Source organism: Eschrichtius robustus, chromosome 1 (assembly GCF_028021215.1).
Source record: "Eschrichtius robustus isolate mEscRob2 chromosome 1, mEscRob2.pri, whole genome shotgun sequence".
In the NCBI taxonomy this organism is placed as follows: Eukaryota; Metazoa; Chordata; class Mammalia; order Artiodactyla; family Eschrichtiidae; genus Eschrichtius; species Eschrichtius robustus.
Window position 1 is genome coordinate 45,356,152 of NC_090824.1, and position 101,283 is coordinate 45,457,434.

The 101,283-nt window shown below is 40.8% G+C and overlaps 2 protein-coding genes across 2 annotated transcripts; both read left to right on the top strand.

The window, feature by feature from the left end:
- The first annotated feature begins 26,117 nt into the window (after positions 1-26,117).
- Positions 26,118-57,348, top strand: TBPL2 (TATA-box binding protein like 2). Its single transcript, XM_068526731.1, has 7 exons — positions 26,118-26,189; positions 28,750-29,198; positions 29,987-30,074; positions 32,074-32,165; positions 35,512-35,679; positions 47,539-47,633; positions 57,272-57,348. Exons 1-7 carry the CDS (start codon positions 26,136-26,138, stop codon positions 57,346-57,348), a joined length of 1,023 nt encoding a protein of 340 aa, XP_068382832.1. The 5' UTR covers positions 26,118-26,135.
- Positions 57,349-59,778: 2,430 nt separating this feature from the next.
- On the top strand, positions 59,779-96,678 carry ATG14 (autophagy related 14). Its single transcript, XM_068545124.1, has 10 exons — positions 59,779-59,999; positions 72,372-72,434; positions 73,967-74,009; positions 76,252-76,333; positions 80,940-81,177; positions 84,006-84,235; positions 85,475-85,592; positions 86,921-87,011; positions 87,091-87,176; positions 93,734-96,678. Exons 1-10 carry the CDS (start codon positions 59,779-59,781, stop codon positions 94,038-94,040), a joined length of 1,479 nt encoding a protein of 492 aa, XP_068401225.1. The 3' UTR covers positions 94,041-96,678.
- Positions 96,679-101,283: the final 4,605 nt, after the last annotated feature.

A 101,283-nucleotide genomic window follows, 5' to 3' on the forward strand; every position in this document is an offset into this window, starting at 1 on the left:
CAAGGAAGAGTAGCCCCCACTCGCCGCAACTAGAGAAAGCCCGCGTGTAGCAACGAAGACCCAACGCAGCCAAAAATAAATTAATTAAAAAAATTTAAAAAAGAGGAATTATCCAAGGAAACAGAGGAAGGGTTCAAAAAACAATAGGGCAAGGCATCAGAGCTCAGGAGAAATGGTGGGATAGAAATAGAAAAATCATTACCAAAAAACACTACATGATAAATAAAAGTGGAAAAAACACAATCAAAAACATAACAAAGGACATAAATGACAGGCTTTTTTAAAGTCCCAGAAAGAGATGGAAAAGGGCAGTGATATACAAACATTAGAGAAGATGAGAGAGAGATATAGCAGTCAAAGGAGCTCTAACAGACACATAATTGATATTCCCAAAGAATAGAACCAAACAAATAAATTTAAAATTTTTTCCAAAAAATGATAGAAGAAAACCATTCCAAATAAAGATTCGGGTCTTCAGGACAAAAAGCCATAAGATGACCAGGAAAAACTGAGGTTTTACCCCAAATCAAGATATATTCTAATGAAGGGAAAAGGACCAATCCAGACAGAGAAAAGCAAAAAAGAAAAAGTAACACATAAGAGAGAAAAATCCAGTGGCAAAAATCATCTGTTCCAGAAGACAGCAGAACCAGGCCTGGAGAGTTCTATAAGAAAGTGTGACCTAAAAATTTACATTAAAAGAAGAATTTATTTTCACAAATTTGCTCTTCATAAATAAAAGCAGAAGACAAATACTCTCCAGCACGAGAGAGCTCAAACAAAACAACAACTATGAGCTCTTCTTGAAAAAGAAGAAAAAACAAAACTCTTTGATAATAAAATGCAGTCATGCAAGAGAGAGTAGAACCAAAAAATGGATTTTAGAAAAGAAAGAGCCCTGGTAAAATGACTGGTGGTGACTATAGACTATGGTGACAGACTACCTGGGCTTGAATCACATCTCTCTGCGACCTTGGACAAGTCTTTTAAGCTCTCTGTACCTAAGTCTCCTCATTGCAAAATGCGGACAACAGTTGAACTGAAGTCTTAAGATTTTCTAAGATTTCATTTGGCTCATGTGTAAAATGCACTTAGAACAGTGTCTGGTACAGAAAAAGCTGTGAGCTATATAGATGAAGCTATATTTCATTTTAGTGATAAGGCTAAACAAGCTAGTGAGGGTTTGTTGCTACAAATCAGAATATTGGGTACCTCACAGAATTGCCAAGAAGGCTACATAGCAACCTCGAAGTCTTCATAGCCAAGAACTTCCAAAATAATGCTTCAAGACTGGTCTAGGGAACACCCTGGTGGTCCAGTGGTTAGGACTCCATGCTTCCGCTGCAGGGAGCACAGGTTCGACCTCTGATCTGGAAACGAAGATCCTGCAAGCCACATGGCGTGGCCAAAAAAAAAAAAAAAGACTGGTCTAGTGAGGACAAGCCTGTTGCTACTAGCAAGCAAGCACTGGAAGCTGCAGCTTATGACCCTAACACCCCTGGCACAAGACGCTGGAGTCTATCACTAGCAGTGCTGTCCCTGGTGCTCCTGAAACTTGCTCTCGCTGCAATGGCCACCAGAGAGTGAACCTGATGCGTGAGCCTTGATCACATGCCGCATCCAAGGTGCCAGGGAAACTGGGAAGTCAGTATTGGCACTTTCAGCTTTGTAGGGGCGGGTGGGCTCTGTCTCCTACCAAGATTCATGTGAAAGAGAATTTCCCAAGCACAATACAGGATTCAGATGCTGGGCAACCTAAAAGAATGACCTATCTCCTCTACAGTAAAATAAGTCGACATAGGGCATGAGCCCTATACACAGAATGCCTAGGTGCAAACACTCTGCAACTGTGGCCAAGTTAATTAAGCTGTAGGAGCCTCTGTTTCACCTGTAAGTGGAGAAATTAATAGTACCATTCTCATAGTGCTGTCCTGATTAAATGACTTAACTCATTAAATAAGTTAATTCAAGTACTCAGTAAATGTTAGATGTATTAAAGTAATTCTTTTTTGTCTTCTCCTCCTCCTTGCCCTCTTCTCCCTCTGCCTCTTCCTCCTCCTTCTCCTTCTTCCTCTTCACTCCTTCATAGACCAATATCAACAAATACCTTTCTTCACATATTTATAATCCCCAAAGAGCTCTCACCTAACAAAATTAAACTATCCTTATGCAAACAAAAATATACTCATCCCTTCTGTAAAGTCTCAAAGTCTAAGCAGTTACTACATCCAGCTTTAAGTCCAGGATATCTGGGAGATGTCCATTTGTCTTTTGTTCTATCACAGCCTTTACTGATAGTCTGTGGTACGTAGAATAAAATTTAAAGTTAACTACCACCAATATGCTCTCTATATAAAACTGCAGGGGGGAAAGGGAGAAGAAAGAAGAGGGGAAGTTAAAGTACATAAGCATATAGACAGCACAGCAGAGAAGAAAACGCGAGTTGCTGAAATTGTTCTTACTTCTGCAATGTTGTATAAATACTATAGTTAGTATTTATGACTTATTTTTCCACCACCTATTCCATGTTCCCTTGGTTTTCCACCTGCATCTCAGCTGGTTGGGATTTTTTATCTGATGAAGTAAACCAGACCTTAATTTCTGTGGGAGCTAAGCCTTTTGCAGTCCAGTTGCTATCGAGTTACTATAGATTTCCACTTACTTCTACCATTGGCAGTGGAGGAAGCGGTCAGTGGTTCCCTTGAATCCCATCCATATTTCTTTTTCCCCTCACTGTGCACCATGTTGCCAGGTGGGTTCTCGGAAAGCAGATACTGAGATGGAGTTTGGGGTGCAAGTTGTTTGTTCGGGATCAACACCGATGATGTTAAGGGAACAGAAGCAGAATTGAGCAGAGGAATCAAACTGCAGGGCAAGCTTGGCAAAGCCTCATCCAGCCTGGTGGGGAGTTCTGGAGGAAGCATGGCCAGTCACTCAGTCACTGGCTACCCCAGGAAGGGTGTGGCACATGCAAGGTGGCTCTTGGCAGCTAAGGATCTGGTATCTGGAAGCTGGCTGCTGCCTGTATTGCCTGTAGCTGGACCACAAGTCCTTCCTTCAAAGGGATCTAGCCAGCTCATCTCTGTGTTTTCCACAGGCAGCAATTTCATTTCCCCTTAGGAGCCAGGCTCAATCACCCCATCAACATTGTAAACCTCTCTTTTATGTCTGTTCAGCCAATGTCACATGGAAACCTCACCTTCCGATCCATTAGAACCATAATTGCATCTGCTAGTGGAGGCATTCCTCCCCTGGGCACGACAAAGCACAGAACTTTGAAGATGGGCAATGAAAATTTCGCAACTGGGTTACTGAGTGGAATGATCAGAGGTGCCTCCTCCTCCCACTTTGTCATATGGAGTATATCACTGAAAATATTGTAGTTTTAGGAAAACAGAGACTGACATGTTTATGTGCCCCTAGGAAAAAAAAATCTGTATGTAAGTCAAATTGTGGCAATTTGAATTGAATTTTAAATGCATTTGGGGAGCTCATAATGTAAAGGAAGTTGTTCAGCAAAAAGAAAATTATTTTTATTAATCAAATAGTCATTTTTCATCCTCTAACTTCCTTTTCCCACCTGCTCTCCTTCTCCAGCAAAATTAATATATTTTATCAATTAACATGTTTGATATTGAGGTTTAAAAGTAATACACACCTGCACTGTTAACTACAGTTTAATATCCCATCATGTTTCCTGGCAATACTGGTTTCTTATTCCTGATAAGATACCTAGGGATTATGAAATTGCCCTAGCAGGAGGTAATAGAAAAGTGAATGTAAAACCTTTCTATTAGTGAATGAAAAAGTTAAATAAATGCCCCTATGAAAGGGCCCTAAGCACTTAGTCTCATTAAGAAAAATGCACAGGGACTTCCCGGGTGGCGCAGTGGTTAAGAATCCGCCTGCCAATGCAGGGGACATGGGTTTGAGCCCTGGTCCGGGAAGATCCCACATGCCGCAGAGCAACTAAGCCCGTGTACCACAACTACTGAGCCTGCACTCTAGAGCCCGTGAGCTACAACTACTGAGCCTACATGCCACAACTACTGAAGCCCACGCGCCTAGAGCCTGCGCACCACAACGAAGAGGAGACCCCGTTCGCTGCAACTAGAGAAAGCCTGCGCACAGCAACGAAGACCCAACGCAGCCAAAAATAAATAAATAAATAAATTTATTTTTAAAAAAAAAGAAAGGAAAATGCACAATAGCCTAAAGAGTTAAGTGGAGATTTGTGCACAACTACAGCTCAATACCATGGAAGGTAGGACGTTTCAAGGCTTTTAAGAGTCAAATGAGTAAATGTTTTAAAATCATTATGATTTGATTTTAATTTCAGTATACTGTAGTTCTTAACAGACCCTTCAAATTTCTCTTAATTTTACCAAGACTTTGTAAGTTTTGCTTTTGCAGTATTCTGCAGTATTGTTCATTAATTCACACTTTCTGTGTATCAGACCAAGGGGTTATAAAATACTGTCGTCCCCCAAGGAGATGGGTATACAGAAGAATAAATTAAAAATTATGGTGGTGCTCTAATAGACGTATGAACAAGATTGCCTAAAAGAGAGCCGCCAAGGACAGTCAGGAAAAGTGGCACCTGGACGTGTCAGTCAAGCCAAGATGTAAGGCTATGTAGGAAGGAGCCGAGAACATGTTTCTTTTGCTCCTTCTTGATCTTTCAGTTGTAAGAATGCTCCTTCAGTTTGCCTGTGGGAAGATAAGGAGTTAACCTTCTTTCACCCCTACCACATGTACTGCCCCTCCCCTTCTGCCACTCCCCTGAGAAACTCATATCAGAATTCTGGTTAGAGTAACTTCAATATTTACATTAAAGTTACAATGCAAATGCTATCCATAGTTGGGCCATTTGGCATATCAGGATAACTTTTTCTTTCTTTCCTTATTAATTATCTTTTTTATTTGCTTGGTTTTCAGCCACAAACATTCTGTTTAGGTCTCTAAATCTCCACTCCAAATTTTTGATCTATCAAGTTTTGCATTGGTTGCATCTTCTTCATCTGTCCTAGAGTCTTAAGAACTGCTCCAAATCCATAACGGTTGCCCTGCATGCTGGTGCTATCAGCCTGCATTGTAGCAAGCCATAGACTGGGACTTCCTTCACTCTCATGCTGAGAAAGGATTGCCCTTTCTCCCTCCTGTTTCCTTCTCTCTTAATTTACTCCCTTATGTTGGGAGGCATACCTCCTGATACCTTGAGAAAGGGTGTATGAGAAGTAAAATGTTAGGAGATGGGATTGGGGAGGGAAAGATAGATTACAAAGGAACATGAAGACACTTTGGGGTGAGGTGGTTGTATCCATTATCTCGATTGTAGTATGATTCATAGTATACGTATGACAAAACTCATCAAATTGTGTGTAGTATGTTGTATGTCAATTATATCTCAAGTAAGCTACAAGAAAGTAAGAAGAGGAAAAAAAGATATGCATATAAATTTCAAAAGTTTATGGGACTTCCCTGGTGGTGCAGTGGTTAAGAATCTGCCTGCCAATGCAGGGGACACAGGTTCGATCCCTGGTCCGGGAAGATCCCACATGCCACGGAGCAACTAAGCCTGTGTGCCACAACTACTGAGCCTGCGCTCTAGAGCCCGCGAGTCACAAGTGCTGAAGCCCACGTGCCTAGAGCCGGTGCTCTGCAACAAGAGAAGCCACCGCAATGAGAAGCCCACACACCGCAACGAAGAGTAGCCCCCGCTCGCCACAACTAGAGAAAGCTTGAGCGCAGCAACAAAGACCCAACGCAGCCAAAAATTAAAAATAAATAAAATAAATAAATTAAAAAAACAGTTTTATCAACTTATACTGTTAGTAGGTCTGTGGGGAAACACGTACACTAACACAGTGCTATTGGGAATGCAAATGGTACAACCTCTATAGAGAGGATTTGACAATATCTAGCCAAGTTACAAATGTTCTTAACCTTTGGCCCAGTAATTTCACTTCTAAGAATCAAACAAACATTGGCAGAAATACAAAATGATGTCTGTATGTTACTCTTCGTCGAAGCACTGTGTGTAACAGCAAAAGACTGGAATCGGTCTAAACGTCTATCTGCAGAATGCTGATAAATGACAGCACAGCTACATAGTGAAGCACTACTCAGTTGAAAAAAAAAATGAAGAAGGTCTCAATACACTTCTATGGAGTAATCTTCAGGGTGTATTGTTAAGTGAAGATACCAAGTTAGTAAACATTGAGGATATTGCTACTTTTTGTTCCTGGAAATGCTCTGTATCTTGATCTGGGTGGTAGCTACATGGGGTGTATAAATATGTAAAACTTCACTGAGCTGTACATTTAAGGTTAGTGTACATAACCATATGTATGTTAAATCTCAATTTAAAATTTAAAACATTAGATGGTAGCATATTGAGTAAAGAGTGGGAGAAGAGGAAATGGAAATGTGAGACTTTGGGCCACAAAGAGGAAGCACTAGCTAGAACAGAATGTAATGTCAAGGGAAAATTTTTCTCTCCCTCTATTTTTTATTCCTTTCTTCCTTTCTTCTTTCCTTCCTTTTTGTAATGGGGAAGACTAAACACATGCAAAAGCTGATGGCTAATAAGAAAGACCAGTTGAAAAGTAAGATTGACTCTATATAACAACAACAAAAAAAAGTACAATCAATAGTGTAAGATCCTTGGAAAGTGGGGCGGATATGGAAATAAAAGAACAAGTAGAGGGACTGTCCTTGGATGGAGGAGGAACACTTCTACTGTCCCAACAGGAGAAAAGGAAGCTGGAATGGGGGCAGCTATAGGAAGTGTGTAGGATTGGGAACACCAGGCACAATTATACTGTGTAAAGGAGCTAGGTGGGTAGGGTACACAGTGGGGGAGAGGAGAGAGGTAGAATCCAGAAAGTAGAAAGGATCTAAAGTAGTGTCACAGGGATTGGGAGAGTAGGATGTAAGTTGAACAGGAAACATACTAGGACTGTCAGATATTAAGGGCCTGTTTGAAGTTAATGATCATACGGCTTTCTCCAGCAGGGCTCAGTGGAAGCAGAAAGTTGGCTCCATCCATTGGTACAAATAAGGGATAAGGAGGCTTAGATAACTGGCCAAGCATGTTACTAAAATGATGAATCATTCAGTCTAAAGTGGATAAATGGGGAAGTAATAAAGAAAGCAGAGAGCTGATTAATTAGAAGCAAACAGAAGGCTCGAAGGATTGGCTTTCCAATGAGATTAAAAAGTGGTTGTGAGATAGCCTCAACCACCAGAGGGCAGACAGCAGAAGCAAGAAAAACTACAATCCTGCAGCCTGTGGACCAAAAACCACAGTTACAGAAAGATAGAGAAGATGAAAAGGCAGAGGGCTATGTACCAGATGAAGGAACAAGAAAAAACCCCAGAAAAACAAATAAATGAAGTGGAGATAGGCAACCTTCCAGAAAAAGAATTCAGAATAATGATAGTGAAGATGATCCAGGACCTCGGAATAAGAATGGAGGCAAAGATTGAGAAGATGCAAGAAATGATTAACAAAGACCTAGAAGAATTAAAAAACAAACAAACAGAGATGACCAATACAATAACTGAAATGAAAACTACACTAGAAGGAATCAATAGCAGAATAACTGAGGCAGAAGAACGGATAAGTGACCTGGAAGACAGAATGGTGGAATTCACTGCTGCGGAACAGACTAAAGAAAAAAGAATGAAACTCTGCAAGCCAGAAGGGAGTGGCATGATATACTTAAAGCGATGAAAGGGAAGAACCTACAACCAAGATTACTCTACCCGGCAAGGATCTCATTTAGATTTGATGGAGAAATCAAAAGCTTTACAGACAAGCAAAAGCTAAGAGAATTCAGCACCACCAAACCAGCTCTACAACAAATGCTAAAGGAACTTCTCTAAGTGGGAAACACAAGAGAAGAAAAGGACCTACAAAAACAAACCCAAAACAATTAAGAAAATGGTCATAGGAACATACATATCGATAATTACCTTAAACGTGAATGGATTAAATGCCCCAACCAAAAGACATAGACTGGCTGAATGGATACAAAAACAAGACCCATATATATGCTGTCTACAAGAGACCCACGTTAGACCTAGGGACACATACAGACTGAAAGTGAGGGGATGGAAAAAGATATTCCATGCAAATGGAAATCAAAAGAAACCTGGAGTAGCTATACTCATATCAGATAAAATAGACTTTAAAATAAAGAATGTTACAAGAGACAAGGAAGGACACTACATAATGATCCAGGGATCAATCCAAGAAGAAGATATAACAATTATAAATATATATGCACCCAACATAGGAGCACCTCAATACATAAGGCAACTGCTAACAGCTATAAAAGAGGAAATTGACAGTAACACAATAATAGTGGGGGACTTTAACACCTCACTTACACCAATGGATAGATCATCCAAAATGAAAATAAATAAGGAAACAGAAGCTTTAAATGACACAATAGACCAGATAGATTTAATTGATATTTATAGGACATTCCATCCAAAAACAGCAGATTACACGTTCTTCTCAAGTGCGCACGGAACATTCTCCAGGATAGATCACATCTTGGGTCACAAATCAAGCCTCAGTAAATTTAAGAAAATTGAAATCATATCAAGCATCTTTTCTGACCACAACGCTATGAGATTAGAAATGAATTACAGGGAAAAAAACGTAAAAAAGACAAACACATGGAGGCTAAACAATACGTTACTAAATAACCAAGAGATCACTGAAGAAATCAAAGAGGAAATCAAAAAATACCTAGAGACAAATGACAATGAAAACACGACGACCCAAAACCTATGGGATGCAGCGAAAGCAGTTCTAAGAGGGAAGTTTATAGCTATACAAGCCTACCTCAAGAAACAAGAAAAATCTCAAGTAAACAATCTAACCTTACACCTAAAGAAACTAGAGAAAGAAGAACAAACAAAACCCAAAGTTAGCAGAAGGAAAGAAATCATAAAGATCAGAGCAGAAATAAATGAAATAGAAACAAAGAAAACAATAGCAAAGATCAATAAAACTAAAAGTTGGTTCTTTGAGAAGATAAACAAAATTGATAAGCCATTAGCCAGACTCATCAAGAAAAAGAGGGAGAGGACTCAAATCAATAAAATCAGAAATGAAAAAGGAGAAGTTACAACAGACACCGCAGAAATACAAAGCATCCTAAGAGACTACTACAAGCAACTTTATGCCAATAAAATGGACAACCTGGAAGAAATGGACAAATTCTTAGAAAGGTATAAGCTTCCAAGACTGAACCAGGAAGAAACAGAAAATATGAACAGACCAATCACAAGTAATGAAATTGAAACTGTGATTAAAAATCTTCCAACAAACAAAAGTCCAGGACCAGATGGCTTCACAGGTGAATTGTATCAAACATTTAGAGAAGAGCTAACACCCATCCTTCTCAAACTCTTCCAAAAGATTGCAGAGGAAGGAACACTCCCAAACTCGTTCTATGAGGCCACCATCACCCTGATACCAAAACCAGACAAAGACACTACAAAAAAAGAAAATTACAGACCAATATCACTGATGAATATAGATGCAAAAATCCTCAACAAAATACTAGCAAACAGAATCCAACAACACATTAAAAGGATCATACACCACGATCAAGTGGGATTTATCCCAGGGATGCAAGGATTCTTCAATATACGCAAATCAATCAATGTGATACACCATATTAACAATTTGAAGAATAAAAACCATATGATCATCTCAATAGATGCAGAAAAAGCTTTTGACAAAATTCAACACCCATTTCTGATAAAAACTCTCCAGAAAGTGGGCATAGAGGGAACCTACCTCAACATAATAAAGGCCATATATGACAAACCCACAGCAAACATCATTCTCAATGGTGAAAAACTGAAAGCATTTCCTCTAAGATCAGGAACGAGACAAGGATGTCCACTCTCACCACTATTATTCAACATAGTTCTGGAAGTCCTAGCCACGGCAATCAGAGAAGAAAAAGAAATAAAAGGAATACAAATTGGAAAAGAAGAAGTAAAACTGTCACTGTTTGCGGATGACATGATACTATACATAGAGAATCCTAAAACTGCCACCAGAAAACTGCTAGAGCTAATTAATGAATATGGTAAAGTTGCAGGGTACAAAAAATAAACAAGTGGGACCTAATGAAACTTCAAAGCTTTTGCACAGCAAAGGAAACCATAAACAAGACGAAAAGACAACCCTCAGAATGGGAGAAAATATTTGCAAATGAATCAACGGACAAAGGATTAATCTCCAAAATATATAAACAGCTCATTCAGCTCAATATTAAAGAAACAAACACCCCAATCCAAAAATAGGCAGAAGACCTAAATAGACATTTCTCCAAAGAAGACATACAGACGGCCACGAAGCACATGAAAAGATGCTCAACATCACTAATTATTAGAGAAATGCAAATCAAAACTACAATGAGGTATCACCTCACTCCTGTTAGAATGGGCATCATCAGAAAATCTACAAACAACAAATGCTGGAGAGGGTGTGGAGAAAAGGGAACCCTCTTGCTCTGTTGGTGGGAATGTAAATTGATACAGCCACTATGGAGAACAATATGGAGGTTCCTTAAAAAACTAAAAATAGAATTACCATATGACCCAGCAATCCCACTACTGGGCATATACCCAGAGAAAACCGTAATTCAAAAAGACACATGCACTCGAATGTTCATTGTGGCACTATTTACAATAGCCAGGTCATGGAAGCAACCTAAATGCCCATCAACAGACGAATGGATAAAGAAGTTGTGGTACATATATACAATGGAATATCACTCAGCCATAAAAAGGAACGAAATTGAGTCATTTGTTGAGACGTGGATGGATCTAGAGACTGTCATACAGAGTGAAGTAAGTCAGAAAGAGAAAAACAAATATTGTATATTAATGCATGTATGTGGAACCTAGAAAAATGGTAGAGATGAGCCAGTTTGCAGGGCAGAAGTTGAGACACAGATGTAGAGAATGGACATATGGACACCAAGGGGGGAAAACTGCGGTGGGGTGGGGATGGTGGTGTGCTGAATTGGGCGATTGGGATTGATATGTATACACTGATGTGTATAAAATTGATGCCTAATAAGAACCTGCAGTATAAAACAACAAACAAAACAACTAAAAAAAAAAAAAAAAGTGGTTGTAAGGGGACTGGTTGAAAGCTGTGAGTCAGCATTTCCCAAAGCGTGTTCTGAAGAATATGACCAGATAAATGGCTCATGAACTAATAATGCATCATTAAGATTCTGAGACATCTTGCATAACAGAAACCTGTTTATAACCATGCACTCCCTGAACCCTTGAATTACTAAACCTCTTTTTTTTTTTTAATTAATTAATTAATTTATTTATTTATTTTTGGCTGTGTTGGGTCTTCGTTTCTGTGCGAGAGCTTTCTCTAGTTGCTGCGAGCAGGGGCCACTCTTCATCGCGGTGCGCGGGCCTCTCACTGTCGCTGCCTCTCTTGTTGCGGAGCACAAGCTCCAGACATGCAGGCTCAGTAGTTGTGGCTCACGGACCTAGCTGCTCCGCAGCATGTGGGATCTTCTCGGACCAGGGCTCGAACCCGTGTCACCTGCATTGGCAGGCAGATTCTCAACCACTGGCCACCAGGGAAGCCCTAAACCTCTTTTAATGTAACATCTATTAACATTTTCTAAACCAGTGTTCTTCCAAACATCCGTTAGCAACTCTACTTTGTATGTCACATGCTGAAACTCTTACATTAATGGGATAAAGTGAATAATTATCACAGCGTATGATCATTGTTTTCATATCTGTTTTAATGTATTTCAATATGAAAATATTAGTTACCTATTAAAAGTAGGTATAAGAGTACAACAGGGACTTCCCTGGTGGTCCAGTGGGTAGACTCCGCACTCGCAACGCAGGAGGCCTGGGTTTGATCCCGGGTCAGGGAACTAGATCCTGCATGCCGCAGCTAAGAGTTCGCCTGCCGCAACTAAGACCTGGCGCAGCCAAAATAAATAAATAAATAAATATTTTTTTAAAAAAGCAAAACAAAACAACCATTAAAAAAGAAAAAGAGTACAACATATTTTCAGAAGTTTAAAGGGGGTATGGCTCATGAGGTTAATACTGTTAGGTTTACCTTATTCTGCTATGAAGGTGAATAAAAGGCAGCACTATTGTGCTGGATAATGAATCCAAATTTAACCACTAAGATTATTATCTTAGTCTGCATTAATATTATACCTCATTTTCACCATTAAGCAGCCTTCTGTGAAAACTAATTATATCCCAGCTGAAGAAAAGACATTGAATAATAAAGGTCCTGATGTAAATCACATCAAATGTATTTCTATTCTTTAAACCTCAAAATAAGATTTCTACTATATATAGTAAGAAGAATAAGGAATAGTCATTAAAATTTGATAAATAGAAATGTCTCTATTTTCTTTCACTACATTTATTTAAGAACAGTAAAATTAAGTATCTGATGTAAACTGAATTAATGTGTTTGCTGCCCAGCCCTAAGGGAGGATTATACTTGCCCACCTCCCTGACATTAGGCTTGGCTGTTGAAATGTGAGTAGAAGTGATATGAGTTACTTACAAGCAGAAGCTTTAAGAGTCAGTGCATGGTTCACCATGATCTGTTTCCTTCTGCCACAAGACCAGCAATATCCCAGATAGAGGCTGCTCTGTTGGCCTGAATCTCTGGATAAAGGTGACACAGAGCAGGGGTTTCCCTGGTGGCATAGTGGTTAAGAATCCGCCTGCCAATGCAGGGGACACGGGTTCAAGCCCTGGTCTGGGAAGATCCCACATGCCGCGGAGCCACTAAGCCCGTGTGCCACAACTACTGAGCCTGTGCTCTAGAGCCCGCGAGCCACAACTACTGAAGCCCGCAGGCCTAGAGCCCATGCTCCGCAACAAGAGAAGCCACTGCAGTGAGAAGCCTGCGCTCCCCAAAGAAGAGTATCCCCCGCTCACCGCAACTAGAGAAAGCCCACGCGCAACAAAGACCCAACGCAGCCAAAAATAAAATAAATAAAATAAATTTATAAAAAATAGGTGACACAGAGCAAACCTTCGGCTAATCCTGAAAGGACGAGTGGCATGAGCAAGAAATACCAAGATTTAGGGGTCATTTGTTACCACAGCATAACACAGTTTATACTGACCAATACAGAAATCACATTCTCCACATCCTACTCATTTCCGGAAAACGGCAACTGTTAATGAACAGAAATAGAAGTAATCACCAGAAGCATAAAACTCCCTCCACGGAATGTCTAGAACAGTGGTGGCAAATTGGTTTCATCTCTCCCATCCACTCTAATGGACTTAATAACGCCAGCCTGAATCAGCTCTGTAGAGAAGGATCCTGAAGCCATGTCCTTGCTCAGCAGAAAAGAGTGCCATATTTATCAGTATGTCTTCCAGTAGAAGGAGGGGTAACGAGCTGCCCGTCCCTGGCCTAAGATGCACAACCTATGCTCACTATCATTTTCGGTATTCTTCTCATTTTGTGTAGGAGGCATTATTTTTTTAAATGCACCCAGAAATAAACAAAAGCTAGTTCACTAAAATATTTAGAACAATAAATAATTTCATTTTATTTACTGATGGAGGGAGAAAAAAAGGTTTCTATCAGAGCTGATCACAGAATTTCTCCTCAGGCAGAAAACTGTCTTTGCTAGAAACATCTTAAATGGACTTTCTGGTTATTAGTATGGCCCTCTAGGCCACATCTGTATGGTTTGAAGAGAGAGGAAAATAGTTAAACTGTTTTACATCAGAAACACACAGTAATTTTTGGAGTTGTTGTTAAATGAACCACAATGAAGCAAAGAGAAGTCCAAGAAGAGTGTCAGAAGGGGTCCAGCAACATGGCAGGAGGCCAAGGGGAAGAGATGATCACAGGAAGTTCCCCAGAGGATGGAATGGCTGAGGGACTTTTAAAAACTGAGATGGTTAAGTATTCAGTTGCAAGTGTTTTGCCTTTCTATTCTGTAATGTAACACTCCTAACCCTAATACACACACACACACATACTCTGTTATGGGTTGAATTATATCCCCCCAAAATTCATATGTTGAAATCCTAACACCCGCCCCCAACCCTGTACCTCAGAATGTGACCTTGTTTGGAAATAGGATTGTTGCAGATATAATTAAGATGAGGTGGTACTGGAGAAGGGTGGGCCCCTAATCCAGTAAGACTAGTGTACTTACAAAAAGAGAAAATTTGGACACAGACAGGGAGAACACCATGTGAAGACTGGAGTTATACAGCTACAACCCAAGAAACTACCAGAAACTAGGAGAGAGGCCTGGAACGCTCCTTCCCTAGCGCTTTCTGAGCTGACACACTGTCCCGCTGGCACCTTGATCTCAGAATTCTAGCTTCTAGAACTGTGGGACAATAAATTTCTGTTGTTTAAACCAATCAGTTTGTGTTACTTTGTTACAACAGTCCTAGGAAACACACACACACACACACACACACACACACACACACACACACACACACACAAGCACTCCATTGCCCAGATCTTCAGTAAAGTCTGCAGCACCCACAGCAATGAACAGTGGCAGTCTGGGTACTGAGGGTTTGCAAGGAGTCCAGTAAGTAGACAGTATATGCAAAAGAAACAGGGCATAACAGGAGGCAGAATGCAGAGTGGAGACCAAGAAAGCAGTGGAAACAGAGAGAAGTGGCGGAGGGAACACAGCCTCCTTCTGTTTGTGTTGCCAGAAAGAATTCTCAGAGCTACTGGGAAAGTATCTGGGCTACTTACTGAATAAGCGATGAAGATCTGAGACAATTTTTACTAAATCATAAAGGACCAGATGAGCACAGCAAGCTGGGGAAGTTAGAAACAGCTAGTAGCTGACATCTGGCTCACCTGACTAATGATGTCAAGTGGATGTCTCTGGTTCACTGTCAGTGAGCAACTGAAGGAAACTGGCTCACTTTACCATCCCTGAAAAAAAGCAGCCCTTGCAACAATCCAGGTTGCTCTGACCTTGGCCTAATGCTCATGATTCCCTGTGCAGCGATAATGAGTTTGCTGCTTTGTGGCTTTTAGAGGTAAGGGAAGAGATGAGCTTGGTCTAATGCCTGCTGACTCGTAAGACATAGGGGCCCTGGCCTGCCTCTGATGTGATATGTACACTTGAACCAGGAATGATTTCCCATTTCCTCTCCAGCAAAGAGAGGTTGCTAAGGACGGCCAGCTAAGCATCCAGAAATGAGACCTAAGAACCCTGTCTCTGCCACCAGGGAGGGCGACAGAAAGAAGGAAGGATCAGGTGCGTTTCCTCCTAACCCTCCCCTTTTAGCTCCTCTACAAGCAAGCTGCTGCAAGAGCGTTAGAGCTGCTGTTGATTCCTATCGGGTAGGAACTATGCCAAGCATAGCCAGGCTTAATGAAAGGCTACTTATCCTATGTTAGGCATTAACTGGGTACAAAACTGAACCAACAGCCTTCTGCTGCTTAAGCAGTGTGCAATCCAGAGGGAGTGTAAACAATAAAATATAGGACTAGGTTAAATGAAATACAGGCCAAATGGAGCTAAAGTGACATGGTATAGGCGTTCAGAAGAAAAACTGTCTTAGCTGTGTCTCGGGAGATCAAGAAGGGCTCCACAGAGAAGGCGGCATCTGAAGACTAGGAAAAATTTCCAGGGACAGAGAATCTGGAAATGGTATTCCCGGCTGAGAGAACTGTAGAAGCAATGATAACTTACTGCTTTTTCAGAGGCTGAAGTATAGTTTGGAAACTGAAGATGGAGAGGTTTGATTTTTTGTTTTTGTTCTTTTTGTTTTTCCTTAAAATAAAAATTCCATGCTCAGGACTTCCCTGGTGGCGTGGTGGTTAAGAATCTGCCTGCCAATGCAGGGGACATGGGTTCAAGCCCTGGTCCGGGAGGATCCCACATGCCGCGGGGCAACTGGGCCCGTGAGCCACAACTACTGAGGTTGCGCTCTAGAGCCCGCGAGCCACAACTACTGAGCCCATGAGCCACAACTACTGAAGCCTGTGTGCCTACAGCCTGTTCTCTGCAACAAGAGAAGCCACCGCAATGAGAAGCCCATGCACCACAATGAAGAGTAGCCCCCGCTCACCGCAACTAGAGAAAGCCTGTGCACAGCAGTGAAGACCCAACACAGCCAAAAATAAATAAATAAATAAATTTATTTAAAAAAAAATTCCATGCTCAGGAATTTGCACTTTATTCTCTGCACAGTGGAGAAAGCAATGCAGATTTTGCAAGGTAGTCTGTGTTCTAGAAATGTATGTGCAACTTATGGACTCAATCAACAATTAATGCCCTGGTTGTACACCCTGCATTCTGCCAGGCACCATGGCGCCAAACAGAAGACCACGCTCCTTACTCTAAGAGGCTACAATCAATTAAAGAGCTAATGCACGGACCCAGAGTCAGAGGAAGAGCTGGGGAGGAGGATCATAGAAGCAAACTGGCTGCAGGAATCCAGAAAGGGAAAGAAAATCATGAGGTACTTCATGGAGGAAGTGAACTGGGACTGAGACAAGAACAAAGTGTAGGATTGGAATTGCAGAAAGAAGGGAGAAGCACGTTCTGGGATTGAACAGGAGGAAGGTGGGACGAAACAGCTCACACAAAGGCTGTTAGAGTAGTGGACTTGCGGGTACTGGCCTGGGTTTAGAAACCATGAACAGAGGCTCTAGCGTCACGGGTTTTGCAAGCAGCACCGCCACGACACCATCAAGGCCATTTCCTTTCCCCAGACCTATGCGGAGATGCAGGTTACATAAGAGGAACCATTGCATTCACTCTTTCCAATACAACCAAACCCAGAGATGCAACCAGAAGACTGCAAACAGCATCCTGATGCTGAAACACACTATTGTTCTTTTGGGAAACAGCACAAGTTCATCAGCCTAGAAAGTCCTCAAACATTCTTGAAGCTGATGTCCAGGAAGTGCTAGGTCAGTGCCTAGGCTCTAGAAGAAACCATGGGAGAAATGATCATAGAAAATCATGACACACAGTGAAAACCCAGCACATACCCAGCAAATCCTGCACATGTGCCCAACACTGAATTCTACCGCTTTAGTGGCATTGACTAAAAAGAATCTCTTATGTAGGAGGTAGTGTGGTCTCTGGGAAAGTCCCAAGGTTAAATCCTGGTAGCACCACTCGCTGTACGACCTAATTGCTTTAAGCTTCAATTTCCTCATCTGTAAAATGAAGATAATAGCACCTGCCTCATAGTTCTGACTCAAAGATGATATGCAAAGTACCTTACATGATAATTGGCATTGAGTCAGCCCTGGGTAAACTCTGGTTCCTCTTCTTTCCCTCCCATTGGTCTCATAGTATAAAGCCAGATCAAGAGGGTCAGTGTGATCTGGGGAAACTAACCAAAGGAATTTGATGCTAATGAGGCTTGAAGACTCCGACCACATTAAAGGTCTGCAGGGTATGGTCAATGTCCACCTTCTGAAATGGCTCTGAGATTTGCATCTGTTCCAGATGTCACGGCTTCATCAACGCCGCCTCTCCATCACACTTAGCATCAAATGTCAAGACAGGATCTATTATAAAATGCTGGAGTGAGGCCAGCACAGCAGTCTTGAAACCCTGCCCCCTGCTCCCAGCTCAGGCAGGATGGGAGCCGAGAAGAGGTGACTTGAGGGTACTGAAACAGCTTCTGAAGCTTCCAAAGGTTCAGCTCATGTAGTAGGAGCAGGGGCAGAGCAAGCCAAGGAAACAGTCCTAAGATTCAGAAAAAGAAAAGTCCCCAACATAGAACACAACTTGACTGCCAGGAAGCCAGAGCAAGTTAATAATCCGACTTGACAGGCGGCCGAAAGACTTGGGGTAGCTCATTTAACATGTGTGTGTGATGCAACCCAGAATACAAAAGCACATAAACAATATCAGGTAAAATATGAATCAAGCTACTTAGCAAGTCAGACTGAGATCAATCGATTGCCAAGTCTCTCAGATTCCTACAAGATACCTTCCTCTGTCCCTTCTCTTCCGTCCCAGTGCCCTTGCCCTATTTCAGGCCCCTACTACCTCTTGCCAGCTCAGGGACACCTTAATATTCTAAATATACAACTCTCATCAAGTTCCTCATTGCTCAGCATATAAAATCTAGATTTCCTAACATGACATTCAGAGCCCTCCATCATATGATATGACCCCCATTTTCAACAGCCTTTTCCCTTTCAGGGTCCTGGTGCTTTAGCCAAACCGGAATAGACACATGCTCAAATCTCTGTATTTTTCCTTTTTAGTGTCTTAGCTTGAGCTGTTGTTTCCCAGCGATTCTCACATACCCTCTGTATTCGTTTCCCAGGGCTGCCACAACAAATTATCACAAACTGGGTGGCTTAAAACAAGAGAAATTTATTCTCTCACAGTCCTGGAAGCCGTGAGTCCAAAATCAAGGTACTGGCAGGGTTGGTTCTTTCAGGAGGCTCTCAGGAACAATCTGTTCCATGCCTCTCTCCTAGTGTCTTGTGGCTGCCAGCATCCCTGATTTAGGGCTGCCAATCTCTGCCTTCATCTTCCCATGGCCTTCTTCTCTCTGTGCATCTGTGTCTCCAATCTCCCTCTGCCTTTCTCTTATAAGGGCACTTGTCATAGGATTTAGGGCCCACCCTAAATCCAGGATGATCTCAACTCGAGCACCTTAACTTGATTACACCTACAGTAACTCTTTTTCCAAATAAGGTCACATTCACAGGTTTTGGGAGGAGTTGTCTTTTGGAGGGGCCACAATTCAACCCCCTATGCCCTTCAATATTTTGCTCTGTCACTGCTTCCTCTGTGAAGAATGCCCTGGTGCCAATCCACAGGAAGTAATCTTTCCCTCCTATAAACTGCCAGGACACAATTAAATTCCACTTGGTGTTAACTGCATGTTGATATGCAGGACTTATCTTTGTGTGAGTTGCCTAACTTCCACAGACCTCAGTTTCCTCAACTTTGAAACTGAGATAATTACACCTACTTATAGCATTGTTTTAATAAAAATACTTTTTTTTTTTTTTTTTTGGCCAGGCGGCATGCCGGATCTTAGTTCCCCGACCAGGGATTGAACCCGTGCCCTCTGCAGTGGAAGCATGGAGTCTTAACCACTGGACCGCCCTGGAAGTCCAGATAAAAAGACATTTTAAGGGACTTAAAGCAGTTCCTGGACATAGTAAGCTATCAGTAAGTGTTATTATTATCTTTATTGTGGTGGTGGCTACCATCTTCCCTACTATATTGTAAGTTCCTTAAAGACAGTCATCTCTGTATCCTCGTTGGCAGCTAAAAAGTGTCTTGCACAGAGTAATGGATGAGCAACCATATTGGGGGCAGATGACAGATAAGTTGTCTTGAAATAAAATAGTCAAACAGAGACATATTTGGAACTGTTATGAAGGGGGTGAGTGCTCTATCCACCTCTCCATCAGCAGTGAAGTGCTCAGGTCTTCCTCAAAGGTGGGGAGTCTCGGGCTTCCCTGGTGGGGCAGTGTTTGAGAATCTGCCTGCTAATGCAGGGGACACGGGTTCGAGCCCTGGTCTGGGAAGAACCCACATGCCGCGGAGCAACTAGGCCCGTGAGCCACAACTACTGAGCCTGCGTGTCTGGAGCCTATGCTCCGCAACAAGAGAGGCCGCGATAGTGAGAGGCCCGTGCACCGCGATGAAGAGTGGCCCCCACTTGCCGCAACTAGAGAAAGCCCTTGCACAGAAACGAAGACCCAACACAGCCAAAAATAAATAAATAACTTAATTAATAAAAAAATAAAAATAAAAATAAATAAAGGTGGGGAGTCTCTCCTGAGCCACTCCTAGGACACTTCTCCCAACAGTTGCTCCCTTTGACTTACAAGAAGCACGACGTGCAGATCTGGCACTCAGTGGCCCTTCTGAGTAAGCACAGCATATCCAAAGGAGAATTCATTTTCATAAAGAACATCACCTGCGGATTTGTCATCATGGTAATTGTATTTTATCATTCTCATTGCACCTCTTAGCACTGATGTGACTCTGAAATAGAAGGGAAAAAAGGGGTGGGTGAGGGGGCTGACTCCTGGTTTAAGGGAAAAGTGACTCAGTAGCCCTTGGCAGCCTTCTCTCCGGAACTGGGTAGGTGTGCTCACTCACGTCGGCCCGGGCCTCCTCCCAAAGGTTGCTCCCCTCAAGAGCCTCTCGGGAGTGTGGAAGCCTTCGCTGCACTGCCAGTTCTTCTCTCTATACACCATACTCTCCCCCACATGATCCCATGGGCTATTTCTAAAGGGCCAAGGCTCCTGACAAATGGTCCTGTCTTTTGTTTTAGAATACTCTGAAGTTTTCTAAAAGATGTTCACCATTAGAAGTGAGGGCTGGTAGTCACTCCCATCTGGCTGCAGATAATATTCCTAGTAACCCCTCCACCACTGACTGGGCACTCGGTATGTGCCAGGCACTGTGCTCTACCGATTTTCTCCAGTAACCCTTACCACAGCTCTAGGAGAGACCTAGGATTAGCTCCATTTCACAGGGGAGAAACTTAAGGCTCATAGACAGTAAATAACTTGCCTAGAGTCACAATCCTTGTGCATGATGAAGCAAAGATTCCAACTGGATCTAACTCCCAAGTTCAGGCTCTTAACCACTGAACACCGCTACCTCCTAATATGCATCTGCATATTTCTCTCTCCACAACTGCAAAAAGGAAGTCCACTTGATATGGAAGTAAGGAATGAAAATAACAATCTTCTCTCGCATTTCCCGGGTTAGAAATCTGAGGCAGACCCTTCACGGATGGGTAAACAGCTGCAATCTCAGAAGTTTACCTGATTTTGCATGAGAAATGTAAACATGTTTCAAGTTTCCAGAGGATGTGTATCAGAATTAAATTTTTAAATGTTATTCTTGGGGAGGAAAGATGGTACTGGAGAGTCATTCCCAACTTGACTCTAATTATACAGCATGCAAGCGCAGGCACGTGCAAAGATTCATATTTTAGTGAGGTGTGTACATAGCGTTGTTCAGTGAGAAGACAGAAGCTGAAATCCTTATGTGTAGTTTCCCAATCAAATATTGTAAAACCTAATGTGCTGTGCATGGCAGGCGCAGGTAGCTGTCATCTGGAATCAGACTTCCCTGGATGTGTTCAGTTTGGGAAATGGTAAAGCAATTCTCTTCTGCCCCAAATCAGTGCTGATTGATTTGGTTCTGTTTCCATGTAGCAACTGCCAAAGCTGTGCTCATAGATAACATTTCCTATTTATATGCTTTAAAAAATCATGTATTCCTTACTGTAGAAACTCTCTGATGGTACCTACACAAAGAAAATAATGGGGATTAATCAAAGAGAAAAGAACTTGTGAAATTTTAACTTTTCTCTTTAATTTTACATGAAATTGAGCCATTTTCCTGGGAAAATTAAAACACTGCAAATCTTCTTTACATGCAGAGCACAGTACCACCCGAGAAGGAAAGCAGTGGCATTATCGGGGAGGCACTGTGGTGCCATTAGCATTCAAGATTTTCAACGTTCTGAGATTGGTGAGCCAAGGCTATGGTGACTAAGAGGGTTATTTGTGACTGTGCTTCAGAGCCTCCTCGATTAAGTCCTAACACAGGTTCCTTCCCAGATGCTGACGTTTATGCTCCGTATCCACTGAAAAGGCGAAGGATGAGTTATTGCGGGATATTTTTATTTCAGATAATTACTGAAAGGACAAGAATTCATCAAATTTTGATCTAGACAAGACCTTCAAGCAATGCTCAAATCAACCTACCTATTCTTGTATATAAAACGCCTGTCAGGAGAACTGACAGCTCAATGTAGAGATTCATCACCATGAATGTCCAGAGCTCCTAAAAGAAAGAGAAGGCTGCATCTAGCAAAATTGCCACCGGATTAAAAAATGTTCTCTCCTAACATGGCCTCAAGAAACCTAATCACATTAACGCAAACTCTTGCTTTTCGGCTTATTCCTAGGCAGCAAAATTGCCCCTCACATATAGCGCCTATCAAGGTAGTACGAACGTAGATTACTCTACAAGCACTTTCAGCTGGATTAGCCATTGACAAAATTGAATCTCCTTGTATAAATATGTACAGATATATTTGCATTGATTGGTACAGTGACTAATCCTAATTTTTTTTTTTGGCCGCACCCCGGGGCTTGTGGGATCTTAGCTCCCTGACCAGGGATTGAACCTGTGAAAGCTCAGAGTCCTAACCACTGGACCACCAGGGAATTCCCTAATCCCAATTATTTTTGGAAGTACCCCCTGGTCTTCTGACACAAAGAAATATTCACTTTTTATTTTAACATCTAGGGGATGCATGGACTGCTTTGTACTCACTCCAGAAGCTTGTTTGCTCCCCAAATGAGAAGAAATTCCCTTCATGGGGAGGAAAGAGCACCCCCTAGTGAAACAATGTTTCCTAACAGTCCTTCAACAGTGAAGTTCCACCTCCATTTTATAGCAGCGTGATCACATTTTAGAGGCTAAGGCCCAGTGCCTAGGGCCTACAAGCTTTTCAAAGGCCAATTAAAAAAATTGTTTGAGAGCTGAGAAAAATCTGTTGGCTCCAAAGTTTTTAAAATTCAAAACTGAAACTAGTATATTTGATTAAATGTCTACAAAATGTGACATATCAACTAGTCACGGCAATTCAACTATTAAATAGTTACATACAAATTACATTTAATGTGAGATGTGAGTTCTTTTTAATATTTTCTATGATGAGGGACAGGGCCTCTTAAAATAAGAGTTAAAAGCCTTTTTTTCATAGAGTTGACCTCTCTTAAAGAGTCTTCATGATCATTGACATGGTCCATCTAAGTCTTGGCATTACTCTCTTAAAGACATTAAAAACAATACTTTATTTGTGCAAAGTCCTTGATAAAAATTTACACATACTCCCATTCAATTCATTTAATCTTTACAATAGTAAATTAAGAAATAATGAATTAAAATGTTTGGATACAGTAGGGTTTTTGTGTGTGTGTGTTGTTTTTTTTTTTTTTTCCCAAAGTACAAAATATTACATATTCTGAAGCACAAATAAACAAACAAAAAACCATCAGAATCAAAACAGATTAACAACTGCAGTTCAAATGAAAACAAACTACTAATTTGAAATGGCATATGTAGACTTTGAGGGGAGACAATACATAGCATGTGGCTCCAGAGTTAGATATTCTGAACAGAAGCGGAGTGACCTGGGACAAGTTACTTAACCTCTCTGTACCTCAGTATCCTAAACTGTAAAATGGGGATAAAAGAGTACTGACCTCAGAGGGTTATTGTGATGTTTAAGTGAGTTCACAGATTTGAAGTACTTTTAATAGCGTTTGGCCCATAGTAAGAGTTCAATGAATGCCAGCAATTAATTATTATTCAACCAAACCATACCAATCTTTGATTCTCAGAAACAGAACAATTTAAGATTCTGAATAAATTAACTCTTACCAAAGCTGAAAACATCCACAAAAGTCACTCATCTTTTATTTTGAAACTTTTTATTTGAAAATAACTTCAAAATTAGAATTGATCACATTTTATTCATTTGCCTTATCATTTGCCCTTCAGATCACTGCAAATCTGTGTCCCTAATTCTTATTCATAACTTATGACGTATGCATTTCCTATTTCTGAGTAACAAATTACCACAAGTTTGGTGTCTTAAAACCACACCTATTTATAAGATCACAGTTGTATAGGTCGTAAGTCTGAGCACCGCATGACTGGGTTCTCTGCTCAGAGCTTACAAGGCTGAAATGAAGGTAGTGGCCAGGGTGAGCTCCTTTTAAGGCCTCCTTTCTTTGTTCTTGGCCAAATTCAGATCCTTGCAGCTATAGGACTGAAGTCTCACTTTCCTTGCTGGTGTCAACTATGGGCCACTCTAAGCTCTTCCAAGTCACCCACCTTCCTTGCAACATAACCCCATCCATCTCCAAAGCAGCAATGGAGAATCTCCCTCATGGTAATTCTTTCTCTAGCTCTGAATCTTTCTCCCCAGGAAGAGCCCAGTTCCTTTTAAGGGCTTGCCTGATTAGGTGATTAGGTCAGGCTCACTCAGGTTAATGTCTCTCTTCTTAAAGTTGACTGATTAGGGTCCTTAATTAGACCTGCAAAATCCCTTCACAGCAGCACCTAGATTAGTGTTTGCATAACTGGAGAAGGTGGAGATTTTGGGGACCATCTCAGAATTCCACCTACCACATATGACGAGATACTTTATAAGCATATATTTTAGCCTCCTAGGGCTTCCATAGCAACATACTACAGACTGAATGGCTTAAAAAACAGAAATTTATTTTCTCACAGTTCTGGAGGCTGGAAATCCCAGATCAAGGTGTCAGAAGGTCTGTTTTCTCCTGAGGCCCTTCTCCTTGGCTTAAAGATGGCCACTTTCTCACTGTGTCCTCACATGGCCTTTTTCTCTGTGCACAGGTATCCCTGGTGTTTCTCTCTTCTTATAAGGACACCAGTTACATGGATTAGGGTTCCAGCATATGAATTTTGGGGGAGGGGCAGACACAATTTGGTCCATATTTGTCTAATAACAAAACTAAGCTAATATTTGAGCTACTAGGCAGGTATTATGCTAAACATTTTTGATAGGCTATCTCACTTAACATAAATCATTAGATTAATTATATATTAGTATAACCATTATATAAAGTTCCAGCTTTGGGCTTCCCTGGTGGCGCAGTGGTTAAGAATCCACCTGCCAATGCAGGGGACACGGGTTCAAGCCCTGGTCCGGGACGATCCCACATGCCGCGGAGCAACTAAGCCCGTGCACCACAACTACTGAGCCTGTGCTCTAGGGCCCGGGAGCCACAACTACTGAGCTCACATGCCACAACTGCGGAAGCCCACGTGCCTAGAGCCCGTGCTCCACAACAAGAGAAGCCACCACAATGAGAAGCCCGTGCACGCAACAAAGGGTAGTCCCGGCTCGCCGCAACTAGAAAAAAGCCCGCATACAGCAACGAAGACCCAACGCAGCCAAAAATAAAATAAATAAATTTATAAAAAAAAAAATTCCAACTTTATCAAAATATTTCCTATATTCTCGATTAGAAATTCTATACAATTTTTATTGACCTGATTCTTAGAGTTCTCTGTCTCTACTATGCTCCATTCTGAGGGCGGTTTTTCATTCACTGATCAAATTTTATTGATCATCTATGAGCTTGGTACAGAGGCACAAAGGTTAGTAATCAAAATCCCTGCTCCAGAGAGTATAGGCTAGAAGGGAAGACGTATTTTATGTGTGCGTCTCCACGTACATTTTGAAATATCTTACATAAAAGGTATCAATTATATTTATAGAACCATTCGGCACATGTAAGTTCTTATGAAAGCTGAGGCACTAAAAATTAAAATAATTTCAAAAAAGGGGGAAATCCTCTGATTATTTGGTTTTACATTACCTTCTTCAGCTGCATCAACCCTAACTGTGCAGCAACACATTCTTTTATGTGTGGCTTTAGACTGAATTCTCTGAGACTGGAAAAAAGCCAGCTGGGATTTGAAAGTGAGAAGTAATAAAAGTGCAACACCTGACTGGGTAAAGCGCCTCAAATTCCACTCGCTCTGCTCAAGAAAAGAAAAAAATTATCTTTAAAAAATTTATTTTCTCACTGTCCAACTCGTTCACCTTTCATGCTATGAATACCGATACCTTTTCCCCTGCAGGAGGCAAAGGCAGCACTCGCAGGTGGAAGGAAATCTCCAGATTCGCAGGCCGAGTTGCTTCTCAGCTGTGGGCGGGTGTGGTGACAGCACCCCAGCGAGGAGAGTCTTCCCCTCCCAGCCCCAGCTCTCCTTACCTTGCTCGCGACCCGTGGGCCCCTTGCTGAGCTCCGCACCCCGCTCCCTGGCTCAGGATCTATCCCCTCGTGCCGTCGACAGGAGCGTGGACTGCGCGGGCCCGGCGCAAGGGCCCCCGGCTTCCCCTGGTCCCGGGCTCCCCGCCCCCGGCCCGGGCCCCGCCTCGCCACGTGCGGCCGCGGGCTGATAAATGGCTTCCGCGCCCCGCGCGCCTCGTCGGACTCAGCGGCAGCTAGATTCGCGCTGGCTCTTTCCTTCGATTCCCAACCCCCTACAGTGAGCCCTCCGTCCATGGAGGGGGAAGAGACGTACCTGGAGCTCTACCTGGCCCGGTGCGCCGCCCAGGTGAGCCTGGAAGCCGCCGCCACGGTCCCAGAGTCAGGGTCCGCATCCCGGCCCATTGCTGAGCGCTGGGACCTGCGCACTAAGGATTCTGCCTTCATTTTATCTCTCGTAAAACTCCTAGCGACCCTAGGAGGTGGGCTTGATTATCCCCGTCTTTCAGTTGAAACAAATAGAAGGTTCGAGAGTTGAAATAACTTACCCAAAGTTGCCAACAGAACTCGAACCTGGTCTAGTATGAATAGAAATTGGAGGCACCTGTGGCTTCTTTCAGTTTGTGATTCTTACGTTTTTGGGGTTTTGTTTTTTAATTTAAGAACTGTAGAAACGAGAGGAAGGAGTCTTCAAAAAGAAAAGCAAGGGAAAAACTTTCGGCTGGGGGGGGCGGTGTCGGATTCTTTTTTTTTTTGGCTGCATTGGGTCTTCGTTGCCGTGCGCAGGCTTTCTCTAGCTGCAGTGAGCGGGGGGCTGCTCTTCGTTGTGGTGCGCGGGCTTCTCATTATGGTTGATTCTTTTGTTGCGGAGCACCGGCTCTAGGTGCGGGCTTCAGTAGTTGCAGCACGCGGGCTCAGTAGTTGCGGCACACGGGCTTAGTTGCTCTGCGACATGTGGGATCTTCCTGGACCAGGGCTCAAACCCGGTCCCCTGCATTGGCGATTCTTAACCACTGTGCCGCCAGGGAAGTCCCCGGATTTTTAAATAGACAATGATTAGCAATGAGGTAGAAATAGTGAAGTCCCACAGCGTTTAACATTGCAAAAGGAGAGCCCACGCTGGAAAGGTTCTGAGAAAGATGAGTTAATGACTCTGCAAAGACAGTTTAACAAAAAGTTTCTTTAGGTGTAAGGCCAAGGATGCAGGGAATACTCTGTAAGCATATTCTCTCGAAAGGAGGCTGTCAGGGTTCCACTGCCGTAAAACATCCCCCTTTGATAACTTGTTGCCATTGCCTTAAATTCCTTGTTGAAGTTTAGTTCTTTGGGTGGAGGCTTTGTCCCCTGCTAAAATGCCATAATGGGAAAAAGGAGGGGAGACACTGATAGTTGCAGATATTAGTGCTTTAGTGTAAATTGGCTGATGGAATCTTTTCTGGCTGGAACAGAAGAGGCCAAAAAAACAATGGAGAGGAATCTGGGCCATTGTCCCCACCTCAGTGTCCCTCAGGGCCCATCTGTGGGATGGGGGTGGAGGGAGTTAGAGACTAATAACATAATTCAAAATGAAATAAGGTCAAATCTTATTTCCAGAGAATAAGTGCATTCTTCTTAAGTGTTTTCTTCTAACATTTAGTCACCCCTGCCATCTGCTGGACTTGTGGTAACAGCACAATTCAACAGGATCTAGCCAGACATTAGCTGAATAGCTTTGTCATGGAGAAGATGCAGCACAAGGCACTGGTGACTGTTCATTTGTAAGAAGTATGATCTTCTAAGGGGTGAGGTTATCCTGCCAGCAGTGGTCAAAATCTAGAATCCAGGCCTGCAACTTGGGTGAAGTGGATGGTAATATATGTACCAAGGATTTTTTTCCATAACAAAGGCCATGAATTTTACATTAGCTGCTTCCCTCAGTTGCACACCTCTTTCCCTCGGTTGATGATAATGGAAGTTGAGCAGCCTTCCCTGGACTGGAAATATAATACATTGATTTAAACTAGTCTTGCCATTTAAATTTCAATAACTTTTTCCCTATTGTACATTCATGTAAATGGAATGATTTCTTTTCCTTCCTTTGACTAGAAGGAATGAAGATGGCTCCTTGTGGAGGCTTGATCAGCACTCAAAGCTATCTCCTCAGCTTCCTTTACTTACTGCTCTTCTCTTTAAAATACGAATTTAAAAGTCCAAAAAAAAAATCTTTAAATCAACTTAAGGAGTACAGAAAATCTGGGGCTTCCCTGGTGGCGCAGTGGTTGAGAATCTGCCTGCCAATGCTGGGGACACGGGTTCGAGCCCTGGTCTGGGAAGATCCCACATGCCGCGGAGCAACTGGGCCCGTGAGCCACAACTACTGAGCCTGCGCGTCTGGAGCCTGTGCTCCGCAACAAGAGAGGCCGCGATAGTGAGAGGCCCGCGCACCGCGATGAAGAGTGGCCCCCGCTTGCCGCAACTGGAGAAAGCCCTCGCACAGAAACAAAGACCCAACACAGCCAAAAAATAAAAAATAATAATAATAAATAAATAAAATTTAAAAAAAAAAAAAAAAGAAAGAAAATCTGTACTCTTCAAAGTACACACAGTTTAGAGCATGGTTGCCAAATTGCCTCAGTTACAAAATTGGATTTAGAGTGGCAACTTACTACAGGTCTAACCAAAGTAGGGAAAACATTTTATGAAAAATGCTTTTTCTGCATTTTAAGATATACTTCCCTGTTTTCATTAAGTGTGTTGTAACCCTACAGTAGAATTTTAATGATATTTTGTGGAAAGAGCAGGGCATGAATATAAGCTACCCGAACTGCCTCATTCTGAACACACTGCCTGCCAGCCAAGGTGGCATCCCTTTGTTGTGACATGATGTTCTGTTTGTTGTGTTTTGTTTGTCTGTTTTGGGAATGGCCTAGGATGACCTTGCTCCACCCAGATCACCCCTGCTCAGCCCAATTGTGCCTTATGATGTGTACACATCCAATCCAGAGACTACGTTTAATTCACAGCTTGAAGAAGTCACAGTAACATCTGGCAACTTCTCATCTGTGGATCTTAGCTTCCTACCAGATGAGCTTACCCAAGAAAATAAAGACCAGACTGTCATTAGAAGCAAGCATGAAACTGAAGAAAATTGTAAAACTAAAAGTTGGCAAAGTAGGTTGCCATTACCCAGCCAACAGGACGTTGGCCTGGCCTTAAACAGCAGCGGTGGGTCAAATTCCTATTCACATCTCCACCCTGGTGATGCTGACTCAGCCCAGCCCTCTCCTGAGAAACCACACTCCTTGCCTCTGGCATCCATAACTCCCATGACACCAGTGAGCCCTGTTTCAGAATGTTCTGGAATTGTGCCTCAACTACAGTAAGTTGTTGTTGTTGTTGTTTTAAATGGGTGATGCTTCTGAGTACACATTTCATCAATATATTCCTGAATGGGATGATAATAGTGTAGGGAAGAGAATTTCAGATGTCATTATCCTTGATTTTGTTAGTTCGTAATGGACTTTAGACAGTTTGGTTATCTGTAAAATGAAGCACTAACTCTTGATCTCCTAAGTGGGAGTTCAAGGTGAGTATACACATTCTTGAAGGATTGTATTGTTTATAGTAAAGCACTTTAGTTGAAAATTGTGGCTGGAGTTGGAATAACACCAAGGATATAAAGATGTAAAATTGAATTTGACTTGCAGGTTGATTTGATATTGTGATTTCTATTTTGAGACATTTTGAAAAAGATCTAAAACTTAATTTTAGTCAGCTAGGCAGGAAATTTTAGAAAAAGCTATTTTTTGGCTTGTTTGGCCTTGTGGCATGTGGGATCGTAGTTCCCCGACCAGGGATCAAACCTGCGCCCCCTGCAGTGGAAGTGAGGAGTCTTAAGCACTAAATGTGTTATTATACATTTCACATTTAGAATAATTCTCCCCCTAGGAAGTCACCTAAACCTATGAAATGAGGAAGTTAATACGTTTTAATTATTTTTTACTTTTTATATCTGGTATAACTTAGGTTGACTTATTTCTTTTTTTTAATTATTATTTTTATTTTTTATACAGCAGGTTCTTACTAGTTATCCATTATATACATATTAGTGTATATATGTCAATCCCAATCTCCCAATTCATCACATAGGTTGACTTATTTCTTTAGGAATATAGTTTCCACTGTAAACCTGGCCTGTAAATTGGATCTGAAGAAAATAGCTTTGCATGCAAAAAATGCAGAATATAACCCAAAGGTAAGATTTCCCAGTAATTTTTTCCACAGTTAGGTTTGATTTAGATTTTCTTTCCTTCATAGGATCATGATATTGACTCATTCCTTTGTTTTTATTTTTAAAAAAGAAAAAATTTGTTAGTGAAAAGCTTTTGGCAACACAAGTTTAATCGGCTCGTTCTCTGTTTTGAACTTATAAAAAATAATCTCATTTTCTGTGCTGAATACAGTAATTATTGAGCAGTTCCTAAAAGTTCTTTCCCTTGTCATTCAGAAAAACCTTTCAGTATGACTATTTTCAACCTGACTATGGAAATGCTAACTTTCTTACAATGTCATCATATTCCTGGAAATAATTTTTTCTAATTTTTGTCCTATCTCCTGACACCTGTGTATTTTTCCATTTACAGTTTCTCTTACCTGAGAAAGCTCAATTGTTTAAAGTGTAAAGTTCAAGTGTAAGATTCAGGGATTTTTTGTTTTCCCTCAAAGTTTAATAAAATCTATTCTTTTTTGTGTCCTCCCAAGGCCAGGCATCCCATTTTCAATGGTCTATTTACCTAGGAAGTGGATTTGTTAATTCAGTCAACATTTAACAGTTTGGTGGGCTCTGTACTTAGTACAAAGATGAGTGAGGCCTGGTCCCTACTAGGAAAAAGTTCACTATCTTGGGTGGTGGAGGATTTATGGAGTTAGATGAGAAAGGCCATATTAGTCGGAACCCAGAGGACCTTGCCAACATCAACTATTTATGAATTAAGTATTTGTTTTTCCTGTTGTGTAGTGTTGTCGCTGACCTCTGAAGTGTTACCTGAATGTTACCAAATGCAACTAAGCTTTCCTATTTATATTTCACATAGCCAGCTATGATGAGGACAGAAACCCAGTGATGAGCTAGGATTTTTATGGCTGTAGCTATGATGGACCACACTATTGATCAATCAACATTTTAAGCATATTTTATTCTCCACCATCCTGAGCTCTCTCAGTTTGGTATACAGGATCTGTCCAAACTTGGACTTGACAGCCAGAAAAATTCTGACTTGGCACTTAAGCTGCCTTAAGAATTTAACAAAATGAATGCCAGGTGAGAGCACTACCTTTTTAGGAAACACCTAGAAAACATTAATAGTCCTTGCTCGGCTCTGTGTAGTGCTGACTCAGGGTTCTTTTACTGTTAACACTTCATATCTGAAATTGCCAGTCTGACCTTGGAGTGATCTGTTGTCCTGTGGGGCGGCTCTAACCCATGGAACTTTAGTCTTGCATGGTACCCACCCCAGTTTCCTTCCCAGCTTAATGGGGGAAGTCGATGTGGCAGGCCAGTCGTTCTCAGCCCTCCCCTGCGTCAGCAACGCTTGGAGGACTTACCAGTGCTGCCGGCCTGGGGACCACATTGAGGACTATGGCGGGCAAGAGCTTGACAAATCAACTTTTTGTCATTCATCTTCAGAATGCCTATCAATATATATATATTCTGTTCTATATTTTGGCTGCTTTTTAGTACGTTCTAGAGTCTTGGCAAGGCTGTAACATACTTCATACTTTTTTTTTTTCTCAAAGAGTCTTTGAAAGAAAAGTATATCAAAGCAAAAAGCATGGAGTCTGATAGTCGTGGTTTTAAATCTCAACTTCACTGTTTCCTGTATAATGTTGGAAGTTAAATAACCACTTCGTTTCCCTGTGCACTAAATGGGAATTATAATGGATTCAACTCAGTCCTGTCATGAGGTTAAATGAGATAAAACCTATAAAGCTCTTAGCATAGGGTCTGAAACATAACAGGTACTTAAATTTTAGCTTTACTATTATTATTCTTACCTGTTTTTTCTAAGTATGTACATTTTAGAATCATGATCATTTTGTTAACCTTAACGTGAGAGAATAGACCCAGACATTTTTTAGTTTTCCCATTAAATTTCAATTTATTCAACACTGTTTTCATGTCCAGCTCAGCTGGTCAGCTGGAATAGTGTTAACCCCTAGCAGAGGCTAATTGTCCTTTTGGCTTCTGTGTGTAGAGGTTTGCCGCCGTCATAATGAGGATCCGAGAGCCCAGGACCACAGCCCTCATATTTAGCTCTGGGAAAATGGTCTGCACAGGAGCCAAAAGGTAAGAGAAGCTGTCCTCCCGCACTACCAGACAGATAATTCACTATGTAAAACAAGGAAGGGTGGCATTAAGGTTCTAAAACACATCGTAGAAGCAAAATACTTTGCTGAGGAGTTAAATTCATGAAATGCCAAATTTAGGGTTAAAAACATTCAGCCTCATAATACGGATTTATATCCCACTTTACAGTCCCCCATAGTGAAGGGGGCTTCACTAGGCTATTACAACTTGTTTCTAAGGTATATTTAAAAAAAAAAAGCCTATAGTAGTGGTAAAGCCTGTTATAAACCTGGGAAAGTAGTTCTTGTGTATTTTCCTCATTGCAGGCAGAAGAATGGATAGAACATTTTAAAGGAGGGAAATTAGACATTTCTTGACCACTAGCTTGAGCATTCACTCAGGAGGCATCTCTTAAAGGCTCGTCTTTCCTGGATCTCATGCAGAGGTAGCCCTGTGCTGATGTAGATCCTTTCACCATAGAACTAGTGGGAGAGCTGCTCTTCCCTCTAAGTGTTGGAGGACGAGTAGGAAATTATCCTCCTGAAAGATAGTACCAATTTCTCCATGCTCGAGAGATGCACCTCGTGTTCATTTTCTCTGGTAAACAGTGGGTGTTAATATTGTATTTTATATTTGCCAGATTGATTGGCAAAAAGTTGTTTTAATCACATTTCTTTTGATTTAGTAGTGAGACTAACTTTTCGTAAGCATATAAACTACCTACTGTATCTTTTGCCCAATAGTCTATGGAGATATTTGTCTTTTGGTATTTAAGTATTTTCACCATTTTATACCATAAATACTTCTCCCATATTAATGTTAGTGGCATTTTATGGGTTTTTTTCAATGCAATTTAATTCTGTGTGTGTATGGTTAGTCTATCCAGCTTTCTTCTTTATGGTTTCAGTGCTTGGCTTCATGCTTAGGAAGGCGTTCTCCACACACAACATGATATAAGTATTGACCTCCATATATTTTTCTGGTTTTTTTCAGGTCCTGCTTTGTATTGAAGAAAGGAGGTTAATGTTTTGACTCATCTAGAACTTTCTCTGGATGATGGAAATGTTCTGTATCTGTGCTGTCCAATGTGGTAGCCTTTAGTCATATGTGGCTTTTGAGCACTTGAAATAAGCTAATACCACAGAGGAACTGAACTTTTAATTTAATTTTAATTAATTTAAATTTAAATAGCCACATGTAGCTAGTGGCCACCATATTGGGCAGAGCAGGTCTAGAATTTTACTTCAATATAAGATGATTTTTTTCAAATGCCCAGTCAGTGTCCCAGTACATTTATAGAAGAATCTATTTTACTGTATTTCTCCTCCACCTGTTTTCACATGTTAAGTTCTTTACCTGTGTCTGAGTAAGTTTCTGGGCTTTCTCTTCTGTTGATCTGTGTATCCTTTGACCTAGAAATCTCCATTTTTAAGTCATTTTTGGTCAACTCTGCAAGATAACTACAAGGATGTTCATTTCAGCATTGTTTAAAACACGGGCAGAGGGAACAAATTTCTAGCAATACGGTTTTGAATAAATCATAAAATAAAATTATTTAGCCATGTATAGTATATTGAGTTGGAAGGATGTTAAGTTGGGGGAGGGGAGAACACACAGATTCATGAGTGTTTTTTTCCTATCTGAATTTATTTGGTTCCCAAAATCTGATAGTGAAAGCTTGAATGGTGAGTTCAGATTATAAGAGATATTTGTTATCCAAATCTATCTGGTTGTTGAGTTTTGGATAGAGAGTTGTGAAAGTTTGGTTAGTATAAGAGATATCAGAATTATCTCCAAAAATTTATCCAAACGTATTCTCTTTAGTTGTAATAATCAGAGTTTGCATAGTGCAGGATACCTGCCTTTGCACAGAAAAATGCAGAGGGGCCAAATTCATCAGTGGTAATTACCACTGGTGGTGAAATTTCAAGGTTCTTAACCTATTTTCTAGTGTTTGTACAAGAAAATGTACGTAGACTTTAACTGTTAGTTGTTTAAATGGGAATTTCTGTGTGATACGAGAAACGATAAGGCTATGCAAATTCTTGAAATTTGACCTTATAAATATTAGCACTATGGGAGATGTAATGGGTCATTTAAAGCAAAATGTGGTTTTTCAAAATGGAAACCACTTATTTCACTGCTATCTTGGGGACACGGCCTTGCTAGGGACTTTTCAGGAGTTGGTAATGGATGAGGGGAATCAACATGAAACGAGGTGATGTGAAAATGGCACAGTGTTGTGACAGATCTAGATTGGAAAGAGACTCTACCGCTCGCTCCCTTTTGTCCAGGCAAATAAGTTCAATCTGGCTTTTCTTTAATGTACTTCTGATTTTCAGCTTAAAGATGGGGATAACCCATAAGAGAGGGTGGAATTCGTAGGATTCACCCACCAGGTGTTGCCCCTGTTTGGCAGCCCCTGCTACTCGATGTTTTTATTTTGGTAGTGACCATTGAAAAGTATCTAATGAAAAATAAAGCCCCAAATCTCAGAATTTCACATTCTCTGCCATGGATTTAAGGGTGGAGCAGGACAAACATTTAGAAGAACATAGCCACACAGTTGGATGAATCTATTTCTTTCTCATATTGAGTATGAGTTGAATGACAATTGCGTGAGAAAGCCTGAGCAACATTGGGCAGATTTTGAGGTATTTTCATGGTTTTTTTAAAGTATATAATTTGTCCCATTAAGTTCCAAGTCCTGGCATCCTATCTGTGCCACTCAGTTGGCACGTAACTTACTTCCTCGTGTTGATTTTTTTTTTTCTATGTATGTATGTGTCCTTATTTTTGTTACTGCTGTTCCCATCTAAATGGCACACACCTTTAGACCAGATGCATGATTCTAAAACCTTAGTGAGCATTACAATCACTGGTGGGCTTGTTAAGACATAGATTGCTGGGCCCCAACCCCAGAATGTCTGCATGTCTGAGGTGGGACCTGGGACTTTGCATTTCTAGCAACTTCTCAGGTGGTAATACTGCTGCTGGCCTGAGGACACTTTTTGAGAACCAGTGGAATAGTTAATTTCACCTAATAGCACTTAAAACAAGTAAAAGAAAAAACTACCTTACATGTGAAAGATGGCAAATGAAGACAAAAATCTGTTTATGATTCAGTTCAACAACTGTACATTGTACCATTCCCTTTTCTAGGTGCTAGGGACAAAAGTAGGGGAGGTAGGTCCTTCTCCTCAAAGTCTATAGCTTCCTAGTATACACTGAAAGATAAACATGGTACGTATGCTAAAAATACAATCAGGGAAGTGGGTGAATACAGCCCAGCTAGTTAGCAGTCGTAGTGATTAAGACATCTTTAATTACATTTGCCGTTCCCCAGCGAAGAGCAGTCTCGACTTGCAGCAAGAAAGTATGCTCGTGTGGTGCAGAAGCTGGGCTTTCCCGCCAGATTCCTCGATTTTAAAATTCAGAACATGGTTGGAAGCTGTGATGTGAGATTTCCTATTAGGCTGGAAGGTTTGGTGCTAACCCATCAGCAGTTCAGTAGGTATGATTGTTGCATAACTTAACTTTGAGTTTCCCAAGTTATTAAACTTCTATTATGGGCTGCTTATAGAATGTATTTTTCAGAGAAAACATAATTTTTTAAAAAAACTATAATAAGTGAAAAGGTTAAGATGCTATACCTAAGTCCTCACTGGTTACCATGTGTGTCCAATCTTCTGAAATAGTGGTTCTCAAAACTAAATTGCAAAGTAATCACCTGGACAGCTTATCAACACACATTCCTGCCTGGGCTGTGGTATGCAGAGATTCTGCTTGAATTTGCAGCTCTAACAAGCTCACAGGTGATGCCAGTGCTGCTGTCCAGAGGCCCACATCTTGAGACCCCCTGATGTATAGATTTCTAAACAAATCTGGCTGGGGGGTGGTGGCAGTGGCTGGAAGAGAAAGGGGTATGACATGGATTAGGTAAGTAGGAAGGGCTGACAGCTGGTGAGGGGAGAAACGGCTGGAGAGGAGATGAAAAAAAGAATGGCCCTAGCACGTTCTAGGAAGACAATCCTATCTAGTTTTCGTCCTGTTGAGTTTGTTCAAGGGTTTTCTTTTTCGGTGTGTAGCTGTAGCCCCCACTATAGTTTCTTCTTTCACGGATTCATATTCCTTTGGGAGTATCTCTAGCCTGCCTGGCTTCTTCAAATGTAACTTTCCATTCCAACAGCAAATGCTCCTCCTCCTCCTCCCTCAGCTGCTTCAGTGCTTCTCCCAGCCTGCCCAGGCCCTCAGAGAGCCGTGATGGAGGGTGACTGACAAACACCAAATGCCACCACCCCTTGGGATATACACTTGGGCCAGGGCACTCGAACTGCCTTAGAATCACAGATGCTCTTAAATGTTCATGATCTAGCTTGAACTGAAGTCCTTTCATTCTACTTTTCCTTCCCTTTGCCTTTGAGCAATCATTCTGTTTAATAGAGTAGAGAGGGATCATTTAGCTCTGCTCTCTCTAACATTTGTGAGCTGATGTTTGTTAGCTCTCCTTTGAGACATGACCTAGACAGAAGTTAAAAATTGCCTTTTTCTTCCCCTAACTTTCCAAAAAAATTTGTTCATTCTGAGATTTAGCTTTTATGATACTTTTCAGGCAATATTTATTTTCCCCTTGATTATATTTTCTTTATTCCTCTGCATCAGTTTTTTTCAGCATAGGCCTATTAAGTGCCTATGAGGTACCCATTGAGTTCATTGGTAAGTCCCCCATGCAAGACATATTGCCTCTTTATCTGTCCTTTTCTTTCTTCAATCTTGGAATAACTCATAGATTCATAGTAAAACCTTCATTTTTAAGAGTCTCTCAACACATGCTCCATCTTATCTTTCAGATCTTCAACCTTGCACCTCCTGTCTATCTTTCTTTGAACCAACTTTTTCCGAACATGGGAAAGATGTCTGCCTCAATTCTAAGGTACATGTCTATATTAGACTTAGCATTCCCCTTTCTGGACATTTAGGGCTCTAAAATGATGTGTGGAATTCCTCTCAGATTTCATTTCTTTTTCACCAAGATTGTCTTCTTTGTAGGTCAGATTTAAATCTGGAGTGGGAGTGCCCCTTGTGACTACTTCTACCTCTGAAAGATGAAATTGTCAGTAGGGCAAGATGAGAATTCATCAGATGCACTGCTTTTAGTCACTTGGGGTGGGTTCATCACTGTTTTTTCTTCCTCGTAAGCCAGTTTTATGATCTCATCCATCTTTTAAAAAAATTTGGTCAGGAAGCTTGCTTTGTACTCTTACAGATACCTCTTTCTAGTCTCATTCTTGCCTCCCCCAAATGCTCTCCATCCTTAGGTTATGAATTACAACTCCAATGTGTGTATTTGTGACATTGGGACATTAAAACATCTCTTTCTCAGCAGGTTTGTGTCTTTAAAATGAGGACTTTCTTTAATTGCCTGTAGCCCTGTGGGGAACCATGGCAACGTATCACTTACAATTATCAGGTCAAGTTTGCCTTATGTTAAAACCTCAAGTTCATTTAATTCCCCTGATTCTATAAATATCTATATCAGCATCCGATAATACGAATGTCTCCCTTGTTTCTGGGCACCTTCTCCATCAATCTTTCTATGCCATAATTATTTTGTTTTCCTTGAGCATTTTTCTCCCTTCCATTCAATTTTTAAATGAAAGCTATCTTAAATATTTCTTAAATGAGTAAAATCTGTGTAGCAGATGCTATGGTGACAGTGACAGTCAGTACAGCCATGGTCACTTGCCCTTACGGAACCACAGTCTAAAAGGGAAAACAGAAACCAAAGACAATAATGAAATGTAACTATGAAGGTGAACACCCCTTGGCGTGTTTTGCACCATCAATCAGGATAATTAATGTAATGGGGGGGTGTTAAGGTCAAGGAAGACTTCTTAAGGGAAATGACATTTAAACTGAGACTTGAACAGTTGGGTTGGCCCAAGAGATTGGCAGCTGTTTGTTGTTCTTGATCTTCATGAAATGTTCTGCGTCTCTAACCAAAACCTCTTTTTTTTTTCTGCCTCAACCTTCTTTTGAAATGAGATAGAGAGTAAATAAAATGAAGTAAATCTCTGATTGAGAGTTCATCATGCTGGTACCTTAAAACCATGGTTCTGAAAGCCAAAAGCAGTTCACCATGATTTACATACCAAAGACTTTTTCTTAATGTATGTATGTATTTATTTTTTATTGAGGTATAGTTGATTTACAATATTACATGTTTCAGGTGTACAACATAGTGATTCAAAATTTTCATAGATTATACATTTAATGTTCCTATAAAATTTTGGCTATATTCCCTGTACTGTGTAATATATCCCTGTAGCTTATTTCTTTTATACATAGTAGTTTGTACCTCTTAATCCCCTGCCTCTGTCTTGCCCCTCACCCCTTCTCTCTCCCCACTGGTAACCAATAGTTTGTTCTTTGTATCTGTGATTCTGTTTCTTTTTTGTTATATTCACTAGTTTGTTGTATTTTTTAGATTCCACATATGTGTTATCGTACAGTATATGTCTTTCTCTGACTTATTTCACTTAGCATAATACCCTCCAAGTGCATCCATGTTGTTGCAAATGGCAAAATTTCATTCTTTTTTATGGCTGAGTAGTATTCTGCTGTGTACATATATCACATCTTCTTTATCCATTCATCTGTTGAGGGACACTTAGGTTGCTTTCATATCTTGGCTATTGTAAATAATGCTGCTGTGAACTTTGGGGTGCATATATCTTTTTGAATTAATGTCTTCATCTTCTTTGGATGTATATCCAGGAGTGGAATTGCCGAATTATATGGTAGTTCTATTTTTCGTTTTTTTGAGGAACTTTCATATTGTTTTCCACAGTGGCTGCACCAATTTCCATTCCCACCAACAGTGTACAAGGGTCCCCTTTTCACCACAACCTCACCAACATTTGTTATTTATAGACTTCTGGATGATAGCCATTTTGGTAAGTGTGAGGTGATAATCTCATTGTAGTTTCGATTTGCATTTCTCTGACGATTAGTGATGTTGAACATCTTTTCATGTGCTGGTTGGCCATCTGCATGTCTTCTTTGGAAAAATTTCTATTCAGGTCTTCTGTCCATTTTTTAACTGGGTTGTTTGTTTTTTGATATTGAGTTGTATGAGCTGTTTATATATTTTGGACATTAACGCCTTATCAGTCATATCATTTGCAAATATTTTCTCCCATTCAGTAGGTTGTCTTTTTGTTTTGTCAATGGTTACCTTTGCTGTGCAAAAACTTTTAAGTTTAATTAGGTCCCATTTATTTCTGCTTTTGTTTCCTTCGTCTTAGGAGACAGATCCAAAATAAATATTGTTATAATTTATCTCAGAGTGTTCCACTTATGTTTTCTTCTGGAGTTTTACAGTTTCCAGTCTTACATTTAGATCTTTAATCCACTTTGAGTTTATTTTTGTATATAGTGTTAGAGAACGTTCTAATTTCATTCCTTACATGTAGCTTTCTGTTTTCCCGGCACAACTTGTTGAAGAGACAGTCTTTTCCCCATTGTATATTCTTGCCTCCTTTGTTGTAGATTAACTGACCATAAGTGCATGGGTTTATTTCTGGGCTTTCTATCCTGTTCCATTAATCTATATTTCTGTTTTTGTGCCAGTACCATACTGGTTTTTTAAAAAATTTATTTATTTATTATTTTTTTGGCTGTGTTGGGTCTTCGTTTCTGTGCGAGGGCTTTCTCCAGTTGCGGCAAGCAGGGGCCACTCTTCATCACGGTGCGCTGGCCTCTCACTATCGTGGCCTCTCTTGTTGCGGAGCACAGGCTCCAGACGCGCAGGCTCAGTAGTTGTAGCTCACGCGCCTAGTTGCTCCGTGGCATGTGGGATCTTCCCAGACCAGGGCTCGAACCCATGTCCCCTGCATTGGCAGGCAGATTCTCAACCACTGTGCCACCAGGGAAGCCCTACCATACTGTTTTGAGGACTGTAGCTTTGCAGTATAGTCTGAAGACAGTGTGATAACTCCAGCTCTGTTCTTCTTTCTCAAGGTTGCTTTGGCTATTCGGGGTCTTGTGTGTTTCCATATAAATTTTAGAATTATTTGTTCTAGTTCTGTGAAATAATGCCATTGGTATTTTGATAGAGATTGCATTGAATCTGTAGATTTCTTTCAGTGGTATGGTCATTTTAACAATACTAATTCTTCCAATCCAAGAACACAAGATATCATTCCATCCGTTTGTGTCATCTTCAATTTCTTTCATCAGTGTCTTATAGTTTTCCAACTACAGGCCTTTTACCTCCTTTATTAGATTTATTCTTAGGTATTTTATATTCTTTTTTTTTTTTTTTCCCACACCACATGGCATGTGGGATCTTAGTTCCCCAACCAGGGATTGAACCCACGCCCCCTGCATTGGAAGCATGGAGCCTTAACCACTGGACAGCCAGGGAAGTCCCAATATTTTATTCTTTTTGATGCAATGGTAAATGGGATCGTTTTCTTAATTTCTCTTTCTAATAGTTCATTGTTAGTGTATAGAAATGCAACAAATTTCTGTATGTTAATTTTGCATCCTGAAACTTTACTGAATTCATTGATGAGCTCCAATAGTTTTTGGTGGTGGCTTGAGGATTTTTCTATGTATAGTATCATGTCATCTGCAAACAGTGACAGTTTTACTTCTTCCTTTCCAATTTGGATTCCTTTTATTTATTTTTCTTATCTGATTACTGTGGCTAGAACTTCTAATACTATGTTGAATAAAAGTGGCGAGAAGGAGCATCCTTGTCTTGTCTTGTTCCTGATCTTAGAGGAAATGCTTTCAGCTTTTCATCGTTGAATGTGATGTTAGATGTGAGCTTATCATACATTGTTAACATATTATGTTAAGGCATGTTCCCTCTCTACCCACTTTGTGGAGAGTTTCTGTCATTAATGGATATTGAATTTTGTCAAAAGCTTTTTCTGCATAATTGAGATAATCATATGATTTTTATTCTTTAATTCTTTCATTTTTATTCTTTCATTCTTTAATGTGGTTATCATGATTGATTAGCAGACAATGAACCATCCTTGCATTCTGGGATAAATCCCACTTGATCATGGTGTATTATCCTGTTAATGTATGTTGAGTTTGGTTTGCTAATGTTTTGTTGAAGATTTTTGCATCCATATTCGTCAGTGATATTTTTCTGTAGTGTGTGTGTGTGTGTGTGTGTGTGTGTGTGTATGATATCTTTGTCTGGTTTTAGCATCAGGGTGTTGCTGGTCTTGTAGAATGAGTTTGAAAGTGTTCCTTCCTCTACAGTTTTTTGTAATAGTTTGAAAAGGATAGGTGTTAACTCCTCTCTAAATGTTTGGTAGTATTCACCTGTGAAGCCATCTTGTCCTGGACTTTTGTTTTTTGGGAGTTTTTTTAATGACTGATTCAATTTCATTACTGGTAATGCATCTGTTCATATTTTCTAGATTCAGTCTTGAGACTGTACATTTCTAGGAATTTGTCCATTTGTCCATTTCTTCTACGTTGTCCATTTTATTTGCATATAGTTGTTCATAGTAATCTCTTATGATCCTTTGTATTTCTATGGTGTCAGTTGTAACTTCTTTTTCATTTCTGATTTTATTGATATGGGCATCCTCTCTTTTTTTCTTGATGAGTCTGACTAAAGGTTTATCAATTTTGTTTAGCCTTTCAAAGAACCAGCTCTTAGTTTCATTGATCTTTTCTACTGTTTCATTACTCTCTATTTCATTTATTTCTGCTCTGATCTTTATGATTTCCTTTCTTCTACTAACTTTGGGTTTTTTGTTTGTTTGTTGGGGATTTTTTTGTTTTTGGGGTTTTTTTTTTTTTGTATTTTTTGTTTTGGGGTATTTTTGTTTTTTGTTTTGTTTTTTGGCTGTGCTGCATGGCTTGTGGGATCTCAGTTCTCTGACCAGGGATTGAACCTGGGCCCTTGGCAGTGAAAGCATGGATTCCTAACCACTGGACCACCAGGAAATTTTCTAACTTTGCGTTTTGTTTGTTCTTTTTCTAGTTCCTTTAGGTGTGAGGTTAGGTTGTTTTGAGATTTTTCTTGTTTCCTGAGGTAGGCTTGTATTGCTATAAACTTCCCTCTTAGAACTGCTTTTGCTGCATCCCATAGATTTTGGATCATTGTGTTTTTATTTATCTTTAGGTATTTTTTAAAAAATTTCTTCTTTGATCCATTTGATTCAGTGATCCATTGGTTGATTAGAAGCATGTTGTTTAGCCTCCACATGTTTGTGTTTTTGGCAGTTTTTTCCTTGTAATTTCTGGTCTGATAGCATTGTGGTCAGAAAAGATGTTTGATATGATTTCAGTTTTTAAAAATTTACCAAGGTTTGTTTTGTGGCCTAGCATGTAATCTATCCTAGAGAATGTTCCATGTCCACTTGAAAATAATGTGTATCCTGCTTTTGTTTTTTTGTTTTTTAAATTTTATTTATTTATTTATTTATTTTCAGCTGTGTTGGGTCTTCGTTGCTGCACGCGGGCTTTCTCTAGTTGGCGGCGAGTGGGGGCTACTCTTCGTTGCGGTGCGCAGGCTTCTCATTGCAGTGGCTTCTCTCATTGCGGAGCATGGGCTCTAGGCACGTGGGCTTCAGTAGTTGCGGCACGCGGGCTCAGTAGTTGTGGCTCACAGGCTGTAGAGCACAGGCTCAGTAGTTGTGGCACACGAGCTTAGTTGCTTCGTGGCATGTGGGATCTTCCCGGACCAGTGATCGAACCCGTGTCCCCTGCATTGGCAGGCAGATTCTCAACCACTGTGCCACCGGGGAAGCCCTATCCTGCTTTTGGATGGAATGTTCTATATATATCTATTAAGTCCATTTGATCTAATGGGTCATTTAAGGCCAGTGTTTCCTTATTGATTTTCTGTCTTGATGATCTGCCTATTGATGTAAGTGGGGTGTTGAAGTCCCCTACTGTTATTGTGTTACTGTTGATTTCTCTCTTTTTGTCTGTTAGTATTTGCTTTATGTATTTAGGTGATCCTATGTTGGGTGCATATACATTTACAGTTGTTATATCTTTTTCTTGGATTGAACCCTTGATCATTATGTAATGCCCTTCTTTGTCTCTTGTAACAGTCTTTGTGTTAAAGTCTATTTTGTATGATATAACAATTGCTACTCTAGCTTTCTTCTGACTTCCATTTGTATAGAATATCTTTTTCCATCCCTCACTTTCAGTCTGTATGTGTCTCTAGATCTGAAGTGAGTCTTTTGTAGGCAGCATATATACAAGTCTTGTTTTTGTATCCATTTAGCAACTCGTGTCTTTTTTAAAAAATAAATTTATTTATTTATTATTTTATTTTTAGCTGTGTTGGGTCTTCGTTGCTGCCCACGGGCTTTCTCTAGTTGTGGCGAGTGGGGGCACCCTTTGTTGTGGTGTGCAGGCTTCTAATTGCGGTGGCTTCTCTTGTTGCAGAGCACGGGCTCTAGGCGCGTGGGCTTCAGTAGTTGTGGCACGTGGGCTCAGTAGTTGTGGCTCATGGGCTGTAGAGCACAGGCTCAGTAGTTGTGGTACACAGGCTTAGTTGCTCCGTGGCATGTGGGATCTTACCAGACCAGGGCTTGAACCTGTGTCCCCTGCATTGGCAGGTGGATTCTTAACTACTGCACCACCAGGGAAGTCCAGCAACTCTGTGTCTTTTGATTGGAGCATTTAGTCCATTTACATTTAAAGTATTATTATTATTTTTTTAACATCTTTATTGGAGTATAATTGCTCTACAAATGGTGTGTTAGTTTCTGCTTTAAAACAAAGTGAATCAGCCATACATATACATATATCCCCATAGCTCCTCCCTCTTGCATCTCCCTTCCACCCTCCCTATCCCACCCCTCTAGGTGGTCACAAAGCACCAAGCTGATCTCCCTGTGCTATGCCGCTGCTTCCCACTAGCTATCGGTTTTACATTTGGTAGTGTATATATGTCCATGCCACTCTCTCACTTTGTCCCAGCTTACCCTTCCCCCTCCCCATGTCCTCAAGTCCATTCTCTACGTCTGCATCTTTATTCCTGTCCCGTCCCTAGGTTCTTCAGAACCCTTTTTTTTTTTTTTAGATTCCATATATATTTGTTAGCATACGGTATTTGTTTTTCTCTTTCTGACTTACTTCACTCTGTAAGACAGACTCTAGATCCATCCACCTCACTACAAATAACTCAATCTCGTTTCTTTTTATGGCTGAGTAATATTCCATTATATATATGTGCCACATTTTCTTTATCTATTCATCTGTTTCTGGACACTTAGGTTGCTTCCATGTCCAGGCTGTTGTAAATAGAGCTGCAATAAACATTGTGGTGCATGACTCTTTTTGAATTATGGTTTTCTCAGGGTATATGCCCAGTAGTGGGATTGCTGGGTCGTATGGTAGTTCTATTTGTAGTTTTTTAAGGAACCTCCATACTGTTCTCCATAGTGGCTGTATCAATTTACATTCCGACCAACAGTGCAAGAGGGTTCCCTTTTCTCCACACCCTCTCCAGCATTTATTGTTTGTAGATTTTTTGATTATGGCCATTCTGACCGGTGTGAGGTGATACCTCATTGTAGCTTTGATTTGCATTTCTCTAATGATTAGTGATGTTGAGCATCCTTTCATGTGTTTGTTGGCAATCTGTATATATTCTTTGGAGAAATGTCTATTTAGGTCTTCTGCCCATTTTGGGATTGGGTTGTTTGTTTTTTTGATATTGAGCTGCATGAGCTGCTTGTATATTTTGGAGATTAATCCTTTGTCAGTTGCTTCATTGGCAAATATTTTCTCCCATTCTGAGGGTTGTCTTTTTGTCTTGTTTATGGTTTCCTTTGCTGTGCAAAAGCTTTTAAGTTTCATTAGGTCCCATAAAGTAATTATTGATAAGTATGTTCTTATTGTCATTTTGTTAATTGCTTTGGGGTTGTTTTTGTAGGTCTTTTCTGTTCCTTCTTCCTTTTGTTCTCCTGTGATTTGATAACTATCCTTAGTGTTATGTTTGGATTCCTTTCTCTTTTTTGTGTGTATCTATTGATATTATAGATTTTTGGTTTGTGGTTACCATGAAGTTTATATATAGCAATACACACACACACATAATTATTTTAGGTTGTTGATCTCTTAAGTTCAAATGGATTTTAACAACCCTGAATTTTTACTCCCCTCCCCCCCCATGATTACTGGTTTTGACGTCATATTTTACATCTTTTTCTTTTGTGAATTCCTTAACTACTTACTGTGGATATAGATGATTTTACTACTTTTGTCTTTTAACCTTCCTGCTAGCTTTGTACATGGTTAGTTTACTACCTTTACTGTATATTTGCCTTTACCAGGGGCTTTTTCCTTTTGTAATGTTCACATTTCTAGTTGTGGCCTTTTCTTTTTCACTTAGAGCAGTTCCTTTAACATTTCTTGTAAAGCTGGGTTGGTTGTACTGATCTCTTAGCTTTTGCTTGTCTGTAAAACTTTTGCTCTCTCCATCAAATCTGAATGACAGCCTTGCTGGGTAGAGTATTCTTGGTTGTAGCTTTTTCCCTTTAATCATTTTAAATACATTGTGCAGCTCCCTTCTGGCCTGCAGAGTTTCTGCTGGAAAGTCAGCTGTGATAGCCTTATTGGAGTTCCCTTCTGTGTAACTTGTTGCTTTTCCCTTGCTGCTTTTAATATTCTCTTTATCTTTAATTTTTGCCATTTAAAAAAATATTTATTTATGTATTTATTTTGCTGCATCAGGTCTTAGTTGCAGCACACAGGATCTTCGTTGTGGCACACGGGATCTTTTGTTGTGGTGCGTGGGCTTTTCTCTAGTTGTGGCATGCGGGCTCCAGAGTGCATGGGCTCAGTAGTTGCAGCGCATGGACACAGTAGTTGCGGCACAAGCCCTCTCTAGTTGCAGTGCGTGGGCTTAGTTGCCCCAGAGCATGTGGAATCTTAGTTCCCTGGCCAGGGATTAAACCCACATCCCCTGTACTGGAAGGCAGATTCTTAACCACTGGACCACCAGGGAAGTCCCAGTTCTTGCCATTTTAATTACAGTGTGTCTTGGTGTGGTCCTCTTGGGTTGATCCTCTTTGGAAGTCTCTGTGCTTCTTGGACCTAGATGTCTGTTTCCTTTCCCAGTCTAGGGAAGTTTACAGGTATTTACATACAAAAGACTTTTATTTTCTCTTTTCCCTTTTAGTGTCGTAAGATTTGGCTGGAAGATTAGATGGAAATATTTCTTCTGTGCCCCAGACTTCACTTTCTTGGCTCAAACCTTGTAGTTCCCATAGAAGTTTCCCAGGGCTCCAGCTACTATCATTGTGTCCCCAGTGTCCAGAAGTGGTTCATGGGTAGAAGTCCTGACAGGCTTTCTGCAGTAAGATAGCGTGATGTCCCAGGAAGACATGTCCACCCATAATGACCTCCACATACTTCAGATAGGTAGCCTCACCACTGTGATACATCTTGCTGGTGCTAATAAGAAGTTTCACATCTGCTGTGGTATGGGTCTTATTCATTGCAGAATGGAATGGAGTTTTTCTATGTGACCTGGATTCACCCTTTAAGTGCAAAAATTCATGTGTATTTTATATAGTGCTCCATTTCTCAGCTTTCTTCATTTTCTTATATCTCCATTAGCCATTGTTTTGAGAATAGTTTTATTTAATCAACTTCTTCTTAACTATTGACTTCTTTTTTGTAAGCTCCTCAGGCCTTTCTAGGAATCTCTCCTCTTCTCTGTGGTGGAGTGTGGGGAAGCAGTTCTTAGCCCAATCATCCTTTGTTCCTCAGAGAAACCAGCTTACATTTAGTAGTAAATATGAGTGAGTTACTATGTATAGGAACAAATCCTGAATTTTTAAAACTTGGGATGGTTTAGTCTTCTTTCTTTATACAGCATCTGTCCAAAGACAAGTTACAGTGGTCTAGAAATTTTTTTAGGTTCTATCCACTAAAAATGTTAACTTTAGCAGTTTATAAATACATAGAAAATGTGCTCATTATTGTGGAACTTGGAAAATTTGGAAAATGTGTTATGTATTTTTATTGATAGACTTTTTTTGACAGATGGAGAACATTTAACTAACAAGATCTTAAAACATTAGATCTGATGTCCTAAGTTACCTTGATCTATAGCTTAATTTCTAATTTTAATTTCATTTCCAAGTGAAATGACTTTCACTTGGAAAAATATTATGACCAAAAATGAATTCTATTCTTGACTGCCACAGAAATTACCTAGGCCACTCAAGACTGCTTTTATCAAGATGGTCAAAAGGTTTTTGGTAAAACAGCTTTTGAAAACTGCTTGTGGGTACTGGGTCTCGAATATTATGAGAAAGTAGTTGAATAGTGCTATTTTTAACTTTTTTCTTTTATATCTTAACAGTTATGAACCTGAACTGTTCCCTGGCCTTATTTACAGAATGGTAAAACCACGAATTGTGTTGCTTATCTTTGTATCTGGAAAAGTTGTGTTGACAGGTAAGTTCTAAGATTCTGACTTTCATAAAATTCAATAGCTATGTGTGTGCTTTGCTTTACCTTTTAAATAGCTTTGTTCACTATTATAAAGCAATTCTTGGTATTTTAGAATACCTGGGAGAAAAATGAAAAGTAGAAAGAAAGATGGCTTCATCCATTGGTCCCAATAGTCAAACAGTATAACTTTTTTCCATGTTTTTATGTCACTTTGATATGTATATTCATCTTTACATCCTGCCTTTTAACATTATAACATATGTAGCTTAACTCATTTTTACAAACTCTTAATGAAGGCTTTTAACGGCTGAACAGTGTTCCAACAGAAAGATCAACAAATCTTTTTCTGCAAAGGGGTAAATACAAAATGTTTTAGGTTTCGTGGGCGGTAGGGCCTCTGTCACAACAACTGAACCCTGTCATTTTATTGTGAAAATAGCCGTAGACATCACATAAAGGAAAAGGCTCTGAGGTGTTATTTTAATGTAATTCGTTTAATTTACATATATCAAGTAATTTTCTTCCTCTTCTTCTTTTTTTTTTTTCCCCCAACCATTTAAAATATAAAAATCACTCTTAGCTCACAGGCTATACAAAAATCAGGCAGCAGACTAGGTTTGGCCAGCAGACCCAAGTTTCCCGACCTCCATTCTAACATGTTGTTGCATCAAACTTATTCTCCCATTGTCAGGTGTTTATATGCTGTTTCTTTGCTGCTTATAAATGACACAAAACTTTGGCTGTTTTTATGTGTGGGATCATTTTATTAGTGTAAATGCTCAGAAATGGAACTTTTGTTTAAGGATTGGACCATTTTTAAGGTTCTTAGTACAAATTACTAAATTGTTTTAAAAATGGTTACATCAATACAATACAGTTCTCCTGTATCATATTTACATTCCTACCAGCAATGTCTCTTAAGTATCTTTTACGAACCTCATCAGCATTCAAAACAAAAATGTACAAAAGAAAACTTTAACTACATAAGTGAAAGTGATCTCACTGCTTTAACCTCACTGGTACTCAGAACTAGAAATTGATCACTTTTCAACATATCCTGTAAATAGCATTTTATCTTTTGTAAATAGTGTGTATATAACTTATTCCTTTCTTGTCTACTTAGTTTTTTAAAAATGTCTTCATTGTTTTAATTTTTTAATTTTTAAAAATTTTATTGGAGTCTAGTTGATTTACAATGTTGTGTTAGTTTCAGATGTACAGCAAAGTGATTCAGTTATACATATACATATATTCATTCTTTTTCAGATTCTTTTCTCATATAGGATATCACAGAATATTGAGTAGAGTTCCTTGTGCTATACCTTGGTCCTTGTTGGTTATCTATCTTATGCATAGTAATGTGCATATGTTCATCCCAAGCTCCTGATTTATCCCTACCCCCCACATTTCCCCTTTGGTAACCATAAGTTTGTTTTTGATATCTGTAAGTCTGTTTCTGTTTTGTAAATAAGTTCATTTGTATCATTTTTGTAAAATTAGATTCTACATATGAGTGTTATATGATATTTATCCTTTTCTGTCTGACTTACTTCACTTAGTATGATAATCTCTAGGTCCATCCATGTTGCTTCAAATGGCATTATTTCATTCTTTTTTATGGCCGTGTAATATTCCATTGTATTTATGTACTACATCATCTTTATCCATTCCTCTGTCGATGGACATTTAGGTTGCTTCCGTGTCTTGGCTATTGTAAATAGTGCTGCAGTGAACATTGGCGGGGTACATTATCTTTTTTTTTTTAATTTTATAGCTACTTTATTTATTTATTTATTTATTTTTGGCTGTGTTGGGTCTTCGGTTCATGCGAGGGCTTTCTCTAGTTGCGGCAAGCGGGGGCCACTCCTCATCGCGGTGCGGGGACCGCTCTTCATCGCGGTGCATGGGCCTCTCACTATCGCGGCCCCTCCTGTTGCGGGGCACAGGCTCCAGACGCGCAGGCTCAGCAGTTGTGGCCCACGGGCCCAGCCACTCCGTGGCATGTGGGATCCTCCCAGACCAGGGCTCGAACCCGTGTCCCCCGCACTAGCAGGCAGACTCTCAACCACTGCGCCACCAGGGAAGCCCATCTTTTTTAATTATGGTTTTCTCTGGATATATGCCCAGGAGTGGGATTGCTGGGTCATATGTTAGTTCTATTTTTAGTTTAAGGAACCTCCATACTGTTCTACATAGTGGTTGTACCAATTTACATTCCCACCAACAGTGTATGAGGGCTCCCTTGTCTCCACACCCTCTCCAGCATTTATTGTTTGTAGACTTTGATGATGGCCATTCTGACCGGTGTGAGGTGATACTTCATTGTAGTTTTGATTTGCATTTCTCTGATAATTAGTGATGTTGAGCATCTTTTTATGTGCTTTTGGCCATCTGTATGTCTTCTTTGGAGAAATGTCTGTTTAGATCTTCTGCCCATTTTTTGATCGGGTTGTTTGTTTTTTTTTGACATAGAGCTGCATGAGCTGTTTGTATATTTTGGAGATTAATCCCTTGTCGGTCGCTTTGTTTGCAATATTTTCTCCCATTCTGTGGGTTGTCTTTTCGTTTTGTTTATGGTTTCCTTTGATGTGCAGAAGCTTTTAAGTTTAATTAGGTACCATTTGTTTATTTTTGTTTTTATTTTCACTAAGGATTTGTATGAGTTCACCATAATATCAAAAGTAATTATTTGTGACTTTTTCCAGGTGACTTATTTTTACATAAAGAAGGTTTTTAAAATTCTTGAAGTAAATGGTTGAGACTCTTTTCCATACCATTCTACTGAAGTTTACTATTTTTGCCTTATTTTGTCTGACTTTTTCCACATTTTAGTCTCCTGTACCAGGATGAATACCAAGTTTATATGGCAAGAGCCAAATTGATTATACCCCACCCCCAAACAGCTAGCTAGACATCTTAAAACTACATGTTCTCCTCATTATTAATTTGTGATGACTCCTTTTGACCTTAATTTTTATTTATGGGTCTGTTCTCCAGTCCTGCCTTTGCTCCAGAAATATGCTATGATAATCCTATTATATTTATACTATATTGTGGTTATAAATGTGCTTTAATTCTAGTGGTCTCTATATCTGATAGGGCCAGTTTCCCCTCTTTATTCCCCTCTTTATAGCCCCAGTTTACTTCTCTTTTATTAGCTCCTCTCAAATATTTATTCTTCCAAATAAACTTTAAAATTTTATAACATCTTGCCCCATCTAAAACCAATTGAGATTTCTGCATTAGCTGAATTAATTTGAGAAACTTTCTGTCACTCAGCATCCAAAAGCATGGAGTATCTGTTGTTAAGTCTTCTTTTAGAACGCTCAGTAAGTTTTATAGTTTTCTTTTCTCTAAAAAATAACTAATGTGTCTTCAAAGTGGGGAAAGCCTGTTCAGAATTCAAGAGCCTTTTGAATACAGCAAAGCTGCAATTCCTCAGATGCCACCAATGTAGTGTCTGGAATAATTAAGACCTCCTAGTGACTGACATAAAGTTTCCCTCTATACGTTCTGAAGGAAGGGGAAGAAGTCTGCAAAATAAATGGAATAGAATAGATATTGGAGGCAAATATAGGCCCTACTCAAGGGAATAAACTTCAAGACCTTTGGAAGGATGCTTTCATCTATGTGCTATGTATTATTATGAACTGTCTTATTAAAAGTGCAAATTGCCAAGTACAGGCTAAGTTCCTATTACAGGTACACCAGAACAAGTTTCTTTAAATATCCTTAATTCAGACCAACTTTCTTACCCCAAATTAAAAGGAAAAAAAAAAAAAACTTTCATGTGCACATTTGCTAGAAGTTTCAGATCACAAAAGTAAAGGATTGTCAACACACAGTCCTGAAGACCATACAGTATACTTCTCTTAAAATTTGTTAATGCGTTCAGCCCAAAGAACAGGCAAAGCTAAATTTCTTCACTCTTGTAAGACATAGATCATCACGTTTGTGGAGAGGCGGAAAGAGATGTATTAATTGAAATCCAAATTTCTGCTTATATGTATTGTGAAGTAAAAGCTAGCCAATGTCTTACTACTGAAATATGAGTAATTACCATCTACTGAGATTTTTTTCCCCTGTTTATGCCATATTGTCTTAAAGTACTTTACCTAGAACAACATGGCTTAGGTTGCTTTTGCTCCAAACCTAGAGACAAATGCTCCTTATTCCTTATCCTTAGTTACCTAGACTCTTTTCACCTGCAAGGGGGTTTAAAACTCAAGGACCCAATTTTGGGTGTACACCTGGGGAAAGGGACCAAAGAGGCCTCCTTTTAGCCTTGACTCTAGAACTTCAGCTGGGGATGGTCGTGTAGAGCATCCAGTGGAGTCCTAGAGGCTCCCATGGTCTAGTCCAACATGGCAAGACTCTGCAGAGCTGTTTTAAAATCAAGGTCCCAACAAGGGTAAGTAACTTTTGCCTAGAAAGTGTTAGAGTATTGAAATTACAAACACACTTTGAATTTCACTGTATTAAATAGTGGATCCCAGCTCTCCCCTAGGTAGGAGCTGTAGAACACCAATGCACATAGAACAAATGGGTGGCAATTTGAAACTTTTGTATCACATGCCGTTTGCAGGGTCTTTGAAAATAATTTATCCTTGTAAAATTGTCTTGTTCCCTTGAGGTGCCAAAGCTGCAGCCACCATGTCTAAGGCTACATCTGAATGAATGGTTAAGTGAGCTGAGGCTCTACTATCCTACTTTGTCATGGTCCCAGACAGCAAACAGTGAAGGAACCTGGGTCAAGCTTAACACTGCTTTTCCAGGTCTGTGGTGCTTTTCTACGGCTAATGTGACATTTAGGACCAATGCTTTTTCTCAAACCATGGTAAAATGAATAGTATAGCTAGGATCTGCTGCAACAATATAGAATGAACAGCAAATACGTCAACTTTCACTTCTAAGATGAGACGTAATAGTTGAGATATGTTGGGCACTCATGTGCCAGGCACTATAAGTAAGGGCTTTTTTTTTTTAAAATTAATTAATTTATTTATTTTTGGCTGTGTTGGGTCTTCGTTTCTGTGCGAGGGCTTTCTCTAGTTGGGGCGGGCGGGGGCCACTCTTCATCGCGGTGCGCAGGCCTCTCACTATCGTGGACTCTGTTGTTGCGGAGCACAGGCTCCAGACGCTCAGGCTCAGTAGTTGTGGCTCACGGGCCCAGTTGCTCTGCGGCATGTGGGATCTTCCCAGCCCAGAGCTCAAACCCGTGTCCCCTGCATTGGCAGGCAGATTCTCAACCACTGCGCCACCAGGGAAGCCCTAAGTAAGGGCTTTTATGTGGGTTCTGGTTAACTCTGTGAGGCTGTACTTAATATCTCAGTCTCCTCACCTGTAAAATGAGGACAATGGAGAGATCAAGTAACCTTAACAATGTCAAACAGCTATACGTGCTGCACATGCCTGGCCTCAGAGCCCACCATCTTCTCGTACTCACCCTGTCCCCCGACTCTTTAGATATCTGTGAAAACACCTGTGTGGTCTTTTGGGCCCCTTCCTCCTAATCCTCCTTGTCAGCTAAGGAATGATAAATACTCTCTTAGTGGTGAGAGGCAGCAGGTGTGTCAGCTAAGAGGCTGAGCTCTGGAAGCCAATTGTCTAGTTTGAATCCAAGCTTTACCATTTATTGGCTGTGTTGACCTTGGGTGAGTTTGTTCTCCACCTTGATTTCCACATATGTAAAAGACGGGTGCCCATAGAAACTACCTGCTAAGTGTTATGAGGAGGCAGAAGAACAAGGCCTGGCGTACAGTAAACATGGTGTAAACGTTAGCTGTTATTACCTCCCACTCTTCTTCTTTTTTCCCTAGCATTCAAAAAGATGAAATTTTGCTCTCATGCCTTGCCCAGATGATAGGTTTATGAAGTTTAAAGAGGCTTTAGAAAAATACTTCACGCACTTATTTCCTTCCAGCATAAAGGACGAAGAAGCTGGGTCTTTGTTACCAAGGGTCACTCTCAATCAGTTAGATGTCAGTGGTTCTTGGAAATGAGTACATCAGAGGGCAGCATACAAATGGCAAGACTTAATAGTGAGTGGGCCAGAGACAGAACAGGTTATCCCCGGCAATCATTACTGGGAATCCACTACTAATAGTGACTTAGTATATACTGTAAAATGTATACCTTGAGTGATTAAATGCTGGGTTTTTTTGCAATTTGTAAGATTTTCACTTTCGTGCACACGTGTATGCTGTCACTTGGAAAAATAAGATGTGTAGTTGTGACTTGGTATAAGAATAGTATTGTAAAATCCAAGTAGTATTGGAAAGTGATATTTGGGCTGGCTAAGGGGTAGGGATGAGCTTACAAACCTTATCGACAGGTGATAGATATTTAAGAAACTTTGGGTGCCTGCCAGGTACATATTACTGTTTTAGGTGCTGAGGATGCCAAAGCAAATATAACATACCCCTCATCTGGCAAAAATCCTGCCCTGGTGGAGGAGACAAATTACGTGATACTGGTTCTCACAGAACCAAATGATAAGCCATGTGTACATGGGCCAGCCATCCCAGCATCCCTAATCCTGAAGTACATTCTTCTAGGACAATAAAAATGGCTTAGATCTTGTTAAATGTTATGGTTTGCAAAGGACTTTTTGCAAAAACTTGCTCATGTAACCCTTATAGTAACCCTGTGAGAAGGCTGTTGTCCTTATTTATAGGTAAGGAAATGGAAACTCAGAAGTTAAACAATCTGCCTGTGATTTCAAACCTAGTTAGTTGTAGACCTTGCATTTGAGCCCATATGGTTTGATCTCAAGCCAGTCCTTTCTCCAATGCACCAGCCACAGAATTTCTACCTCATTTGCCACAGTTAGGAATGGTGTTTATCCCCCAAAGTGGTGGTCATCATTATTGAAGGAAAGGACTGGTAGGTTTTGCTTAAAAGACAAGGGTCATATATATAATCGGAGTCTGGTGCTACAAATTGGGATGTTTGATTATAGATTGATTATTAATAGGACTATGGGGACAATTTAGGTTTCCTCAAAATTTTTATGCCAATACTGTAGTGAGGAAATATTTCACTAAATTGACCAAATCCCCTCATTGGGATTTACAATTCCTGGCAATGTTTATTTGATGACTTTTGGTGTAAAGGAAGGAACACTGGATACATGAGGTCTTCCCTCACAGCTGATACTCATGATTCAGGGGAACTTCAACTACTTGGGCGTCGTTTTCCCACACAGGAAATAAAAAAATTGTACTAGATAATTTCCCTAAAGCCCTTTTGTGTCTAAAGTTGTTTTTCTATGATATAAAATAATGATCACTCTCAACGCCCATTCCGTCTTGGGTGATGGGTGTTTTCTACTCTCTAGGGGATGCCAGAATGCTATACTCTTTTGGGCTTGAATGTAATGCTCTTAGGTGTGATTTTTTTTTAAGTGTTACGAAAAAATCCTGGAGTACATGGTTACCCAAAATGCTGGACCTAGATACTCTGTTACTCAATTAAATATAAAAAGAACCTTAGTTTAGGGGAGGGGGGCATTGGGTGAATGTGTGTGTGTTTGCTATACCTATTATACTTCACTGTCTCCCAATTAAAGTTGTTCTGTTCAAATGTATCCAGAAGCTGAAGAAGTCCATCAAACCAGAGGCAGAGAGTCTTTTTATAGTAGTGTTTTACTTAACTGCTTCCCCAACTCACTTTTTGGTTTCTACAAAACCAGTCTCTTTAGAAACTAAAATTTTAGTGCTATAATTAAAATTTGCTGAGACTTAAGGGATTTTTCCTACCTCAGAGGTACAGAGTTTCTGTTAACCATGTCAATAATTCACCTTCCTCCCCACCCCACATCTTTGAGGGTGGAGACTCAGAGAGTAAATTCTTTGGCAATGAATAAGTAACTTTTTGCCCTTACCTATCCCACCCCCCGGTTTTAGGCTTATAAGTACTTCATTTTTGATTCTTAAATTTTTTTTAATTTATTGAGGTGAAATTCAAATAGCACAAATTTAACCATTTTAAAATGAACAATTGAGGGGCATTTAGTTCATTCAGAATGTTGTGCAACCACCGCCTCTAGTGCCAAAATGTTTCCATTACTCCAAAATAAAGTCCCATATCATTAGGCAGTTTTTCTCCATTTCTCCCTCACCCTAGCCCCTGGCAATCACCAGTCTTCATTCTGTCTCTGTGAATTTACCTATTCTGGAGACTTCATATAAATGGAATCATACAATATGTGACCTTTCATGTCTGGCTTCTTTCACTTAGCATGTTTTTGAGGTTCATCCAATTGCAGTATGTATCAGTATTGATTCCTTTTTATGGCAGTATAATATTACATTGTATGTATCTACCACAATTTGCTTATACATTCATCTGTTGGTAGACACTGGGTTGTTTCCACTTTGGGGCTATTATGAATAGTGCAGCAATGAATATGCGTCTACATGCCTATTATTTGTTTGAGTACTTGTTTTCAGTCTGGGGGGGTATATACCCTGATACCCAGGAGTGAACTTGCTGGGTCACATGGTAATTCTTATTTTCACATTTTTGAGGAATTGCCAAACTGTTTTCCATAGTAGCTGAACCATTTTAAGTTCCCACCAGCAATGTATGAGGGTTCCAATTTCTCAGTCTCTTTGCCAACACTTGCTATTTTCCATTTTTTAAATTATTATAGCTCATCCTGGATTCTGAATCCTGATTTCTACCTGCTTCTCAAATCTGGTGATCCTCATTTTGGTAATTCCCTCTCACTAGTCCCATCCTTAAACCGGATAACCGCTTCTCACAGGTTATTCCTGCTGTCTTACTGAGCCTTCCTCCCTGTTAAGTTTATAGTTCTCAAGAACGAGTCTTTACCAACTTAAACTACTTCCATTTTTCTTCATGCTAACAGTTTTTATATTTTCATTAATCTCCTTGCCTCCTGCCCAATAATATCAGATAATAGTTTCCCGATTAGCTGACAGTTCCACATAAACATAAATACCACTGGTCCTTAACCCTTAGCATAAGGTGCCTGCATAGCTTTGAAAGGGGAAAGTTAGTAGTGGTGGTTGGTGGTGAGAGATATGAGTAGGGCTGACTGATAATCTCTTTCAAGGGTGGGGACTGTCTAATTCACGTTTTTATCCATTTTTAACTCCTAGAGCAGTTATAATTAAAGAGCTCTTGAAACTTAACTTTAAGGGTAACAATGGTACAATTTTCCCCTCTAATAATCCCTTCCCATATACTGAAATTTAAAACTTTAGAATAGTTTGTCTCAGTCAGTATTAGGGAATCAGCATGTTGACTAGACATGAGTAGATCAAAGTAAGTTCCTTTTGCTGGTAGCTAAGTGCCCATAGGTGCTGATGAAGGTCATGTTCTGTGGTCACGTTCATGACACACTGAGAGATAACATTCCATATTTCATACTATGCCCTAGGAGGCTAAAAACATACTGATACTGGAGAACTCTGCTCTAGGGTATGTGTTTGTGGGAATGTAGCTGTGGTCACCAAATTCTTTTGTCTTTACCAGGAATAAATGTCACTTCTCAGGTACACCTAAAGAGATGTTATTGTATTAAAAGTAACTGGAGAAGACAATGAAGTTTTAGTCTTAAGAAAATTTTAGTATTGTTTTTAAAGATTATGTAAACTTGGATTTCTTCATAGGTGCCAAAGAACGTTCTGAGATCTATGAAGCATTTGAAAACATCTATCCTATTCTAAAGGGTTTTAAAAAAACCTGAGTATATCATTCAACATCTCACAGTATGTTGGTTTGAATATGTGCATAAGCCCAGCACAGAAACAGCTGGATTATAGATATTCCATGCACATTTTGACTTTAGTTATTAAAGTGTTATTCTGTATGAGTAACCATGCCTAAGAAATGAAGAAACTTTTTTTCAAAATGACTCATGTATGTTATTTTTAAAATGGAAAAAGTAAACTTACTTCAGAATTTGAAGGATTTAGGGCCTTGCTAGAATGATACTGTAACATCATTAAAATTTAATGCTTTGCTCTTGTTAAAGATGTAGTACATTAACATGTGTTCTCTAAAAATATATAGCAATATATAGAAATTTCAAATAACTGCATAAAACAGGATAGAAAATTGTCTATTTTTTGCCTTTTTAAATATTGAGTAGATGATCCTGGCCATTAGGTACGGGCCTGTGAAGGATCCTGTCAGAATACAAATGAAACATGTAAGTCTGAAAACTTAAGAAAAATTAAATAATTAAACATCCTTTTGTTTGAAATGGTCAGAGAAAATTATTTCTCTCCCTTAAAAATAAATCTTAGGGCTTCCCTGGTGGCGCAGTGGTTGAGAATCTGCCTGCCAACGCAGGGGACACGGGTTCGAGCCCTGGTCTGGGAAGATCCCACATGCCGCGGAGCAACTAGGCCCCTGAGCCACAGTTACTGAGCCTGCGCGTCTGGAGCCTGTGCTCCGCAACCTGAGAGGCCGCGATAGTGAGAGGCCCGCGCACTGCGATGAAGAGTGGCCCCCGCTTGCCACAGCTGGAGAAAGCCCTCGCACAGAGACGAAGACCCAACACAGCCATAAATAAATAAATAAATAAATAAAAATTAAAAAAAAACAAAACAAAAAAACATAAAGCTATAAAAAAAAAATAAATCTTAAACTTTCAGGAACCATTCAGGTTTAGTATAAGGTCTATTTTGAAAACAGTTTAGGGATTTTGCGCTTTTGGGGGGTACTTTTATAATCCTATGTAATTGTATTAAAATAGACCAGATAAGAGTAAGAGGCTGGAGCAAAGAGCTCAGCTTCAAGACCTAATTAGGTTGTGGAATCAGCCGCATTTGATGGAGAGGTGGAGATTAACAGGGAGGGATGGGCTAACAGGAGTCGTGGCCCTTGTTCTCAAGTGGGCAGTGATTGTCTTTCACTAAGATGAGGAGACATTTGTGGGGAGGGAGAGTTCAGGGTTTTTTTGTTTTGTTTTTGTTTTGGCGGCACCGTGCAGGCTTGTGGGATTTTAGTTCCCCGACTAGGGATCGAACTGTGGCCCTCAGCAGTGAGAGCTTGGAGTCCTAACCACTGGACTGCCAGGGAATTCCTGAGAGTTCAGTTTTAATTTCAGTTTCCCAATTGCTGAGTTTGTTGGTGGTCACTGTACATTACTTTAAGCCTAGTGTAGGCAGTTATGAATTTGGGGGTATGGAACTTGGGAGAGAAGCCCTAGCTGGAGAGAGAATTTAGGGCAGTCATTAATTTACAGCCTGCCAAAATAATCCTTGAGAATCAGTGGTCTTGATCATTTGACCTATGAGCCTCATTTTTTTTCTTCTGTAGTTTACAGGCATATTCAAACACTAGTTACTCTGATATAATCCTCCAACCTACCCTATTTATCCCCACAGAAAGAAATTTGGAGTCATCTAACCATGTTAAATTCTACCTAGTTCAAATTCTTTAAGATATGGCCCAGAGAAGCGGCCGAATGCTGGACATTAAAATTTATTTTTCAAAAAGATACAACTTTGATTTACACGTTCAGTACAGTTGTTTCCATTGGTTAGCTATTATTGGTAAAGTACTTATCAGATTACTATTAAACGGATTTACTTATTAATCCTTAGGTGGGTACTGAAATTCTCTCCATTTAACAGTTAAGAACACAGGCAGAGAGAGGTGAGGAATTTGCCCCGAATTACACAGCTATTAAGAAGGCGGGTGGGCCAAAATTCAACCTCGTTCCAAGACCCAGTTCCCTCACCCAACTCTGCGGTAGTTTTAGCCAAATTTAAAAGCATCCAGAGCGAATGACCGAAATTCCCTCATTGTGTTCCCAGTCTGTTTTCCCAGAATCCTTAGGGCATCGTATTACTATTTCTTGCACAAGCTGGAGGCGTTAACGTGTAGCCTGGGCGTGATTGAGCCTCAGATGACATTCTGTTGGGCTGACTTGCTCCTCTAAACATAATTCCTACTTCGGAAACGGCCGCCCCCGAGCAGTCAGAAAAACCCATTGCCCCTTCGGCCCTCGGCGGCCGAGGGGTGGGCGAGGCCGGGCGAGGGTCTCGCGGGACTCCCGCCGCGCTTCCGGCCCCTCCCCAGGCCCCTCCCAGGCCCCTCCTCCTCGCCCAGGATGCACCAGGTTGAAAACAAAATCCCACGTGACTGGCTCTGCTCTCAGGCCATCATGGCGTCTCCCAGTGGGAAGGGATCCCGGGCGCCGGAGGCTCCTGGCTGCGGGCCCCAGCCCGTCGCCCGGGACCTGGTAGACTCCGTGGACGACGCGGAGGGGCTGTACGTGGCAGTTGAGCGGTGCCCACTGTGCAACACCACCCGCCGGCGGCTGACCTGCGCTAAGTGCGTCCAGAGCGGCGATTTCGTCTACTTCGACGGCCGCGACCGTGAAAGGTAAGGCAGCCGCCACGGCCCTATAGTTTCTAACCCGGGTGTCTCCACCGGCTCGGAGGCTGGAGCCTGGGGCCTGAGTTTGGGCCCCGGAGCCCAGCGAGAGGAGGGGGAGGTAAGGAGGGTAACTGCTTTGCGCCGGCGCTTTGCTCCCAGGGGAAAGAGTCGGGGATGGAGGCCAGAAGAGAGAAGGTCGCCGTTTCCCCCTAACCCACTCGAGAGGAGTCTGACCTCACGGTGCTCTTGGGTACTAGGGAAAAGGGATAGATGGTGGCTGTGGAGAGGTCTTCTATTACTGCCACAGAGTTGGATTTTCGGTACTTTGTTCCACTCCCATTCAAATGCTGGGTTTAACCTTTGTTTTCGAAAGCACGTTCATTCTCTAGAAGAGAATAAAACAACTGGTTAAGAGGGATTCGGGCCCTGGTAGCCTGTGTCACAGATGGATCTTATCAGACATGCTTACTCTAATGTGTGAACTAGGCTAGCTAGTTCCTCCCTTTTCCAAAGATTGTTTTAGATGCTAAGGAGTTTGGGTATGTGTTTTGGCTTTGTTTTAAAATCCAGACTGGGACCTGCAAGCTCTTAGTTAAGAGAATTCAAGAACGCGTTTTGGCCTTGTTTTGAAATTTAAACAGAGACCTACAAGTCCTTGGTTAAGATGATTGAAAAATTAGTGTGATTAGCTGCAAGGTCTCTCAGGCTCAACTTCTGTTTCAATAACTTAGTGTCAATGATAGTAAGCCAGCTAATTTTTTCAGTGCAAAAGTTCAGGTATTAATTCATTTACAAGAACCCGGTAAGTTATTTTCTGTAACTTACTGCTAAGGAAACTGCACAGTACCTTGCCCTGGGTCACACAGATAATAAGTGTGGGGACCAGAATTAAATTCCAGGCAGCCTGAACCCAAATGCCATGCACTTAACCACTGGATTATATAACGGCTGTATTTGGAAGTGTTTTTTGAGTTGCTGACAGTCCTCGCATCACGAATGGAGTTCATTTCTTTTTCTTTTGAGGAGATTTGTATGATTCAGTCTTTTAGTTCATCACTGTGTCTCATTGATGTACTTGATGACTTTAGAAACTGCTGATGTAATAAATAATAGCTTTAAAAATTAACATAGTTTTATTATAAGAATACTAGGTATGAGGTAGAAATGTCTAACTGATGGAGTTTATCATAGGTTCAGTTCTGGACCCTTTTCTATATATACTTTTTCTTAGATTCATTCCCATAATTTAAATATCATCTATATGCTGAAGACTGCCAGACTTGTATCTCCAACCCAGGCCTTTGTGAAATCAAGAAAACAGCTGCATACTCTGTCTGTATTTAAATTTGTAGTGAGAATCTCCATCTTAATATGGCATACTGAATTCATGATTATCCATCACAAATCTGTTCCTCTCATGCTCATTCCAGCCCAGTAAATGGTAAGCTCATTCTCTGGCACAGGCCAAAAAAACCTTCCAGTGTTCCTTGACCCCTCTCTTAATGCCACCATATATAATCCCATCAACAAATCCCATCCACCCTTCAAAACCGATCCTAAATCCAACCCTTTCACTGCCTCCTGGTTTGGTCCACCAGAGGATTATTGCCTCTTGAGTTCCTGCTTCCACCCTTTCTCCTTTATAGTGTGATTCCCATATTGCAGCCAGAGTAACACCACTCCTCCATTCCTCTGTTCACATCTTCCAGGGGTTTCCTGTTTTACCCAAAGTAAAAAAAGCCAAAGTCGTTATCCAAAGTTCTGTATTGTCTGTTCCTCCATTGATCTCCTATTGCTTTTCCCTTACCCACTCTGCAGTACCATCCTGGCCTCCTTGCCAGTCCTCAAACATACCAAGAAGACTCCTGCTTCAGGACCACTGCAGTCTTATTCAGACTGCCAGGACTCTTTTCTTCTAGAATTCTTCAGGGCTCCTTCCTTTGATTCCTTTAAGCCTCTGCTCATACATTAGAGGAACTCTTTCTTTGGACTATTCAACTAAAATAGTAACCTCCTTTCCCACTTAACCTGCTTTATTGTTTTCCATAGCACTTATCACCGTCTGTGGTTTACATATTAATTTGTCTAACTGCCCCCTGCTCCAGTGATGTAAGCTCTGTGAGAACAAAACAGTTTTGTACTCTGCTGTATCCTCACATAGTAGAAGCTTAATAAAGATTTGTTGAATGATTGGGTCAATCTACCCTTCCTTCCCACACTTAATATGATTCTGAATCACTTCATTGTTATAAATCACGACCCATTTGTCACTAAAGCCAGAAACCCGGGAGTTATCCTAGCTTTTTCCTTTTATCTTACTCCGTGTATCCAAAATATTGACAAGTCTAATTTGATCTGCTCCAGAGTAGATCTTGAATCTGTCTACTTCTAGTCCAGACCACTATCATTTCTCTCCTGGCTACTTATTAGTTTCCTTTCTTTCACACGTACAGCTCCTCCCTAGCCTCCCTCTGGCCTTCACACAGCAGCCACAGTAGAAATGTAAATCAGATACTGTCACTGTTCTGCTTAAACCTTTTCAGTGGCTTTCCACTTTATTTAAAATAAAATTCAAGCTCCTTACTATGGCATGTTAAGCCCCATGTGATTTGGCTACTGCCTACCTTCTAAATTTGGCTGTAAGGTTGAGTTTAAAATGTGGTCTTTGGATTCAAGCTGTATTGAATTGAATCCAAGCTCCACCACTTGCTATGTGATTTTGAAGTTTCTTAATCTCTCCTGTGCTTATTTCATTTTGAAAATGGAGTATCTAACTTCATAGGTTTCTGGTAGTGGTTACATAAGAGCATGCACTGAAGTACTTAGCATGATGTCTAGCATGTATTAAGTACTCAAAAAATAAACGCTTGCCATGTATCCTCATGTTCACAGCTCAGTAGTTGGGCCTTCTCTCATATCCTCAAACACATGAAACTTTTCCACCCGTGGGTCTTTTTCCTTGCTGTTCCCTCTGCCTGGAACATTGTTCCTCCTGATTGTCACCTTTCCTTTCATGTCTGAACTTAAATGTCACTTCCTCAGTGAGACGTCCCTGACCTTCACTAAGATAGGTCCCCACTTCCATCTCTCCCCCCATTTCTGTCACAATACTCAGTTCTTTCATGGTATTGAGCATGGTAAGTGGTGTTACTTTTTTGAGGAAAGTAACTGCATCCGGAATGTAGTTCCACGCAGGCATGAATTCTGGTTTTGTTCAGTCAGATCCCCAGTGCTTAGTGCAGCAGCAGTGGGCAGCACACAATAAGCAGATTGTTGAAGGAATGGTAAAGGCAAGACAACTTGAGAAACTGAAATACAAATTATTTTCAGAAGAGGGATGTGTTACAGTGGATTTCTTTTTATGACCAAGCAGAAAAGTGAAAAATAAATACCAGAACCATTCAAAATTTAGAAATGAACAAGAAATTTTAAGGTTCAGGGATAACAGACAGCTTCACTTCACTTTCCATTGTTCCCCGTTCTGAACCTTGTATTCCTAAGGAAGAGGAGTTTGCTTGTTTATTTTCCTTTGTTCCCAGAACAGTGCCTAGCATCTAGTAGGATGTGAGAATCTGTCGAGACCCAGGACCACCGTCCTAATGGTCAAGTCAGTTTTACTGAGCTCTCATTGGGTACAGTTATCTGCATAAAATATTCTGGCAGTTACAGAAGAGAAAGGCAGGTCTCTGCTCTCAAAGCTTTACACTGACTACTAATAAGCCTTAAATTTCTTGGGCCAAAGGTTGATTGTGAGATATTCTGTTGTCTTCAGTATTTATGAAAAATTTTGCTTTCAGACTCTTTTTTCCTTTTACTTATGAAAAGCTCCTCACTAACTGTGGGAAACCACTTTGAAATAAAATATGGAAGCTTACAGCACATTTTAAATACTCTTGTTTAACCTCTGATTCTTTTCAGTAAATTAACCAGATTAGCTGTGCCTATAAGGATCTTGAATGTGATGTGCATATCAAAGTTCTTGTGAATGTAGATGTATTTTTTTCAGGTTTCATTAATAGACTAGCTGAATACATAGTTTGTAATGGTTTAGCAGTTCAAGGAAAATTAGATATTAAAGAACAAATCTGTCTCCCAATAATTAGTTCTTTTAACTCCTAAGAAGGGAACATGCATCTTTACATAATTTTGTGGACAGTATGAGTTTGGCAGTTAGATTGAAAAATACCTGAATGCGCTACTTTTTTTGTTATTGTTCAGTGGGAACACTTCCTTACAACCTTGGTACCCTCCTAGCACTATCCTTTCCTCATCTCCCACCTTGGCCTCAGTCCGAAAACAGTGCCCACTTTCTTCTCTGCTTTTTCATCTGCCGTTTGATGTGTGTGCTTCCTTAAGAGATGAAGAGGAATGATTTTAAGCAGTACTCTCAACACAATCTCCTTTGGATCTTGTACTGGAGAACATTTAAAAATTACAGGTTTGGACTTCCCTGGTGGCACAGTGGTTGGGAATCCGCCTGCCAATGCAGGGGACACGGGTTCGATCCTTGGTCCGGGAAGATCCCACATGCCGCAGAGCAGCTAAGCCCGTGTGGAACAACTACTGAGCCTGAGCTCTAGAGCCTGCGAGTCACAACTACTGAGCTTGCGTGTCACAGTTACTGAATCCTCCGTGCGCCTAGAGCCCGTGCTCCCGCAACAAGAGAAGCCACAGCAATGAGAAGCCTGTGCACCGCAACAAAGAGTAACCCTGCTCGCTGCAACTAGAGAAACCCCATGCACAGCAACGAAGACCCAAAGCAGCCAAAAATTAAATAAATAAATAATTTTTTTTTTTTTTAAATTACAGGTCTTTTATCAGGAACATAATTTTCTGGATTATACATTTATCTGACACCAAAAATAAGACTGCTACCCAACAGATAACAAGTTGAAGTAATCTTTCCACTCAAAACTGAAAAAAATTGCTTACCAGTTTATGGTAGTGTAGGAATGAGACAGGGAACATAATCTGAGGATACCCAGGAACATCTGCCTGCTGGTTTAGGAACCAGTTATTTTAAAGTGTGGATCAAAAAGAAAGGCAAAATTTATGAGCAATATGGGTAGTAGTGCTTTTTTTTTTTTAAATTTATTTTGGCTGCACTGGGTCTTAGTTGCGGCATGCAGGATCTTTTTAGTTGCGGCATGCGGGCTTCTTAGTTGTGACATGCAAACGATTAGTTGCGGCATGCAGGTTCCCCGACCAGGGATCGAACGCAGGCCCCCTGCATTGGCAGCGTGAAGTCTTACCCACTGGACCACCAGGGAAGTTCCAGTGTTGCTTTTATATGTACCCTGAATCAGGAATGATGCAGCACTACCTTCACTGATGAGTTTTAAGAATATATGACTACAGTTCTACCAAGAAACAGAAATATGGGCGCTAAACAAATTGAGAAGTGAGATAAAGGACAAGCAAGAAATGTAGATGTTACTAAACATTTCAAGGGGAAGACACAGCCAACATCCAAAAAACTACCCTTTAGACATCTCTGTTCTGCCCTCCAGTATCTTTTTGGTTGTCAGTCACTGTAGCTTATAAAAATATTGTCATGGGATTTTGGTTCTGGGCCCACATTTGTATGCCCCACTCAGAAGAATAAAAGCTCTATAGGTAGCTCGACTCCCCATCTTTAGACAAGGGTTTATCCACCTGACTTTTGTTTGGTTATGTCTTTCAAGAAGGGTCACAACTCCCATCCCATGCAGCTTATTAATTGTATTTACGCCAATACATGTGGATCTGCTAAGAAAATATAACTTTTGTTTTCAATCAGTATCAGTGGCTACTCTTGCCATTATGTGTACCTTTTAGAATTTATAAAGGAATTTCACATTTATTATGTCATTTGTTCCCTACCACAAAACCATGAGTTATTAATCTGTTTTTAGAACGAGGAAACTCAGAGTAGTGTGCCTTACTTATTGCTGGGCTATGCTAATTCTTGAGTTTACCTCCAGATCTGAAATACATGTATAAATAAATAAATATATATATATATTCAATTTAATACATTAGTAAGATTAAGTACAAAATCACTCATTGCAATGAAGCAAAGGGAAACTAGCCTATATTATGTGCTAAGTGCCTGTACCTGATGCTTTCACATTTATCTTATTTAATCCCTGTAACCAAGTAGGATAATCACTATTCCCATTTTACAAGGGAGAAAACGAAACAATGCTCTGTTTCTGCTTTCTCCTAATCACTTAACCTTCATTCCTGCCGGTGGAGTATATGTTTTTACTACAGTTAACCCTTGAACAACAGCGGTTAATTCGCCTGTAATTTATAGTCAGCCCTCCTTATCCGCAGTTCCTCCACATCCACAGATTCAACCAAATTCCGACCCTGTAGTACTGTAGTATTTACTGTTGAAAAATATCTGCATATAAGTGGACCCACTCAGTTGAAACCCGCATTGTTCAAGGGTCAGCTGTGTATTTTCTCATACCTAAATATTCTAACATAAGATAAAAGAACCATTCTGATAAGGACTGTGTTTTTTCATATTGCATTTGTTCATAAACATTATAACCTTGAATGCCTAAAGAATTTAAGGGAGAAAAATTTGATGGCTAGTAATTCTTGCTGTGTTAGTATCCTAGTTCAAGAAATATGCAGTTCTTTAACCATTTCTGCTTAAATAAGGGAGATTGCTGTGCTCTTCTCCAGGTGCATCTGTGCTCTCTCTTCCCCAAGAAGCCTTTCTGCCTTATTTCTAGAGCCAGAATCATCGTTAACTTTTCACCAAACCTGTGTCCAAATTGGAGCTGGGGATAATTCTCCACCACTGACCTAAAAACTGTTAATGCTCATTTTCTGCTTTTAGATTTAAGGAACCTAAGGGATATAATCAGTGTCAAGAGACCTAAGGACTTTAGATACTTTTAGGGGATTGTGTATATGTTTTTATAGTGGATATGGTCCTCAAAGGTGGAGCTTGAGAAATTTTATTTGATTGAATACTGGTTTTTTTCTGATTATAAAAGTATGTATGATTATTGTAGAAAACTTGTAAAGTACAATAATACGTAAAGAAGGAAACAGATTTTGCCCATATTCTCACAACTGTTAGTGTTTTGTTATATTTGCTTCCAGCCTTGTTTCTATGTATGTGTGTGCTTGTAAATATATTTTTTTCATTTGGAATCATACCATGTGTATATAGTTTGATGCTCTGCTTTTTCGTTTTCTTTAACCCAACATCTTATAAACACATACTAATGTCTTTGTCTACAAAAATATTTTAATGTCCTTCATGGCAATATGGTGTTGTTTGATAATCATTCTCCTTTTGGACATTAAAGTTGTTTCCAGTTTTTGCTATTATGACTAATTTCACAATTGGCATAAATCTTCCTCATCTCTGATCTTTTCCTTGAACTGCGTAACTGGTTCCAAGGGTTTACTAATTTTTAAGGCCCTCAGTGGCATATTCAAAAGTTTTGTGTTTTTTGTTTGTTTGTTTTACCTTTCTTAAAATACATTAATAGTGTTTCTTGGACTTTTCTATTGCCATTACCCTACGCACAAAGGATGAGGGAAAGGACTGAGAAGGCAGATGGAGGGATTAGTTATTTTATGAAAAACACTAAGTAAGTGCTCAGTAAGTTGTAGATGTTATGACGATGATAATGATCATCTAGCACAGAATTAATAGTAGGATCCCTGATAGAGTGCATGCCTGGGTGCTGCTTTTCTGATTGCGTGGGACAGACTTAGGTGACCAGTCCCACCTGTAGCCAGATCCACTCAGTTGCCCAGGACGACCTGTGGCCGTGGGATAGCATGGAGCGATGAGGGTCACACTCTTAACTGATCCTTATCAGCAGCACACTCCTGTCCCTGCTGTCCCGCTGGTGTATTGAGGTCCTCTAGGGCAGGACAGATTAACTTCTCACCTTGTGAAACAGCAGAATTTCCTCTGCCTATAATGCCTTCCTTCCCTTAGCAAGGCCACCTCTAACCTGTCCTCAAGGGGCAGCCCAGGCAGGCGTGACTGCTGGAGAGCTCCCTCTGAATCCTGAGCTGGGTTGTGTGCCATCTCTTGTAGCACTGTTGACTACAAGAGATGGCACACAACCCAGACTCTCTATGACCATCTGCTCCTAGTTTTCATCAGTCTCTATCACAGGGGCACTTTTTAATGTCAGCTTAAGGGAGTACTTTTGTAGGGAAGAAAAGCAAATATAAGTCTGGAGGAATTTGGTAAATAACAAAGAAGGCATTTTGAAATTGGGAAAGAAAATATAAGAAATAGTGTTGTAGGGACTTCCCTGGTGGTCAGTGGCTAGGACTCCACGCTTCCAACGCAGGGGGCCCAAGTTCAGTCCCTGGTCAGGGAACTAGATCCCACATGCCGCAACTAAAAAAAAAAAAAGTATCCTGCATGCCACAACAAAGATCCCACGTGACACAACTATGACCCGGCTTAGATAGATAAATAAGTAAATAAGTAAATAAATAAATAAATAAAAAAGGAAAGAAATAATGTTGTAAAAGCCCTGATTCATGGTATAGGTTCACTGGCGGATTCTTTTCGGAAAACAGTAGAAGTCTGTAGAGCCACTGAACAACAACAACAAAATTGATAAATGTATCTGCATAAAATTTTGGAAAATTGGTAGAGCAGAAACATAAGTAGTCACTAAGCAGATTGAGGAAGAATAATTTCAAGATGTATGAAAGGAAATTAATTTCTCTAATAAATAACCCTTTAAAAAAAAACTATAGGACTTCCCTGGTGGCGCAGTGGTTAAGAATCCACCTGCCAATGCAGGGGACACGGGTTCAAGCCCTGGTCAGGGAAGATCCCACATGCCGCAGAGCAACTGGGCCCGTGAGCCACACCTACTGAGCCTGTGCTCTAGAGCCTGTGAGCCACAACTACTGAGCCCACGTGCCACAACTACTGAAGCCCACGTGCCTAGAGCCTGTGCTCCACAACGAGAGAAGCCACCGCAATGAGAAGCCCGCACACCGCACTGAAGAGTGGACTCTGCTCACCGCAGTTAGAGGAAGCCCATGCACAGCAATGAGACCCAGTGCAGTCAAAAATTTAAAAAAAAAAAAAACTATAGAAAAGTGAACAAAGGGTATAGGGGGATAACAAAAGAAAAGTAGCCAATAAGATAGGAAAAGGTGTTAAACATTTCTAACTGTGAAATGAAGAAAGGCAAATAAATGGATTATGAAATGTCTTTGAGGAGAGGGAGGCCAGTCAGGTTAGCAAAGAGTAAAATGTGCAGTGCTGTGAGTAAGAAAACAGGTTGGTAGGGTTGTAAATATAATATGAACTGATTCAGAGGAAATTTAAAGATAACTGCCAGGAGTTGCCATGTAAACCTAAATGCACCCAGATATTCATTTCTAACATTACTGCTAATAGTGAAAATTTGGAAGCGATGGCAGTGTTCATCAGTAGGTGTTTCTGTAAATAAATTATATGATGTCCATTCAGTGAAATTCTGTGTACCTGTTAAAGAATGAGATAGGTCTTTATGTTCTGAAGTGGAAAAAGATACAAAACATTTTACGTGATAAACCCAGCTTGAAAGACAGTATATAAAAAATGCCTTTCCCCCCTTCCTTTTCCTTTTTTCTTTTTTTTCCTAATCTATCTCTGTGAGTCCTGGGATGGAGAATGCAGAGGATGGGTGAGGCGCTGGTGAGCAGTTGGCTCGCTGACCAGCCACATTCCTTGATAACCATCTGCTTTCGCTTTGTTCACACTACCTATTTTCATTTCCTCATGAAGAATGACATTACTCATGAAGTGTTTGATGCAGTAGGAACTGTTATCTTCTGTTTGTTATTCCTGCTGTCCTCTGTATGTTTGTTTTAAGTTTGTTGTTTTGTTTTGTTTTGTTTTGTTTTGTTTTTTAAACAAAACCCAAGAGAACTAACCAGCTTGATATAAAGCTGGACAGTGTTATCATCCCAATTTGTTTTAGTGCACAGTGGCATTTTTACAACAGATCTGATTCATAGCCCCTAAAAGCAGGATTTTATCCTCCATGTCAGTCCTTTGTTTACACAGGTGGATGAGTCTTGTGAGCTTGTCATCTCCTTCAGGTTATTGGAGCATGAATCACCACATTAGGTAGAAGTAAATACCACATTCGTTTCTCATTTTTGATAGAAGGAAATGGAAGCATATAACAAGTAACCTGTCTAGTTCACAGCCAGTTGCAGAAAAATGAAAGATTAGATTTCTTAACGTTCTGTAAAATGCTTTGTCATAAGTTGCAGGCACATAGTAAATACCTGATAAATTAATTGATGAATCTATGAATTTGTCCACATCCCACACTGGTTTCAGAGTTTTCTAATACTGTTTCATGTAGTTACCACCTTACTGGCCATTGCAGTGCTACCCAATACAACTTTGTGCAGTGATGTTCCGTATCTATGCCATCCAGTAAGGTAGCCCCCAGCCATATGTGGCTATTGAAATGTGGGTAGTGCAACTGAGAAACTGAATTTTTAATTTAATTTTAATTTAGTCATGTAAGTATGTAATTCTGTCACATGTGATATTATCTGATTTGGTTTCTTGTTTAATATATATTGTACATTTTCAGTGACTGACTATTAAATGGTAGGGTCATAATTAGACCATTTTATCCCTTCCATTTAGAAGTAGATATCTGGGTATGTTTCAAATGTGGGATTATAGAAATAGTATGTTAGAGAGACTTTTATGTCTGGATTATTTTAAGGAAGAGATTTTTAGGGCTGTTATGGTTCTGTTAAATTGTTTTCATTTAGGCTATGATTTCACGAGATAGCCAAAGGCCTAATCTTGGACTCCACACCACGTTACTGTAGCATGTGGCATTACCTTTGTTTCTTTGAAAGTAGTGAGCCACCATTAGCTCAATTCAAAATCAGTTGCATGATGTTAGCCATACTTTTTTTTTTTTAACCTAAAATTCTTATTAAGCAACAAGTCATTTTAGGTACTCAGTAGCCACATGTGCCTGATGGCTGCCGTGTTGAACAGCATAGACCTAGAAGATTTGAGTATCACTGCTAGCCACCTTCAGCTAGTTGACGTTTATAGAACTCTGTATCCAGCAGCTGTAGAAAACACGTTCTTTTCAAGCGCACGTGGAACTTTCACCGAGACGTGGCGCACCATATGCGAGGCCATAAGACAGTCTCAAATCAAAAGATTAAAATCTCATAGAGAATATTCTGGGACCACATCAGCCTTAAAGTAGAAAAATAACAGTACGTTACCAAAAAACCTGTATATCTGGAAATTGAACAATATACTTCTAAATAATTCATTGGTCAAAGAGGGAATTTGATGGAAGATTAGAAATGTCAACCTAAATGGTAAAATACACGATATCAAAATGTTTAGGGTTTAGCTTAAGCAATACTTCTGGGGGAAATTTATAACTCTGTATACCTATATTAAAAAGGGAGAGGCTTAAAGTTGATGATTGAAGTTCCTACCTTAAACTGCAAAAAAAACAAAACAAACTAATCCCACATAAGGTAGCAGGAAGAAAATAAGCATAAGGGTAGAATAGTGACAAACAGCAAAAATGAACTGCAATGTGATATTCTTTCCTTTTGATAACTTTTATTAAGTAACTTGCTAGCCCGTAATGACTAGAAGTAAAATTAGTGAGAAAACAATTGTACTTTAAGAATTATAAGGAACCAATTTATAAATGAGAGTAGGGTTAAATTAAACTTAATAATTACAATTATTTTTATAATGGAAGCCTCTGTTTTCTTGAATTCTGATTCATTTTAGTGCTCTGATTTACCTGTTTTGGAGGACAATTTAACCTAGGGGTGAAAAAACCTATAGACATATTTTATAAACCCATGAAAGAGTTTTAAAGCTGAGAATTTGAACTTAGTTTTGTTTTTTTTGTTTTTTGTTTTAAATAAATTTATTTATTTATTTTTGGCTGTGTTGGGTCTTCGTTTCTGTGCAAGGGCTTTCTCTAGTTGCGGCAAGCGGGGGCCACTCTTCATTGCGGTGCGCGGGCCTCTCACTCTTGCGGCCTCTCTTGTTGCAGAGCACAGGCTCCAGACGCGCAGGCAGTAGTTGTGGCTCACAGGCCTAGTTGCTCCGCGGCATGTGGAATCTTCCCAGACCAGGGCTCGAACCCGTGTCCCCTGCATTGGCAGGCAGATTCTCAACCACTGTGCCACCAGGGAAGCCCTGAACTTAGTTTTAAATAACCAAATGGTAAGCAGCTGTAAGCGTGCCATTGAGAAGATATGTTCAGAACAGTGACATTTCCGGATGAGTCTGCAGAAGTGTTTGGCTCTCAGGAATTTGCATAATCTCATTCAACTGAAAAAAAAAACATTTAAATAAAACACTGAATTTTTTTCTTACAGGTTTATAGACAAGAAGGAAAGGTTAAGCCAACTTAAGAGCAAGCAAGAAGAATTTCAAAAAGAGTGAGTTTTCATTTTGTTTTTTAATTTGTGGAGGTTGCCTAGTCACCACATGGTTTAATTCAGTGCTGTGGTATGCATACATGTGGATTGCTAATCTATTGAATTTAGGTTACAAATCTCCCCGTGTGAAGAGCAGTACATCTGGGAGAAGCAAAATAGGAGAGATGATCAAGTTTCTAGAAAACACTGGGATCAAACCTGGTGCCTGGTTCACAGCAGGCAGTGACTGGATGGATGAATCAAACCGCTGGCCCTGATATGGTAAATGGGTCCAGGACAGAAGGCATATTAGACTAACGGTGGTGGCTCTTGTAGGACATTATTGCTTCTGTTTATCTTTATTCTTATGTATCAGGGTTTTGCAGAGTGTGGTCTGCAGATCATCTACATCAGAATTCATTAACTTCAGTACTGGTTAAAAGTGTAGATTCTTGGAATCCTGTTCTCAGATATTCTGATTCAGTAGATCTGGGGGGAGGCCCAGGAATCTGAGTATTAATGAGCACCCGATGAATCTCTCATCCTCTGGATTTGGGAATTGTCCTGTAGAACCTTTTGTCCCAAACCGATCCAGTCACTATTCTCCATACACACCCCAGACCTGATTAACACATTTATGAGTAGATGAAATCTTCAGAGATACTCTGCATTAGAAAAACCCGCTTAGATTTATTTAACTCAGTCATTTCTCTTAACTTACTCTGTCACGGAAACTTTTATGTTTTCCTGTAGAACACTTCATTCCGTAGAACAAATTTCTGCCTAAGCTGGCTTATGCCTTTTTTTTTTTTTAATTAATTAATTAATTAATTAATTTATTTATTTATTTATTTTTGGCTGTGTTGGGTCTTCGTTGCTGTGCACGGGCTTTCTCTAGTTGTGGTGAGCAGGGGCTACTCTTCGTTGTGGTGCACGGGCTTCTCATTGTGGTGGCTTCTCTTGTTGCAGAGCACAGGCTCTAGGCGCGTGGGCTTCGGTAGTTGCGGCACACGGGCTCAGTAGTTGTGGCTCACAGGCTCTAGAGTGCAGGCTCAGTAGTTGTGGTGCACGGGCTTAGTTGCTCCACGGCACGTGGGATCTTCCCGGACCAGGGCTCGAACCCGTGTCCCCTGCACTGGCAGGTGGATTCTCAACAACTGCACCACCAGGGAAGTCCCATGGCTTGTGCCGTTTTGGGGGGAGCTGACAATAGCATTTGGACCATGAATTCTCTTGTAACTATCATTATTATTAATTATGACTGATGGAAATTATTGATTATGATGGAGGACAAAGGCTATGGCTGTTATGGAAGTTTATTGTGAATGTTTATAGAAAGGCTCTGAGCTGTATTAAAAGTGCAGAAGGAAGGAGGTGAGAAAAAATTGCAGAGAGCAGGGAATCTGGAAAATATTTTTCAATGCTTACATCCCGCTTTGGTATATCCAGCTGTTTCTGAGACCTTATTTTAAAAAGTTGTTGATTTTGCATTTTTGAGCTTCACCGAATTCATTATTTTAAGAGCATATTTCCTTTGTCTCTTCTCCATACAGAGTGTTAAAAGCTATGGAAGGAAAATGGATAACAGATCAGTTGGTAAGCTATAAGAAGTATTTAAATAATATTCTTTACACTTGAGGTTACATGTTTTTAAGTTGGTAGAACTTCAAAAATCATTTCGAATTTAAATTTATTTTTGATCATTTTTTGGCAGTTCTCTGTGAATATATTTGTAGTGTGGGCTTCTCAGATATTTCATCCAGGTACCGAAAACAGGGTATTGGCAATTAATTATGGAACCACTGTAAGGAATAATTATGAAGTCTGGTATTGACATAGAGATACAAGAACAGTGAGGTGTCCTTTTTAAAAAAATTACTCATCGTAAACACCTACTTTGTAGATGGGTTAATGATTGAATGTGAAAAATAAACTCAAATATTAAAAGAAAATATGGGAGAGTATTTTTATAATCTGGGGATGAGCAGACCTTTATAAGCCATAAAGGAAAACATTTGACACACTACATAAAAGTTTAAAAGTTCTATGTGTTAAAGACCGTAGCAAAATGAATATAAACTGGGAAAAAATGAGTACAACATATGAAAATAAGGAGTTTGATTGATTATACTTTTATTCACTGTTGGTGGGAGTATATATTGACATATTTGTTTGGGGGACAATTTGGTGGTGCTTTGTTGGTTTTTTTAACGCACGTGTGGTATATCGGCAATTTTCCTCCTAAGAAAATACACATGAATGTAGAGATTTATGGATAAAGAGGCTGATTGTCTGCATCATTGGTAGTAAAGTTAAAATATAATCTAAATACTCATCAAACAGAATGAGATAATTATGATACTGTGTAGCTGTTGAAAAGAATGTGGTCAGTCTACATGCACTTGTATGGAATGATGTCCAAGGTATATTTTTTAATGAAACAATCAAACAAAAAGCAGGCTAGGGTAAAGTATGATTCCATTTGTGTATGTGTTTTAAATATATATCTGAAAAGATACATATCAAACTTTAATTGAGATCAACCCTGAAGAGTGGGAAGGAGTCAGGTTAACAATCTCTTTCTTCTCTTTTGTGATGCTTAATTTTTTTCATAATAATAATAAGCATCCTTCATAATTTTTAAATAATACTTAAAGAGATGTGATATAAGTGAATTCTGCTTATGCTCTGAATGTTATATAAACAAGTTGTATGGAAAAAAGTTATAAAAGGCTATTTATAAAGAATCTCATCCCAGTTTTTCTAAGTTCTAAGTTTTCTAGTTTTTCTATCAAAAATTTAAATATTGATTCTTAAAGACTAATACCTTTTAAAAGTGAAGACATCTCATTGCCAGTTATTCCTGAATCCATCGGTTCCCGTGCATGTGTTCTCAGATGTTTCTCTCACCCCACTGGAGAGGGGAGAGTTTTACCCGCTGAACATTCCTGTAATCTACTCTGTATCTTGTACCATCAGACTACTTAGACAAGTGTGAAACATTATAAGCATTTGACTGTTGTTGTAAGCTTTCAATTATCCCCGTTTATGGAGGCATTATGGAATAGATAAATAGTACTTTTTTAAAACTAGTAGGGCAGATTTTTACTTATCCTTTATTCTCTTTGGGGAAGCTGTACCTAAATCCTGGTAATGTAAAAAGGCAGTTTCATGTTTCATATAACTTTTTGAGGCTTTTCAAGAAATCTTACATGAGTTATACACTTAAAAAAAAAAGACTTCTGCTTTATTGCGGTTTTTATTATTTTGCAAGTAATATTTGCTTATTGTATCAGTGAGATAATACAGTTGGTGGTCTCCTCAGTAACCAGCACTGAGAATTTAGAGCAGCGCATCCATAGAACTCTCTGATGATGCAAATGTTCTCTGTCTACACTGCCCGATATGGTAGCCATTAGCCAATTGTGGTGTTGACATGTACCACCTGACATGTGGGTTGTGAGAGTAGGAACTTAAATTTTATATAACCTAATTGACTTGCAGATAACCACATGGGACCTGTAGCTATATATTGGACAGGGCAGGTTAAGAGAATATCCTTCAACATTTTTCTCTGTGCTTATTAACACATAAAAGAACTATGTGAATTTCTCTTTCTCTCTTAATTTCCTAGCAGCTTCTGCACTGAACCAGAGTAACATTTTTTTTCTTTTTTGTAATCCACTAGTTACAAAAGCTATAAGAAATATAATTATACTGGTCTTTTCTTCATTACATTTTCTAAGATACACCTCAAAATAAGTAGTGTCCCCAGTAGATAATCATATTAGTCATTAGAGACCAACATTTGTGATATTTATTTCATACCTTTTTTAAGAGATGGAAAATAATGTCGTGCAAGATGAGGATTGAACAGCTGAAACAAACTATATGTAAAGGAAATGAAGAAATGAAGAAAAGTAAGTAATTTTCCCGCCTCTCTCCAGCCCTAATAAAGGAAGGACTCATGTGGAACTTCATGCGATTAATAAACAAACTAGAGAGACAGAGGAAGGGAGACAGAGAAGGGGTGGGGGGAGGCAAGAGCAACATGGAAAAGTTTACTGCTTGCCTTTCTCTTTGTAAAACATCTGTATAAGGAATTTATATATATATATATTTTCAGATATATGTATATAAAACATATATCTGTGTATATACACACACACACACATATGTCCGTATATACATATACACATGCACGCAAATGTAATGACCTTTAAACTGCTACATTTCTCAATTTAAGAAGTTAAGGAATGTATGTGTCCCGTTTCCCTTAGCTGACAGGAAGCTCAGAGTCAGTCTTGGTAATCAGGTGTAATAATTATTAGTTCACGCCAGAAGCACAGAATATAAGACTCAGTGAGTCTTATACATATTTTAATCTGTATTAATCTTGCATTACATCTGTGTACTTCATACTTTATGAAAGGTGGTTGTCAAATTTTAAGAGTCCTCTTAGAAATCCTGTGTCCTTAGAAAGTCCATGTTGGAACTTCCCTGGTGGTCCAGTGGTTAAGACTCCACGCTTCCAATGCAGGGGGCATGGGTTCAATCCCAGGTCAGGGAACTAAGATCCCACATGCCACGTGGCCAAAAAATAAATAAATTAAAAAAAATAAACTTAAAAAAGAAAAAGAAAGAAATAGTCCTTGTATTTCTGAAGATAAGTGTTTAAAGTTTAGATTGGGTCGCCATCATACCTTGTAAATCTGTTTCTTGTCTACTCATTGCTTTCAGAAGCAAGTATTTTATAGTGGTAGGTAATGGTGTAAAAGCTGTCTTTGAAAACGCTTGTCCTAATAAAGTGCTTGCATGGAGTTTCACAGGATTAATAAGCTAGAGAAGCAGGGTAGCTGGGTGAAGAGCTACAGCCAGCCACTCTTCCACCGAGTTTGGCTTGCACTCTCCAAAGGCTCTGGGTCAATAGCAGTGTAGGGACTCATTACTTACCATGGGTTCACCCTCTTTCCCCTCCTCCCTGGATGTTCGCAGTAGGAGTTTGCCACCAGGCATCTGTGAACCTCCTGAAATTGCTGAATTGACTGAGCCTGGTGCACTTCTCTGATGAGCAAGTTTAAAACTTTGGTCAGCTCTTTTTAATAGGCTCCTAGCCCCAAAATACAAAAGCAACAACCATGGAAAATAAAGATATGGTTCTAAATTAGTGGACTCTATAACTGTGATTTCCATCCCTAGCAAAACATTGGAGTCACCTGATAACCTTTTTTTAAGATCTAGAGAGAGAATCCTGGGACCTACTTTGGACTTAGGAAATTAAAATCTCATGCATGGGGACCGGGGTCAATGGTTCTTAAGCTGTCTCTAGTAAACCGATACCAATACTTTTGTAAAATACAATAAAATTAGTTACTAGAAAAATGATTGCACACTTGGATGTCATGGCAATGTCACATAGCCATATCAAAGAAAATAGGTTCTAAACTTAGTCTATATTTCTGTACTCCTCTTGTCTGGTAAAAGTTTGCAGATGGGCCAGATCCATAGTTCATACTTTGAGTAGTAGCACTACTATGAGGACCTGCCAGGCTCAGGAACCACTGCTCTTTAGGACATAAATACAGGCTGGTTGCCACCCACTAGACCAGACTCACAAAATTGTACAAACAATTTTAAGGGAGTTAATGGATTCCAGAAGTTATGAATGAGCTCAAGTCAATGGATTAGATTAAGCGCTTGCTGTTCAATAAATAGTCTGTTTTTTTTTATAAACAGAATCTTGTTGAAATATCAGTTATAAACTATAGAGCCTGATGAATATTTTCTCCAGAATCTTTTGATTTAAGATGTCATGGTACAGAATAATACGGTATAGATAGGGAAGTTTGATTGTATTTGAAATTTCAGAGTTGAGTTGATCTGTTACTTGTCCAAAAAAGCGAGAGTAGATTACAGACAGTATCCAAATGTTTTTTGTTTTTGTTTTTTTTTTAATTTATTATTTTTGGCTGCGTTGGGTCTTTGTTGCTGCGCGCGGGCTTTCTCTAGTTGTGAGCGGGGGCTACTCTTCGTTGTGGTGTGCGGGCTTCTCATTGCAGTGACTTCTCTTGTTGTGGAGCACAGGCTCTAGGCGCGCGGGCTTCAGTAATTGTGGCACGTGGGCTCAGTAGTTGTGGCTCGCGGGCTCTAGAGCACAGGCTCTGTAGTTGTGGCACATGGGCTTAGTTGCTCCACGGCATGTGGGATATTCCTGGACCAGGGATCGAACCCGTGTCCCCTGCATTGGCAGGCAGATTCTTAACCACTGTGCCACCAGGGAAGTCCCCAGTATCCAAATGTTTTAATGTTCAGGGGGAGATAGCATGGAGAGAAGAGTAAATTAAATTGAGTCTGCACTAGTGCAAGTTGGGTGACTGTGATGATTTCCTGCCACCTACAAGGGGTCCTGATATGAAATTGGAAAATGTCCTTTAAAAATCTGACCACCGTATGGCTTAGGCCATGGCTAGACAGATGCATTTGAGCACTTGTAGAGAGCTCAGTAGAGATCATGAAAATGAATGAACTTGCTGGAAAGTGTGTGATAGAACCAGAGACTTAACCTTAAGGACATTCATATTGGTCAGGAATGGTGAAGAGACGCATCTGAGGAGGAAAGAAAACATAAGAAACTTTCTGCCTGCAATGAAGTAACCTAGGTTCGTTGGTCCTCAGTTGAAGAGGGTGGTTTCGGTCCACACACATTTATCAACTGCTTCTCATATTCCAGTCAGGAGACAACAAGGCTTCAGTTGGACCTGGTGTAAGCAGCTAAGAGCCAGGTGCTATAGGTGAGGTACACACACATTACCATAGAGTTCCTGGGAGCAAGAGGTCTGGGGAATGTTTATGGAGGGGGCCTTGATGAATGAGTGCAATTTGGACATTAGGAGAATAGGAGAAAATAGTGTTCCTAGAGAGATGTTGATTTGAACAACAGAATGGAGATAAATATGTAAGGAATGACTTGTTCGGCATCCATCCATCCATCTGTGTGCTTAATGTGTTCATTTGAAGTATCTAGTGATTGAACGAGACTGGAGTGAGGGGTGTGGAGAAGGGAACTGTGGGGTGTGTACCAGTTTGGTGGTGGCTGGGAGGCTGAGGAGTTTGGTCTGTGTTTGATTGGCAGAGGAGAACCGCTGAGCACTGGCTGTACTTTATGAAGACTGAGCCAGTGAAAGAGGGCGTGGAGGTGTGGAGTGGAACCAACTAGAGACAGGCAGACTTTGGGTGAGAGTTAACCAGGATTGTGACAGTGGGAATGAAAAGAAAGACCTAGATGGAAGGAACTGTAGGACAGCTCATGGAATGGACCATCAAGAGATTGATTTAGGGGGGCTTCCCTGGTGGTGCAGTGGTTAAGAATCCACCTGCCAATACGGGGGACACGGGTTCGAGCCCTGGTCCGGGAAGATCCCACATGCCGCAGAGCAACTAAGCCCGTGCGCCACAACTACTGAACCTGCGCTCTAGAGCCCACGAGCCACAACTACTGAAGCCCGCGTGCCGTGCTCTGCAACAAGAGAAGCCACCGCAATGAGAAGCCCGAGCACTGCACGAAGAGTAGCCCCCGCTCGCCACAACTAGAGAAAGCCTGCATGCAGCAGCGAGGACCCAATGCAGCCAAAAACAATAAATAAATAAAATAAATAAAAGAAGAGAGAGATTGATTTAGGACAGGTCAGAAATAATTGTGAAGTAGGGAACCTAGCTTAAAATGTGTCAAGAGGAAAGATAATGAGCTTGGTTTTAAACTTATTTGAGCCTCCTAAGTTGTTCCTAGGTGTCTGAGATTTTACAACCTGTTATTGCTACACTAGAGAAGTTTAGCTACAACCTGATCTGTTTGATAATACGTCTTGGGATCTAGAACCTGTAGGACCTTGATAAAAAGAACATCCGTTGGGAAGGACGAGTGTCTGTTTTCTCGTTGTATGGCCAGGCTCTGGTTACCCTTCCAGTGGTTAAAATGCTGGTGTATGGGAGGTGCTCGCACCCTGCTGGGAGCGCTGCACTCCACTGTGACTTTTCAGGGCTTTGGTCTGTTTCTTTGCTGCATGACCACCTGCCGTGAGATTATCCCTGGGCTCTCTGAATGTAGCCCAAGGCACACTTAATAGTTTTCTATGGAAAATCAGGTAGCCAGTGAATTTTTCAAACTTAGATCTCTTTTCTGCCCAACATGGCTGTTCTTCAGTGCTTACTGTAAGAAAGTCAAGTACTTCCTGTGCTAAACTTAAACTTGATAGTCTTGAGTGATGCTCACTGATGTGGATTACAGATGGAGACCCAGAGTCGTTTTAGTGGTGGTCCCCTTTGCTCTGTGTGTAATACCTACTTGAACTAAACTCCCGGTCTCCATGCTTAGTGAACGTCATGTAGTTAATTTTATTGAGGTTTTGTTTTCAGTTTAGACTGCAGGAAGACACTTAATGCTTTGGGGGCAGCGGGGGGCGGTGGTAGTGTGCAGTACCCAGGAGCTATTTGTAGAGCTCATTGTTGGATGTGGTTTATTTATTTTAGATTCTGAAGGCCTCCTCAAAACCAAGGAAAAGAATCAGAAACTTTATACTCGAGCACAACGGCATCAGGAGAAAAAGGAGAAGATTCAGAGGCACAATCGCAAACTTGGTGACCTGGTAGAAAAAAAAAACACTGATTTAAGAAGTCATTATGAGCGTCTGGCAAATCTTCGGCGGTCTCACATATTAGAGCTCACCTCTGTCATTTTTCCAATCGAGGAAGTAAAGACGGGTGTGAGGTACAGTGAGTGAGTCTTTTGACTCTAGGAAAACACAGGTTCCAAAGATCAAGTATCTTTCAAGTATGTCAGCACCTTTATTGGGCCTCATTCTGGGTTTTCCTGGTAATGTAACTTAAATCTTACCTGCTTCAGCAAACTGTAAACACTGCAGGAAGTTGGGGAGGTGGCCAGGGTGGAGGACGGTGGCCCTCGGAGAAGTGAGGCTCAGGCTTGTATACTTGCAGAGCTTCCAGATGAGGGGCAGGCTCACATCCCTGATCAGGAACCATCTCATGTGGCTGCAGGGCCACTTGGGCTGTTCATTAGTCAAATGCTGTGAGGCAGGTTTTTGAGCCTCGAAGTCTTAGTGCCTTGTCTGTTAGATGGGGATAATAAATGCCTACTTCACAGAGAAATCATGAGCTAAGATGGAAGAAAACACCTCGGGGTCTCTTACTTGGTGGGCAGGACATGCTGACTCTGCCTTTTCCTGGTAACCAGCATGTCAAACACTGGTCGTCTCACTGGCTGTAGTGCACAGACACCCTCAGGAGTCCGTGGGACGGGGTGGTTCCCCCCTGGCTGTTCATCAGAGTCACTCAGGAACTTTAGGAAAAGACAGGTTCCAGCAGATACAGCTCCAGCCTCCAAGTTCACCTCATAATACTTTGTTTTTTAAACTTCCCCAGATGATGCTGGTGATCATCTAGGTTCTGAAAGTTCCGCTGAAGAGTTTCGATTGCTTTCTGACTAACCATCAGGCTGTTCCAGCTGAGGATTTCCCTGTCTCTTCTGGTTACCCTTACTTTCCGGCACCTTTCCCTGGAACTGGACAGTCAGTGGACTGTTGCTACTTAGGACTTAGTGTTTGCTGCCTCTGCTTCAGTCTTTCCTTTCGTCTGTTGCCAGAGTTGCCTTCCTAAAAGCCTAAAGGTCTGATTGTTGCTTCTAGCTTGACGACCTGCTCTCTGACTCTTACCAAGTAATTTGTCATTAGTAATAGTTAGCAAATATAAAAATAAAAAGGCAGATGCAAAATAGAGAAGAATTCAAAGCTCAGAAATAGACCCCAAGGTGGCATTTTGAATCAGTGGGGAAAAGTTGGATTATCCAAAAATTGGTGTAAAGACAGCTGGCCAGGGCTTTGAGGGGGAAAAAGCTGACAGACAGAAACACTTTGTCAAATTAAATTCTGATGGGCCCAGATAGCGATGTTAGAACACATTATAGTAAACAAAGACTTGGATACTGTTCCAGATTTTAGGAGACTAAGGAGACTGACAACTGAATACAAAGTCGCAGGAGAGAAATTGTGGAGAAAATCTTTCTCTTCCATACCTGTACTGTTTAAATCTTGTATGTTAGTATATATTACTATATATATCATTAATTTTTTTAAGCTGATAGTTTTGAAGTTATGCCTATCATAAGATTTCTTGTTCATTCACATTTCTTCTCAACCTGCCTTGAGTGGAAGGAGGAAGTAGAGGTACAGCTTAGAACTGGCCACAGTGCCCTCCCCAAGTCCTGTCCGGACAGCCAGTAGGACTGCACTTACGTGCACCTGCTGGCAGAGGAAGAAGGATTGAGAGCCACTGGCCAAGAGGATGGATTCTAAACTTAGCGCAGCACAGAAGGCCCTTCCCAGCCTGTGCATTTCGTCCCTCCTCTTCCAACACCACCTCCTGGCACTTCCTTCGTGCCTCCTACAGGCACCCACGCTGTTCCCTCTGCTCCCCAGACACACCACGTTCTTCGCCCGCCTGCACGGCATCTGCCGAGCCTTCTCATTCACCTTCCATGCTCCAGGCCAGCAGTGCTCAAAGTGTGGTCTGGGGCCCTCTCTGGGTCCCTGAGGCCCTTTCACGGGGTCTGTGCAGTCAAAACTATTTTCATAATAATACTAACACTTTGTTTTCCCTTTTCACTCTGTTGACGTTTGCACTGGTGGCTCAAAAGCCGTGGTGGGTAAAACCTCTGTCTTGACAGATATCAAGGCAGTGACGCCATACTGTAGTAATCGTTGTTGTGTTCCACAGTGTCCTTGTGGTGTACAAAACCAGCCAGTTTCACGTCAAGAACACTATTGATGAAGCAGCAGAAATTACTCATTCTATTTAAATTATGTGTCGACCCCTGCGTGCACATGTGATTGTGCCATGCAGCGAGATAGGAGGTCTGCAGAAAGCACATTTTGCTGCATGCTGAAAGCTGCGGTGGCTCAAGGGAGAGCCCTTGAGTGAGTTGTAAGCAAAACTAGTTGGTTTTTCCATGGAACACTGTATCTACTTGAAAGCACAACGGAAAGATGTGGGTATTAAAGAGATTTTTTCAAAAGTCATGATCAGTGCTGCACTGTGCTGTGAACTCAGCTGGTAAACAAATAATGTCACCCTTTGCTAATTTTCTTGTTTTGAAAAATACAGATTTTTTTCATAAAAACATGCTATGTTACATGTAATGGGTTTCTTATTTTTGAATCAGTTAATAATTTAAAATTTTCTCAGATTTCTAATATAGTAAATATTAATAGATGTAACCCACATACAGAAAACTCTTCAGGATCCTCAAAATGTTTTAAGCATGTAAGGGGGGTCTTGAGACCAAATAGTTTGAGAACCTAACACTTGAAGCCCTAGTTCATGGTGCCGTCTTCCTCACATGCTGTGGGCTTCTGTGCCACAGCTGGTTTGACCTTCACCTCTGATGGAATTGCTTACCTCTGTGTATTCTAATTAAATTCCTGTCCTCACGTGCATCTTCCCAATGTTCTGCATATCTGCCAAGTAATTGCATACTCTTCAAAACCCAGCCCCTTGACATCCATATGCATCTTTGGTTTTTAGAGATCCCACAGACGTGTCTTCAGAGAGTGACAGTGCCATGACCTCCAGCACCGTGAGCAAGCTTGCCGAAGCCCGGAGGACAACTTACCTCTCGGGGAGATGGGTCTGTGACGATCACAACGGGGACACCAGCATTAGCATTACAGGGCCTTGGATTAGCCTTCCCAACAACGGGGACTACTCTGCCTACTACAGTTGGGTGGAAGAGAAGAAAACCACGCAGGGGCCTGGTGAGAAGCAAGATAGTCTTTGAAAACTTTTATAAATATATTTTTTTAATTGAGGTAAAATTTATATAACAAAACGAACAGTTTTAGAGGAAGCAATTCAGTGGCATTTAGTGTATTCACAGTGTTGTGCAACCATCACCTCTGTCTAGATCCAAAGCATGTTTTTTCACTCCAAACAAAAATTCTGGGGCTTGAAGCAGTCACTCGCATTCCCACCTCTTCCCAGCCCTTGGGAACCACTTTGTGCTTTCTGTCTCTATAGATGTCTCTTCTGGATATTTCATATAAGTGGGATCATACAATATGTGGCCTTTTGTGTCTGGCTTTTTTTCATTTAGCATAATGTTTTCAAGGTTCATCCACATTGTAGCATGTATCAGCATTTCATTCTTTTTATGACTGAATAATACTCCATTGCATGAATATGCCACATTTTATCTATCAGTGGATGGACTGAAAACATGTATTTTTTTAGACATTTCACTTTTTTGGGGTCAATATTGTTTTATTTATATAAAAAGATCCATTTAAAGAAGTGTATTTAGCCTGTTGGATCCCATTTTTGTAAGTTTCTAACTTTGCAAAGAACTTTTTTTTATCAGTCCTAAATGGAGATTGAAATACCCCAGTAGAAAGACCCTTTACAACTTCAGTATCTTCTCTTTGGTGGAGAAAGATTATTCATTTAGTCATCCAGCAAATATTTAGTGAGTATGTGCTTTCTGTCATGCATGGTGCAGGTGCTACAAAGGTGATGTCACCAAGACAAGCGTAGCCCTTTGCCTTTCTGTGGAGAGGAAGGGAAGCAAGTAATGATCAAAGGCATCATACACTGAGTATGGGCTGTGGACGACGGAACCAGCAGCTTCAGGGATGGGGCTACGGAGGAAGGAACTATTTCTCCATAGGGTAGTCAGGGGAGGCCTCTCTGAGGAGGTGACATTTAAGTTGGGCATTAATTGTTTGGATAAATAATACATTATCAGGTCCAAGCAGCTCAGACATCAGTTTCATTTGTGCTGGCTCCATTTAGGCCCATTTGCTTAGCTTACATTCCACTCAGCGAAAATCATAAACAATGAAATATTAATGTCTGGCCATGGACCTTTTATTACTAAAGAGTAAAGCATAGCCATCAATAATGTATTGACAAAACCACAAATCACACAAATCCAGGTTCACTAATGTTTTTGTTGAAATTAAAGCTGTTTGTGTACGGCTCTTGTTTTTACACTTTAGATATGGAGCATAATAACCCTGCTTACACGATCAGCGCTGCGTTGTGCTACGCGACTCAGCTGGTCAACATTTTGTCTCATATACTCGACGTAAATCTTCCCAAAAAGCTGTGCAACAGGCAAGTAATTGCAGACGGTGACGTCATCTTTATCACGGCTCTCTCATGTTCCTATTGTGTTCTTTATTCTAATAAAAACAAAAACAAGAATTTAAGTATTATCAAGAGAGAAAAGGTCTGACCACGAAATATTGAGATTGATTTCATAAGCCTGATGTGCAAATCTGTGTCATTATCTTACAATTGCACATGACGTCTTTGAAAAGACCATGGAATTCTCCCATGTGAAAAGATAATTTAAGGGAAAACCAGGATATTCAGAGGGCATGCTTATGTGTAAGAACTGGATAAATTATAACACTTCTATTTTTTTTTTTAAATGAAAAACACGTGGTTTAAAATTGTTTTAAATTGTAAAGGTTTATAGTCCACCCAGTTCCTACGAAGACCTTCCTGTCTCCCTCCAGTTGTCCTTGCGTTTCAAGTAAATATTAATGTGTGTTATTACCACTACCCACCCCCCTTTAAACACAGAAGGTATCATGCCAAACTAAGGTGTTTTGCACCTTGCTTTTTAAATTTGTTATTTATTTATGAAGATTTGTTGAGCACCTGCTATGTGCCAGGCACTGTTCTAGGCACTGAGGGGGTACAGTGGTGATGAAAACATAACCTCTGCCCTTCTGGCACTTAACTTTAACGGAGAGACACATGATAAACGAACAGGACGGCAGGTGGTGATGAGTGCTCGAGAGACCATTAGAGCAGGTGAAAGAGCGGGCTTGTGAGGGCAAGGAAGGGTTTACCACGTCTGACTGGGCAGGTGTGTAATCACATGTCAACCTGGGGGAGGCCGGGAGCAGGCCACAGGATCCCTGGGCAAGGAGAAGGGCAGGTGCAGAGCCTGGGGAGAGTGAGAGAACGAGGCAGCAGGGGCAAGAGGCAGCAGATTCTGTGGCGCCTTATAGGGCCGTCGTTGGCTTTCAGCCGTCACTCTGCCTAACGTGGATAGTAGCAAAGTTTTTGTTTGTACAGGTATACCAAGATCATACTGGTCTGCTCTGTCCCCTATTTATACTTCAAGGAATAATCTTGTACATTCGTTGTTTTATTAGTGTGCAAGCATTTGTGTAGAGTGAGTTTTCAGATGTAGGATTGCTTGGTCAAAAGATACGTGTGTTTGTAATTTTATGGATGTGGTGAAATTGCTATGAGAGCACTAGTTCATCCTTAGAAGAGTTTCTGTTAAGTGCAATTTATTAAGAGCAAAGGACATGGGGTATGTTTTGTACTGAACTGTAGTGTGAAGCATACTCTTCAAAATGAACATTTTACCATAGAATTTCTTCAAAAATCACAACTTTACAAATCGTACATTTGTTTTACAGTGAATTCTGTGGAGAAAACCTCAGCAAACAGAAATTTACTCGAGCAGTGAAGAAACTAAATACAAATATTCTTTACCTGTGCTTTTCTCAGGTATGGAAAATAACGCTGTGAGCTAATTTTTAATTTGCTACATGGTTGAAAATATTAATCAGTTTTTTTCTTTTTCTAGCATGTAAATTTAGATCAATTACAACCACTGCATACCCTCAGGAATCTAATGTACTTGGTCAGTCCGAACGCTGAACACCTAGGCAGGTAAGAAGGGTGTTTGTTACTTTTCTCTAAGTGGTGGTGTTACAACGACTTTTAAGTAGAGTTGCTGTATGTGTGGGCAGAGAACAGGGGCCTGATCCCAAGCCCCAAACTCTCCAGAAGGGACAAAGGTAACACAGTCCTGTATGGAAGGAAACAAGGGCTAGTCATATTTGATCCCTTATGGTCCTTACATAATCATTTCTCAGAGGAAATTAGTATCAAACATTTTTAACACCTAAAACAGAATAGAAGAACCCTTATATTCCTGGAGTAGGGACTTCTTGTGCTGTCCCTGAAGACCAAAGTCTGTTACTTTGAATCCACATCTGATTCTTCCTTAGCTCTGCCTAGTGTCTCTCCCGATTCTTGTGCATTTTCTTTTGAGCCTGTTCATTCTTTCCCATCATAACAATTATTCACAATTTTCTTTTTGTCACTGAGTCTATCTGGCCACCATTTGTTGGCGATAAAGGGTATGAGAAGTTTATGAGATGAGCTAGTTTGAAATCCATTATCTTAAAAACAGGAGTAAGTAACAAAAAAAGACCAACCAGGACTGGTCTATGGGATCTTTTTAGTCTCTCAGCCCTTAAAAACATGACATAGATGAGGCTTATCTTTGGGACCAAACAAGCACCCATCCTCTGGGTGCTTATCTTTTTCCCTTGCTCTGAGCAGTCTCTCTATACATTTCTGCAGATATGACTCGGTTAATGTATTGGAACTTTTGAAAGAGAAGAAAGAAAAACAAAAGGTGGGAAAGTTCTTTTGGGACTCCCTTCCCCATCATTCACTTTCTTTGACACTGGAACCGTGGCTCAAGGGGAGACCCCCTCCATGTTGCAGTGAATTTAACCTTGGTAATCTGCCCTTAATCTTGGTAATCTGCCCTTAACCTTGTTTTTTGTTTCTTCTCTTCCTCAACAACCCCCCATTTAAAACCATAGTTAACTTTTCTGGGACACAGACCCCTCTGGGAAAAGCTGTGAAATCTCTCCAGGAAACTGCACATACACCTAGAATTTTGTGCCATTTTAGAGGGAGTTCATTCTCCTCACCCCAAATCCCATTCATTAGTTTATAAGCCTCAGAAACCTGTTAGAAATCCATCCCGTTTTTAGTGGTTGATTCCTGTGAGTTTACTTGCCATCCTCTCTATACATTATTTGTAAAGCATTCCACGTTAGGAAATTTATCCTTAATAATAACAGTTAATGTTTATTGAGCCAATATTTATAGACACTGTGCCAACTGCTTTACCTGCATAAGATCAACCTGATAGATGGGAGAAAAGCAATGAATAAAATTCAGTTCCCATTAATAATTAAAGGAAAACAATTAGCAAATTAAAAATAGGTTATTAATAAAGGATACTTACTACAAAACTACAGCAAAAACTACTATACTTAATGACATGTTACTTACATTGATATTTAATAGAACCTTTCCCTTACAGTCAGGAAAAGCCAAGAATGCCTGCTATCACTGCTATGTTAACATTGCTGTGGAGGCCTAGCCAAGGCAAAAGATTTTTACAAAGAAGTAAGGTGTGTTTATATTGGAAAGAAGGTGAGATTGGTAGATGGTGTGATTATTGAACTGGTTATCCAAGAGAACTAAGAAACTCTTAGAAGTGATAGTTCAGTATGGTGCCTAGATACAAGCTCAACGTACAAAGACCAATTGCTCTCTTATATGCCAACAGCAACTAGTTAGAAAATGTAATGGAAAAAAGGTCCCTTTTATTGTAGCAACAAAAAATATAAATTATATAAGAATAATCATTACAAAATATTTGTAAACCTATATAAAGAAAATATGAAACTTAAAAAAAAAAATTATTCAACATGTATTTCCTGAACGTCTGTCAGGCACTGTATGAGGTATGGGACTGAATGAAAGTAAGTCCAATGCCGCGAAGACCCTTAGGATTTTCTAGGACAGGAAGCCTCAGTATGGTAAAAATGCCACTTCTGCCCAAAAGGAAACCTGATCAGAATTTCAACAGATATTTCACTTTGTTAAGCTGATTCCAAAGTTCAACTAGAAGCACAGTCTGAAAGGAAATTTTGAAAAAGAATAATAAGGGATGGGCTTGGCCCATTTTAAAACATAGTATAAAGGTAATTAAAACCTTTATTATCTGCTGTTAGCATGCAAATAGGTGGAGCAATTAGAGGAAGAAACTAAAGAGGCCAAAAACAGGCCCTTGTGTATGTAGGAATATAATAGATGATAGGGTGGCATGTTGAATCGGATAATAATAGCAGCTCAGTGGTGGTGGGCCAGTTGGGTATTTATATGGGGAAAAGTTGGAATCATACTACATTCCATATGTAAAAATAAATTCCAGATGATATGAAAGACATTATTACTTTATTTTTTAATAAAACCTGTAAAATAACTAGGAGAAAAGATGATCTTTATAATCACAGGGTGGGGAGGGAATTCCAAGCAAGCTACAAAACCCAAAAACCATAAAGGAAAGGAGTTACACATTTTACTGTGTCAAAACAAAATGTCTCTGGTAAAAGATACCATAAACAAAGTTAAAAGACAAGCAACAGGTATGTTTTGCAACCTTTATAATAGCGGATTAAAATCTAGACTACTTAAATTTTTCAAATCCATAAAAGAAAGATAAACCTAATAGAAAAATAGACAAAGGATTCAGGCAGGCATTTCACACAAAAGAAGTGCAAGTAGTCAGTATTCAAATGGAAAAAAATCTTCAGCCTCAGTCAAGAATAAAGAAATGCACTTCTAAACAGCTTTCTAGTTTTCAACCATCAGTTTGGCAGAAATGGAAAGGATTGATGATAACCCAGTGTTGCTGGTTGTTTAGGAAAACAAACACCTTTCTTTTAGGGCTGGATTTCTTTGGTGGGTCTGAAGTTTTCTTTGGGCTGCCCTCAAGTCAGCTCTCCATTTAGAGGGCTCTGTCCGACAGGAGTACACGTGCACAGCCAGGCTGTGGCGTTCGTGTCTGTGAGCCAGGAGGTCAGGAGGTAAGCCTCAGGAGGCCCCTTTCACACTTGCCTCAGTCAGGATCAAGGCTCTAGAGAGGTTGTTAATAAACCTGGGTGGGACTTCCTGCTTCCATTGAGACCAGCTGAACTGAGGATCCCATCCTGAATGCAACATAAACTTGTTTTTTCTTTGAAATAAATTCAAACTTACAGAAAAAATGCAAAAAATAAAAATAGTACAAAGACACATATACCCTTTGCCCAGATTCACCTTTGTTGGTATTTTTACCATGTTTGCTTATCATTTGTGCAGTTTCTCTCTCTCTTATCTTCATAAATACACACACGTACACAAAAAACTTTTTTTTCTGAACCCTATGAGGATAAGTTACATACATCACGGCTGTTGACCCTTAAATACTTCAATATGTATTTTTTAAAAATACGGATATTTTCTTGCTTTTAACCACAGTACAGTTATCAACATCAGCAAATTTAACATTGATACAATACTGCCATATGCACATTTTGTCAGTGGACCAAAAATGTCCTTTATAGCACCTCACCCCAAGTACAGGGTCCAGTCTTGAGTTGGATGTTGTGTTTAGTTGCTATGTTTCTTTAACCTCCTTTAAATCTGGAACATTTTCACAGCCTCGTTTGTTTTTCATGACATTACTGTTTTTTCCTTCTTTTTTTAGTAGAACTTTTATTCTGATGTTTCCTTGAAATGAGATCAGGTTATACATTCCAGGCTGGAATGCTGCCTAGGTGAATGTCTCCTGGGTGTCACATCCAGAGCCCCACAGTGGCCATCTGTCCCTCACTGGTGATGTTAATTCGATCACCCAGTCAGGATGCCTTCCACCTTCTCCTCTGTACACTTCCTATGTTTTTCCTTCCTTGCAACTAAGGAGCAGTCAGTTGGGAGACGCTTTGATACCGTGCAGTTATCCTCATCAGAATTTCCCCCTGGATTTAATATCTATTGATTTTTCTTATCTGATCCAGTCTTTACCATGATTAACACATCATTTTTATCCAGAGTTTCTAGTTTACAGTAGGGTTCACTCTTGAGGTTGTATATTCTATCATATAATATTTTTGAAATATTTTGCAAAAGAGACTTCCTAAAAGCCAAAAAGAACATTTTGTTGCCTTAATCGATGAGAATAACTCCCTACAGCATCATGAAAGAATGAGTACTCTTGGCTTCAGAGTCCTGAATAAAAAGATATGTTATTCAGCTAAACTGAAGACTGAAGGAATGATTTGAAAATCTTTATTCCCAAAGCCATTAAGTGAAAAGACTTAATTCTTTTGCTAGTTAATTTTGTGTGGGGGGTGTGTGTGGCTTGGGGTGTGCTGGGCAGATAATAGACCTCTAAGCTAGAAGTGACAGGACAGAGGCTGAGTGGAGAAATGTCTTCTCTCACAGGTTACTCGTTGGAACTAAAATTGTTCAGACTGGCCACTTTGGGAATCATTTACTAGTTTTTTCTTTTCTTTCTTTTTTTTTTTTTTTAACATCTTTATTAGAGTATAATTGCTTTACAGTGTTGTGTTAGTTTCTGCTGTACAACAAAGTGAATCAGCTATACGTATACATATATCCCCATATCGCCTCTCTCTTGTGCTTCCCTCCCACCCTCCGTATAGTTTTTTCATTAGAAGTACTTAATTGGGCACTTTCTCCAGGCCAGCCGGACTCTGCCCCATGCAGTTCCAAGCAGAGAACTGGAGTCCCCGTGGCTTCCGGCAGGGAGCTCTGCCTGGAGGGAGTGTCATTTCCCCCCGTGTATCACTCCTGCCTGTTTCCTGGGAAAACCCTTGAAGAGAGGGCCTGGGGGTGATGGCAGTCTCATGGCGAGAGGGACCCCAAGAGGAGATCTGGCAGCATCAAATAGGAACAGAAAACAGGCTGTGCCTCTTGGGCTGGCAGCAAGGAAGTGACTGCAGTGGAGAGCTGACCTGGGTCTATGAGGGAGCCTGGGGGGTTTGGGAGATGAAACCTGGCAGTAGATGCTGAGGCCCCCTGGACAGTGGAGCTGAACAGAACAGAATCCAAGAGCTTTGTGTTCAGGAAAAGAGGGAGCCCAGCTAAGGCACTTACATTGTGACCGTTTTTTGGTAGGCAGCTGCCATGAGGAGAGGGGTGGAGGGAGGCTGACCGGAGGAGGTGGGACCCTGGTGAGGAGTGGGGTGGGGGTGGGGTGCAGTGAGGGCCTGAGCCGGGGGGACACAGGGTGGAAAGGGGGCTTATTTGGTCATAGCAGGCGGGAGCGTGAAGGAGGAGGGGAAGAGCCCCCGCTGGCTTGTGTTTTGCGACTGGTTGGCTCAGACATCTGAGAGGCCAACGGGGACTCCAGTGCCTGGAACAGAAATGCTGGCTCTATGCTATTGCTGTGTTTTAACTGGGAAGCAGGGTTGTCTTGGAAGAATGAAGGTTGCTTGACCCTGGGAAAAGTGAGTCAGAAGGTACAGGTCTTGTGAGGTGCACTGGAGGCCAGCGCTAGGCTTTTATCATCATAAAGGCTGCAGAGAAGTTTGCACCATAGACTAAAATGACAGGCTGTACAATTCTAAGTTACTTCTCATGTCTGTTGTTTTTGCTAATGTCTGTCATTTTCCCCAAAGTAACTGTCAGTGAAACTCTTAAGTGAACCAAGGCATTGTGTCCTTATCTTGGGGACAGCAGGGGGGAGGCTGCAGGAGTGATGTGGTCCCACCCTGTAGCTGGCTGCAGGGAAACCCCCTGGAGGGGCAGTAGGTGGGGTGACTGCCCACCCAGAGGAAATGCAGCCTGGCTCCCCTGAGGCAGGAGCTAGAAAGGGGGCAAGGAAGAGCAGCAGGGGCCGTGTGGCGTTTGCTCACAAGGGTTCCCCAGTGGCACTGAGGAGCGGTCACAGGGGATGAGGCCTGACTTGGAGGTGATGATGTCATTAGGGACCTTTGGGAAATAAAAATAGTTTCCTCCTGAAATATAGTGCAGAAATATGCACTATTCCAGATGAATATGTTCTAAATAGTTGTATCTCATTCAATGCTGTAAATGTGTCCCTAGAAAATTATGTAATGATATCTTAAAATGCGTGCAGGAGCTTGCTATTGACACTAATCCAAGGAAGCTTTGCTAACATGCGTATAACCCTATCATTTAGCCCCTGTGAGTCTTAAGAGTTTAATAATTGGGGGCTTCCATGAGGCAGAGAACACCTGTACAGTTTTATCGTTCCACTGATATGCCCGTGTATGCATCAAGTGACTGTTTTTGTCAGAATTCTCTCATTGGCATGCATGGATACTGTAGTGGTTTGAAACAGGAAATCGTATGTTGGACCAGCATGCCTAGTCTCAGCAGATGGCTTTTTTCCATCCAGGGTCTTCCCAAGTAGGTTGAGTTGAGGGAAAGTGTGGTGTGGTGTTTTTTTCATTACTTGGATGACCATTATTATTTAGGTAAAGAAAAGCTCGATTCTAGACCAGTCGTGGGTGTGGTGAGGGCTCTGGGCCTGCTGCGCATCCCATCGGGTCTTATGTTGCAAGAGGGGTGCTTGTCTTAAAGGGACCCTCACTGTCTGCGCACAGGTCGGGACCCTTTGAAGTGCGAGCAGATCTGGAGGAGTCCATGGAGTTTGTGGATCCCGGAGTTGCTGGAGAATCAGACGAGAGTGGAGACGAGCATGTAAGTGACGAGGAAACCGACCTGGGCACCGACTGGGAGAACCTGCCCAGCCCCCGGTTCTGTGACATTCCTTCACAGCCGGTGGAAGTCTCCGAGAGCCAGAGCACCCAGGCATCCCCGCCCATTGCGAGCAGCAGTGCCGGTGGGATGATCTCCTCGGCCGCGGCCTCCGTCACCTCCTGGTTTAAAGCTTACACTGGACACCGTTAACGAGCAGGGACTGCGCCGCACCAGATCGGCCTGGAGAAAGCTCTTCCTCCACGCCCTAGTAAACGTTATGTGTTAGCTAAGATAGTGCCTGGAACAGAAAGAGGTGAAGCTGTTGGGTTTTTTTAAAAACAGGGAGACGAGCATTTCTCTTTGTCGACTGGGCCGTGGCGGTGACTGACATGCTTATGATAATTAACAGAACAGAGGGGTCTCAGGTCCGTCTCCCAGACCAGCGCCGGTGGAGGAAGGCCCTGTGTGCATGGCCAGTTCTTTTGAGGCAGAAACACACAGAACCCCTTCCAACCACAGGCCGTTGGCCCCAGAGACGCGGCTGCCGTGGTGGTCCCTGTGATGCTAAGGCTGTTCCTAAACACTTTGCTTCAGAGGTTGAATCACAAGGAAGTGATTCCTGATGGTTAGGATTTGAAAGGTAACTCTTTACTATGAGTTTGTTTTTATGCCATTATTTTTTGTACAGAGAACAAGCAGGCAGTTTGAAACACTTGATTTCTTTATAATTTGGTCATGCTTGGTTTTTAGGTCAAGGATTTTTGTCTTGTTTTCAAAGGGTAGGGGTTTTTTCTGGTGGGGGAGAGGTAGTTTAAAAAATGATTTCACTTGTGCTGCTGTCTTGTGGCCTGTGGGACGTTCCTGTTTTCTTTCTCCCCACACAGCAAAGAAACTAAGGTCCTTTTTTCTGTAGGACGCACATCCATGAAGAGAAGAAATCCTGGCTGCAGTAATGTCCTAGAGATTTAAGAACTATTTCCTTGGATTTTGAGGGGAATTAAGTTCATTCGTACCTAGATTATTGAATTCCTACCATCCACTCTATGTGCATTTTGATATTGAACTTATTTTCTGTGAGTGAAAAATAAGTGATTAAGGTTATTATTCCCTTATGGAAGCTAAATTCCTGCCTGGGCACAGGTTAAAAGCCACTGAAGTGGCCTGTGGTCATTTTTCTGGTGTCTGGTTTCTTTCTAAGGGATTTAGTAAGTGGCAGGTTTTTCTAGGGAAACCACCCTGCTTGTTTGTTTCCTAGAGGTCTTTGTTGCTCTAAAGACACTACCTTTGCTCTGAAATGCAGAGCACATCATTACAGCTAATACCGCTCTTCTGTATCTCTGATGGAAAGAATTTTCCCTCACCAAGAGATCCTTTTCAGCTAATGTGTCTTGTCATTCTCTTAGTGACAATCTTGTAAGAAAGCTGTAGAGAGGCATTATGTACAAATATGTAAGTAGATTTTTATTTTTAATAACTGCAAAAAGAAATCTATGTAACAACTACAAAGTGAAATCCAATGAAAAATTCCTAACAGGCATTATCACCATATCTTGTTAGTGTGATTAGCATGATAGTACCTCATAAATCACTTGGAGGTTTGCCCTGCCCTATAGCTTCTTTTCTCCTTGTAATTATTATAGTTGATACTTTGCCTCCAAATCCGAGGTGCTATATATAGCTCTTGCTGTTGGTATATTTAGTGTTTGGGTAGAGTTTGGGGTAGAATTGCAGAAGGGTGTTTATTCCTATCCAGGAGTCCCAAGTTCCTGACTATAAATTTTCCACTTAGGGAGGAAACAGGCTTTTCTCCTTGTGGGTTCTTATACAGCCAGTATCTGTTTTAAGTGCTGGGCTTCATGATTGCTGGGTTGCATTGTCCCATCCAGGTCTGTAGTGTAGTTCATAGAGGGAGGCTGTGGTAGACTTTAACAAATACCAAATGAACTTAGAATCCCATAAGAGTTGTCTAGGCAGTCAAACCCTCAGAAAGAAGAGCTTAGTCTTAAGAGTTGGAACACTGGGATTCGGGGCTTGGGGGCAGGGAATGACTTCAGCTGAAAGATGCACAACAGTCATGGTTTGTCTCAAGTATTCCTCTTATGAAACCATGAGATCGCAAACCAGAGTAATTCAACAAAACTTACAAGGATATGGGAAATGTAGGGATTGATAGGGTATGTTTTGTTGTTAATATCAACTGGAGGCACTTTACTTAGGGTTAAATGATCAAACCTTTTATGGTTTTGAACACCAACATACTGGCTTACACTGCTGAGATATTTTGGTTTTCATTATTTTGCACTGGATCCACCCTGTAAATATTCTTAAATATACATTTCAACCACTGTTTTTTCTACTCTCTTTGCTGCTCATTAAAATCTTTCACGTAGGTGCCAGAACCATATGTACACAGCTTTTTAAAAAATTGAAGCTGGTATTTTTTTTTTAAACAACAAGCCATAGAACTTGGTCATGTTTTCCATCATAAGACGATTTGTTGAAACAAGGTAATACTAAAAAAACTCACAGGCACCAAATAGGCTGCTTAAAATGGTCTGTTAAAGACTTTTTTTGTAATGGAGTATAACTAAGAAAAGTTTTGCACATCTGTAAGTTAAGGGGAAAAACAGTGTCAACATCGGGGAGTGGACAGGATTCATTTAAGGAGTCGTGTATTGATAATTTGGGGAAGAACATTTGGTGGCATGCTGTTAAAGAATCTCCTCGCCGCGTCATGTTGCAGGGATTCCCCACTGCTCTGCGACTTCCAAACCAGTTTGAGTCATACAAATGTTTTCTAAACTATTATTGTATTATTGCAATAAATCTTTTAACAGTACTTTGCAAATACGTATATCTTTTTCAAGCTCTGATTATTCATTTCTGCTGAATACATTGAGGGTAGCAAGAATGAGATCTAACTCTGGAGTATTTTATACAAATTATAGGATAATGTTTTCAAGAATTTTTTGCCAGGTAATGAAAAATGCCTGTTAATACTTTTTTAAAATTATAGTGGTATTAACAATAATGGTCCATCTTTAGTAAGCTCGAAAATCAGTCGCTTACCGGTTACATCTTTCTCTAAAGATGCATTTTTCTCCTGTAGCCATCATTTGATGCAGGTCTCTGGCAGTGATATTTATTATTTATTTATTTTTTTGGGCTGCGTCGGGTCTCAGTTGCCGTATGCGGGATCTTTCGTTGTGTTGCGTGGGCTTCTCTCTAGTTGTGGCGTGCAGGGTTTTTTTATCTCTTCTCTAGTTGTGGCGCACAGGCTCCAGGGCGCGTGGGCTCTAGTTTGCGGCACGTGGGCTCCAGTTGAGGTGCAAGAGCTCAGTAGTTGTGGCGCACAGCTTAGTTGCACCGCGGCATGTGGGATCTTAGTTCCCTGACCAGGGATCAAACCCGCATCCTCTGCGTTGTAAGGTGGATTCTTTACCACTGGACCGCCAGGAAAGTCCCTTTTTAAAAAAAACAAAAACAAACCAGAAACCACCAGTGGGACAGTCTTTTCTAGAAGAAAAGGGATGGTAAAACAGCAAGAGCCACATTAGTGACTTTTTTGTTGTACTTTTTCTGGGAAGGAGTGAGGGATAGTCTGGTGGGGAGAAAATCTGATGGAGAATTCAAATGGTCCCTTTAAAAAAGTGAGAAATAGGCAGGAGGTGTCTGCCAGCACTAGGTAAGTGTTGACAAGCGGGCTGGAGTCAGTGGAGTGGAAGCAGCTCAGCGTCGTGAGGGCACTAATAACCTCCAGGTGCATATCAGCTTGTTCATCGTCTCCCCTCTGGGCATGGTTTTCTGGCATTTACTGTATGACTTCAGAAGACACCTGGATTTTGAGGAAAGGGCTCTCCTACCCTTCCCAGCAACTTATTTCCCTAAATTTAAAACATTATCAGGAAGACATTTCTACAGCATAAGCAAGTAGGTGGCTCTAGATTTCGGTAAGAAAGTGGCAAGTGGTTTGGAAGTAGTAGATGGGAGGGACACACCTCCCAATCCAAAGTTGATTAATGAATGATAGAAACGGGGCATATCTTCTGTGTCAGCAGTGTAATAGTTGCCTTCAAAGTAGTAAGGACCACGTCTAGCACCCACCCACAGGGTGGTGCCCCTATTTTCTGGCCCAGGGGCATTGGTACTGGCTTAAGTTGGGAGTTCTACTGCATTGATGGCCTTTGAGAAAAAGCCTGCTAAGAGCTGGAGAGCTCCCGCAGAGGCCTCTGATATACTACGCCCAAGATCTTTAGCACCTAATTTCTCTGGAGTTGCTGCTGCTCACGGTGTGATCCTAGGACCTGCAGCATCACCTGGGAGCTTGTGAGAAATGAAGGGTCTTGGGTGCCATCAGAATCAGCATTATTTCAATAATACGTATGTACATTAACATTTTAAAAGCACTGACCGGGACTTCCCTGGTGGTCCAGGGGTTAAGAATCCGCCTTCCAGTGCAGGGGACGTGGGTTCAATTCCTGGTCGGGGAACTAAGATCCTACATGCTGCGGGGCAACTAAGCCTGTGCACCACAACTACTGAGCCCACGTGCCGCAACTACAGAGCCCACGTCGGCTGCGACTAAGACCCAACACAGCCAAAATATAAATAAATAAATAAATATTTTTTAATAAATCAGTTTCTCTGGAGAGCTCTCTGGAGAACCTCTGCTTGCCATGTCTTAAAAAAAAAATAAAAGCATTGACCTATAGCAGTGCTGTGCAATATAATATTTAATGTAGCCCACACATCTGATTTTTTTTTTTTTTCACACATCTGATTTTAAACTTTCTGGTAGTCTCATTAAAAAAGGTAAAAAGAAATAGGTAAAATGTATTTTTATAATAGAATTTAACTCAAGATATCCAAAAACATTATTTCATCTAGTAAGCATGAAAAATATTAAGAGGGCAGAGGGGCTGCAGGAGGGTTCATTTGTATTCTTGCCCTGGGCCACAAAAATTGGGGAAGGCTTGCCCCTGTATCTACACACTTGTAATAAACCCTCCTTGAATTACTCTTTTTGGGTGTGTCAGTAGTTTCCTGTTGAGAAGGTACACAATAAAGAGCCTCTGCAGAGCACACACTGGAAGCCTGAAAGCGAGGCTCCTGGCCTTGGAAAAGGATATCATGCAAGAGGTCCCAGCTTAGATGCCAGGGCAGCCAAAGCACCATCTCTGCTTAGAAGAAGAATCAATCAGGGCTGGGGTGGAAGGAGGTTTGTGGCAGGCCACGCACCCTGCAGCAGAATTGTGCTTGGCTCCCCATACAGGAGGCTTGGTGAGGTAGAGCAGAGAAGGCCAACAGCTCAGTCCCAGAATACGGAAGCTGGGCGTGCCCAGGCTTGGCTCCATCCCTATCCTCCCACTGGACTGCAAACACTCAGTTATACAAACGGGCCATTTCCCCTTCTAATGGACAGGGGACCAACACAATTAAATACAACTTTGCTCTACATTTTACTGGTTGGCAACTAATTGATTTTGAATCTGTATCAACCTCTTCATTACTACTTAATAGACATCTGAAAATACCAGTTGGTAAAGCAGCTATTTGATTTTCTGATCGGGGGCAGAGGGTGGATATAAAGGAGGGAAATAATTTAAATAGCACAAGTGATTCTGCCCCAATTAACTAGATGATGCGATCTGCTATTCCCCGAGTCTTGGTGTCTGTACACTGCTCATCATTCAGCAAGAACAAGTCCTCTTACAGGACTTACGCATTTCCCACCACTGTACCTGGTGTATATCATTCTCTGCTGGGTGGGTGACGGACACACAGGACTTCCAAGAGTAAGTTCAGCTTTGTGCCATTTTCCCCCTAAATGCTAACTTTAGAACCTAATCCCTGCTGGGTTTTATCATTCCAAAGAGAAAAGCAAAACATTTAAGTAGGGCTTTCTAATTTTAAACTTTTATAGCCCCAAAAGAATCTTAATCCAAAAAGAATTTGAAACAACGGATCCCAAAATTAATTTGTTCTGAGGCCTGTTCTCTGCAAACTGAAGAGGGGATGGGGGCCTTTGAGAGGGGAAGGTTTCATTTTGCTTTTTAAACAGAGGAACACCACGTCTCACCAGAGTTGTGGTGTAAGAGATGGCCATCTCTCTGCTGCCACTCCCTTCCCAACTATCAACTTCAGTGGTCCTGCTCCTCTAAAATAACACCCAGGTCAAACAAACCACCTAGAATAGGGTTGCTGCCTAACTGGGGATTTTGCTCAAACCAGTTAGGTGTAAATACACTGGAAATCCCCAGAGGCTTCGTAACCACAGTGATGTTTGCTTTTCTCGTGAGGTTATGCAAACACCAGCTATGGCCACACACTTAGGTGCATGTCAATAGAAGGTACTGCACATTTCCCACAAAGATACTTTCACCAGTCTTGGAGATTGCACCTCTAGCTTGTTTGAACCCAAAGGAAAACCCGGGATAGAAGCTGTCAGATTCCCCGAGTGCCAGTCGCTGTGCACAGCAGAGAACGCCTTTATGTAAATGCAGCGTGGCCCCTGACAGTAAGAGCTAGATAACATCAGCTCCGGTTAGTGGTGCAGTCTACAGTGTATGGTGGCGTTTTAGCGCAGACTGGCTTTATTCTGTTTTTGAGGTAGGCTGTGGGATGCAGGAGAGGAGGAGTAGCCAGTCTGCTGAGTAAAGAAGGAACAGAGGCTATTGGAGCCATGGAAAAATGCCCGGGAAGACCCACATGATAAGAATAGTGTCTGAGGCCAGTCCGTAAAGGTTGGCAGGGAGGCTCTGACAAGTCCAAGTTAGAAGGGTGATTGGACAGAGTCCAGGAAGGGGACTCCTAGATCAAGCTTCACCATCAGTTCACAGCCTTCTGCAGTCAGAAAGCCCAAAGCAACTGCTGCCGGGGAAGCCACGACAAAGCCCAGATCGTATCAAATGCACAACTGACAGTTACCCAGCAAAACTCCTAGGGCTACTGTGGACGTGACTCGAACCAAGAAAGCTCCCATGGGACCAGCTGTGGCCAGAGGAAAAGATCCTCCCAGATGCTTTCATCCCCCTTCAGGTTTCTCATACTAGAAGGAGTTACAGCAGAGCTCAGAGCAATCAGAACCTGCCAGCACCCGTCACATCAAGATGACGACTAGAGAGGGATCTAAACATTTTATGGAGGGTGTGTACTGGGTGTGAGGCACTGAGGGGTGGCATGACCAAGCTGCCCTGCGTGAGCCCCAAGTGGAGGGGGCTCCATACACCAAAGGGGCGGTGGCGGTAGAGAGGTACCTGGAGGCACCTTGCAGCCAACCAAGGTGAACAGGACGGGGCAGGGGCTGCGAAGGACACACCTCCTGTGCACAGGCTGTGTGTTTGTTAGGGCAGGGAACGTGGCCAGTTGTGAATGATCCTTTCACATGGCCATTTTAATGCCAGAGTTGTTTTGACAAGGCCTGAAGAAAAAGTTCTAATCTTGGCCCTTTTTC

What these genes read in the sequence shown, in the direction of transcription:
- TBPL2 (XM_068526731.1), top strand. Translation starts at nt 26,136, where the DNA reads ATGGAGGGGGAAGAGACGTACCTGGAGCTCTACCTGGCCCGGTGCGCC. An exon ending in GGAATTGTGCCTCAACTACA is followed by an intron (nt 29,199 to 29,986) that starts GTAAGTTGTTGT and finishes TTATTTCTTTAG; the next exon opens with GAATATAGTTTCCACTGTAA. An exon ending in GTCTGCACAGGAGCCAAAAG is followed by an intron (nt 32,166 to 35,511) that starts GTAAGAGAAGCT and finishes GCCGTTCCCCAG; the next exon opens with CGAAGAGCAGTCTCGACTTG.
- ATG14 (XM_068545124.1), top strand. Translation starts at nt 59,779, where the DNA reads ATGGCGTCTCCCAGTGGGAAGGGATCCCGGGCGCCGGAGGCTCCTGGC. An exon ending in CAAGAAGAATTTCAAAAAGA is followed by an intron (nt 72,435 to 73,966) that starts GTGAGTTTTCAT and finishes TTCTCCATACAG; the next exon opens with AGTGTTAAAAGCTATGGAAG. An exon ending in GAAGTAAAGACGGGTGTGAG is followed by an intron (nt 81,178 to 84,005) that starts GTACAGTGAGTG and finishes TTTGGTTTTTAG; the next exon opens with AGATCCCACAGACGTGTCTT.